Source organism: Eleutherodactylus coqui, chromosome 6, assembly GCF_035609145.1.
Source record: "Eleutherodactylus coqui strain aEleCoq1 chromosome 6, aEleCoq1.hap1, whole genome shotgun sequence".
Classification (NCBI taxonomy): domain Eukaryota; kingdom Metazoa; phylum Chordata; class Amphibia; order Anura; family Eleutherodactylidae; genus Eleutherodactylus; species Eleutherodactylus coqui.
The window spans coordinates 172,215,864-172,360,042 of NC_089842.1; the positions used below are offsets into that span (position 1 = coordinate 172,215,864).

The following is a 144,179-nucleotide window of genomic DNA, read 5'->3' on the forward strand; positions in this document are numbered from 1 at the left end:
GCCACCACACATGGGCTCATAATAACCATAGGACCTACACTACCTCTCCCTGTTCCGGCATAACCATTGTGCAAATTCTGAAATTCAAGTTTGAGCTCCCAATAAGCAGCGCTATATCACAAGCCCGCCCCCTTTCCGATGACGCGTCTGTCGTCATCCCGCTCTACCCACGTGACCCTTACGTAGGCATGTGACCCAAAACTCCCCCCCCAACATGGCGGCCGCCACGCTGGCAACATGAGCAGGTACTTTCGTTTTCATGTTTCATTAGTTCTTATTGATGCACATGTATATAAGGTGATGTCTTTATGTGTATTTTATACTATGTCTTTGTGTGTATTTTACATCATTTTTGTGCTTGATAAAGTCTGTCCAGACGAAACGCGTTGCACTAGGAGGACCCGTGTGTCCTAATAAAGAATCCTTTTTTCTGTTATCACTACTTGGTGGATTCTTTGTGCGTTTACAGACCCCTGTAAGTAGCGCTGGTGTACTTTTTTGCACTTATGTGCAATCTTTTTCTCGCTCAACATATCACTAGCAGCATTATAGGGGGAGCACAGTATTAGTTCCATTTCAGTAATAGTAGCACTCAAGACAGGCCCCAGTAACAATTCCGAAGCAGCAGTATAGTGGGAGCGCAGTCTTCGTTCCATTTCAGTAATAGTAGCACTCAAGACAGGCCCCAGTAACAATTCCGAAGCAGCAGTATAGTGGGAGCGCAGTCTTCGTTCCATTTCAGTAGCTGCAGTATAGACAAGGCCCAAGTTACATTTATGTAGCTAAAGCGTAGGCCAACCCCACACACCTTTCTGTACCATGAGTGCAGGCGAAGAACATAGAAATTGCTATGATTACACTGTAGGTGAGTGCCCAAAAAAATTGGTGTACCAACAGTACTAACCTCAGTAAAAATTGGCCATGCCCAACCAAGATGGCAGGTGAAACCCATTAATCGCTTTGGTTAATGTGGCTTAAGTGGTAACTAGGCCTGGAGGCAGCCCAGTTTAACGAAAAATTGTTTCAAGTTAAAGTTCCAACGCTTTTTTTAGAGCATTGAAACGTATAAAAAATTTTTAGAAAAATTATATGAGTGAGCCTTGTGGCCCTAAGAAAAATTGCCCGTTCAGCGTGATTACGTGAGGTTTCAGGAGGAGGAGCAGGAGGAGGAGGAGGAATATTATACACAGATTGATGAAGCAGAAATGTCCCCGTTTTGGATGGTGAGAGAGAACGATGCTTCCATCCGCGGGTGCAGCCTACGTATTGCTTAGGTATCGCTGCTGTCCGCTGGTGGAGAAGAGAAGTCTGGGGAAATCCAGGCTTTGTTCATCTTGATGAGTGTTAGCCTGTCGGCACTGTCGGTTGACAGGCGGGTACGCTTATCTGTGATGATTCCCCCAGCCGCACTAAACACCCTCTCCGACAAGACGCTAGCCGCAGGACAAGCAAGCACCTCCAGGGCATACAGCGCTAGTTCAGGCCACGTGTCCAGCTTCGACACCCAGTAGTTGTAGGGGGCAGAGGCGTCACGGAGGACGGTCGTGCGATCCGCTACGTACTCCCTCACCATCCTTTTACAGTGCTCCCGCCGACTCAGCCTTGACTGGGGAGCGGTGACACAGTCTTGCTGGGGAGCCATAAAGCTGTCCAGGCCCTTAAAGACTGTTGCACTGCCTGTGCTGTACATGCTGCTCGATCTCCGCACCTCCCCTGCTACCTGGCCCTCGGAACTGCGCCTTCTGCCACTAGCGCTGTCGGGTGGGAATTTTACCATCAGCTTGTCCGCAAGGGTCCTGTGGTATAGCAACACTCTCGAACCCCTTTCCTCTTCGGAAATGAGAGTGGGAAGGTTCTCCTTATAGCGTGGGTCAAGCAGTGTGTACACCCAGTAATCCGTAGTGGCCAGAATGCGTGTAACGCGAGGGTCACGAGAAAGGCATCCTAACATGAAGTCAGCCATGTGTGCCAGGGTACCTGTACGCAACACATGGCTGTCTTCACTAGGAAGATCACTTTCAGGATCCTCCTCCTCCTCAGGCCATACACGCTGAAATGATGACAGGCAAGCAGCATGGGTACCGTCAGCAGTGGGCCAAGCTGTCTCTTCCCCCTCCTCCTCATCCTCCTCATGCTCCTCCTCCTCCTCCTGAACGCGCTGAGATATAGACAGGAGGGTGCTCTGACTATCCAGCGACATACTGTCTTCCCCCGGCTCTGTTTCCGAGCACAAAGCGGCTGCCTTTATGCTTTACAGGGAACTTGTCAAGATGCATAGCAGAGGAATGGTGACGCTAATGATTGCAGCATCGCCGCTCACCACCTGGGTAGACTGCTCAAAGTTTCCAAGGACCTGGCAGATGTCTGCCAACCAGGCCCACTCTTCTGAAAATAATTGAGGAGGCTGACTCCCACTGCGCCGCCCATGTTGGAGTTGGTATTCCACTATAGCTCTACGCTGCTCATAGAGCCTGGCCAACATGTGGAGCGTAGAGTTCCACCGTGTGGGCACGTCGCACAGCAGTCGGTGCACTGGCAGAGTAAACCGATGTTGCAGGGCCCGCAGGGTGGCAGCGTCCGTGTGGGACTTGCGGAAATGTGCGCAGAGCCGGCGCACCTTTACGAGCAGGTCTGACAAGCGTGGGTAGCTTTTCAGAAAGCGCTGAACCACCAAATTAAAGACGTGGGCCAGGCATGGCACGTGCGTGAGGCTGCCGAGCTGCAGAGCCGCCACCAGGTTACGGCCGTTGTCACACACGACCATGCCCGGTTGGAGGCTCAGCGGCGCAAGCCAGCGGTCGGTCTGCTCTGTCAGACCCTGCAGCAGTTCGTGGGCCGTGGGCCTCTTATCTCCTAAGCTGAGTAGTTTCAGCACGGCCTGCTGACGCTTGCCCACCGCTGTGCTGCCACGATGCGCAACACCGACTGCTGGCGACGCGCTGCTGCTGCTGACACATCTTGATTGCGAGACAGAGGTTGCGTTGGAGGAGGAGGAGGAGGAGGGTGGTTTACTGGAGGAAGCATACACCGCCGCAGATACCACCACCGAGCTGGGGCCCGCAATTCTGGGGGTGGGTAGGACGTGAGCGGTCCCAGGCTCTGACTCTGTCCCAGCCTCCACTAAATTCACCCAATGTGCCGTCAGGGAGATATAGTGGCCCTGCCCGCCTGTGCTTGTCCATGTGTCCGTTGTTAAGTGGACCTTGGCAGTAACCGCGTTGGTGAGGGCGCGTACAATGTTGCGGGAGACGTGGTCGTGCAGGGCTGGGACGGCACATCAGGAAAAGTAGTGGCGACTGGGAACTGAGTAGCGCGGGGCCATCATACTTTTGAAGGACTCCGTTTCCACAACCCTATACGGCAGCATCTCAAGGCTGAAAAATTTCGCTATGTGGACGGTTAACGCTTGAGAATGCGGGTGCGTGGCGGCGTACTTGCGCTTCCACTCAAAGACTTGCGCTAGCGACGGCTGGACGGTGCGGTGCGAGACATTGCTGGATGGGGCCGAGGACAGCGGAGGTGAGGGTGTGGGTGCAGGCCAGGAGACGGTAGTGCCTGTGTCCTGAGAGGGGGGTTGGATCTCAGTGGAAGGTTGAGGCACAGGGGGAGAGGCAGCGGTGCAAACCGGAGGCGGTGAACGGCCTTCGTCCCACCTTGTGGGGTGCTTGGCCATCATATGTCTGCGCATGCTGGTGGTGGTGAGGCTGTTGGTGGTGGCTCCCCGGCTGATCTTGGCGTGACAAAGGTTGCACACCACTGTTCGTCGGTCGTCAGGCGTCTCTGTGAAAAACTGCCAGACCTTAGAGCACCTTGGCCTCTGCAGGGTGGCATGGCGCGAGGGTGCGCTTTGGGAAACAGTTGGCGGATTATTCGGTCTGGCCCTGCCTCTACCCCTAGCCACCGCACTGCCTCTTGCAACCTGCCCTGCTGCTGCCCTTGCCTCCCCCTCTGAAGACCTGTCCTGAGTAGGCGTTGCAAACCAGGTGGGGTCAGTCACCTCATCGTCCTGCTGCTCTTCCTCCGAATCCTCTGTGCGCTCCTCCCTCGGACTTACTGCCCTTACTACTACCTCACCGATAGACAACTGTGTCTCATCGTCATCGTCCTCCTCACCCACTGAAAGGTCTTGAGACAGTTGCTGGAAGTCCCCAGCCTCATCCCCCGGACCCCGGGAACTTTCCAATGGTTGGGCATCAGTGACGATAAACTCCTCTGGTGGGAGAGGAACCACTGCTGCCCAATCTGAGCAGGGGCCCGAGAACAGTTCCTGGGAGTCTTCCCGCTTCTGAGCAGGTGTCATTGTAGTGGAGTGAGGAGGCTGGGAGGAAGGAGGAGCAGCAGACAGAGGATTCGGATTTGCAGCAGTGGACGGCGCAGAACTGTGGGTGGACGATAGGTTGCTCGAAGCACTTTCTGCCATCCAGGACAGGACCTGCTCACACTGCTCATTTTCTAATAAAGGTCTCCCGCGTGGACCCATGAATTGTGCGATGAATGTCGGTACGCCAGAAACGTGCCTCTCATCGCAGTCGGCTGCGATACACCTGGATCAGGAGTTCGGCCTGTGCCCACACCCTCACTTGGCCCTCCGCGTCCTCGGCCGCGTCCACGTCCTCTAGGCCTACCCCTACCCCTCAGCATGCTGTATTACCAGTGCTTTGATTTCCCAGGCAGGAAATAAATTGGCGCAAGCCTGCAGGCCAAATATACTTTTTTCCCTTTTTTTTAAAAGGAAAGGCCCACTGCATCTATTCAATGAATAATATATGTCTTCTGGCCCTGCCTAATCAATTCTGTCCCTGTAGTATTAATGCAGGGTGCAATGCTCTGCACAGCCGATTTTGAGGAAAAAAAAAATATGCAACACAGCTAACAGCAGCCTGCACAGTACTCCACACGGTTAAATGTGGCCCTAGAAAGGACCGTTGGGGTTCTTGAAGCCTACACTCACTCCTAACACTCTCCCTGCCTAACCACCACTTCTGTCCCTAATACAGGGTGCAATGCTCTGCACAGCCGATTTTGAAAAAAAATAAAATATATACACTGCTAACAGCAGCCTGCACACAGGTAGATGTGGCCCTAAGAAGGACCGTTGGGGTTCTTGAAGCCTACAAACACTCTCCCTACAGCAACTCCAACACAACTGGACTTTCCCTCAGCTAACTCACAAGGCATCTGAGGCGAGCCGCGGGAGGGGCCGCTTTTTATACTCCGGTGACATCTGATCTCCCCAGCCACTCACAGCAGGGGGGTGGTATAGGGCTGGAACAACACAGGAGGAAGTTGTAATGCCTTCCCTGTCTTTCAATTGGCCAGAAAAGCGCGCTAACGTCTCAGAGAGGAAACTGAAAGTAACCGGAACATCTTGTGGTACTCGTTACGAGTAACGAGCATCCCGAACACGCTATCATTCGCCCGAGCATCAAGCTCGGACGAGTACGTTCGCTCATCTCTAGTCACAATCTGTAAAATGTAACAAAACTTATGAAAATGTGTGACATCGACCCGCACGGTAGATTACAGTATGGTGACTAGGAGGTCTTTAGGACCAAGAAGCGTGCCTTAAAAGATCAAGGTTTGCTAGAAAGTGCTGGAGTGAGGAGGAGAGAGAGACAGTCAGAGAAAGTTAAGTATGTACACATTATTTGTTTAAAGGTGTATAATACTAGGTAGATATAGATGTATGTGTATGTGTATATATATATATGTGTGTGCAAATGGTTAACTGAGCTTGCTTTTAGATGAGAAGGCTTGTTTACCTAAAGCTGCAGTCTGTGTCTCGTTTTCAAGGTCAAGCGATAACAAAGCAGAGAAAATGAAATACTAACCCTGAAAAATATTTGCTTGCTTAAATGGAATGGAGGCTTGAAATGAATTTAATTAATTATACTGTCTTAGTAGGCAGGAAATATAGCAATTTCTAAGATATATTCTTACTTATACAGGGGTTGAAAATGAATGTTGCAAGGTCCCAGGATATGTGTTATTTATGAGTTCAAATGCAGGGAATAGTTAAACTAAAACAACTCTATTCAGTCTGTGTTTCATATTCGTGGAGAGATAACAGTTGGTTTTACAAAGGTGGGGGGCTTTCAGATTCACTCTAAGCTCAGGGTCACACATTCTAAAATACTTCAGCGTTTAATATAACACATAATAGCTTCAGTAAATAAGAAAGATAGAATGTCTCAGTCACTCAGCAAACTTTTTTCACATAATTTGTCAAACATAGCGCTCATTCACAATCTCATCTCAATAGAATCATGTACTTTATAACATTATAGCACTCACCTCAATGTTTTTCAACTGATGTATGTATGTTTGTCAAACTTTTTTTGTCTGTGCATCTGTATGTACTGGGACACCTTCAATGGGGGGTGACGGAGCAGACTTGAGCGCATGGATGGATGAGAGTTAATGACTGGGGATAAAAGCCCCCCCATGCATAAAACTTTACTTGGTTGTGATTTGGATGCTTAGACTGTTAAGCTGAAATGAAGGTGAAAAAAAAAACGCAAGCGACCAATATTGAAGGGGTGGAGCTAGATGATGTAAAGGACGTAATGTTTCATCCCTCTTGTCCACAAGGGAGGGGGTGAGGATCTTGAGCAGCAAGTAAAAGTTTTTGCTTTGTTTTTTTCTCTCTCAAATTTGATAAGACATTGCAGGCAGGAACAGATTAATAATGAATTTGCTTAAAGGATCTCACATTTCAAATATTAATAGGTGTTTGTAGATTATTCTGCCCTGATGTAACTCATGTCTCTGTTATTGGCACTAACATTTTACAGGCCTTATCTGCATCCATCAAATCTTTTTACAATGTTATACTACCTTGAACTCGGGTACTCTTGTTCCAATTGAGTACCCTGGTTCAAAGGGGGGGAGGAGAAGACATAGGTGATCTAGGTATTGCAAATCAGCCATTTTTAAATTTTTTGCAAGCCATTTTTAAATTTTTTGCAACAAGGTTCTAATCTTTTTGAAATAGAATACCAGCCTGATTGTCTAGCATTGATGCAACAAGAAAATTTAAGTTTTAAAAAGTTACTGAAAGCCCTTGTTAACAATGCATATTTTGAGTTGTTTTTTATAGATGGTACCCAGGGTGATTGACGACTCCACACTGGATATGCAGTGGTCACACAACAAGATGTCCTAAAAGCAGAATGCCTCCGCATGTCGCAGTACAAGAAGCGGAACTAAAAAGGCCCTCACTGAGGCGTGTAGAGTGGAGAAGGTAAGACGGCAAACATTTACACTGACTCCCGGTATGCATTTGGCATAGCTCATGATTACGGCCCAACATGGAAGGCCAGACAGTTTTTTACCTCAGCAGGACAGCCAATTGAAAATGGTGCAGCAGTGCAGTCTCATGGAGACCCTACTTCTACCTGACAAGGTGGAAAGCTCACACGAATTCCTACACCGGAGAAGCAAGAGGCAACGCCATCACAGACCACACAGCAAAGGCAGCGGCCCTCAAGCCGTGGAAGAAAAGAAGAAGAAGAATTTGACAATAACTTTGGACTTTGACTACACTTTGGACTTTGATAAAAACTTTGGACTTTGATAAAAACTTTGGACTTTGATATACTAAGGACTTTACAGTTACAAGCCAGCAAGGAAGAAAAGGAAAAATGGACTAAAAAGGGACGGTGTATGGCGATCAGTCAACAGCACTTGCCCACCACGGTCCCTGTGCCCCATGATGGCCCAGCTGATGCACGGAAAGACGCACCTCTCAAAGCAGTGATGTTGTCGACACTTGAACGAGGACAGGTGGCTCCTGGGTTTTCTGTAGCTGCTGCATCATTTGTCCAATTTTGCATGATCTTTGCCGTAAAGCAACAGGGCAGAAGTAAATTTGCCACATCACACTTGCCGGGGCCACTCTACCCATTTCAGGGATTGCAAATTGGCTACACTCAGCTCCCACTTGTTGGGAAGTATGAATATGTGCTTGTTGTTGTTGATGTTTTTCAGGTCAGAGACCTACCCTGTTACCAAAGTAAATAAGCAGGTAATAGCACAGAAGCTCATGAATGAGGTAATCTGCAGATACGGGGCACCGGAAGGTATTGAGTCAAACAAAGGTACACACTTCACAGGTGAAATAATGCAACACATCATGTCTGCTTTGGGTATATTCCAGGCTTTTCACACACCCTACCATCCGCGGAGTAGGGGGAAAGTAGATACAAAAGCCAATGGAGGAAATGGGCAAATCTTGAATTGAGTGTCTCCCATTAGTTTTTCTTTTTCTCCGGAGGGTACATGCCACAGTAGCTGAGTTTGGGGAATGATTTCCTTGTTAATTTTGTCATAGGCCTCTCCAAGGAATTGTCAATAATGCATTCTGTAGTCTCTGCTTTTCTCCCAGGTCCTACAGATGAGTGTCACAATCTAAAACCAGGTGACAGGGTCTATGTGAAAAAGTTTGAGAGAGAAACCCTGTTTAAAGGTCCTTACCAGATGTTGCTTACCACCCCAACTGCAGTCAAGCTCGAAGGAAAGCCCACTTGGATCCACACTTCGCACTGAAAAAACTAATGATCCTGCATATCCTTTACATGCTATAATGTGGTACAATTCCTCTAACACACACAAGTAGCCACACACACCTTTGACTACTGTACACTAGCCCCCTGTTTCAGAACAAATTAATACAATCAAATGTGCAATATGAAGACTACACTGAGGGTAAGAATCCAACACCGCATCGTGCTAAGAGAGACGTTGACACTTAAGGTGGTAACTTTGATCCACATGTATACATAGATGTAATAGGAGTGCCAAGGGGGGTGCCAGATGAATTTAATTCTAGAGATCATGTTTAAACAGGTTTTGAGTCCTTATTTGCTATTGTCACTGTTAATAATAATGTAGATTGGATGAATTATATCTATTACAATCAGCAGAGTTTTGTAAACTACACCAGAGATGCTTTGCAAGGGTTAGCTGACCAGTTAGGGCCCACTGCATCCATCGCGTTCCATGGCCCTAGAGTGGCCCTGGATATGATTTTAGCAGAAAGAGGTGGGGTATGTAACTTCCTGTATGTGTATTATCCCTTTGATCAAAAAGAGTATGAGTAAGGGACTGGACAATGTGACACCAACATTTCCCTTGTTTGAAAAAGATGAAGAGCCAGTTCCGATAGTGCCAACCACGTACGTTACCAGAAGAATGGAGAAATGTACTAGTACTGCGCCTGCCCCGGTCTCATAAGATGGACTGTCAGTGGACTTCCCATTTGCCTAGGGTTAGTGCAGAAGACCTTAGGTTCCGGCGAGGGCACACCCTGTGGGGTGTTAACTTGTACAGATGGAGGGTATGGATGCCCGGAAATAAGCCCAGGGAATCCATGGCCTCCTTCTGAGGTGAGGTAGGGATCCCCCCTCCTAGGAGTAGGGCCTTACGGGCAGTGGGGAAACCCTGACGCAAGGGAGAGGCGACCGAGGAAGAGTGCAAGGTCTGATGCTTGATCTCCGTATTAAGTTTTTAGGGGGGTTTGAGAAGGAAATATATATATCCTTGTAGGTAGAAAAGAAAACACTGGAATATATACATTTATATAGATATAGTTATGTGCCATTCTTTTTATATGTATACTAACTTTATTCTCATATGTACTAACTCTATGAAAAACTTAATACTTCGCCTTATATCAGATATGCCAAGAGGCCTTGCAAGGCGAAGACAAAATGTATCTTGAACACAAGGAATAACCAGACACGAAGGCCGCGTGTACTTGGCCGTTTTCCCAGAAGCGCCATATCTAGATGAAGACCGTTCAACTATGCATCTGAACTTTCACTGTCTCAGGCCGGAAATCCGGACTTCCCATATATGGTTATGCTGTGAATTTTAGCCAATGAGCCCATCACCCATTTCTAGTGATGAGACCAAAGGGTATAAGATCTCATGTAATCTGTAATAAAGGGCACAGCGCAGTCATGTCCCCGTGTGAGAAACTATACCAGACCTCCGTGTGGTGTTTTCTTCTTTCCGCCGGCAGCGGGGCAAGTGGGGTGGGCCTGATTGGTGCTGTACTTAGAATTACCCTGAAACTTCTACCACTCTACACGCCTCAGTGAGGGCCTTCAGTTCCGCTTCTTGTGCTCAGACATGCGGGGGCATTCTGCTTTTAGGACATCTTGTTGTGTGACCACTGCAAAACCTGTTACAAACCTTCCCTCGTCATTTAGGTATCTGGATCCATCCACAAACAGCTCAAACTAGGGGTTCTGCAGGGGCTTGTCTGTGACATGCGCAAACCCAGCCGTTTCCTGGGCCATGAGGGCCACACAGTCATCTAAAAAAGCAAGAAGACATCAGAATTAGACGGATCCATGGCGACGGGGACGCTAGCAACGGAGCAGGTAAGTGAATAACTTCTGTATGGCTCATATTTAATGCACGATGTATATTACAAAGTGCATTAATATGGCCATACAGAAATGTATAACCCCACTTGCTTTCGCGAGACAACCCCTTTAATCATGTATGATTATTTATGCGCTTGTGTGCGTTTGCCTAGCATATTAGATGTTTAATTCCTTATCTAGAATATTCATATTGATTGTGTTTATGTTTCATCAACCAATGGTAATAAATGAATTAGAATAGATTTCAATTATTGTAAGCAAAGCATGTGCCCCTATAAAAACTGCTGCTTGTCAATCAATAAACAGATAACTTTGATCACGCTAAGTGTTGTTGTGCTAAGAGTTATTCAGCCAAGCTTGGCTACCCTTTAAACTAAGAATTTGGACTCCAGAAGCATATTGTATAGCAAATAGTTTTAGTGGCTTTCACTCTCCCGGGAAAATGTAGACAGAGCATGCTCTACAAAAACTAAGATTTCTTACAAAGTGTCTGTTTTTTACCGAGGCTGTGGCTGACCATCTCCACTGGAGGACCGGAAGGCACACCTGTCATGCTTTGATCCATGCAACGAGCCCGGCATATTGATATGCTTTTGAGTAAGTTTGGAATCTGTCTGTAAATGCTGTCCGGACAATTTGTGAAATGAGTGCTATAAAGTACATGATTTTATTGCCCTGAGATGAGGTGATGAATGACTGCTACAGTAGCAAATTGAATGAATCAGAAGGGAAAAAGCTTGCTGTGTGTTAAAAATTATTGGATGGCTTAATAAGTACTGAAGCTATGTTACACGCTGGTGTTTTTGGAATGCGTGGGCTTTGGTGATGTTTCACTCCCACCCCCCCCCAACCCCCCTTCTTCAACCTCTGACTGATATTCCTGAGAAGACAGTGACTTAAATAATATGCAGTTATTATGTTGTAAATTTATGGACAATTGTGACAATTTAACACTGTAGATGATAGCAATTGAATTTTGCAAATATAAATGTCTAAATGTACTTGGAATATTGTATCTGACCAAGGAAAGGGTTTCTTCAGACCCTCTTGTTGTAAAAACAGACAAAAAATATCCTAAATTGACATAGCCACATCAGGGTTAAGTGTTTGTTTTTCCTGCCCTCCTCTCGCATGTGTTTTCTTTTGACCACTGAATTGAAGGTGATAAAATTAGTCAGCTGTTTATTGCTTTGGTATATTGCCAGGATAGAATAATATAGAATGCACTGCCAGGTGAGTATTGTGTTGTTCCACCAGGTGTACTGCCAGGATAGAGTAGTATCACCTTGGCTACCAGGGTACAGTAGTCAGGCTGACCAGCAAATCCTTGTTTTGAGTATTCTGGTGAAATACAACAGGTAACAGGAAATTATGGGGAACATGCCAAGTAATGGTGCTGACCAGGATATTGTCCGAAAAACTGCCAAAAAGATTGTAGGGGAGAGAGAGAGTGCAAAAGTGCAATCAGAGACTCTGGAAAAATTAATCTGTGAACATAGAGGATGCTTGAGTGACAACAGTTTTACTGAAAAGGCAAAAAAACTGGAAGAGGGTGTCAGAGGAGGTGACAAGATGTGGTTTAAATGACAACTGTGACACAGAATCCTGACTATATGCTGACAGTACCTTTTTAGCAATACAGCAAATTGGACAAGCAAACCTCATTTATGGACTGTTCAGTCTCCTTATCAGTGTATATGTCCAGAACACATTCTGACTGACATGACACAGAAAGACAAGACGGTAGAGAAATTCTTTGTCAGACTACCGATGGGGTATAACCAACATAATCTTTCAGATCAGCGTCTGCTTGCTTCAGCTTAGGGGCTTGGGGAGCCATTGAGGGAGGAGCTCATCATGGGACATTGAACATGTCGTATGACAGTTCCCTCTAGATTGGGAAGTATGGCTAAAAGAGTAAAGCAAAAATACAGAGGCAAGAGTAGTAGGACTTTGATTTGTCACAATTGCGGAGTAAAGGGGCATATTAGAAGAGCTTGTCGAGCCCCACTCACGCGATGCTCTTCTCCACAGTGAAGGGAGAAAAGGTGGGGCTGTTTTAAGCAGTGTTAAAGGAGCTGGTAGCTTTCCCAGTGTATGCTCTTTTTATGTGTTTAACCATTTCATTCAATTATACTGTTAATAACTTTTTGTGTAATGTGTGTTTTCTCCTATTCTATTCATATTGCTATTCAGACACAATGATAGATATACCTCTTTTAATTACTAATGACTAATATTTGAAGTAGATTAAAGATTCTATCTACTCTCTAATATCTTTTGCAATATTTGACGTGTGTAGAAGTGCTGAAATAGCTATTATCTTGCTTCACAAAGAGAGATAAAATTAAGAGTCATTTTCTGTTCAGTAAGAAGCTATGCTCATGGTCACAGAAAAGGAGGGTTGAGTGCATCTGTGAAAACTAGCAACTGCTTGCTTGCAGAGAATGAAACCTTGTGCAGCGTGTTGGGTGAATTGCAGGTTTTGAATTGATGGTGATTTTAAAACTATGCAGTATTTTGATATAACAGAGCTGACTAATGCTTGATGTATATGGTGAGACAGTCATTGCCATGTAAAAGATGTAATTTAATGCAGTAACAGCATAGGAGGAGATATTGCAGTAGTAGGAGAAAAAAGCACGTTGTATAGGAGATTATGTGAGAATGAAATGGTGGATAGCTGGTTAGGAGAAAGGAAAGAAAATATGAATTAAAGGGGTTGTCTCGTGGCAGCAAGTGGGGTCATACACGTCTGTATGGCCATATTAATGCACTTTTTAATATACATCGTGCATTAATTATGAGCCATACAGAAGTTATTCACTTACCTGCTCCGTTGCTAGCGTCCCCGTCGCCATGGATCCGTCTAAATTCGCTGTCTTCTGGCGTTTTTAGATGCGCTTGCGCAGTCCGGTCTTCTGCCTGGTGAATGGGGCCGCTCGTGCCGGAGAGCTGGTCCCGCGTCGTCATCGTAGCTCCGCCCCGTCACGTGTGCCAATTCCAGCCAATCAGGAGGCTGGAATCGGCAATGGACCGCACAGAGCCCACGGTGCACCATGGGAGAAGACCCGCGGTGCATCGTGGGTGAAGACCCCGGCGGCCATCTTGGAGAAGGAAGAAAGAAGTCGTCACAGAGCGGGGATTCGGGTAAGTAATATATATATTTTTTTTATTTTTTTTTTTTAACCCATCCCTTGGGTTTGTCTCGCGCCGAACGGGGGGCCTATTGAAAAAAAAAATAAAACGTTTTGGCGGGAGACAACCCCTTTAAGTAAATTAACTGGTTTCAGCAGGTATGATCGTTTGGTTTTAGCAAAAGGCAAAAAGGGAGTTGAATGGGAAAAATATAAGGAGGTGTTTTAAAAAGTGTCTGAAGGTGTGATTTAGAAGGTCTGTGCGATGTGAATAAAATAAAATAAAAAGGATATCACATTTCCAATGTGGATAGATTTTTGTGGATTATTTTGTCCTATTATAGCTTTTCCACCTTTAAGTGAATGAAACTCTCACAATTAAAATATTTCCATAGTTCCAAATTCAGCTACATTCTTTCTACTAAAATTTGGAAAGGGGGGTAGAATGTATACTAATTAAAGGAGTTGTCTCACGAAAGCAAGTGGGGTTATACACTTCTGTATGGCCATATTAATGCACTTTGTAATACACATCGTGCATTAAATATGAGCCATACAGAAGTTATTCATTTATCTGCTCCGTTGCTAGCGTCCTCGTCTCCATGGCTCCGTCTAATTTCAGCGTCTAATCGCCCGATTAGACGCGCTTGCGCAGAAGGGTCTTCTCTCTTCTGGTCAGTCCGGGCACGAGCGGCGTTCTGGCTCCTCCCCCTTCTACGTATCATCGCGTAGCTCCGCCCCGTCACGTGTGCCGATTCCAGCCAATCAGGAGGCTGGAATTGGCAATGGAATGCACAGAGCCCATGGTGCACCATGGGAGAAGACCCGCGGTGCACCATGGGAGAAAACAGTGCATCCCTGGGAAAAGACCAGCGGCTATCTTGGGAGAAGAATTTTATAAGTTCATCTTTCATCACATCGGTGAGTAGCAAGCGGTTTAAAAACCGCTTTAAAATGCTATTTTATGCCGGGGGGGGTGAAAGAGGGAATGGGCTAATGTAAAATTTTGATGTTTTGCCTCGGGACAACCCCTTTAAGCTTATTAATGAACCCTTGCAGCTCTGTGACACTCAGTGTGCTGTCATATGGTACGGTATCCCTCTAATACTTTTAGATATCCCTGATAGAGTGTTGGTTGGGGTATGGTAATATTATCTTTTGCTATATTCATGGGGAATCGGAAAGGAAAGAAAATGGGTTTAGATTATTTGATTAATGACACAATAGAATCTTCAACACCCTGAATTCAAAAATTAAGTATATAGATTTCATTTTCAGTATTTTTTATTCTACAGTTATATAGTTTAGTTGAAAAATTCATTTGTAGTTAGAAAGCTCACCCAGACAATAAGCTGACCATGGGTTGCCCAACTGCTGTGAGCCCTCGCGACCAGCTATAATCTGTTGATACGAAGCAACAAATGTTCTATCTTAATTTTTAACTTTAATGTACCTACAGAGTAAAAGTATGTTCACACAACAGATTTTAGAAGCAATTGTAATAAGTGGCAGTGAAGCTAGCAGGAGATTTTTGAAGAAAAAAATGTTGTTTAAACTCTCATATCTAAGGCAGATATCAACTACGGTTGCAGAATTGTCTCCTTCATGCATAAGATTCTGACGCAGTTGTTAGTCAGCAGCACTGCAGATATGCTACAGATTTTCCACTTCTCACCTGAAGGTATTGTAACCTCAATTCTAAGCTGAGTAAACAGTTAATTAACTTGTTAGAAGTGGGTATGGCCCATATAGGATGATTGTTTGGGCAGATATGAGGATGTGCCAAGGGAATTTTAAAATAAAAAGATAAAATAAAATATCTAAATATGATAGAGTATCTGCTGATATTCTATTCTACTTTCCAGGTTGTCTTGATCTCAGGGGTAATAGAAGTATGTGACAAGTTTAATGGAAGCCATTGCAGTATGTATGGAGGTTGTGACCCACTTACACAATCCATTGGAAGGTCTGTAGGTAGACACAGAAACTTCAGCAGCATCAACGGTGCAATATTAAGTGAAGATTTTATTCCTCCATCACATACAGATAAGCGGCATTTCGGCCATCTTGGCCTTTTTCAAGCTTGGTCTGTAGGAAGGTCTGTAGGTGTGGGCTCTTAATTCTGGATTATCAGACATGTCTGGAATGACATAAAATTCATTTTATAGGTTTATAAGAGTAGAGATCATTCCAGAAGATTAGGAGCCCAGAAAGTCATTGGGTGATGCGTATCTTGATTAATACCATGGTAGTTATGCCTCCAGATATCTACATTGTGTGCAGAGATGGACATACAAATGGCTTACATTAACCCTTTCCGATCCACTGTCTGACGTCTGCAGACATTCTGATTGAAGGCTGTACAGCTCCGATGTTGGAAGACATCTGGCAGGGTACTCTTACTGTATATTACTGGCCGCTCTGTGGTCAGTGGCCTCTCCAGCATGTCCCGTACTGCAGTATTGGCTCTAGCCAGCATATGTCGCCATTGTATAATGGCAGAAAGAGAGAACCCATATAGGAAACTCTGAATCCAAAATTGGATTGCAAAGGGTTAAATACAACAAGGTTATATACTAGGGTGTTTCGTTTTGTAAGGCAAAAAATAAAATGTTAAATTTTTGCCGACTTTACTTATGCCTGAGTCTCAGTGATATAAAAAAATATATATATGCCAAATTTCAAGAAGATTGGATAATATTTAGAGGTTGCACACTTTGATCAGTTTTGTAAAAGTAGGCAAAAAATACGATTTTTTTCAATTTAAAATTCATTTTTTTGGGAAAACTTGAAATCACAAACTTAAAATAATACTAAAGCTAGACACCAAGGGTGGGTTTACACGAGCGTGTTTTTGTGCGTACATACGCACGCACAAACACACACTTTTATTTGCAACAATGCATTCCCTATGGTGTGTTCACATGTCCGTACTTTGCAGGTGTGTTCCTGCAAAGATAGGACATGCGTGCACCATCGGGAATGCACACATTGTTTTCAATGGAGTTGCTGCTGCTACTGCTGGCGGCTCCATTGAAGACAACGGTCTGCCGGAACACCTGAATTGTTTTTCAGGGAAGAGCTTTACATATAAGCTCTTCCCTGAAAAAGAAAAACTAAATAAATGAAATATATACTTACCTGTCCGCCGCTGCTGTGTCCCCCGCGGTGATGAAGAACACATCTACCGCATGCAGAAGATGTTTCCTTCATCCCCGTTAGTTAACCCCTTCCCGCTCCATGACGTACCGGTACGTCATGGAGCGGCGGGATATGTATGAAGAGAAGTTGCGTGGCAACCTCTCTTCATACAGTGCGGGCGTCAGCTGTTTATAACAGCTGAGACCCGCGGGCAATAGCCGCTATGGACCGTTCAGCCGATCACGGCTATTAACCATTTAAATGCCGCTGTCAATTCTGACAGCGGCATTTAAATCCCCCGAACGATGTTCGGGGGTCCTGCACAGCCCCTCCGCGGTGAGATCGGGGGAGCCGTGCAGGTGTCATGGCAGCCGGGGTGCCAATGAAAGGCCCCAGGACTGCCTTACCAGACTGCCTATCAAGCCATCCCCGTGTAAAGCCCTCTCCTGAAAAATAGTTCATTGGTGCTGACAGACCATTGTCTTCAATTGAGTCGCCGGCAGCAGCAGCGGCTCCATTGAAGAGAATGCCTGCATTTTTTTTTTTTACACTAAAATTTTTATTTTTCAGAGAAGGGCGTATATGTAAAGCCCTTCCCTGAAAAAGAATGCAGGGGTGCCAGCAGAGCATTGTTTTCAATGGAGGCGCCAGCAGCAGTAGCGACTGCATTGACAAGAAGCATGCAGCTGTGTTCACGCGTGTTTTTGCTCGTACCTAGGTGCGCACATATGTACGCACCTAAGTACGCACAAAAACACGCTCGTGTGAACCCATCCTTAGATTAATAGGTAGAATGATAGGCAAAACATGTGTAATATTAATCAACTTTGAACAATGCAATCCCTTCTTTTGTTCACTTGGTGACAACTTTTCTGTGATGCTCGAATACCCTCAACAAGAATTGTTTTTGTTGTTCGTCCCTGACCGATTCGTTAAACTTTTTTATCAAAGCAATTCCTTTTTCTGCAGTATCATTGACAAGCTTAAGAGCGTTCACATGGTTTCTTCAAGAATTACTGCAGCATTCTATCACATCGTGGATCCCAAACAATTCAAAGAATGTCTTTGTTTTATTAGTAACGAAATGGCTCAGGTCTTTTCCTTCAAAAACTAGTTTTTAACCTCTAATCGTTTCATTTCCTTTTTCTTTGCAGGTTTGGTTTCTAAATTTTTAGTCATATTTTCCTTATCAGCCTGAGTAATACATTCCTCCAAAAAAGCCAATCCTATGTTTGTTTCTGACAGATACCAAAGGTGTCTCTTAGCAATTATGAGTGCACTTTTTTGACGTCTGCATCTGGGTAAATGCTCAGAAGCTGTAGCATATCCAAATCATTCTTTGGAGCCCATCCACTTACAATTGCCTCATGCCAAAAGCAAACATATATGCAAAATGTGCAACCCGTTTCATTCCTTTCAATTCTCGTTGAGGAATATTCTACTGTTTACCAAAGAGAACAATTTTAAGTGCATATACCTGCTTTTGCCATCCACCTTGCTTGCTGCAGAGCACTATTTTCACTCGTTGTTCTTCTAGAAAGCCTTGAAAGGGACTTTCTTCATCCAGCATTGTCGTATATGACTTCTTATAAAGTGAAGCCCACAGATTTGGAACTTCTGAAAAATCTGGATGTCAGGACCACTTGATGGTACGCCACAACACTCCTCAAACACTCCTTTCAATATTAGTTCATGGGTGTGATGACGGCAAGCAAACCACAAAAATGTTCGTCTGAATTCCCTTTCAATTCTGGTACATGTCCCTTGGATCAGTCCTGTATTAGATGCTGTAGTATCAAAAGACATTCCGATGATATTGTCACATAGCACAAATCAGTCCACTTCCCAAATAAACAGCGGAAACGCGCCGAAATACGGAACCATAAAATCTTCTATAATCCTTTTTAAACTGAATAAATGCCATTGTCCGTTCTTTTGGCACAACCAGGGTAGGCGTAGCACAGGACTTACCCGACGGGCTTGATGCAAACACACAACATATTCTGTAAAGGAAGTAGCAACGTAACACTTAACGTGCACGTAGCCAGAGGAGAAAACATGGCAACCGTCCCTACTGACATAGTGTGCACAGGACTTATCACTACGGGCCTGATGCGGACACCAGCCAGTCAGCAGGAGAAGGGAAGAAACTCAGGTACATACCACACAGGGGGCTGCAGCAAATGAAAAGATGGACCTTTATTACGTCCGCTTGATGCACCTCACCACAACACGGACACCAGGACAGGATTTAGACTGCAAAACGCAGGATGGGTAACGGACAGAGCTGGAACTCAAAACACAGGCAGGGAGACTGACTCTAGGATTCCGTGAGGATAACAGGTCCCTACCTAGTAGGCAGGGTGATCGCCTCAATAAAGGCAGACCTACGCTGGAACTTCGGGCCTACTATCCCTTAAAGGGAGGAACACGGAGCCAAGTGGAAACTCACAGCAAAACACAAACAAAACAGGCAAAATAGACCAAACAAAGCCCTAACATCCGCCTACCAACAGACAAGGGAACAGGATACGGATCGGGCGGAACAGACAGACAGGGCCCTAAAGTCCGCCTACCAATGGATATCAGGAGATCACCACACCCAGCCAACACAATTATGCCACACCTGTGGGCTTGTTCTTTTAGAACCTATAGTACAACAGATCCCAGCCGCACAACCTAACATCAGGACTACTGGTCATACACGGGATCCTTGTGCAACTCTGCGTGCAGTAGTGCCTGGGAAATGGGGAGAACGTGGCAGCAGGGAGCAGTAAGCGATATTTGCTAATAGGTGTTGGATCACTTCTGTTGCAAAGGGCCAACTTTGGGCCCCTTGTATCCACGGGGCGGGTACTCAGGTCCCATAAATGCTATGGGCAACTGGTTAGCCAGAAATTGGGAAGCTTCCAGTTCCCCCTGCCTTGATTATAAGGAAGAAAAAAGGACTGTGTTTCCTCTTACGTCCCAGTGCCCCCCATTCCTGAGTTCTGGTGAAAGGTGTATGCTCATTGTAAGCCTTTACTATGGACAAAATGCTAATGGCAGGACTTGGGGTAATGTTGACCCTTCCAGATGGGCGGCCAACAATTTTCAGTAACAATTACAGGATGACGACAACTGCCTGCAGCTACAGCTTGACTGCCCCTTTCCTTTACGTGGCCCCTAAATGTTTTGGAAATGGGTGGAGGACATTGTGTTCATTAGAATGGGTCTTCATGTGATGCTGAAACAGTTTGGACTCCACTACTTAAAAGGCCTCAGGGGATGGTGATTTCCCTGAACTTTGAGCTTGGAGTGAACTCTGTGGATGAGTATCACATGGGCGACCTGTGTTTTATTAGTTGTGAAAAAATCCTTAAAAATTTATGCCTTACTACAGATTAGGGGCCATAAAAGTAGCTACATTGAATCACACTATATTATTTTCATGTGGATTCAAAGGGGGAAGGAAATGGGAACAGTAACCACTGACCAGCCTTAAAATACTCTGTATTTTAAATCACTAGATTCCACAGAACAAAATTAAATTGAGCATGTTAAAGAATTGATTGCATTCAATTTCACACCTTTGTGGTGCAGTGGAAAATGTTGGTTTTTTTGTTGAATCGGACAGTAACACAGTAGTTGAACTCTCCTTAACTTAGGTATGACTGCTAACTTGGTTACACCTGGATTGGGTGTGGATATTTTCTCTGTTGCTTACATTGCAGGAACAAGTCTCTGAGAGACTATGACTGGAAGAAAGAAGAATGGACCACACACTGATGGGGTCTGGAGCAGGGTCATACCTAAAAAGGCTCAGGGGCCTGGGTGCAAAAGTTCAGCTCAGACCCCCTCACCTGGGCCTCCAACCCCCACCCCTCCATACCCATACCTAGATCATGCTGCATAAAGCTGCAAAACAAATTTCCATGCATGATCTAGCCTCTTGGCGTAATCCTTCCAAACATGACGCATTTCCTCCACTACATGAAAATTTGTTTGTAGTCCGGTAGGGCACTGTCACACATATACACCACTTTTTACTGCTATTAGCGTGGCATCCCGAGTGGTGTACTAACTGCAATACAGCACTCCCATTGATTTTAATGGGGTCACTTAAACCTGCGCTCGAATGCAATGTTCCTAACGCCGCGATTTTCAAGAGCTGTCTGTTCTATATTTGCATTTTCGGGGTTTTTAACGCACCTCCTCACCCATTGTAATGATAGGGGGCATTAACAAGCACTGTCAAATGCTGTACCATGCGTTCAAATACGCCGCTCGAAATTCTGGTAAAAATGTTGCGATTTCAAGCTACGTTTTCTAAACGCACATATGAGAGTGGCCCTTTGTTGTACTTTAGAACCCCATTTAAGAAAAACACGGGGGGCGACCTCTCTGCATACAGCGATGGCAGCTATTAACCCTTTAAATGCCGCTGTCAATTCTGACAGCGGCATTTAAAGCCCCCGAATGCTGTTCGGGGGTCCCGTACGGCCCCCCCGCTGTAAGTTCGGGGGAGCTGTGCAGGTGTCATGGCTGCTGGGGGCCTTCTGAAAGGCCCCAGGGCTACCTTGAGAGACTGCCTATCAAGCCATCCCCGTGGGGTGGCTTGATAGGCTGCCTGTCAGAATGCAGTATGACATAATGCTATAGCATTACGTCATACTGCAGGAGCAATGAAAATATCACATATTGTAGTCTCCCTGGGGGACTTAAAAGTAAAGTAAGAAAAAAGAGCAATAAAGTTTTTTTAATTGTAAAAAAAAAAAGTAATAAAAGTTTTAATCACCCCCCTTTTGCTATATCTATAATTAAAAAGTCTAAATAATAAAATAAAAATACATATTTGGTATTGCCGCATCTGGAAAAGTCCGATCTATCAAAGTAGCACATTATTTACCCTGCACAGTGAACGTCGTCCGAAAAAAAAAATAACGAACACAAGAAATTTACTTTTTTAGTCACCCTGTCTCCAAGAAAAAACACAATAAAAAGCAATCAAAAAATTGTATGTATTCCAAATTAGTACTAACGGAAACTACAGGACATCCTGCAAAAAATGAGCCATTGCTGAACTACGTCGACGGAAAAATAAAAAACCTATTGCACGCACAAGATGACCGCAGAAAATAATTGAAAAAAATTAAATGTCTTTGAAAAAAAGAAAGAGTGGTATAGTAAAAAAAAAAACTATACAAGTTTGGTATCATAGCAATCGTACTGACCATAAAGAAAAGTTATCATGTCGTTTTTGTTGCCATTTGTGCGCCGTAGAAACAAGACGCACTGAAAGATGACTGAATGTCTTTTTTTTTTTTTTCATTTTACTCCACTTGGAATTTTTTAAAAGTTTTTCAGTACATTATATGGTACATTAAATAGCACCATTGAAAAATACAACTCGTCCGGCAAAAATAAGCCCTCATACAGCGACGTCGATGGATAAATAAAGGAGTTATGATTTTTTTAAGGGGGGGGCGAAAATGGGGAAAGGGCTGCTTTTGATTGAGAGATAGATAGATAGATAGATAGATAGATAGATAGATAGATAGATAGATAGATAGATAGATAGATATGAGATAGGAGAAAGATAGATAGATATGAGATAGAGAGATGGAGAGATAGATGGATATGAGATAAAAAGAGAGATAGATGGATATGAGATAGAGAGCTATAAGGGGAGATAGATATGAGATAGAAGAAAGATAGATAGATAGATAGATGTATATGAGATAGGAGAAAGATAGATAAATAGATATGAGATAGAGTGCTACATAGGAGATAGATAGATAGATAGATAGATAGATAGATAGATAGATAGATAGATATGAGATAGATAGATAGGAGATAGTTAGATAGATATGCGATGGAGAGATAGAAAGATAGATAAATAAAATAGATAAATATGAGATAGATATGAGATGGAGAGATAGATAGCTAGATAGATAGGATAGATAGATAGATAGGATAGATAGATAGATATGAGATAGGAGAAAAATGCGCAGAAGACCTCTGCAGCGCGAGCACGCCGGAGCCGGACAGAAGAGGGCAGACAGCGCAAGCGCGTTTAATCCCGGCAGATGGCAGCTTTAGTCGGCGCCATGGAGACGGGGACGCCAGCACCGGAGGGGTAAGTGTATAACTTCTGTATGGCCAATATTTAATGCACGATGTATATTACAAAGTGCATTAATATGGCCATACAGAAGTGCTTAACACCACTTGCTCTCACGGGACAACCCCTTTAAGTAATTTCTATGTCTGAGATGAGCCTTAAGAGCTTTGAGACTATTTGGTAGATGTCAATAAGCCTTATGATCAATAAGCTTTGTCACCTATGTAACACTAATCTTTGTACCAAGTAACTTGTGAATACACCCTCGTCTTTCTGTATAAGAGTTGGTAATGTTAATAATAAAGTAGAATTCCTTACGTTCTCATGGAGAAGTGTCTTGACATAACATGGAGTGATTTCATGCTATTGATAGATAATTGCAAGGAAATCTTCTCATCACGGGCTTCCATATCTACCAATTTGGCACCTGGCAATGAGGTTATCAGATCGGTACCAGTGTGGTCCAACAACAGCAGATAGATAGATAGATAAATAGATATGGGATAGAGCGCTACGTACGAGATAGATAGATAGAGAGATAGATGGATATGAGATAAAAAGAGAGATAGAGATATAGATGGATATGAGATACAGAGTTAGAAGGGAGATAGAGAGCTAAATATGAGATAGGGGATAGATAGATAGATAGATAGATAGATAGATAGATAGATAGATAGATAGATAGATAGATAGATAGATAGATAGATAGATAGATAGATAGATAGATATGACATAGAGAGCTAGATAGGAGATAGATAGATATGAAATAGGAGAAAGATAGATAGATAGATAAATAGATAGATGGATATGATATAAAAAGAGAGATAGATGGATATGAGATAGAGAGCTAGAAGGGAGATAGATAAATATGAGATAGGAGATAGATAGATAGATAGATAGATAGATAGATAGATAGATAGATAGATAGATATGAGATAGAGAGCTAGATAGGAGATAGATAGATATGGGATAGGAGAAAGATAGATGGATAGATAAATAGATATGAGATAGAAAGATAGATAGATATGAGATAGAAAGATAGATAGATATGAGATAGGTAGGAGATAGATAGATAGATCGATAGATGTATATGAGATAGGAGAAAGATAGATAGATAAATAGATATGAGATAGAGCGCTACATAGGAGATATATAAATATGAGATAGAGAGCTAAAAGAGAGATAGATAGATAGATAGATATGAGATAGGAGAAAGATAGATAGATAGATGGATATGAGATAAAGAGATAGATAGATAGATAGATAGATAGATAGATAGATAGATAGATAGATAGATAGATAGATAGATAGATAGATATGAGATAGGAGAAAGATAGATAGATAGATGGATATGAGATAAAGAGATAGATAGATAGATAGATAGATAGATAGATGGATATGAGATAAAAAGAGAGATAGAGATATAGATGGATATGAGATAAAAAGAGAGATAGAGATATAGATGGATATGAGATACAGAGCTAGAAGGGAGATAATAGATAAATATGAGATAGGAGATAGATAGATAGATAGATAGATAGATAGATAGATAGATAGATAGATATGAGATAGAGAGCTAGATATGAAATAGAGAGCTAGATAGGAGATAGATAGATAGATATGAAATAGGAGAAAGATAGATAGATAGATAGATAGATATTAGATAGATGGTTATGATATAAAAAGAGAGATAGATGGATATGAGATAGAGAGCTAGAAGGGAGATAGATAAATATGAGATAGGAGGTAGATAGATAGATATGAGATAGAGAGCTAGATAGGAGATAGATAGATATGAGATAGGAGAAAAATAGATAGTTAGATAGATAGATAAATAGATATGAGATAGGTAGGAGATAGATAGATATGAGATAGAGAGATAGATAAACAGATAGAGCGATAGATGTATATGAGATAGGAGAAAGATAGATAGATAAATAGATATGAGATAGAGCGCTACATAAGAAATAGATAAATATGAGAGAGAGATAGATCGATATGAGATAAGGAGAGCTAGATAGAGAGAAAGATGGATATGAGATAGAGAGCTAAAAGAGAGATAGATAGATAGATAGATAGATAGATAGATAGATAGATAGATAGATAGATAGGGGATAGATAGATATGAGATAGGAGAAAGAAAGATAGATAGATGGACATGAGATAAAGAGATAGATTGGCAATAGATAAAGAGATAGATATGAGATTGAGATAGATAGATAGATGGATATGAGATAAAAAGAGAGATAGAGATATAGATGGATATGAGATAAAAAGAGAGATAGAGATATAGATGGATATGAGATACAGAGCTAGAAGGGAGATAGATAGATAAATATGAGAAAGGAGATAGATAGCTAGATATGAAATAGAGAGCTAGATAGGAGATAGATAGATATGAAATAGGAGAAAGATAGATAGATAGATAGATAGATATGAGATAGATGGATATGATATAAAAAGAGAGATAGATAGATATGAGATAGAGAGCTAGATAGGAGATAGATAGATATGAGATAGGAGAAAGATAGTCAGTTAGATAGATAGATAAATAGATATGAGATAGAAAGATAGATAGATATGAGATAGGTAGGAGATAGATAGATAGATAGATAGATAGATAGATAGATAGATAGATAGATAGATAGATAGATAGATAGATATGAGATAGAGAGATAGATAGACAGAGCGATAGATGTATATGAGATAGGAGAAAGATAAATAGATATGAGATAGAGCGCTACATAGGAGATAGATAAATATGAGATAGAGAGATAGATCGATATGAGATAAGGAGAGCTAGATAGAGAGCTAGATGAATATGAGATAAATAGCTAAAAGAGAGAGATAGAGAGATAGAGAGATAGATAGATAGATAGATAGATAGATAGATAGATAGATAGATAGATAGGAGAAAGAAAGATAAATAGATCGATATGAGATAAAGAGATAGATAGATGGGCAATAGATAAAGAGATAGATATGAGACTGAGATAGATAGATAGATGGATATGAGATAAAAAGAGAGATAGAGATATAGATGGATATGAGATAAAAAGAGAGATAGAGATATAGATGGATACAGAGCTAGAAGGGAGATAGATAGATAAATATGAGATAGGAGATAGATATGAGATAGAGAGCTAGATATGAAATAGAGAGCTAGATAGGAAATAGATATGAAATTGGAGAACGATAGATAGATAGATATGAGATAGATGGATATGATATAAAAAGAGAGATAGATGGATATGAGATAGAGAGCTAGAAGGGAGATAGATAAATATGAGATAGGAGATAGATAGATATGAGATAGAGAGATAGATAGTAGATAGATATGAGATAGGAGAAAGATAGATAGTTAGATAGATAGATAAATAGATATGAGATAGAAAGATAGATAGATATGATATAGGTAGGAGACAGATAGATAGATAGATATGAGATAGAGAGATAGATAGACAGATAGAGCGATAGATGTATATGAGATAGGAGAAAGATAGATAGATAAATAGATATGAGATAGAGCGCTACATAGGAGATAGATAAATATGAGATAGAGAGATAGATGGATATGAGATAAGGAGAGATAAATAGAGAGAGATAGATGGATATGAGATAGGAGAAAGAAAGATGGATATGAGATAAAGAGATAGATAGGTAATAGATAAAGAGACAGATATGAGATTGAGATAGATAGATATGAGATAGATAGGTAGGAGATAGATAGACAGGAGATAGATAGAGAGCTAGATAGGAGTAGATAGATAGATAGATAGATAGATAGATAGATAGATAGATACACACACATACAGTAAACCCTTGAGTAGCATTGCTCTTAAGTAAAGCTGTTTTCAACCTAAGTCGATGAGTCAGGGCAGCGGCGGTCCCTCAAATAATGTTGCATTCCTCAGATAAGGGCGCCGACTGCTCCATGGCCCCGGGCGCCGCTCAGTGAGCTGGCGCGCAGCTGATGCCAGTCACTTCCTACTCTCTTGCATCAGCGCGCGCCTACTCCTCCCCCTCCCCTCTCCACAGTGCACAGTGCCGGCTGAAAGTTGCTGTGTCTGCCTGCCTCCTGACACAGTACAGCAGCTGAATCCCCAAAGTGCTGGCTGTACGCTGCCTGCCTCCTGAATCCTCACTGTACTGCAAAATGTAAGTACTGTACAGATGAGTACAGTACAGTAAAGAAACATTTGCAAATAAATACTGCAGTCCTATGTCAAAGCACAGATAACACAGTGATAATCTTTTTATTATAAAAGTAAAAAACATTACAGGGCGTAATAACAAAAATAGCAAAATAACAGAAAAATTTGCCAAATACAATCACAAGAAGCATATATACACACACACATTTACAAAACTGAAATATTTGCAAAAATAACAGAAATTAACAGAAATATTTGCAAGAAATAATAGCCAAACATTTATATTTACAAAATTTTACAAAAACTGTACAGGAGTGAAATTTACCGGTCTGGCCGCATCCCCAATCTCACACGTCCCATTTACACTACAAAATTGACATAAGAAAACATATCACAACAAAAACTAGACAACCTATTCCATAATCCCCTGGGGCTGCATATTCCAACCTACTAAACAGAGAAAAAAACACACATTAGTAAAACAAGAATATATATAAATGTTTTTAATTTTTATTTATTTATTTATTTTTTTTATTTTTTTTTTAATTTTTATTTATTTATTTATTTATTATTTTTTTTTTTTTTATTATTATTATTTTTATTATTATTTATTCCCCCCCTCCCCTCTAAACTACACACATATTACCCTCTACCCATCCCCTGGTCCGCTGCCAATACCTGCCAATCATGCTTATGAACATATATATACACATATACATTTTTTTTTTTTTTGTAAATACACAGAACGTAATACTAACCCCCCACAAAAACTCATAATACCACCCATAAAGATACCACCCGCGAAAACACATAATACCACCCATGAAACATGAAACCACCCACGAAAAAAACAAACAAACAAACATAATACCACCCACAAACCCATATAATGTATAATAATCCACAGCCTAAATATACAGCAAAATATATAAATAACAAAAAATATACCATTACCTCCAGCCCTGGTTCGGGTCCCGTAAGCCTTTTAGTCAACTTTTAACTTAAAACAAAACAAAAAGCTAGGGTGAAAGAATCCAGCCCCCCACCGGGAAACAGTTCTCCAGGCTAGGGAACCCCAAAGCAAAAACCCCTCCAAAGGAAGGCTGCTCGAGGCCTACCCAACCTTTCAAACTCCAGAGAACGCACCTTCACCAGGTCACCGAGAATATTCCTACTTACCTCGTCCTCGAGGAGGATTTTATGCTGCGTCGATACTACACACCGTGAGCTCCACGTGTGATACCTAACCACTAGACTTACTAAAAATAAAGTGCAGCGGTCCCTGCCACCCAGATCTCTGAATGCTCCATAACACCACTCAGCGTAGGTAAGGTCAGCCAGCCGAGGCCAACCGATGGAAGCCCCTACCCTCTTGTATACCTCTATATTGAAGGGACAATGAAGCAGGAAGTGGTCCATGCTCTCCAGAGTGTTGCCACATGCCTCCCGGGGACAACCTCTGTCCTCGGTGTTCTTGTGCTTCAAGTTGTCCCCCACATATAGCTTACCATGGAAGCAGCGCCAGGTCAAGTCCCAATACTTTGAGGGAATTCTTACCGAATTTAAAAGAGACAAACCCACCCTCAAATCCCCACCTGGGCAGTCTCTGAGGGCCAATGGATTCTGAAAGTGGGTTGCCAAGACCCTCTGGTCCAGCACACGCCTGGCCAGCGTCCTGACTTCCCCCACGGTCAGCCCCCATTGGCGTAAAACCTTCAGAACCGGTGCAACGTAAGCCGGAAGATGTCCGTGCGGTGTACGAAAGTCCTTCACGCGCCCTCCTGTCTCCCACTCCTGGAAGAACGGCCGAAACCATCCCTTACAGGAGGATACCCACGGAGGAGCCCTCTCTTTCCAGAGGTTTGCGATATTAGCTTTCAAAAATGTATTCACGAGGAATACCACTGGGTTGACCATACCCAACCCGCCTAGTCTCCTCGTACGGTAAGTAACCTCCCTCTTGACTGGGTTCAGCCTATTCCCCCATAACAGCTGGAAGAACAGGCTGTAGACCCGTGACCAAAGAGGTTCTGGCAAAATGCAAACACTTCCCAGGTACATTAACAAAGGGAGCAGGTAAGTCTTGATCAAGCAAACCCTTTCTCTCAGGGTCAAAGACCACCCTTTCCATTGATCCACCTTTTGAGCGGCATTCCTCAATCTGCCTTCCCAGTTTTTCTCAGGATAATTCCCTTGGTCGAAATCGATGCCTAAAATTTTAGCTGAATCTTGGGGTTCTGGGAGAGCGTCCGGAAGATCAAAAGCAGGATCTCCCCCTCCCAGCCAGAGACTCTCACACTTTTCCCGATTGATCTTTGACCCGGAGACCTCCGAGTAGCGGACAACTTCCGACATCACCCACCCCGCCTCCTCCTGAGAGGAGACAAAGATAGTAACGTCATCAGCGTACGCCACTGTCCTCAAGGCCAGGTCCGGGACCCCCGGGTCCATCCTCACCCCCGTCAACGGTCCCCCATCTACCCTTCTGAGGAAGGGATCGACAGCGAACGCGTAAAGTAAGGGGCTCAGAGGGCATCCCTGACGAACTCCAGACCCGACTACAAAAGGACGGCCAACCCAACCGTTCACGAGCGGGAAACTCTCAGCCCCTGAATACAATGTTTTTAACCATTTTACGAACCCCACCGGCAGACCGTATCTCAAAAGGACAGACCAAAGGTACTCGTGGTTTACTCGATCAAAAGCTTTAGCCTGATCCAGGGAAAGTAAAAACCCCTTCCAGAGACCCGCCCTGCCCCGTTCCACAGCCTCCCGGACACTCAGCACGGCGCTAAACGTGCTTCGACCGGGGACAGAGCAGTGCTGAGCCCCAGAAAGGAGCTGGGGTGCAAATTTCACCAACCTACTGAACAGCACTTTTGCCAAAATCTTTCTGTCCGTATTGAGGAGCGCTATGGGACGCCAATTCTCAATACGGAGCGGATCTTTACCCTTTGACAGAATTATTAGGGCCGACTTCCTCATTGACTCTGGCAGAACGCCCAAGGATAGACATTCATTAAAAACCTCGGTCAAGAGGGGAACTAAAACTTCCTTAAAGGATTTATAAAACTCAGATGTTAAGCCGTCTGGGCCTGGCGACTTTTTGGACCGGAGCCCATCAATCGCCAGTCCGACTTCATCTTCCGTAATTGCTTCTGTCAAAACGCCAAGAGAGGGGTCTACTCCTGGTTCGGGAACGGTTTCTGCCAGGAAAGTCGAGATTTCGTCCCGATTAAGTTCTTTCCCGCCCAAGAGATGTGAGTAGAAGGATCTGATGACCTCCAGGATCCCTGATCTGGACCTTTTCAGGGAGCCTGTACTGTCTAGCAGACCCGTAACCAATTTACAACTCACTGACATCTTACAGTTCTTGTAGGGGTCAGGCGAGCGGTACTTCCCAAAGTCTCTCTCAAGAACCAAAGATGCGTGCCTATCATACTGACATCTCTTGAGCAAGGATTTCACTCTGGAGATCTCCTCGCGGCTACCTCCAGTCGAGACCAAATGCTCGAGTTTCCTCCTCAGGCTCTGATACATACGCTTTCTGTTCAGGCTTCTGAGGTTGGAGATCTGTCGGAAGAACCTTCTTACCCGATGTTTGAACATCTCCCACCACTCTGACTTACTGCTGCATAGGCCCAGTAGTGGTTCCTGGCTCTGAAGAAAATCCTCAAAGGACCGTCTTATTTCCGCTTCTTCCAGGAGTGACGAATTCAACTTCCATAAACCTTTGCCCATCCGAGGGGTCTCTGTGACATTCAGAGAAAAAAGAATCATACAGTGGTCGGAGAACTCCACCTCCACCACTGATAACGGTGAGGAGACGGCTTCCTCCTTTAAATAAAACCTATCTATCCTAGACCTGCAATAACTACCTCTAAACCAAGTGAATCCCATGCGCCCTGGGGTGTGCCGAACGTGGACATCCACAAGGCGTGCCTCACTAACTACTCTATTTAACGCGACGCTATCATAGCCTGGCTGGTTATTGGAACCTCCTCTATCACAGAGCCTCGTGACATTATTAAAGTCTCCTCCAAAGACCACTTGCCGGCTTGTAAAAAGGAAAGGCTTAATTCTCATAAAGAGGTCTTTGCGCCCCTCCTTTGACTGGGGTCCATAGATGTTAATAAGACGCAACTCTTGACCTCCCATGAGAATATCCAAGATCAGGCACCTCCCCATTTCCAGCTCGATAACCCGTCTGCATTCTACCTGTGCGGTCTTAAAAAGGACCGCCACCCCGCTATACGGCTCGGCCGCAAGAGACCAATAGGAGGCTCCGCACCTCCACTCACGCTTGGCTTTGTTCATGACCGACAAATCTGTCAGCCTGGTCTCTTGCAAAAATAAAATGTCAGCTTCAACTCGGCTGAGAAAATCAAAGGCCGCAAACCTAGCCGCATCTGACTTAATGCTGGCAACATTAATGGATGCCAGCGTCAACAGGGTGAGTGCCGCCATCATTGGTGATCGAGCTGGATGGCTTTCCTCTTACTCTCCCCCTCCTCCCTGTCGGAAGAAGAGGTCTCTCCTTTATTTCTTTTTAATGAAATTGAAACATCCATATCACCACACTCATCCTTACCTTCACCTTCCGGCTTCAGGGTGGCCCCCTTCCCGGAAGAAACCGGGTCCCCCACAGAAAGAGACCCAGCGTCCCCCGGGGTTCCTTCCTCAATTATCTCCGCCACCACCTCCGGTACCTCACCCCCAGCCTCTCCCCCTGGCAGGGAAGAGGAGGTGTTATTGAGAGCTTGGTACCGGTTAGAGAGGTCGACCGTAAGGGAACTGATGGGGCCTTCCTTTGGTATCTGCACCAGAGTGAGTGGGACCGAGTCATCCCACTCTAGAGAGGAAGAACCCCTGTTTTTCTTTCTTGTTCTTCCCTTACCCTTTTTTTTCTGCTTTTGCCATTTCTCGCTTTCCTCGTCCGCACTTTCTTCACGGGAGGATCCGGCAGAACTGGCAGCCACCTCCTCTCTCTCCAACCTTCTGGTTTCCTCATCCACATCGCTATCCCTTGGGGCCTCAGCAGCTCGACTCCCCTCCTGCCCTGGCTGGCCAGGCACCCCGCCGAGACCCCGTAGCTCTTCCTCCTCCCTGCTGCCACCAGCTTCGCCCCCGGAGCGACGGCCCCGCTGGCCCTCTGACTGGGCTCGGCCGATGTTGGCACAGGATAAGGGACAACGACTGAATGGGTGCCCTAAAGCACCACACAGGTTACACCGAATGCTGCCACAGGAGGAGGATGGGTGGTCTCTGCCCCCACACAGCGCACACACCAGCACCTTACACTGTGCGCTGAAATGTGTGGGGTCCCCGCACCTGTGGCAGACCTTCGGCTGCCCCTGGTAGAAAACCAGAATCCTGTCCCTTCCCAGGAACGCAGAAGAAGGGATGTGGGTAACGGAATTACCTGCACGTTTCAACTTTACCATGAAAGTCCAGGCCCCTGACCAGATACCGTGTGCGTCCCTGTTTTTCTGGGGAGGATGGAGAATCTCCCCATACCTGCCCATCCAGGTCATGATGTCAACATAAGAGAGAGACTCGTTACTAGTCAGAACGGTCACTCTCTTAGTGTCATTCTGGCGGGTAATTGCTTGAACTGAAAAATCCCGCCACTCGGGCTCCGTCTGAGCCAGCTCGTATTTTGACCAGAAGAGCTCGAGCCCCTCTGGTCTCACGAAGCTAACATCAAACAGGGAGGTCCCAAAGGGGTGGATCAGGGCAAAGATGTCACTCACCCTGAATTCCATCCCGAGGAGAAGCTCCACCACCCTAGCACGGTTAGGGCAGGCTTCACTGCCTCCCCATCGGAGACGAACCACATTCCTTCTGGACCCCCCCTGCCCGGCTGTAGGAAGCGACCATGCCTCTTCTCCCTGCCTTTGCTCTCGGAAGGCCCCTGTGCCAAACCTATCTATCCAAAAGGATAGGTCGCGCTTTTCACCCTCTATAGTGACCGACCTCTCTCCCCTCTTTAAGGCGGATAGGAATAGCTCGTGTGACCTGGGGTCCCTGAAGCCGGGAGGTGAAGGTCCCCTACTTACCCCGGCGGCAACACTAGCGTAGCTTCTAGGAGCAGTCACCGCCGGGGCGGCAGCTGGACCAGGGCCCCCACTCCTCCCCAAACCACCAGACACTCCACCCTCACTTGTGACTTTTGTAAGTTTACCTGTACCTCCCTCCGATACTCCTCCACCAGCAGACACCCCAACATTTAATCTTGTATTATTTAGATTCCCCACACCCCTGGACTCTCCCTCACGCACACCTCTCACCATGATGTTGCTCCCTTCATCCCTTTCACACACCTCCATGCCTTCCATACTTTCACGCTCATCATTCTCCCTATTCTTTGCGGCCAGACCGGTAATGGCTTCTCTCTTGGCCGGAAGAGTAAGGGGCACCTGGCGGCTCGTAGGTTTCCCAGCCGCTCCCCCCTTGCCTGCAGGGGAGCAACCCAGGGTGGGTTTCTTAAATATAGTCCCCTCCGAGCCTCCAGACCCACCCCCCTTAGCACTGGGGGGAAAGGGACTTCCAGCCACGCATTCACGACCTTTGGCTCCGCCTCCTGCCATCATATTTCGTGTAACCCCAGCAAAAGAATTCCGGCGTTTTGGGTCTCCACTTTTTTTAGGGTCCACCGCAGGGCCCTTATTGGGGCCACCCGACGCCGGATGGTCCCCCAAACTCCCAGGATGTTTGGGATCACCCGACGCCGGGCAATCCCCTTTATCCAGGCCCACCGCAGGGCCTTTCTGGGGGCCACCCGACGCCGGATGACCCCCCACCTTCCGTGAACTTATGGGATCACCTGCTGGTGGGTGACCCCCCTTACTTAGGCCCACCGCAGGGCCTTTCTGGGGGCCAGCCGACGCCGGATGACCCCCCATCTTTTCCTCCACCTTCCCTGAACTCTTGGGATCACCCGACGCCGGGAGACCCCCCTTACTTAGGCCCGCCGCAGGGCCTTTCTGGTGGCCACCCAACGCCGGGCAACCCCCTTTATCCAGGCCCACCGCAGGGCCCTTCGGGGGGCCAGCCGACGCCAGATGATCCCCCACCAGTTCCTCCACCTTCCCTGAACTCTTGGGATCACCCGACGCCGGGAGACCCCCCTTACTTAGGCCCACCGCTGGGCCTTTCTGGGGGCCACCTGATGCCGGTGCACCCCCCGCCTCTGCAACCTTTTTTGTCATTGTACCTGGATCATCCGACACCGGATGACCCCCCACCTTCGCAGCCTTTTTTGACATTTTACCTGGATCATCCGATGCCGGATGACCCCCATTCTTAGGAATCTCACTGTCAGACACCAGCTTCTGCCCATCACCCCTCCTTTTATTACGAACCGGGGGGGTGTTTGGATCAGGATGCCTAGTACTCTCCCCCTTCCTTTGCACTGAACCCACATTAGCAGAGTCCAGGCTGGGTCGGACCCGGGGGCTACCCATGCAGCTACCCCCCTCCCCTGGTTCAGAGGCTTGCCCAGGGAGGCTGACGTACCTGTACTCCACCTGGGTGATCTTTTTGCCACTTTTCTTCTTTTTAGCCTGGGGGTCTCGCTCAGGAAGGTCATTGCCAAAATAGAGACCCTCCAGGCCTCCAGGGGATTCCAGGTGACTTATGTACGCCATTAGTTGCCCCCCCGGGCCGCTGTCCTCGCCCTCTTCCCCAGAGGAGTCTGAGCTTGAAATAATAGTAGCTTGCCCAGCTGGAAGGTCACTGCACAGGGACTGCTGACTGTCCGCTGTCTGCAGTTCTCCAGCAGGGGCCTGCTCCATCTTGGACACTAGGCCCTTCATATCCTCACAGACCCCAGCCAGAGCCGGCTGAGACCCTTCAAACCGGTCACCATTCACCAGTTTCTCTGCAAACGGACCTGCACCCCTTAAGATGTCCGCCCTCCTCTCAACCAGGGTGAGGATCTCGCTTTTCAATTCCTGGACGGCCTGGTTGTATTGGGCCCTCCTTGACCCACCTGAATTGTTGGCCAGGGACCTGGCTGCCTTTAACTCCTCCTGAAGCCTTCTGATGGTGCCACCGGCCTCACGGTACTCCTGGGTCCTTGAAGCGAGCCTGGCAGCAAAGACGGTTACATCCTCCCTAGGCCGCAGTGTCCCCCAGTGCTCGATGGTAGGACTGGGGTTTCCCCCAGGAGTACCTGGCCTGGCTCCAGGAGGGCCTTTGCTGGAAGTCCCAGCAGCCGAGGTCCCGGAGGGCCGCCGTCCCTCACCCTGGCTAGCCCGACGGCCACCTCGGGTGGTCTCCAGGAGGGGTGCAGGAGACACATCGCTGCGTCTCCTGCTAGATCTCCTCAGCCCCTCCTGGGTAGCCGGTTGTGAAGCATCCCCATCCTCCGCCGGCTGGCTCCGGAGAGTGGGGGTAGTGGTCCTCCCTCTAGCCATAGCCCAGGACCTCACTCCCTCCTGGGTAGGAGAGAGCAAAAAGTCCCAGGCCCTGGAGGAGAAAGAGAGAGAGAGACCTGGAGCTGCTAGCACCTGCTCACTAGTGAACCACACCCTGCAACTGGAAGTGAAGGGGTGTGTCCCTGCAGTCCTATGTCAAAGCACTGTATGCTAAATGTCCAAAAACCGGTTAAATGTTCATTTATTCTTTACAGTTGTGTTTTATATTCATTCAGTACTGTTATTGTTTTTGATATTAAAGACCATAGTTTTTCTCTATTAAATGGGGTTTGGTGTATTTTTTGGAACGTATAGAACCAATTAATTGGATTTACATTAATTCCTATGGAAATATTGTTCTTAACTGTCCATTGCTACCGGAGAGATTAATGAAGTTAGTTGAGGTTCTACTGTGTATATATATATATATATATATATATATATATATATATATATATACCCGGACCACTTTTCTGTGTGATAGCAGCCGCAGGACAGGCAGACGCAGCAGCCTCCGTTCAGCAGGAGGCAAGAGCAGCACATGATAACATCATGACTGTGCCCTCGCGGCCCATGTGGCTGCCTCCCTCCTCCCCCCCCCCTAACTCTTCTCTGCTTCCTCTCAGGCTGACCACTCTGCCTGCTGCGTGATTAGTGCGGTGCTGCAGACAGAGTGACCAGCCGGGAAAGCACTGAATGTGCATATGTATGCGGTAGAGGGCGGTCTCTGGGCCCTCTCAGGGCAGGGGCCGGGTCGCAACTGCAACCCCAGCGACCCCTGACAGTATGCCTATGGTCTGGAGGAAGGATAAACTCCTGTGCTTTTTCCGCACGCTCTATATCATGATGTCACACCTAAGCCATGAGCTATCCCATTGCTCTGAGGAGGTACTATGTGGTAGAGTGTCTTCTGTTTGATTTGCCCAGGGTTCAACACTGCTGTGACCCGGTTTGTACTGGGCTGCATGATATGTGCTTGTTACAATCCAGACCAACTGGTCAACATACCCATGTCTTCCTCACTGCGGGCCAGAGTAACAGCTTCAGGGACTGCAGATGACTGCATACAGCTACCAGAGGTAGGTGTCTTGGAGTCTATATTGGTTTGCATAAACCTCTTCCCAATTAGAGACGTGATCTGTAGAATAAAATAATAAAAATGCCAATGCCAAACCTACAGCTAAAAGATTGACAAATGAAGTAATTATACATATATGTATGTGTTGCTGTGGAGGAAGCCAAAAGCTTGGAGCTGGTTCCTCTGTTACCTGTTACTACGCAAAGCTGAACACAGCAATTTATATGTATTTCTTCTTGTTTCTGTGTTATTTCCCTATCCCCCATAAGGTTAACTAGTGGCCGAGGTATGAGGTAAGGTTCGTCATTGTCAGGACAGTTAATCTGTTGGCTAGGCGGGTGCCTTCCCTGTTTTAATTTATTAGGGAGAGTTTGCTGCCTTTTATGTGGTTGTTTTTATTATTTTGTACTGTTTGGTATGCAGTAGCGTAGTGTTTTCAGGTTATGTATCCAGCGCATCCCGTGCAGACGTGACAATATGTCCATATATGGTGTACCAGAAGTCATGGAAAATAATAGACATACACATTTTCTTAGTCCTCTACCCAGTCAGACCTGTGCCTAATCATAAGGCTGAGTTGAGTCCCTATAAAGTTTTGTTTGGTAGGACCCCTGTAATTGGCTTGTAGTTTCTCCAGTTCCGATTAGGTAAAACGAGAAAAGTTTAGTACTGTGTTAGCCAGTGGAGCTAAATGTGACTGTATATGTATATGTGTCTCTAGATCTCTTTCAGCAGATCACTTTGTTCCTCTTACTGAGAACAGTCACATTTTTCTCCAGTCCCGGCATGAGAAATCTTCCCATGTGAGTGTTTTGTGATAAAAGTTAACTGTCACTCATAAATGTGTTTTCCTCGATTCCAGATCCAGACTTAAAGTTGTGTTATAAGGTGACTGGGTTGTCCACAGAAAGACATACTGGGAAAAGGTTTAGAACCAAGATTTGATGTACTACACCAGATCCAGTTGATGACTGCCACTTCAGTCCAATTGAAAAGAAAAGATAATTGGGTCCATGCCAACCACTGTATGCGAGTCTCCATCCAAAAGAAAGAATCAAATACCTGCTAGACTATGCATGTCTTTTAAGTTATGATTATAGTATAATGGGTTTGGGGATTGAAGAATATGTTAGAAAGTAATTGAGACAATATGTGTGTTAAAAATAATGAAGTACTTGTTGAAAATTGAAGAACTGTTTAATGTATACCCATGCTCCTATAATATCCTCCTCTATGCTTTTGTGTGCATACCCTTTGTTACCTCATTGTTACCTGTTAAAAAAAGTAATAATATTAATATTTTTTTATGTATTCATGTGTATGTGTATATGTATATATTTTCCAAAAATGGTTACACATGGCTTGGTGACCCCTGGTTAGTTCTCATGAACTTGGGACCATCATACCATTTCATTTGTGGAGGAAAAAGTGTCACTATAGACTGTATCCCTCCTGGACAGGATGTGCGTGTGCTGAACTCACTAATAAAGTAGTGCCCCTGTTTCCAAATCACCCCCCATATGGGGAATATAATGGGCTATCTAATGAAATAGTATACAATATATGAGATAAAATGGTAGAAAATCAGGCCAGAAGTATGCTTTGCCTTTTTAGATGAAACGTTGTTTAGAGCCCTAGATCACACGGTAGTAGTCATGTAAAATTTTGTGTTACCACATAATGGTCTGTCATAAATGGTGAACTCTGAGTGCACACATTTCCAGGGGAGCTGAAGATAATTGGCAAAGGATAATAGTAAGCCTCATGTAATATTTATGGACTAGGCCTACTAGATGATTTTATTTGCCCAATCATACTATAGATAAGAGGTTAGTTAATGCAAGCTACTGATTGTCTGGATTTAGAACTAAAGGTAATCCTGTGTTCTGGTTGAAGCCCGTGATAGACCTTCCACACTGCTGAGTAATAGTGAAGTAATAGCTCTGGAAGCATCACTAGTATGGGTCTGGGGATTGGCTATAACTAGTAGAAGGATAATAAATGGTATATTATGTGTTTTAGCAAGAGCACTTAATGCTACCTTTTAGACTTTTGACTTATTACTGGTGGATGTACAAGATACTTAGGGTGCTATTCCTTTATATAAACTATGCAATAATAAACATGCTGCAGAAGACCTTAGAAACATCATTTGAGTGTTTCTCACTGTGTTCTTCTCCGATGCATCGCATATACAATTAGGCATACCTGGTTGATGAGGCTACAATACTTCCTGAGTGCCTCATAAACTGGAATAAATACTCTAACAAACTTGGTGAAGAATGCAGGCAGGTGGAATGTTTGTCTCCCGACAATAGACACCAGACAAACACAAATCCGTAATAAGTAAGACCCTTGTTTCTTACATGTGTCTGTTTCTATCTGCTGTCTTGAGAAAGGAAGTCTTCTGTTTCTATTTCACTTGCCAATAATATCAATAACTGCATTTTATGTGAATGAATAGACAATCTTCGGACTGTGTTTATTGTGTCAGTTTGCTACACAAGTGGGATCAAAAGATTAGTCCCATATTTCCCCAAGGTGATGTATACTTATAAGTATTAAGTATTTTCCATTGTAAATTTGCATGTCATACCTTTGCTAATAGCTCAAAACTATGATTTGACTGCTGTCATAAGTCAAGGTCATAGGTCCATGAGCCTTTAGCTACACCCTGGCTAGAGGGGTTTCCCCACCTGAAGTCAACAGGTCTCTAGGACTTCACTGGGGTGTACAGTAGTTGAGAGGGCATCCCCAATGATGTCAGAGGAAAGCCCTGAGCTAGAGAAAGGTTTCCTCAATAATACAGGTTTCCCAAACAGGACAAGGAATAGGACACCTCCACATACAGGCTATCTCTTATCAGGATCTGAGAGTGAAGCTACAGTCTGTTTGGCATTGACAACAATATAGGTTGTCTGAGCATTAGCTGATGGTTAGTAACTAACCTAAACACAACGGGATTTATCCTGGCTGTATATACCCTAATTACATTTCTTCCTCTCTTCTTATTCCCCTAAGGGTGGGGCAGAGGATTTTAACTCACTCTCCTAAAAAGGGATGATGATAGTCATATTGCAAGAGACCCACTTTCAAGTCTGCTAAGGTACCTAACTGCACCTCATGTTTCTATACTACATGACATCACAGTCTTCACCCATCTGAAAAAAAAACTGGTGGAGTGTCCATTGCCATTCACAATTTCCTCACCAAATTATATGCTCCGAAACAGATACAGAAGGGCAGTACTTGTTTCTTAAAATAGCTGTAGGTTTCAATTTTATAACACTAGCTAAAGCCTACTTTCTGAATCCGTCACAGGTACCTTGTGGATGCTGAGGGTGCTGTGGAGCTTTTCTGCCAGGTCCAACATTGTACTCAGAGGAGACTTCAACCTCTGCCTTGATCCATGCTCCTCCACTTGTAGGTCTGGGGTATCTTCATCCGCAGTAAGCAAACTGAAAAGATTTCTCATATCTTCTAAACTGATTGACCTGTGGAGGCTTCTGCATCCTGGGGTCAAGGACTTCAGTCACCATTCCCTAGCTCACAATAGTTGCAGTCGCCTAGATTATTTATTTATATCACATAATTTGATAGACTTTGTTACCACCTGCTCAATAAATATCTTTCTTTGGTCAGACCACGCCCCAGTGTGTGGTGCTCTACAGAATCTCTCGGAAAGGAGAGGGAACTATATCAGGAGACTAAACGACAACTTCTTCAACCCTTAATGACGAAGGCTGTTTACGCCTTAGTGACGGAGACAAATTTTGGAAAACTGACGTGTCACTTTAACCCTTTCCGGCTCCAGGACTTACATTTACGTCCTGGATTATCGGGGTAAGATCGGGGGAGCCATGCAAGTGTCATGGCAGCCGGGGGGCCTTCTCAAAGGCCTCAGGGCTGCCTTAGCAGACTGCCTATCAAGCTATCCCCGTGGGGTGGCTTGATAGGCTGTCTGTCAAATTGCAGTATGACGTAATGCTGTAGCATTACATCATACTGCAGGAGCAATCAAAGCATCGCATGTTGTAGTCCCCCGGGGGACTTAAAAGTAAAGTAAAAAAAAGATCAATAAAGTTTTTTTAATTGTAAAAAAAACCCAAAGTAATAAAAGTTTATATATTAAAATAAAAATACGTATTTGGTATTGCCGCCTCCGTAAATGTCCGATCTATCAAAGTAGCACATTATTTACCCCGCATGGTGAACGTCGTCTGAAAAAAAAATAAACAACACCAGAAATGCACTTTTTCAGTCACCCTGTCTCCCAGAAAAAACGCAATAAAAAACAATCAAAAAGTCGTATGTATTCGGAATTGGTACGGACACTACAGGACATGCAAAAAATGAGTCCTCGCTCAACTACGTCAAAAGAAAAATAAAAAAGTTATTGCGCGCAGAAGATGGCGGCAAATGTCATTGAAAAAAAAAAAGAGTAGTACAATAAAAAAAAACTATACAAGTTTGGTATTGCAGTAATTGTCCTGACCCATCTAATAAAGGTATCATGTCGCTTTTGTTGCAGTTTGTGCGCCGTAGAAACAAGACACACTGAAAAATGGTGGAATGTCGTTTTTTTATTACATTAGTACATTATATGGTACTTTAAAGAGCACCATTGAAAAATACAACCGGTCCCGCAAAAAAAAAAGCCTTCATACACCAACGTCGATGGATAAATAAAGGAGTCATGATTTTTTTTAAAGGCAGGAGGAAAACACAAAAAGGAAAAAAAAAAGGGGGGGCGCGTCATTAAGGGGCTAACATAGAATAATAAAGGCTTTGCATTTCCAAGTGATTCTGACATTGTTTTTTCGCCACATATTGTACTTCATTTAGGTGGTAAAAATAGACCAAAAGAATTGTAATATTTCAAATATGTGCAAACATACTATAGAAATTTTTGATAAACTATATATATTTCCATCTATTTACTTTATTCTGGGTGCACATTTGAAAAACTGTAGTTTTTTTTTTAACCATTTAGGAGATGTACAAATTTAACATTACTTATCAATATTTTGAGGAACACTTTGTTTTCCTACACTAAGCCAAGATTACAAAGGCTCATAGCTGTCAGAATGATAGACTGCCCCAAAAAGGACCCCATTTTAAAAACTACACCCTTTAATATATTCACTGAGGGGTGTCAGGAGTATTTTGACCACATGTTTTTTTTTCAGGAGTTAATGCAATTTAGAGGAGAAAAAATAAAATTTCACATTATTGCAAATATGTCATTTTAAAGATATACTTTTTTTCTATAGTGCACATGAAAATGAGGATTTACACCCCAAAATGAATACCTATGTTTGTCCTGTGTTCAGAAACATACCCATTGTGTATACCCCTAATAGTATGTCTGTATGCACAACGGGGCCCAAAATGAAAGGAGCAGCCAGTGGCTTTGAGAACAGAAATTTTGCATGAAGGCCTTTTTGGGCCCCATAGCACACTTGCAGAGCCCTTGAGCGGCCAAAATGACAGAGAACCCCCACAAATGATCCCATTTTGAAAACTAGACCCCATAACGAACTCATCTTCGGGTGTACTACATATTTTGACCACACAGTTTTTGAATGAATCTAAGCAAAGTAGAAGGAAAAAAATTACGATTTTCATTTTTTTGGCAATTGTGTCATTTTAAAAACATTTTTTTTATACAGCACGCATATGAATGAAGACTTTCACCCCAAAATAGATACCCCTGTTTGTCCTGTGTTCAGAGACAGACCCATTGTGTCCTTAATATTATGTTCGTATAAACAACAGGGCCCAAACTGAAAGGATCATTGAAGTTCGACTTTTTTTAACTTTTATGTGCTCGCCATTATCCATTGGCGCTCACCGTGGCCCTCGATCACTGCTCCAAGCTCTTGACTACTTTTAACAGCCAGGAGAAAGAAGATTTTAAATTACATAGGTAATCCGCGGCTTTTGCCCATACATCCACCATTTTGTCAATGAGCGCATGCGCTGAAATTGAGGAATGGTCCACAGTAAAAGATCCCATCGGAGGACATCGCTGGAGGCCTTAGGTACGTAATTTCATCTCCCTTCATGGATCGGATCCTTAACGGGAGGTGAAATTTTAACTTTTTTTTACTTTTACGTGATCACGGTTATCCATTGGAAAGCACCGATCGCGGAACCAGAGGAACCGGGCTCATGATCAGATCGATGTCCTTGATTTCCCGGGCGCACCACATGGGGAATCCACTGTGCCTACTAGCGATCGATGCAGAAAAAGCATTCGACAGATTGGGGTTTCTTGAGGCGACCTTGAGAAAGATTGTTCTGGGTTCCAGGATCCTGAGTTGGATAATAACCCTTTATCATGACCCAACGGCGAGGGTACAGGAAAAAGGAGTTCTATCCTCACCTTTAAAAATTAGAAATGGCATAAGACAGGGTTGTCTTTTATCACCTTTTTTGTATAGGCTAGTGGCCTCAGATAAAACTCAGATATTCAAGGATTCGAGACAGAAGAGTTAGTGACTTTAAGGTCAATGTCCAGAAATTCGAGACCCTTAATATAAACATCCCAGTAACTGAGGTTTCAAACCTTAAAAATTCTTTTGCCATCCGTTAGAAAGATGACCATATAAAATACCTGGGAGTTCTCCTGAAAGTCAACTGAGACCAATTTGACTTGAACTACAAATCCATGCTGTCCTCGCTTAAAACAGATTTAAAGCGAGGGGGTGACCACTCACCCTCTCCTGGTTTGGCACAAATAATGTCTTGAAAATGGACTCCTCCCTTAAATTCCTATACCTCTTCTAGACTATCAAATTGCCTAGGGCTTACTAGTCTCATGTTCGTAGAAATTCTGTGGACTTTGTCTAAAGATGGGCCAGATCACATTTAAAATTCAATACACTTACATGTTATAAAGAGAGGAGTGGGTCTTTCAAACTTCCTATATTATAAAGTTGTTATCTGTAAATGTATACTAGACATTTTCCACAATTGGTCTTCCAAGCTGTGGGTGGAACAAGAGAATTCTTCCTCGCATCAGGCATTAGGAATCTTTTGGCTCCCAAGGGAAGTGAGATGACAGGGACTGGAAGTTTCACCTTTCATGGGCAGACTTCTCGATATTTGGGATGATTTTGCAAAACGTATGGGTCTGATCTCACGGCCAGCCCCACTTACTCCCCTCCTGGGAAATCGTAGCTTACCGAGTTTGCTCAATGGCTTTTCCCTTCTAACTAGACTATAGTCCACATTACCATGTAAACAACACATACTAACCAGTTTGGGTGTACATCCTCTACAGGAGATACTAGAGGAGGGGGGGCTGTTGGCCAGGGCTTGGTTCCAGAACTTACAAATCTGCCACTACATGCAAACCCTTGGGAGTAACTCACAACTACTCACCTCACTATTCCAATTTGAAAAGCTCTGCATCTTGTCTGCACTGACGGCAGTATGGATCTCGAAGGTTTACCATGTTTTGTTGGCAGACGTGACCCAAAACACTGCACTGCCCTTGATAAGATGGTGGGTAAAAGAGTTAGGATAATCTTTCCCAGAAGAGACATGGGACAAATCTATGGCTTTAGCATACACGTTCTCAATCTCAAACAAATTCTAAGAGCTCAGTTATAAACTCCTATTCCAATGGTACAGAATGCCTTCACAGCTTGCTAAAATGTATCCCCAGACGTCAAACAAATGATGGAGATGCTCCCCAGAGAGTGGTACCTTCCTCCATATTTGGTAGCCTTGTCCCTTGGTCTACCCCCTCTGGAAAAAAGCTCATGCACTAAATAATTGAGTACATGGGGAGAAATAGCTCAGTCACCTGAAATAGCCCTCTTAAATATGATCCCAGAACCTATCTCTAAAGATAAATTTTCTAGCTTTGGGTCTATCTGGGCTTCCTGGATCTCATTCTGTGCTTCACCTACCCTGAACATATGGCTCCTCTCAGGTGTTGTACCAGCAAATTAATACAACTCATCAACACCAACATTGTCATCTGAAATTTCGCTGCCCCCCACCTCCGCACTTCCTAGACAAACTTATGTGCTCTCCCTTTTTTCGTCTTTTTCTCTTCTCAAAGTCCTCTTCTCCCCCTTGTATTATTTTTTGCTTATTTTCTGCTCCTTTCCCCTCTCTCCCTAGTACACTATCCTTTTACTTTTTATTATGGTTGTTAAAATCAGTATATCAAGATGTTATTTGCATCAGAAGACAAACGTGTAGCACCACAGGAATTTCAGTACGCTGACTATTGTTACTTTCCTGCAGTAGCGTTGTTACAATAGCACTGTATATGACATATCTGCATTGTTCATTTATGTTTTATTGGTCTTGCAACCTCAACAAAAACATTTTGAACCATAATTACTTTACACAGTATTGTATCATCTACAAATATTGATATTTTACTGTGCAATCTTTCTACCAGGTCATTAATAAATATATTTTATAAAATAGGGCCCAATACTGACCCTTGTAGGTAAGCCACTAGTAATCAGAGTATGAACCATTAATAACCATCCTCTGCTTTCTATCATTGAGCCAGTTACTTACCCACTTTCTCACCCAGACTCATTTTATATACCTACATTTTATGCAGCGCAGTATCAAATGCTTTGGAAAGTCCAGATACATAAGATGCAGTGACTCTTCCTGGTCTAGTCTACAACTTACCTTCTCGTAGAGGCTGATGAAATTGATTTGACAGGAGTGACTCCTCATAAACCCATGCTGATGTAGAGTTATACAGCTCTTTTTCTTGATGTACCCGAGGATAGCATCTCTTAGAAACCCCAAACCTGTTGGGGTGTGCCAGTTCAGGTCTAGCCTCCCTTGATCTCTTCCCTCTACCACTCCTTCTGTCACCCAGCTAGCTGACTGCTGATCCTGCTCTCCCATACTACCATTCCCCCCCCACATCTACCCCAGCAAGTGCCTGCTCAGTGAGCAGCAAATTCCTTTGCATATTGTCAATGGATCTCAGTGTTGCAAGCTGCGCATTTAGATTCAGGATCCGGGATTCCAAACGCACAACATGCTCACAGCTCATACAGCAGTATGCACCCTCGACCGGCTGTTCAAGGACTGCATACATGGCACAATATGTACACTGGACGACATTGTCAATCATGGAGCACATTTTAAATGGGGATCGTACAGATAGATTTGATAAAAAGTAATCTCCACTTTCTGTCTGGGTTTACTCGTACAATCCACAGTGCCTCGCTCAGGCCTCACTCACATGGGCGTATGTTGCACATGTATTAAATACATAATATAATACTAAAAGCCCATTGATTTCTATTGGGCAAGCCACACCTGCATTTTCCTTCATTCATTATGTAGCTAGCCTCCATTCCCAAGTGGGCTAGTATAACCTTGCTTACTTATTCCTTTCTATCTGAAATACCTGGCCTCTTTTACCTCAGATAGTCATTGCGATATAGAGAATGTTAGGCTGTCAGCCATTTGGTTCCGTGTGTCTTGACTTAGGCCTACATTCAGCATCCAATTTTTTATCCACTGTATAATCCCTGGAATAGCTGGTAAGCTGTTCTAAAAGTTTCTCAGCTCCCCCCAGCCTGTTGATATTTGCATGTAGAAAGGCATAGTCTCACCTTTCCTGGACAAGAGTTGTGCTGTGGGGTAAATAACCCCCTTTCTTTCTCTTCCACCTGTATTTGTTGGCGTTTGCTAGATTAATGGGTTTTCTAAGACTTCATTAGCAAATGCATGGTCAATACAACTCAGTATCCTCATGCTGAGGGCTCTGGCAGACACGTTGGGGCCAAAAAATTAAGATGAGAAAAAATCTTTAATAAAAATATTTGGTTGTGTGAAGGAGCCAGCCCAATATGAATTATATTTTCAGAATCAGGCACACCAGCTGAACAAAACACATATACACAGGTTGAGGTACGAGCTCAGTAACCTCCTCAAACTACATATTCCCATACCTTGTTATAATTCACATATCATGCTTGATATCAATAAATAGATAAAATCATGAGGAGAAATATGGCAGGCATGTCTTCCCATCAAAGAACCTTGTGCAGAGATATGACTGAAAAGGAGTGAATTTCTTACCGAAAATTCCTTTTTTCCGAGTCATCCTGACGGCATACCTGGAGGTTGCACCTTGACCTTGTAGGGACAGGAAGCAAGAGACTTCAAAAGGCTCCTCCCGCCTCCCATTCTCCAGTGTCTTCTAAATTACTTACATGGACATGTCGTCGTTAACCAAGGAAGATATTTTATTTGCTCCGAAACAAAAATAACATGGTTAATTCCATTTGAATATAAACAAGAAGGGTAGCTTACCCGAGTTTAAACAAAAGATATTATGCACAAATTTTCCGCATGAAAAGAATGTCCGACATAGGAGCCTCTGGGCTACAGATTTGTACCCGCATAATCTTAGACATATACGTGTGAGTTTTGGGAGGGAATAACATGCCGTAAGGATGACTCAGAAAAAAGGAATTTTCGGTAAGAAATTCACTCCTTTTCCCCGGCGTTATCCTGACGGCATACCTGGAGTATACCAGATTATTTTCTTAGGGGGGGACCATTGCCTGCAAGACCTTTCTCCCGAACGAGAGGTCAGAGGAGAGGACCGTATTCAACCTGTAATGTTTAGCAAACGTGTGCAGGTTGGACCATGTGGCTGCCTTGCATATTTGGTCCGGCGTCGCCATAGCCCTCTCTGCCCAGGAGCAGGATACTGCCCTGGTTGAATGGTCCTTGAGTCCTTCCGGGATAGGTCTGTCGCTGGAAAAGTAGGCCTGCTGGATTGTGGTTTTTATCCAGCAGCTAATGGACCTCCTAGAAGCCGCTCTTCCTCTGCCCGGCCCCTGAAATTGAACAAAAAGACAGTCAGTCTTCCTAAAGGATGATGTCTGCTCTAAGTAGCAGAGAATGGCCCTCCTTACGTCCAGGCTATGGTAGTCTCTTTCCCTATTATTTTTGGGATCTTGACAGAAAGATGGGAGGATAATTCCTGCTGTCTGTGGAATTTCGAGGCTACCTTTGGAAGAAAGAAGGGGTCCGTTTTTAGTATGATCTTATCATCTTGGACTAATAGATAAGGTGTTTTACAAGACAGGGCCTGGAGCTCGTTGTGATTGCTACCAGAAATACGTTTTTTAAAGTGAGGTACCTAATTGATATCTGATCAATGGGCTCAAAGGGGGTTTTACAGAGATTCTGGAGAACTAGGTTCAGGTCCCAGGGGGGAACCGTACTACAGTTAACTGGCCTCATTCTTTCTGCCGCCTTTATAAGCCTGCAGATCAGTCTATGATCTGCTAACGGTTGGTCTAGAATGGCCGAGAGCGCTGATACCTGTACTTTTAGGGTCCCTGGTCTAAGGTTTTTATTTAGACCCTCCTGGAGGAAGTCCAAGATCTCCGCCACCGAGGTGTCAAGATTGGAGACTTCCAGCCCCCTCCAGGAGGAGAACCTTTTCCAAATTTTGGTATAAATAGCTGACGTAACAGGTTTGCGAGACTGGCGTAGAGTCGCGATAACTCTGGAGGACAGACCTTGTCTCAGTAGCGTCTGTTCCTCAATATCCACACTGCGAAGTTCAGTCTCTCTAAATTGGGGCACAACACTGGACCCTGCGCTAGGAGATCCTTCCTGGTTGGTGATGGCGAGTCTTAGGAGTACTGGAAACCATGCCCGTTTTTCCCAGTATGGGGCGATTAGGATCAGGGTGATATGGCTTTGCTGGACCTTCTGCAAGACTCTCGGGATCAAGGGTATGGGGGGGAAGGCATATGCCAGACTGAAGTCCCAACTCTGAGAAAAGGCGTCTATTCCCTCGGCCCTGTCCCTCGGATCTAGGGAAAAGTGGATGGGGAATTTTGAATTTTTGCTGTTCGCAAACAGGTCCACCTGTGGACTGCCCCAGGTGTCTGTAATAAGATGAAATTCCTCTTGATTCAGGGACCATTCCCCGGGGTCTAGGCGTCTTCGACTGAGAAAGTCGGCTGTCAGGTTCTGGGACCCTTTGAGGTGGACCGCCATCAGGGACTGTACCGTGGTCTCGGCCCATCGGAAGATCCAGCAGGTGGAAATTCCTGGTGCCTCCCTGGTGGCGAATAAGGGAAACGGCAGTCATATTATCAGAGAAGATCTTAACATGTTTTTTCTTTAGGATATCCTGAGCCCTGTGAAGCGCCTCCCAGATGGCCCTAAGTTCTCTGAAATTTGAGGTCTGGCTACACAATGCTGGACCCCATTCGCCCTGGAGCAGGCGCTGCCCCACTTGCGCTCCCCAGCCAGACTGGCTTGTGTCGGTGACTACAGAAATGAAGGGCTCTGCCACCCATGGGGACTCTGCTTCTAGATTGTCTGTTGACCGCCACCAGCGGAGGGACCGTGTGACGGATGATGACATGGGCATCCTGATGTCCAGGGAGGTCGTTGCCCCGTCCCAGTTGCCCAGGATGGCTCTCTGGAGCGTTCTTGAGTGTGCCTGGGCCCAAGGAATAATGCTGATACAAGAGGTCATGAGGCCCAGGAGCCTCATCGCATCCCTAATTGTCATTTGTTTCTTCTGGCCGCATTTCTGTGCTGCCTGTCTAAGGCATTCCTGCCTGGGTGGAGGCAAGGATAAGGTCTGCGACACCGAGTCTATCCGCACCCCCAGGAAGGTTTTGCGTGTCTCGGGGAAAAGACTAGATTTAGGGAAGTTAACTATCCACCCCAGTCTCTGAAATAGGGAGATGACTCGGCTAGTATCCTCTTTGAGGATCTTTGGCGAGGATCCTATTACCAGGAAATCGTCCAGGTAGGGGATGATGTTTATGCCTGCTACATGGAGATGCACCACCATCTCTGCCACTATTTTGGAGAATATTCTGGGTGCCGTTGAAATGCCGAAAGGTAGGCACTGGAATTGAAAGTGGCGTACACGGCTCCCTATCCTGATGGCAAACCGCAGGTACTTGTGATGTTCCGGCAGGATTGGGACGTGGTAGTACACGTCCTTTAGATCGACGGTACTCATAAAGTCCCCTCTTTCAATTAGAATTACTGCTGACCTGACAGTTTCCATTTTAAACCTTTTATAGGTAATGAATTTGTTCAGGCCCTTCGGATTAAGGATCATCCGGAAGCTGCCGTTTGGTTTTTTGATAAGGAAGAGGGGTGAGTAGAATCCCAAGCCCTGCTCTACCGTGGGGACCCGAACTACCGCCCCCATTTGTAGCAGATTGGAAATTTCGTTTTTAAAGATATTCTGCAGGGCAGGGGATTGCGTGGGGGTGACTGAAGTTATTAGGGGGCCAGGTGAAGAATTCTATTCTGTACTCCTGGGCTATGAGCTGCAGGACCCACGGGTTGTCTGTAATCTCCTGCCATTCCTGGGAAAATTTTAGTAGTCTACCCCCCACCCGGTAATCCTCTATGGGGGTAGAGGTTGTTTCTGTCTTACCCCTGCCTCCTTTGGGGTAGGACCAGCGCCTCGTCTTTCCTTCACCCCGGTAGGGCCTGAAGGATGGCTGTTGCCTGTGGGGAAGTGCGGTCCTTGCCTGATCCGGAAAGCTGTGGGTCTTGTCGGTAGTCTTCATGAGGATCTCCTCCAAGTCCGCGCCAAAGATGTGTTGACCATGAAAGGGAATGTTACACAGTCTCCCTTTGGATGCCGTATCCGCTTTCCACGTTTTCAGCCCGACCGCCCTACTGGCCATGTTGGACAATGCGGCGCTCCTGGCTGCCAGCCTCAAAGTTTCGACAGATGCATCTGCCAGGAAACCCGTTGCCGATCTCAGCAGGGGTATGCACTCCTGCAATGCCTCTCTAGGGGCCCTCTGTTTGATCTGTTAATCCAGCTCCCCTAGCCAGAGGAACATTGACCTTGCCACAGAAGTCGCTGCAATGTTGGACAGCGTATAAGCCGTTGTTTGCCAGGCCCGTTTCATTAAGGCGTCTACCCTGTTATCCATAGGGTCCTTAGGATGAGACGAGTCCTCAAATGGGAGGGCTGTCTTCTTGGCCATCCTGGCCACCTGTGCGTCCACTTTGGGAACTTCCTCATAGACACGCACATCCTCTTCCGCGAAACGGAGCCTCTCTTTATACTCGCGGGGTAGGTAGAGGTGTTTGTCCGCGCAAGCCCATTCATCCGCGATCACCTTTTTCAGGGTGTCATTTACTGGAAAGATGATGCAGTTCCTTGGTCTGAGCCCTCCAAACATATCGTACTGTATGGACCTTGGCTCGACCACATCCTCGACCTTCATAGGATCCCTGACTGCTTTAATCAGGTCATCCAGGTCACCTGATGAGAAGTAGTACTTTTTCTTCTCATCCTTAGCGTCAGGGGAACGGTCGAACAATTCACCATCTGAAAGGTCGCCCAGGGATTGCTCAGAGTCTGAGCTCGTTAGCGGTATGTGGCTAGACCTTTTGGCGGCCCTTCTTCAGCTGCGCTGGGGGAGACTGGAAATTGATGCCCGGACCTCCTCTCTAACCAAGGATCTTATATCTTCCCTGAATGCAGACTGCTCGTCCGTAAGGATCTTGGAGGTACATTCAGGGCATAGTGGCTTTTTGTACGCCTCATTCAGTTTTTTAAGACACAGAGCGCATTTCCTGTGTCTTTTCTTAGGGTCCTGTTTAGACCTCGTGGACTCCCTGTCCTGCAATGATACATGCATGCACATAAGGGAAACCCGCCATACATCGCTATAAGTCCCCCTGAGCACATTAATCCTGCAAAGGTCACACTTACGGTTTGCAGGGCTTCCACTTCTGGTTCTTTGGTAGTCATGGTGCAGGATAGCAGTATACCAAACCAGCTTGTCAGGAAAATCCTTCACTGAAGGTGTCCTGTCAGTGGAAGCTTTCTGGGGGGTTTCCATTTTTAAATCTCCCGCCATTTCCGGGTTGCCGTTGGCATCTGACGTCACCGCGTCACGCCGTGTCATTGGCTCCGCCCCCCCGGCGTTGCGCGCGGCTGCGCCGGCATGCCTGGAGGAGAGAGGCTCCCGAGCCTATGGCCCGCCGCTCTCCCGGCTGAAGAGGACTACACAGGAGCCCCGTGAAGACGCAAGAGGGGACGCAAGGACCTCTAGCCCGCCGCTCCGATGCGCTGCGGTGGTGACACCCGGGTGGTCAGACCTGTGGCCCGCCATACTCCTGGACCGCACTGACTTCCAGAAGGGAGGTGAGAGGGGAGGCAATCCTGTGGACCGCCAACCTCGCTGTCAGCCTTGCAGCTCCCTGGAGGGAGCTCCTCTTGCGTGTCCCTGTAGAGACAGGAAGCACTGGAGAATGGGAAGCGGGAGGAGCCTTTTGAAGTCTCTTGCTTCCTGTCCCTACAAGGTCAAGGTGCAACCTCCAGGTATGCCGTCAGGATGACGCCGGGGAATTACGATTTTTCTGAGCCAGTGAAAATCCCACCCACCTCCTCCATATGACCACAGAAGGGGCAGGGAGAAGGTGTATTTGGAGGAATCCTTTATAATATGGGGCCCCACAGGCCCAAATTGTCAGACCTGCCAGAGATACGGACTCAGCATAAGGACTTTCCCAGTGCTTCACTGGCTCCGCAGAAATCAGAACCTTGGGCCGTGTATCCCAAAATCTGGTAACTGTCTGTTATTTTATTCCTATTTATTTTTGAATACTGCTTGTTGTGTATACCTGTATTTCCTATACTCCCATGCAACAACCTTTTTTGTATATCTTTTATACATATATATTCTACACTGCTAGTCCTTTTCTAGAATAAATCTTCAATTTATAAGTCAGCCTTGTCTGTTTTAAAGCGAACCATAACTCCAAAGATTGTGCTCTTAATTCATAAGTCTGGGTCCCAGCTTCCCTTAACTGGTGGTGGCAGCATGTATTTGTGGGGGCATTGTAGAACTCTGGAGTGCATTAGAACGGATCAGGTTATGATTTGTGCTTTCGGTCTGCATGTGGCAGGACCCTGGGAAAGCTGTATACAAATCGGCCTGTATTCTATTGACCCGAAGCTTGTAATCTCCCTAGTGTGAACGATTGAGGCTCTGCCGTGACGATTGGTAGCAGAAAGTGTGCTTGGAATAGTCGATCCGTGAGTAATCGGGGACAGAGGCGGGATCGATAGGCATCATCCCCTCTCCTCTCTCTCTCGTATCTACATGACAGTCATGTGATCACAATTCTGATCAGCTCAGATTTACTTGGGGTTATGTGTTCAGTTACTAGTCTAAGTCTGTGTGATGCTATTCCATGGACCTTACCATTGAACCTGCTTAGATGGGGATACAAACACTTCTGTCACAGTTACCAATTATGCACACCCAGCTGCTGTCACACTGGTACTGTATAATAGAGATCACAGCTCATCCTCCTGACTGTATACTTATGGTCTGTAGCTTATTTAGGTGAATACAGAATGTAATATGTGTTTTATCTGCACAGTCTCTAGCTGTTCATGAAATGCCGTGCTGATGCATCATGGGATTGATGTAAAAGTGAAAGCAGAAATCTCAACATCAAGATGGTGCCTGATAAGTATCAGACAGGAGGTTGCCCTGCATGAAAGTGACTGCACTATACAGAGGAGACCTCCGGAGTGTGACAAGCAATCAGGTGAGGGGTGTAAGGATAGAAAAATGTGTTTTTGCCAGACTGGCCCTTTAAAATTATTCCTGGTCACAGTCATTATCAATGCTGACTAAGAACAAAGCAAATATCATTTCACATTTTGAATCAACTTTATAACTTTGCAAATGCATTGATTTACTATTTTGGGGGGGTTATTTTATTTTTCCCTTATTTATGCTGACATCTCCTTTCAAAGTTCTGCTAATTTCTCTAACATCATAGCTGAATTTGCACCACCACCTGAGCACATGCAATTTACTAAAAAATTTTAAAGAGCTTCTCATGTCGGCAAAATATGGCATTTAAAACATTTATCATTTATATAATGTCTCTGCAGGTGAAGTTTCTGAGAGACTCAAGGGAGTTTCCAATGGCTTGCTCAACACTCTGCACTTTATCTTCAAAGAGTACCTGTAGTTTTGTAGTTTTAGGAAGCTTCCGACATGTCATAAATTTTGATTGTGGGTTTTCGATTCATGCACTGAGACATCCACAAACACTGATATAAAAGAGCTGAAATACTCAGCTAAGCATTGTGCCCCGTTAGCTGTAACGGGCTTTGCTTGGCTCTCCTTGGAGGTTATAAGCAGAGAGGTGCACAAACATATACTTTATATGGAATTGTACACCACATCTTCAAAGAAACCTAAACAAAGCTAATCACAGAGTGAGGATATTGCTTGGTGTCGATGAGCTGTTACGGCGGTCAGGGGCCTAATAAAAACCTCAATGAGATCGCGGGCAGCCATTCGGGTGTCAGGGCAGCCTGGAACCTTATGTATGCCCCCAGGTCTACCATACATTTCTGCCTATTAAGTTGTGCCTGTATTTAAACAAAAAAGAAGTCATAATTTTTTTGAAAGTGTGGAGGAGAAAACAAAAATTAATTAAAAAAAAAAAACAGTGTGCTCAAGGGTTAAATATGTTAAAGGTATAAATAAGGTTCAGTAAGGCAGTGTTTTTATTTGAAAGCTAAATGCTAGAACAAGGGGGCAACAATATTTTACTGAAAGCATAGTAAATGCTCGGAACAAGCTTCCAGCAGACGTGGCTGGAAAATCAAGAATAAATGATTTCAAACGGCTTAGGATAAACATAGATCTATCCTTAGCGAGAAATAAAAAGGAACCAATATAAGGGCAGAATAGACAGACTATGTGGTGTTTTTATGCTGTCAATTTTCTGTGTTCCTAAGGGACGATACGTTGCATATTCAGACATGTTGTTTAGAGAACTAGCATTGTATTTGGCTGCAATTTACTTGACGGTGCACAGCTTGCTCATCAGAATGATTCTTGTCATCCTCCTCTGACCCCTTTCATCATCGAATTATTTACATCCATAGGCTCCCCTTTTGCTGGATATTTTTCCTTCACACAATTCCTGGTATACTTGACACTGTTGCTCAAGATATCTTCAAACGGTTGGCAGTTTTTGACATACTGGCCTCAGCTACTCTAGCACCAATGACCATGCCTCATTTGAAGTTACCCAGATCACTTTGCTTTCCCATTCTAATGTGCATAGACATGGAATATGATCTACAGAAAACTTGTTTACTTGGTTTTATTCTGCACTCTGAGGTCATGTGTATTATTTCCTTACAAAAAAAGGCAATCAAAATTGCTATTTATATACATTTATAATGGGTTCTGTCAACTTTTAAGCTTTCTGAGACTTTAGCAGTATCCTCTACATGCTCACTGGTATATCAACATGTCCTACATTGCTGCAAACCATTTAGGTGAAAGCCCAGTCTGTATAAGTCTATAAGCCAATAAAGGGGTATTCTGGGCTGTTACTATTGATGACCTACCGTCAGGATAGGTCATCAATAGTTGATCGACGAGGGTCCACCGCTTCAGTTCTCGCTGATCCTCCTGGCCACTGTCAGTGCAGTATGACCAGACATTGTCATCAGTAGTTACGACCTGGAAATGTAAAAGGAAGTATCACTTCCATTGATTTCCGTGGGAGCAAACCTTTTATCACACTTTCAGCCCTGACCACCGATGATATCTGGCCCTGCTGCACTGACAGTGAGACAGCTGTTTGCTGGGGATCCTGAGCAGCAAAGCCTTGCAGATCAACTATTGATGACCTGAGTATAGAACATCAATAGTAAAAGCCTGGAAGACCCCTAACAGGTAATCAAATGCCTTAGAGAAGTCATATACATTAGATATAGACATGCGCTCTGAGCGATACTCGCTCCTGTGTAATAGCACAGGAGCGAGGTTCACTGGGACACACTGTCAGGGATAGCTTGCCGGACAGTTCGTCCCATTTGAATGGGCCTTTATGGAGCCCTTTAATGTCACTAGTAATAAGGGAGAGATTGTGACAACTTCCTAGACTTTTTCACAACTGTAGGCCTCCAGCACACTTGCATATTTGGGGTGGGGTGCTGTCTCAGTTATTCCAGGGACAGCACAAGGCCCCATTAAAGGAATTCACAGCAGAATACAGGTGATACTATTGTTTCAACTCTATCCTGCTCCCTGATGACAGGCGGGGTATGAAGAACGCAGCTGTCAGCTGCGTTTTTTATACCCCACACGGAGCGCTCAGCTGTATAACAGCCGGGCTCTCTGTGCACAAAACAAGCAGGGCCACCCTACTTGTCTTCTGCATCTTCCGCTCAGAGCGCTCGGCTGTATAACAGCCAGGCACTTGGAGCGAGGAACACCTGGATGCAGAAGGCAAGCAGTGACACCCCGCTTGTCTTCTGCATCCTCCGCTGGGAGCATTCTGCTGTATGATAGCCAGTGCTCCCAGCGGGGAACAGCTAGATGCAGAGAACAAGCCCCCCCACCGGAGCGCAAAGCGATAGTACATGTAATGGTGTGCGTGTGCTGTCCAATGTGAGTTGCGCCCAAGTCCTTCTGGTGCAACTGACATACACAGGCAGTGTGCCAGAGTCTTTTAAGGGTAGTCCTAAATGACATCTGATTACAAAGCCACTAGCTGATGGTGCTGGTTAAACCTAACAGTAATACATGTTCACATTGAATCAATCTGACTGGAAACAAATTTTTAGCAGCCCCTCAGAAAAGAGGACTCCAAGCAGGGTACAAAGAAAAGTGTTGTCCTGATGAGACACCTTTGAAACAGATCAAGAACAAAAATTAAATACAGGTGTACTACGTATTTAAGAGTGTAATCATACGTAGCAGATTTGCTACAGATTTTTGTTGGAGCGGGCCAGAGATCTCTTCCAGCCGACAGCGTCCATTCACTGCAAACAGGCAGTCATTCAAAGATGGAACAACTCCTGTTTACACCGAGTGACTGATCTGAAACAAAGTGACTTGTTACTACTCAGTGCAATTTCAAGCTCAGTACCCTGTCAGGGCCTGTGTGCATGCAGGCCGACATTCAAATGATTATTCAGGCGATTATCAGCTTGTGTAAAAGGTACCTAAATGTAGAGTGAATTCTCCTGTAAGACCAGTTGAGTTTTGCAACATTTTCAATAGAAATATTTGTAGAAATGTTCATATTTCATAGTATTTTTTTAAACCCCCTCAAGGACCATGGGCCTAAAGAACCAGATGCTTTTTAAGGATTTTATCCATGGTGGTGGTTTTACTGCCCTATTTGTTTTTCTTCAGCTACCTAAATTATTTTTGCGTTTTTATATATATTTATTTTATATCTTTTTTTACAGACTTTCATTTCCATTTTTTAGTTAAAAAGCTAAAAAAAAAAAAAAAAAAAAGGTTCTTTTTAAAATTAGTATACTTATGCTATAATAAAGTATGGGAATGTGTCCCTCATTTTGTTTTGGACGCTTTGATATATAATTTGTATAGTTTTGCATTTGGCAACGGCTTTGGTTGGAATCAGCAGTTAGTTGTTTTCTTCATGTATATATTTTTATTTTGTAAATTTTTTTCACTTATTTTTTACCATCTGTTTCCCCCATGATGTCATATAAGACCTCTAGGAGTCAGTCACATTTTTTATTTTTATTTCATACTTTTCCACTGTAGCTGGGGCATGCATAGAAGCCACAGTTACAGGGGAAAATAACCGCCTGTAGTGGCAATAGTCACTAACAGTCTTTAGTACATAGCGCTCATTGAGAACTATGTCACTTGAAAAGAAGGAGGCAGAAGTGGTTGAAAAACACTCCTCCCTTCTCCTCTGGGTCCTCAGATATGCCTGACAGCCGATAACCTGACCTGACCTTTTCCTGCTTGATTGAATCGTACGCTTTACTTCTATCGACTGCACCAAGCACTGTATATTTACCACACTTGGTCCTTAAGGGGTTGAATTATATTATAACACACTCTAGATATTTTTTTTTCCCTACGTTTTTTTGTCTACAGGTTTCTTAATAGAACGTGAAAACCACTGAGAAAATACCTACAAAAATGCCACTAGAACCCTTTAAACTGGTGCAGTTTTAACATGTATTTAAAAAATAACTATTGGGTAGCCCTAGTCTCATCATGCGCTTACAATTCTGACAGGTACCACTCTACAAAACCATTTTAGGCAAGGGTGTTTTGATCATTGTTTGCCCATACTTTAGTCCTTTTTGCACAATGCGTACATAATTTCGTGATCAGTCTGTTATCCATAACCACAGACAGGGCCTGCTGTAGGTCAGTCACCAACACAGTCCATATAGGAGCATCCAATCCAGGCAATAATTCAGCAGTATCCAGACTGTGGGCAAAAGACAACCTTTTAAAGTCAAACATCTTGGAGAATGAATATTAACATGGATGGCTCAAGTGAGAAGTGGGTGGTGATACACTACACATCTCCAATTGGACTTAGAGTAGGTGTTTAATATCAACACTTTCATACAAGTGGCCTTCGTGTTCATAACCGCATTCAGCTTTCCCTCTAAAAAATGCAAAACCTCAATTCTTGTTGCCTACTTGTTCTCTAAGACAGGTTAGAGAACAGGGACCCAACTGTGTTTCATTAAACACAGCAAGGATGCAATCCTTCTAGTGCCAAGACAACCTCTGCATCTGTATCCATAGAATTGGAAACATTTTCACAAATAATCGGTTTATCCACAGTATATGTTTAGTGTGCTCTCTGTAAAACAGTCAAGCACTGAAAATATTAATCTCTAGCTTTTTTTTAAGTCATGTGGTATACTATATAATTGTGCTTTGTGTGTAAAAGAGAATATGCACACGGCAGCTTTATTACAAATATATCTGAATTTAGACAAATGGAAATTATCTTCAGAAATTTCTGCAACAAATCTGTAGCGCATGAACATATAGAATGTAGCATCCACAGTTGGTGTAGGGGGTAAGCAGAGGGACTATAGGGATAATAGACTTTAAAAAATGAGAGCTGTGAAAACTAATCCCATGCTCTGCAGCTATTGGCTAAAGCTGAACTACACACTTTACTCTGTACCGAGCCCTTGCATGCATTTTGTATGTAATGCAGAGTACATTCAGCTCACTATCAACTTCCATCATTACGTTTGAGGTCAGGAAAAAGGGTGCAGAATTATTTCGACACGGTTGCTGTACAGCCCAGTAACATGAAGCCACACAACATGGAGAGCTAAAAGCAGCAGTTATTAGAACACTATGTGTTCTGATAATTTGTTGATGGAAAACAAATTGTCACATTGGGGATTATTGGAGACTTGCCGAAGGTTTGTTAAATTTTTCAAAGTATTTTTTTTCTTCCAATCTAGAGCAAAGGGAGAAAAACTTTGTGAAAATATGAAAACTTCTAACAAAATCTACTGGGGAAATATATGAAAGATTATATTTGTGTATGATAGAACTGCACTTGGTTTGTTAGTGATGTGTTATCACCCTTCCCAACACTGAAAAGAGAAGGGCGGATGGGATAGTAACAGATTTAGGGGGGGGGGGGGGGGGGGGGGAAATCAACTTAAAAAGGGGCTATGAATGGGCATCACACCGAGTCACCTATATTGTAAAACAACTAACCAGCCAATACTCACGGCTCCCCGCTCTTCTTCCGCTGCCGGCTGCCATCTCCCTGCTGAGGATATGTTTACAGGCTGCAGTCAGCCTGTGATGTTATGTAAACAACTTGCAGCAGCCAATGACAGCGCTCATTATTGCTGAGCGCTGTCATTGGATGGAGAAGCAAGTTTGTTTACAGGCTGCAGTCAGCCTGTGATGTTCTATAAACAGCACGGTGGAGACCAGGGAACGATTGAGGAGATGGATCAGACATTTTATTATTTTACAGCATGGGAGATCCTGTGAGATGCCCTTACATAACTCTGACAAGCCTTTTAAGATATTGATATTCATATTGTGCATTTGGAAAACACATTCTCCCCTTCCCCCGCAGGTTTGTTCTGTATAAAAAAGGAAAAAAAAGGTAGATATTGTCTGTGGTGCCAAAGTTCTATTGCATACAGAGTAACTTGGAGTTGGGGAATCACAGAAAATGTAAACAGTAATGGCATATGATACATGACCCTAGTAGATTAATTTAACTCATTTGGAAAAATTGGCCTGGAGTGTCACTTTAAGATACTCTGCAGACAGCTAGCTGTAATGCGTGATGTGCACTCAAAGCAAAATTAAGTAAATGGAGATGGGCCGCAATACTAGACATAGCACATGGACAAAAGTGGCACTGCTTATGGAAGGGGTGATATTTTTCTAAACTCCAAAAACCACTTTAACCTCTCAAGGATGCAGCCTAGTTTGGCATTTATGTATGCAACAATTTTGGGGGATTTTCATAAAGTATTCAAGAGCTATAACTTTATTTTCAATCGACATAGGCATGAGGTTTGTTCATTGAATGGCAACTTAGAGTTTTTATTGCTACAGTCTTGGTATAAATGTATTGTATAAAATTCATTTTTGGGGGGAAAAGGGTAAAAAAAATGGCAGAATTGAGGTTTACCATGTTTGTCATGCGACAAATGACAGGTTATCTATGGATCAGTACAATTATGATACTAAAATTTCTTCTAAGATTTTTCCACTTTTGCCAAAAACAAACCCCTCGTTTGCAAATTATTTACTTTTGGCATCATTGCATTGAAAGATCCATAACTATTTTTCCATCAACAAAGCCGTGCAAGAGGGTTTTTTTTGTCCCTGATGAGCTGGAGTTTATTAGTACCATTCTGTGGAACATACAGTTTTAGATCACCCTTATTGCATTTTCTTTGTAAAGCAAAATGAACAAAAATAGTGGTTTGCCTTTTTTAGTGTCTGCAATGTAAGGGGGTGGGGGAGGAATCATTGGCCATGTTGTTGTGGATGCAGCAATATCAAAACACCTATTTTTCATATTTTTGCAAAAAAATTTTTACTTTTTAGCCTGGGTTCACACAGGGCGGATTTGCCGCAGACTGCCGTTGCATATCTGCACTGCGGCAAAACCGCTGCATTTGCAGTGCAATGCAGCACAAGTGAGATTTGCCAAAAAGCTGTTCTCACAGTGCGGATGTTTTCCGCACAGCCGCAGTGCGAAAATGCAACTGCGTCGCGGTTTTAAAAGATGCAGCATGTTCATTCTTTGGTCTTTTTCGCAGCGCTTTTTTGTCCATAGACCTCTATGGACGCAGCCAAAATCGCACCAAATACGCGACAAAAGTAAAAAAATGCTTGCGGATCTTTCCGCACGAAAATCCGTAAGCCCAAATTAACCTTTGAAGCGGTTTTGCCGCAGAAAAACCGGAAAAACTGCGACAAATCAGTCCTGTGTGAACCCAGCCTTAAACTGTCTCTCTAGGGAACTTGAGCCTGTGATCTTACAGTGGTGTTAAGAAAATAGCTGTTCATTAACCTGATAAATCACCATTTGGTAAAAGTGACATTCGCTTTTCGTCTGAACACCATGTCTATTGTTTTTAATTGGACCTTTAAAAAAAACAAAAACATCGCATGGCACTCGCACGCTGTGCGATGGAAACACTTGTTATCTTCTGACACGTGGAAAACACGCACTTGAGGATCACAATTTCACAGAAGTGATGCGTGAAGCTTTTGAATGAAAAACGCCTTAGATCCCTGTGAAAAATGCACATTGCAAGTGCGATATCAGTCCGAGTTTCTCAGCCCAATATCGCACTTACTTGTGTAAATTAACCTGAGGAGTTGACTGGTGGAGTCATTTATTCTGCAGAACAGCAGCTGTTAAAATTAGCCCTAATTTTAGAGAGCCGAAAAAGCACAGTACAATACAACAAAATCTCATTCAGTGCGCAAAAGAGTTGCGGAGGCGTGTGCAAGTGGCCATACACGCGTGTGAAGGAGCCCTTATATTACATTTTCACCAGTGTTTTGTAAGAAAATGCATCATTCCAGACGTTGTGATGAAGGAGGTACTTTGATTAAAAGTTGGAGAGTGAAAAACAGAAGTGAAACAAATTAGAGGCTGCTCAGCTAACAGGATTTCAAATGCCTGGAAGTGGCACCCCAAACCTGAAAGACCCAGAAGGCAGCAGGGAACTACTGTTTGAACGGATCCAAGAACAGCAAAAATAGAACTCAGCCAATGATCAGCTCCAGAAAGATCACCGAAAATCTGCACTTACCACTGATTATTGCTACAATCAGAAGTGAAGCCGAGTTAGCAGCAAGAGCCCCCCACAAATGTATTTATTTTTTTAAACAAAGCAAAAAGTCCTGAAAAGGTTAAAATTTAAAAACAGACTGACTGACCAAAAGAGAAATGGCTCATTATATTGTGGCCTAATGAAAGTAAAAATTGTTCTTTTGCATCTACTGGCCGTAGACAGCATGTCGGAAGAACCCCAAGCACGGAATTGAAGCCACAGTACACTGTGAAGACAGGATAGCATGGGGTGCAAAAATCTTTTTCATACCATGGTGTTAAGCTTCTTTATTGCATTCAAGGGTATATGGATCAGTTTTAATATATCAAAATACTGAGTTCATGTTACCCTATTCTGAAGAAATGCCCTTGAAATGGGTGTTTCAACAAGACAATGACCCAAAAGACACTGGCAAGTGAACATCTTCGTTACAAACAGGATTGAGCTAATGGAATGTCCAGCCCAATCACCTGCCCTCAATTCCATAGAAAACTTGCAGGCTGACACCAAAATGCAGTTAAGGCAAAACCAAAAGCTGCAGAAGAAGTGTGGAATGCAGCAGTTGGTATACTTTATAGAAAAATGTTGCCACTGCTATTTTTTCTGAACAGCCAAAAATTCCTCTTTACCTTCTGAGCGACTTCACATGAGCGCATGCCTTAGCGCAACGTACTTGTGCTATGAACGAGGCTTTTTTTGCATGCAGATTGGAATTTTTTTGATTCTCGCAGGGCATGTTTTTCTGCGCACAGGACACAAACACACCCCGATTTAAATGGTTAGTTCCCATTGTGTTCTTTTCCTGCAGAATTGTGTAGCTTATTTGTGCACCTCCCATAGACCCCTGGCATATGCTCTCGTCAATTGGAAATTCATGTGTTTTTTTAATGACCAATGTTACTCTAAAACTTTATGTGAAAGTCGCTGCTGATCGTATCTGGCGGACCACCAGGGTGTACACATGCAATGAGTCACGATCAGCAGTGGCTTTGACTGCGCACAGCATAGGAATGGCAGGGAAGGCAAGTATATGACTCACATGCCCAAACTCTGCATGGCAGCTACCATGTGCCCATAAATTTAGCTTATGAGGTTCAAAAGAGCTGACTGACTTTATATGCATTAAATGTCAAATTTCAAACCCAATACTCCATAAGTAGATGGCAATGTGCTTTCATAATATGGTATTTTACTATACCCTTATTTATAGCATAAGATATTGTATTTAACATTTTGTATGCAAAATACTAATAGTGCTAATTGCCATTTGACTTTTCTGATTTTGTGCCTTTTTATGAGGAAATGTGTTTGGATACATTTGAGTAGAAAAAAAATGGCACTGGTTCATGAATCTAGGAAAAAAATAATTTACTAGTGAACTCAAACATTATCCAGGGAAACGTTATCCTCGTGATCACATGCACATAAATCACTAAAAGTAAAACATGATTACAATAACATTTTTCACTGTACAACAATGGAACATTTTGCAGTCTTTATTTGTTAAATAAAAACTATTCGGTGAACCAACTAAAACAAAAAAAAAAGTTAATACAATACACGTGTCTGTGTTCTTCATTCATGCTTGCAGAGGAAACAATGGAAAACAGACAAAATTTCAGCACCTCAGTGATGGATTAAGGATGTTGATACAGAAACATTCTGTTACAAAAAATTTAAAAAAAATAAAGGAGCACATAAAACCACAACTGAGACATCAACTCTGTAAGGAAATACCATGTCTGTAAGGGTCCTAAGTTGCTCAGATGAACCCATTATAAACAGAATGACCCGCTGGGCCTGGCCAGCCCAGTGGCGATCATCGCTGAGTAAATGGAGGAGCAGCCGAGGGATCATTCTGGCTGCTTCCACTCACAGTAATCAGGCAGTTATTCATAGAGGTTTACATGGGCCAATCATCGTTCAGTTTTATGCCTGTATAAACTGAATGAACGATAACCGAACAAATCGCGGAGTCTGTGCATGCGTTTACACTGAACAATAATCATTCAGATTCGCACTGGATCGTGGGAATCCAAACAATTATCGGCCCTTGTAAAAGGGCCCTAAGAGACATGTTGCATCTACAGAATTAAATCATGGCTGAGTAGGAAGTAGCTCCCAGAAATAACGGAAAAAGAGTCAGCCCAATATCTACAATAAGGATAAGACGACTGTTATGAGCTAGTGCAATACAAGTGGTTGTCAACTTGAAGCATGTTAACTCTTAGGCTATTTTCAGCATTTTTTTATCAGTTAAAGGATCCATCCTTTCTTTTCAGAACCAGAAAAAAAAAAGTATAATGAGTTTTGAAATCTAGCTCTAGTTTACGATTATACATGCACAGTTGCATTAAACAGATCCATTAAACATAAGCATAAACAAATGGAATAGTTTCCATTTGTGTCTGTCCTCCATTGACAGAGATGTTTAAAGGGCCACTCCAGCAAAAACATGTTTTGCCACCCCTACCCATCTCACCCGATTGCCTGACACACCCTGGAGGTCTCCTCTGTATATTGCAGCTACTCCAAGGCAATGCAGTCCCTTGGCTTATGTTTACTTATGTCTATCATGATGGTGAAAATTTTGCATTCAGATCAATCCCTTGATACCATCAGTGCAGCATTAGCTAGAGGCTATGCCATCTCTGTCTGATGGGATGGGGTGTGCGTTATAGTTCCCTATATAAAGCTACAGTCAGGAGGATGAGCTGTGACCTCCTTTATTATAACTGCATGACAGGAGCTGTATGATCATCACCAGTAACTGACAGGAGATTGTGTCCCATTTTAGGCAGTTTCTGTGGTAGGTTTATATAACAGCATCAGATTACAGTGAAACTGACTAGAAACTTCACACATAAGTAGATCTGAGCTGTTCAGAACTGAGATTACATGATTTGAGGAGAAAGTTTCAGATAGAAAAGAATAACTAAGGTAACATCAGCTCACTTATATATTCTAGGGAGCTAGATACACAATGAATTAGGGAAAAAAAAATCACCAGAGTGGTCCTTTAAATTAAAAAAATATTTTTTTGAAACCTCCATTCTGTTTGGTTTCCATTATTTTGGGGGGGAAAAGTCCTGTACATCACTCTTTCTCCCAGCAAAAAGGACTAAAGCAGAGGCAAACTGAAGCAAACAAAAGGAAAGAAGACCCACTGTAGTCAATGGGGATTTTACAGAATGTGTTTTCCCAGTTTTTCTGCTCTTAGAATAGAAAAACAGAAAACAAACATTCATATGAACACAACCTTACTTACTAATCCATCAGTTACAACACAAGCTCTAAAAGCTGGAGGAATTCACAGATCGAAACAGATTTTTCTAGGTATTACAGTAATAGCCAAGGGACAAAGTCCCACTTTTCAGCCGATTTATGACCACATGGGTTCCATTTTATAACTCTGAACTGTAACAGAAGTTCAAGGTTAAGAATTAGAAGGCTAAAATTAGGTATAAAAAAATGATGCTATGACATTAGACAAAACAAAAAAGGTGCCAAATTTTCAGCTTCGTCTATAAGTATTAAATGGACAAAGTTTGCTTGGCTTACAAAAACTATTGTCACAGAGTCATATTAGGTGGTACAAAACTGGTAATTAAACATCAACATGCTGCATATTTCAAATCACAAATACTGTTTAATCGCTAGCTTTGCTTATCAAGTGAACTGATTAAGTGAAAGGTTAGATCAGGACTTCATTTTACCACAGGTAGAGCTCAGAACAATACATTGTTGCTTGAAATACCCTTTAACATATATAAAAGATGCAAAATGTAATGAAAGGAAGTGGGGGGGGGGTGTTGGGGGTAAATGTCATGCTTCCCACAAATACATTTCTTTTTCATTACTACATCAAATTATATTTTTTCCCCATGTGAACGGCACAATCTTCAAAGGGCAGGCAAGAAATTACTCCTTAATGATTGTGTTTGTCAAATCAAGCTTTATTGATAAAATGGAATTCAAAACTCTCTGTAGCAGCAACAGACCCAGCCAGTGTAGTTATAATAAAAAGGAAAAAAAAAAACACAATCGACACAACTGATTACTTGTTAATGGATCTGAATGTTTAAATTGTGGGTACATATTTGTTCATAAAAGACTGCATTTTCAGTCACATTTTAATATCAAAAAGAGGAACATTCTGTAATCAAATATGTCCAAGCCAAAAATCAAAGCTGTCAGAACTGAAGGCTGTTCTTCATCCTGAAAAATACTGTACACTAAAGTTACAAGTCTATAAACAATTTAATAGGGACCCCTGCTGGTTATGTTGCTGCTTTTTGTCCAATCTAAAACCACCACGTAATAGTGTTAGATAACTGGTTGCATTACATAACAAGCTAGACCTCCTGTAACCTTTAAAGAAATTTGCAGTCCATAATTAAATATGACAATTTTGTACAAGGACAATTGCACTTTACAAAAAAAAAAAAAAATCATACAACAGAATTTGCTGGAGTCTGATTTACAACATGTATTGTCTGAAAGTACATTAACAGAAAACTCAATTTTACAAAAAAAAAAATATATATTTATGTGTAGAGAAAGGGCATTAGGAAAACAGTACAATATTTCGGGCCATTTGTACTGATGGGAATTTTGATTTTCACCAAGCTCACCCACATCATATTCCCTTCTTTAAATTAAAAAGGTTGAGGATGGACGCTAAGAAGGATCACTGAGGTTGGGCTGTATGTTCATTGAGGATGGATGTAAACTCCATTGCTAAACGGATACATTTACCACATGTCATCAGTTGACGCAGAATCCTTGAAAAGGGAAGAAAAAAAAAAAAAAAAAAAAGGACAACACATTTTAGTTAAACATTTTTAAGTTAACTTTTCATCTACGCAATTTAAAAGCTATTCCCACCTTCTAAACCAATTTGACTGTCCTAATGCAATTGAAATTAAAGACTATGCAACTTAGCAAACAGCCTTTATAAAAATTTCACTTAGTCTACTGCACCCAAATTTTAGCCTTTTAAGGACCAAGCGCAGTAAATATACGGTGCTTGGTCCTGAGCTTTAGTCCTGCACCATACATCTGATATTGGTGGGGATTAAAGCCTCTGCTGTCAGACAGAAGACAGAGAAGGAAGAAGCGGTTTTTAACTGCTTCTGTCCTCCCCTTTCCTGGGTACATAGCACTCGATGAGTGTTATGTACCCGAAATGACCGCTGTTAGAGCAGATCTGCAGGGTCCCAGCAGACCCTGATCAGTTTGGTTAGTGACTTGTCACAAGAGGGAATGTTTTAGCTGTAACTAGGGCTTTGATGGCTGCCCCAGCTACTGTGGAAAAGTGTGGAGGGAAAAAAAAACAAAACAAAAAAAAAACTATGTGAATGACCACCAGGCAGTCTTATATGAGATCATAGGGAACATAGATGTTTAAAAAAAAACTATACATATTATACATCAAAATGTCCGGAAAAAATGAGGAACCCATTCCTCTACTTAATTTTAGTGTTAATATGCAATTTAAAAACACAACTATAAACTTAAAATTTATTAGCTTTTTAATCCTCAATAAAACAAACAAACAAAAAAAAACGCAGAAAAAGTCAGTAAAAAAACATTAAGAATAGCTGTGTGTGTCACGTGGGAAAAAAGAAAAATTTTGGTAGCTGAAGGAAAAAAAAAAAAAAAAAGATATAGGGCAGTAAAAGCACTATATGGGTAAAATCCCTAAAAGGTGTCTGGTCCTTTAGGGCCAAAATAGCCTGGTCCTTAAGGGGATAATAGTAGCAATACACAAATCCTTTATTTGGTAGGATGGCAAGTACTGTGGGCCAGATGGAAGAAAGTATGGCTTAAGGAGGACACTACACAGGGTTTTCAGTGTGATACGGCTGGGCTCATGGGAGTGCATCTTGCAGTGTGCCAGCTGTGAAATAAACGTGCAAGGCACACAGCCAGTATGCGTACTGGCTGCATACCACTCAGCGCCATGTACTATCTTGACATGTATGTGCGTAGGATATCTGCCAAGATAGAACATGCTACAACTTTTCTTGTGTGCATATTTTGTCCAATACATGAGAGGTAACATGGCTACCTATGGTAGAGTGGCACAGCATATTCTGTGAGCAAAACACATGCAAGGAAGCTGCAATACTGACACACTCATGAGAGTCTGGTAGGTTCAGAAAATATATACACAAAACTTACAATTCTTCAATGTTTCCTAATTGAAACTGTTCAGGTGACGCACCTCATCTCCTATTACAACGAGTCTACAGGGACAGCCATTTGTAGCCAGCTGTAGAGATAGTGTTTATACAGCACTACAAGTGACCCATGATTGGCTGGCCTGCTCACATGACAATCACAATGCCAGATCTTAAAAGGCGTTTCGAAGTTTATTTTTCTAAAAATAGGGCATAACAGATCCCTTACAGGTTTTCATACAGAAATGAACCAAGGAGGAAGGAGAAGTATAAGATTTAGCTATTCCTTTTGAATCCATGTCTGGCTTTAGGTTGACAAACTGCCACAAAAACCTGTGGGATCAAGGGTATTTGTATCCATCTTGGATTCCATACTGGAGCTAGCCCTGTATGTGCAAGCTCCCTTTACAGAATATAGCAGAATGGGAGACCGAGAAAGGCGCGATCTACTATTATATAGTTATCCATGCTGCTGTACTCTAACATTTAAAGTAAGAATCGTAAAAATGAAATTAAAGTTTGTTTTTGCAAATTCTTGTTTATGATTAATTTTTTCTTGTACAAGAATCTTCACAAATTTTATGAGACAAGACTAAAAACAATATACTTACAGTGTCATCATTTCTATATGGGTTCAGTTTGTTGTACACTGCTTCAATTACACTCCGCCTAAATCAAATTGTGAAAATTAGCAATCATAACAGTATTGTAAACAACAAACATGGGACACGACTCACTAGATAATGATCAAATTGGTTATCAAAGAATGCAATAATTTAACCAAACTTCTGTAGGACTTTCTGCTAAAAGCACTTAACAGTATCAACATGTGTTCAGATTCTTAATTACATGCTTCCTCCACTAATATGTACCTATAAAAGCAAAAGTTCACTTTTAGGCTGGAAACGCACACTTGGTTTTTGAACCAATGCCAAAAAAAACAGATCCAGCAGGCAAGACCGGTACAAGTACTTTCATTAAATTTCTGAAGGCTTTTGAATCCACTGAAAAACTGCATGTTTGATACCAGCCTTAAGGCCTCGTTCAGACATGTGTTTTTGCGCACAAATAGCCACGCAAATAGATTGCATCTATTAGAACCAATGGTTTCCTACTGAAGCGTTCACACAAACGATTTTTAGACGTGCAAAATACTCACATCTGCAAAAGATAGATGCGTGCATTGTAGCCACGCGTGCCCTAAGGTCCGTGCTGCGAGAACAGATAGGACCTGACCTGTCTTTGGTGCGTGTTGCGCAGGAGTTCCTATTGACTCCTATGGGATCTGGATTAATAGGCAGTACAGTTTGTGTGAACACGTACATTTTGCACAAATGTAGATCGTGCCTTTAGCATCGTTCACAAGATTTTTATATATGCGAGACGCGATTTTTGCGTGGCTATTTGTGAGCAAAAAAAAAAAAAAATACTTATCTGAACGAGGCCTAACCGTAAAGATTTACTTTTGCGCCATTTAATTATTAGTAGCATATAGTGGCAGAAGCTATGCATTTACAGTAATTATTGGTATTAGCAGGATCACTCACAGGTCAGACCCCAAAATATAGCCACAACAGTAGCTTGCATTTTAGTGCATAAAGCAAAGCAAGGTTTATTTCTTTCTAAATGCAAGTCAACCCATTTTACAATTCCTCCAGTAGGAAAGCTGAGGCAAAGGAGGTTAAAAGGGCTACTTTTCTTTTATTATGTAGCTATCCCCCCAGTATATTTAAGTATAGTTAATGTTACTTTGGTTAGTTATTCCTTTCTATCTGAAACCCCTTGGACACTCTTGCCTCTGATGGTCATGTGATCTCAATGCTGACCAAGCTCATATCTACTTTGGATTATGCTATCTGAAACGAGTCAGCTTTACAGTCTATTATGCTGTTAAATGGACCCTACCACAGAAACTGCCTAGAAGGGGGACACATACACTCCTATCTGTTACTGATACAGCTATAACAGTCATTCTCCTGACTGTATACTTCTAGGTCTAGGAACACTAAGTGATCACGATGCCAACCCCCAAACTTCAAGCGTGTGTAAAAACATAACAGCATCACAGAAGAGGTCCATAGAAGTATTGATGCATTATTTAAATTATCCCAGATACATAAAGTGCAATGTTTCAGTAAGTGTGTCTCTATCAAGCATGCTTTAGAAATGCAGTCTTGCCCAAACATCGCACTTTATGCGTCTGAAATGATTTAAATAAAGCAGCAATACTTCTATGGACCTCTTCTGTGATATCTTTGCATATGCTTGTATACTTATGGTCTGTAGCTTATTGAGAATATAGAAGGTAATCATAACTAAACTGCCCCCAGCTAATGCATCATTGGATAGATTTGAAAGTTTAAAAAAAAAACAAAAAAAAACAACTCTTAAGATAGGGCCTGATAAGCAGATGAAACTGAATTACTATATACATTATAAATTTATTACCGCTATTTGGCTCAGTCATAGAAGCCAAACAATGAAAAGAATGGAAGTGCCGAATGCAGCACTTTGGACATGAACTGCACTCAAAGGACCTCATTGGCTATACTGGAGTCCGCTGGGGTTCAGTTATGCCGCTCAGAATTTTCCCCAGGATAAAAACAGAGCTTTTTGTGCTGGGATGCTGTGCCAGAGGCTCCGATGCAGATGGCAATAGAACTTTATTTGGATTTTATGAAGAGGTGGGTAACTACAAGGCTTTAATATAAAAGGCGCTGTCCAATATCAAGGGGTTGTCAAACTGTAAAACTGTTGATGGTCAATCCTCAGGATGCATCACCAACAGTAGATCATAAAAAGTGGCCACTAAGTGATAAAAAGTTCCCTTGCGCTACTATAAGCCTGTAGAAATAGGGGGAAAAAAATTGTGAACTTACCTCACTACGACTATTTATCAACAGTAGATCGGTTTGGGTCACCCAGGATGCACCCTTATCAGCTGTTCACAGAGCCACTGCGATTGTGCATTGAGCAGATTACTACAGGACAGCTCCGTTCCCATTGCAGTGACCCAGTTTTGGTATTGTAGGCCAAATTCCTCCCATTGAAATGAACGGGCAAAGGAACCTGCTAATCTACTATCGATTACCTATTCTGATGATAGGCCATCATTAGTTCACAATTTAGCAACCCCTTTAAGTGGTACAAAAGGGCCCAGTACTGTAAAGAAAGTCAGTTACAGCTAGGATACGTGAGCTATAACAGGTGTATACAACCGTAGAATTCAGGACCCACCACTACGGTTCTAGAAGCAAATTATTTTTAAAGCCAAAATAGACCTCTAATAGATAGCAATCCAAAATGTCATGCGCCAACAGCAAAATTCCTTGGCTCCTTGAAAGAAAGACCCCAAGTTGGAAGAGAAAAAAAACTACATCAATGGACTCTATGCAGTATTTGTGAAGAAAAGTTCAGTTGAGGGAAACATAAGAGAAAAAAAACAGGAACATACAAAATAAAGGATTAGATGACACGGAAAAACAAAACAAAAACCACAAAAAAATTGCACTTTGCACAACACACAAAACTGATCATGCTACATAAAATATATGCCACAATTTATAAAAAATACGTTTACTACTCTCTAACCCCCCCCCCCCCCCTCAAAAAACCCTTACTTATTGTAAGGCTGGGTCCACACATGGTGGAATTTTTCCAAAAAAACATGCGTTTCAGGTGGTTTTCAACGCTGTCCATTCAAACTGTGAAATCTGCTGTAAAAAGCCACAATATCATGGACATGACGCAAATTTAAAAGTCTGGAGCACGGTCATTTTTCAATGCAGATTTTCCTATGATCTGTGGATGGGGTTTCAACATGTATTTTACGGAATTCTGTTTTAGTTCTTATGCATGTTAAAATTCATAAACCGTTTAAATGTCAAATTATCAAGCATCTTCGATTAAGAAAAAAAGTTCTACATGTAAAACTTGTTTCCTTAAAAGGAGTTTCTGGCAACCAGTGCATTACTACAGGTTCCAGGAGCTGAAACCCATGGCGATCAGCAATAAACAGCCTGAAATTTCTTATGGAGCGACCACTAAAAAGAGAAAGGCAGCGTTGCATGCCAACTGGTCCCCAATTCATCAGACAACATGTAATATATATGATCGCAATAAGTCTACCAGGGCCAACTACACTGTACTTGCTCTGGTTTATAGCAGTGCCCCCAAACATAACTTCCATATGTAATGCTAGACAGAGAAAAACTCATTTCTGAAGACCCTTTAAAGTTCAGAAGGATGCAAAAGCAGTAGATCATTAAAACGTATTTTAAAAAATGTGGCATAGTTATTCCTACACACAAATTTAACAAAAATCACAAAATGCTCAAGTTAACTCACTTGCTTGCCAAATCACCTCCAGGTGGGAGGTTAGGGATGGTCTCAGTGGCTAATGTATGCATCACATGGACTAAGTCCGGTACACCTTCTTCACCCTGCTTCTTTATGATCTCTAGGAATTAGAAGTACTCGTTTTGTAAGTGCTATTCAAATGTAACCAGCGTAAAGTACAGCTAACCATTACAATCATGCAAAGGAACGCATTATCTCGCAACAGGATACGATGCCTTCCGTGTGTCATTAAAAACCAATAAATTAATATTTTATTCTACAGATAAATATACCTCATCTGAGCCAATACACCGTTTTACACATCATTTTTTCTGTAAGAAAATCATCCACACACCAATGCTCTTCCAATTAAAAAAAACAAAACATTTTTACACAATAATGTTTGGTTCTGAATAAAATGCAAAGATATCAGATTTGTTTAGCCAAATTATTTTATTGTGTAAAGTTAACATCTAGATTGAATCTACAAGGTTCTATTGCTGCAATTAAATATACAAAAATAAAAAGTATGATCTCTAAACAATAACATCCTGGAAGTTTACAAGTAACAATCTCCACTGAACATGTTCATTAATTAGATTAGTAAACTATATAAACATATGACATAAATACAGGTGACAAAATTAAAAAAAAAAAGCCAACAAAAAGGAAATTAGAATACCCCACAAACAAGTTATCACACATCCCCAAGCCTAAAATTTCTACTTTCCCATTCAATAACTAAGAAAATGTTTTGTGCTGCAGCTAAGAGGCATAATATTAAAGGGGTTCTCTGCTTTTTTTCACTGATGACCTGTCCACCACTCGCGGACCCTATCCATCAGCTGATCGTCCAGCCTACTGTCCAGTGCAGCAGGCCAGATGTTGTCATAAGCGAACAGGGGGAGGAAGTGCGGGGTGCAGGTTTCACTCCCAATGAAATCAATGAGAGAGCCACACTGTTATCCTACGTCCTCTAGCTGCACTAGACAGCAGGCCAGATGAACAGCTGATAAAAGCCATCAGAAAAAAAGGGAAGGGGGGGGGGGGGGGAGGAGGACATAACCCCTTTAAATACTAAAGTTGCTAACTTAGTGTTAAAAGCCTTTGCCTTTCCTGCATAGTTGACCTAAAAGATAAAATGCAAATTATTTTGTTTGGTGGGGGTCGATTTTCCTATACCTTTTACCTGAAAGGTTTAACAATTCTACAAGACACTTTCCAACAGTGGACACAAACTGTCTCTGTACATCAGGTCTTCTGGAGTATAACCAACAGCAGTTCAGGTAGACCCATCACTAATACTGGATGAAAAATGTTCAAGCGTTAGAGGTCAAATCTAACTGTTCTGCTGTCTGAGCACAGTGTATGCTGACATTTCATAGCCCGGTCCCTTCTGATAGCTCTATGAAAACACATCCCGTGGGCAAGTTTGTCAACTGCTGACCAAGCCCACATCAGGTTAAAAAGTGCTTCATGTGCTTTAAATAGGCAGATTGCCTAAAAACTGATAAAACATATAGGTCTGGTGACTCTGCTCTCCTCCACTGGCATTAGTGAATGGAATAGATTTACAAGAGCTCAGTTCTGTGCAAAACTAGGATCAGGATAGGCAAGTATACACTTGGTTTTAACAAAGCCATGCCTTTTGGAATCGATTTCTAGGGTAAAGCGTGTTGCCGATTGGTCTTCATTTTGTTAAAATAAAGTGTATACTTACCTTTCCTGGCTCTGTGCCAAACCTTTAAAATGGAGCTAGAGCTCCTGTAGATATATTCCATCCTTCATTTGGAGATAAAGTCTGCTGCAGATCCGCATCAAATAGTATGGACTCATCGAATTTTTCCATTACAGAAAATCCGCTACATGTGAATGCACCCTTAAAGGGGTTGTCTCGCGAAATCAAGTGGGGTTATACACTTCTGTATGGCCATATTAATGCACTTTGTAATATACATCGTGCATTAAATATGAGCCATACAGAAGTTATTCACTTACCTGCTCCGTTGCTGGCGTCCCCGTCGCCATGGTTCCGTCTAATTTCGGTGTCTTCTTGCTTTTTTAGAAGCGCTTGCGCAGATGGGTCTTCTCCCTTCGGCTCCGCTCTGCAGCATGGGTGTTTTGGCTCCGCCCCCTTGTACGCGTCATCGCATAGCTCCGCCCCATGACGTGTGCCGGTTCCAGCCTCCTGATTGGCTGGAATCGGCACATGACGGGGCTACGCGATGACGCGTACAAGGGGGCGGAGCCAAAACACCGATGGTGCCGAGCGGAGCCGAAGGGAGAAGACCCATCTGCGCAAGCGCGTCTAAAAAAGCAAGAAGACACCGAAATTAGACGGAACCATGGCGACGGGGACGCTAGCAACGGAGCAGGTAAGTGAATAACTTCTGTATGGCTCATATTTAATGCACGATGTATATTACAAAGTGCATTAATATGGCCATACAGAAGTGTATAACCCCACTTGATTTCGCGAGACAACCCCTTTAAGGTTTAACTATACACGTTTTCGTCCATCACTGTGCTGGTTAAAGCAGCATAGCTGGATTATAACTTCTAATCTGTTCACCAAACACCTGAACCAAATCGGATATAAAAATCACATGTTGCCACAATCCATATAGAATTTTTAGTGAACTGATGAGCTGCTTTGCCCAGAGCTCTGGTCTTTCCCTACATTTAAAAGGCCCATTGCACAAACGGTAAACCCAATTGTCACAAATAAAAAATAACCTGTAATACACTCATTTAAAATCCATGATGCTAAATTAATATGTACGGAATGCAATTGCTAAATCCAGTGACTGCCTGCCATGTGACTGGCCCCTGAATGCCACCTCATTACTTTGGCAATGTATACAAGCTTGGGTGAATAATATTTTAGTTTATTATTCTTAGTCATTTGGAGTAGGTCAGGACTAATTATTTGTGGGTGGGTTAAAGAAAGTCGTATAAACTCTGTTTCCTATATTTAATATGTTAAATATAGTATGTAGTTTTAAAAGGGCTCTGTAATTTAAATTAAAAAAGAGTTTTAATCCCTTAAGAACAAGGGTGCTTTGGTCCTCAACAACCAGACACTTTAGAGATTTTACCCACGTGGTGCTTTTAATGCCCTATTTTTTCAGCTACCAAAATCATTTTTGCTGGGGTTTTTCTGTCGCATATAGGGCTATTTTTTAATATCTCCCCATCCCCCTGTTTACTTTCAATACAAGTGAAAAGCTTGGAAGAAAAAAAAAAAAAAAAAGTTTATTTTAGCGTAAAAATACAAATTTTAAAAATAAAAAGTACAAGAATGTGTTCCTCATTTTGTTTGACATTTTGATATATAATTTACTATAGTCAATGGATTACAGGATGCATATGGTGATGTTTTGGTTGGCATTTGTGGGTCATTTGCTTTTGTGTGTATATTTTGATTTTTTTGCTGTATTTTTTTTTATCTTGTTTTTTAACATTCATGTCCCTATTATGTCATATAAGACCTCTGGGAGTCGATTAGTTATTTTTTGCTTATTTTACACTTTTCTACTGGGGCATCCATGGAAGCCCCAAGTTACAGGGGAAAACATCCCCTGTAGTCACCAACAGAGCTGATCTGGGTCTGCAGTGGTCACCCGGTGGTCACGTGATGGCCGGGTCAAACAGCGGAAGGGACACTTTCACTTTCTTTACTACATAGTGTTCATTGAGTGCTATGTAGCCTGTAAAGGAGAAGGCAGAAGCGGTTAAAAAGCGGTCTTCAGCTGTGACTAACAGTCATAGACCCGACCTGCTCCTGTTACATTGCAGGAGCTTTAATTCTGCAACATATTTTTTCTATTGGCCGGGATTGAAGCCTAGGACTAACGCCATAAGTTTACGGTGCTTGGTCCTTAAGGGGTTACAGGAAAGTAATTCTATTTGATGAAAAATTTATTACATTTGTTGTCATGGTAATTTCAGTCTGAGGGTGCATTTCCAAGGGCGAGGGAGATATCGCTCAGAGAAACTTGGACAGATCTTGAGCTTGTAAAATTGCGATGTTCACTAAGAATGCATGGTGATTTGAGAGAAAATACATATATGGGCATTAATGGTCACCCTCCTTCACTCCCTGTTCTCCATCTTAACTCTTTTACAAGAGACTGACATCAATTGACTGCAGGCAGTAAAAAGCAAATTTGAAGGAAGGGAACCCCCTAGTAAGCAGCATTTTAAAGTGCTTTATCAGTACAAAAACAATTTTAGGTAAAGTGATTGCGCTTTGGTAGTTATCACATAAGCATAGGGTGTGTGAAAAGTCAGTGATCATTTGAAGATGGCCATTCAAATCAAGTTTTTCAAAAGTGAAAGGATCACACAGAAACAGACTATAGACACCTTCGGAAAGGTAACTTTTTCCACTTAAATGCATATATTTTAAGCTGAGAATTTTTGTAATGGGGTTTAGTTAAAAATTTAAGCAGGACAACTATTGTATGAATAGTCGCTCAAAATAGTTACATAGAGTACCAGTGACTATTTTAGTGAGCTGAAATGGCAGTAGTTACACGGAACTACTGTCGCTTCATTTGGGACATTAGTAGTTCCATGTGAAGCCATCCTTAGACTGAAGTCTATATACAGTAATATATAGAAACAGCATATTTTTTAATTAAACTGTATTACAAAAAAATAAATAAAAATTGTAAGCCCAAAATACATGCATTGAAAAATAAAAAAATTGCCTCCTAAACGATGTACATAGCCTTTAAAAAAATATTCTAAGGCCTCCTGTCCACGGGCGTAGCGGGATCCTGGGGCGGATATCTCCCGCGGGAGCTGCCGCCCAGGAACAGGAGCCGGCGCCGAATCTCCACTGGTCAGCTTATCTGACAGAAAGGCTGACCGCGGAGAATCACGGCAATTCGCAGTATGCTATTGAAAGTTTCAGGCAGCGTGATTTGAAAGATTTACGGCCGGCAAAATCACGTCCATGGACAGGGGGCCTAACACTAGCATCAACATTAATAGAACAGTCATATGACAAAACAATCTGGAGCACTATGTCTGCAGCGTGAATTCTCCCCAGATTACAAATCTTTACAATTTTCTTAAATTTTGTATCCTTCCCTAAATATGTTGTAGTTTAATTTAAAAGGGGGTTTACAGCTGATGAGCTGCCTACTTTAACTGTGACTGATGGTTTGGCTGCACCTAGCAGCACAAATACGTATGGTGCTGTGTAAACTAAGACAAAGACAAAACTCTAACTTTGTTCACAATCCCTTGTAATGTCTCACTCCATGATCTGCATACGGATGTCATCAGAAGCCAAATATGCATATATCCAGTATACATCTTCCATTACTACTTGCGTTGCTTACTTTTATTAGTAAGTTAATGGCTTAAAACGATTGTTCTTCATCTGCACTCGAAGCACAAGTTCCGAGAGTTGAATGCCATGTACACTTACATGGTTGCTGTATGGACATGCTGGAGAATACAGCAGCTCTGCCTATAATCAGGGATACCTCTGTCATTATCTGATGTTTTACTAAAGGTCCATTTAGACAACGATTATCACTCAAAAGCCATCTTTTGAGCGATAATCGTTGTGTGTAAATGTGCCCGTCTTTCAGTTTTCTGCCGAACGACTGTTTTCAGTTCTGTTTAAAAACCATCGTTCGGCAGAACAGCTAATAAGCAGGACCGCACGCTGTGCCTGCAATTCGTGGTGCTCCATTCAAGTGAATTGTGGGCCAATTGCAGCTTCCATGTAGCTGGAAGAACTGTGGGAAAACAAAAAAATGCTGCAGCCCCTGAATTCTCAAGATCAGTGTGGGTCCCAAAGGTTGGATCCCACCAACCATAAAGAGATGGCATATCCTAGCAATACGCCATCAGTTTGTGAGATCAGAATACTCCTTTAAATCAACAGTACCTTGTGGACAAATTCCACAAGAAGCTCTGTGTCCAATGTGCCTAGACATTTGCTACTGACCCAGATTTTCTGATGCCTGTGAAAGTCCTCATTGAATTAGTAATGAAAAGAAAAAAAAAAAAACAATATTGAAGTGGTATAAGCTAGCTCTTAACTTTACAGAGCTTTCTACACCTCAGTTTTTAATTGTACTTCAAAGTTTGAAATATCACATAACATAAAATGCAAAGCGGAGATATTTGAGAGCATTGAAAGCCACAAGGCAGCAATGCCACAACCACCACATACTATAACTGCCCGAACTATTCTTAAAATTTTTTTACATTTTTTTTTAACAAAACATTTGTAACCAGATTTCTTGCTCTAAAAGATTGTCAAAGTAAAAAAACTTAAAGGGGTTGTCCCGCGGCAGCAAGTGGGGTTATACACTTCTGTATGGCCATATTAATGCACTTTGTAATATACATCGTGCATTAACTATTTACCTCCTCCGATGCTGGCGTCCCCGTCTCCATGGCGCCGACTAAAGCTGCCTTCTCCTTCCATTAGACGCGCTTGCGCTGTGCGGTCTTCTGCTCTGTTGAATGGGGCCGCTCCGGCGTGCTCGCGCCGGAGAGCTGGTCTGCGCATGCGCAGAAGACATGTGCGGCGCGAGCAAGCCGGAGCGGCCCCATTCAACAGAGCAGAAGACCGCACAGCGCAAGCGCGTCTAATGGAAGGAGAAGGCAGCTTTAGTCGGCGCCATGGAGACGGGGACGCCAGCACCGGAGGAGGTAAGTGTATAACTTCTGTATGGCTCATATTTAATGCACGATGTAAATTACAAAGTGCATTAATATGGCCATACAGAAGTGCTTAACCCCACTTGCTGCCGCGGGACAACCCCTTTAATTTAAATTTAAACCTTAAATGTAATATCTATAGTGCACCATTTTCTGGCCCTTTGCTGTTTTGATTGATTGCCATGGGATCCTTAGATACGACTATGTATGTGCTGCAAATTTATTTTTTCCTTATACATGTATAAAAGAAACTAAAATAAATGGTTACTAAACTTCATAAATACAATTCAGAATACATGTAAATATCTAGCATAGATTAAACAAATGCATTTCCACAAAAACCTGGATGCAGTCAGGAAACATCCATTGTTTACACTGCTTGAGGCAACTAGATAACAGAAAAGGGTGAATAATATAAAGAAAGTATGCAATGTTACTTTTCTTATACTTTTCATAAACAGCTAGATAAATGGTTTATCCAAGATTTTTTTTGCTTTTAAAATTTCCCAGGAGATAGAGAGGTTATTTGATCATTAATTTGGCACCAGCGTTGTGTTTAAGACTTTTGCATAGGTCCAGAGAGCCGCTTTCCCAAGAGGTGCACAGGGCAGACTGAATGGGAGGCTGCGGGTATAAGTTGCAGGTGTGCAAGAAGTCTACTTCTCTCCTGTAGTCTCCAATACTTTACTGCTCTGTCCGTGTACTCTAGGGCACTCACTCAGATTTAATATGTCAACCTACTCTAAAAAGTTGGTTACACGTGTACATGATGTATAACACTATTGGTCCATTTTAAGACTTGTATACTGTGTTGTAACCACTCTCCCCACACTTGCCAGCATACACAAAACAGCATCATGTAAGGAAATGTACATGAGGACTGAGCAGTGTAGGTGCGATTCTAACTGCTGTAATGAAAACAAAGATCTGGTACCGTGTTAGCCAGTAGAGCAAAATGTGATTGTTCTCAGCAAGAGAAACGACGTAATCTTGTAGATATGATACCTTTTAATGGCTAACAAAAATACATGATGTAATAATAGCGAGCTTCCGAACCGACGCAGGGTTCTTCTTCAGGCTTAAATGGATTGGACCTGAAGAGGCATGCATATTTATACACACTTATAATATACATACTTATGACAAGGCACAGATATGGATGTGATTGGTTCGCACTTAAAAGGAAAATTCCTTTTACACAGGATTGAGTATCGCTGGATTGCTCAGTGTGGCTAGCAGGGGGTGGGGGTGGGGGGCAGCTGGAGGAGTGCTCTCTCCCGCCCCTTTCCATTCATTGTATGGAGCCATGCAGTACTGACCCACTGCTGTTTACACTGAATGATCGTTGCTCAGGATTTTAAGCATTCTTAACACTGAATGACTGGATAATTCTCGTCCATTCAGTTTATGTACGCTTTTACATTGGACTATTATGGTTCAAACCCCCCGAGGGAGTGCAGTGTTTTGAACGACCAGAACGATCGTCCTCCTGTGTAAAAGGGCCTTTAGAAGAAATGGAGACCCTCTAAAAAGCAGTAGTTTATGTAATTTTAGGTAAACAAAGCAAATTGCACTTTTGCTAGTTATCGCATTAACTTTTCAACAAATGTGTGCTAGCCACATTTGAAAGCCACTGACCCTTTAAGAAATCAGACATTCCCTTCAACAAAAATAAAAATAATCTCATCACTTCAGTGTTGGCTTTGGCCAGCCATGAACTTGCATAGAAGTTTTAGCATACTCAATCGCCTGGTGGAATTGAACACAGTTTTCCACATGGATTCCACCTCAAATATTTGCAGAGGTCTGAGGCTATTCTATCGTAGATTTAGCCCCATTAATAGGCAAATTCCACATGTGGATTTTGCCCATTAACAGGGCTAGATCCATATGCAGATCTGCAGCAGAATAGTCACAAAATCTTACTGTGCGTGTAATATACTTGGGTGGGTGGGTGGTTGGGTGGGGTTTTTTTCTACAATTAAAACATCTTGACAAACATCTCATGCACAGATCAAAAATATGACCTTAGCTTTATGAACAAAGCCAATTGCTTATTGCAGTCAACCCCAAAAATACAAGGAGAAGGTTCCGTAGGTGAAAAAGCCTCCGCTTGAAAACTAAGCAATAATGTACTACAGAAGCTTAAAAGGGGTATTCCAGTAATATCGGTTTATCCCCTATCCATGGGATAGGTGAACTGCCTGATCCCAAAAACTGGGACCACCGCCACTTAACAGAACTTGGGTCCCTTGTCCACTTGTGCGACTGGCAACAAATGGAACAGCAGTGCATATGCTCAACCCCTACTTCATTCATATAAATGGGAATGCCAGATAACGCAGAGTTTTAGCGCTCAAACTATCTCCAGCAGTCCCATGGATATAAATGAAGCAGTGGTTGAGCATGTATGCTGCTGCTCTAGTCAAAGCCGGTCACAAAGGATCTCTCTTCTTATGATCGGTGGGATTAACAGCAGTCAAAGACCACCTTAGATACTTAACCCCCTATTCTATGGAAAGGGGCTAAGCTCCTATTACTAGAATACCCCTTTAATCTTGACAGATTAATGAGTGATTAAACCAACAGCAACTAGTGAGCCAGATAGGGGTTGTGTGCTATTGGTGGGTTTTAGATGTCAAACTATTTTATACATCTAGATTTTGAGCAGTTATTCTTGGCTTTCAGGGAGAATAGTCTACATTATTTTCTCTGCATCTTTATGTTTTATTGGCATACAATCTCCTGTGAATCTAATTTTTTAATCAAATATGCAATTGTACATTCAAACTAATTTGATTGTGGGGAGAAAATCTTCTGTAACACTACTGGGTCATTCCAGGACAAAATCACCCATCATGGGGTCAGTTTACCGCAGGTTGCCGATAACCATCAAAGATTATAGTTCATATAATATTTTTCATAACACTGTAATTCCCATACAAGTTAGGCCGCCTGCAGACAAGCGGGTCGGATCCGGCGGCGAGAATTCTCGCCACGGGACCCGACCCGAGAGCCTGCAGGGACGAGCACGTCCTCACCCGCGCCCGGCGGCCCTGGCTCTTTCATGCGCCGGCTACCGGCGCATGCGCAGACCGGAGCCGGTGGCGGGGGTGAGTGATGTTTCTGTGCGAGGCTCTGCGAGCCCCACACAGAAATAGGACATGCCGCGGTTTGTTTGCCGCGCGACATTTCGCGCGGCCAAACCGCGGCCGTCTGCATAGGAGTGCGTATTGTAATGCACTCCTATGCAGGCTTTCAGTGGCGGAAATCCCACGGGAAATCCCGCCGCGGGATTTCCGCCCGTGTGCAGGCGGCCTTAAAGAAGAATAAGAAAAGGAAAAAAAAAATTGGGGGTGGGGGGGGGGGGGGGGTGGGAGGGGAGTGAGAACAGGGAAACTGAGCCCCTCCAAAGAGAAATTGGAAAAAAGAAATATATACACCCACACACATACCCCATACATTGAAATTTTAGGTTGGCATTCTTTGTATTTTTTGAGAGAGAAAAAATTCTTAATTGGGACCAACTCTACAAATAACCATTTTAGTGGTATCAAGTATGACCAAATACACTTAAATAGGCTTCATATCATGAATTGGGTGATAAACCTGCTTTTGAATATACAAACGTTCAGCTAAACAATCAATGAATTCCTATGCCAACTGGCCATTTGAGGAAAGGGTCAAGAGAAACACAGTTTTAAGCATGCTGCTTGACCATGCTAAAGATTAGTACCTGCACAGAGTTAGGATAAATCGAAATAAATTTATATAAAAAAAATAAATCTCAAGCACCTAGAAGTTTTCATTTTGCTGCAAAACTCGGCATCAAATTACATCTCAGGCAGATATGCAAGTGATCAGAGTTGGGGCGTGATTAGATGAAAAGTCTTACAACTGAGGCCCTATGAGTACGTTTACACATAGCGGAAATGTTGCAAAATTTCCACAGCTGAAGATTCCGCATCCACCTCCGAATTCACTGTCAGTACTCCCCAACATCTAATGTACTGTAGTGAGCAGATTGACTGTGTATTGGATGCAGAAATGCTGTCGAAATTCTGCAGCATTTCTACTACCGTATGTGCAAATGTACACCAAAAGTGGTTCCACCTTTGGCCTATAATATGCTATCAAAGGCTACTTATGTGTAGTGGACCTCTTTTTCCGCTTGTATAGTTACTTGTTGACCACTAAACACCTATATTACACAATCCAAGAAATTTAACACAGTTAACAGAGTTTGAATGGGGGTGCATTATTGGAATGCAAGAAGCTGGATGCTCGTATTGACAAATTGCCCACCACACAGGCTGTTCTGACAAGACTGTTAGGAGGTGTTGGGACCAGTGAATGTGTGAGGGCATGCACACGAAGCGACCGGGCTCAGGTCACCCTCGACAGATCACCAGTAGAGGACCATCTGATTGTCAAACCAGTGCGAGCAGCTCCAACTGTTTCGTTGTCCATCAATCAGGCAAGTGGCACCATCATTACAGGCCCTTGTGTCTATCGGAACCATTTCAAGGTACTTGGCTGAAAGACATTGGGTCTCATGGAACCCATCATCGCCTGAGTTTGCAGTGGTGTTGTGAATGACAAAACAGGACTGCTACGGAGTGGAACTGGGTTGACTTCAACGACAAATCCAGGTTAAGTTTGGGCACCGACGACGGCAGTGTTTGTGTCTGGAGATGTAGGAGTGAGCACCAGCTGTATGGTCATGATTTAAGAACCAGTTACCTGTTTGACCACACAGCTCTGAGCAATTTTTGACCAAAAAAAAAAAGTATGATACCTTTGCTTCACCTTCCCTATTCACCAGATTTCACTCTTTGCAACTTTTTTTTTTTTTTTTTTTTACAAGTGCTTTGAGCAGTGGAAAAGAAAAGAAAAACGTTCATAGCTGCACATTGTTAGAATGAATTTGCCTTCAGAAAATAGACAAAACAACTTGTTGAAAAATAAAGAGTTGCTCAGTTCCACTTTAAAAAAAAAAAACCAAAAAAAACCCTTTGTTCCAATTTTACTTGTATTGGAATTACAAAAAATCTACAAAGAGAATAACACCTTGCAAATCCTCCTATACCAATAGTTTCCAAGATATGAATTGTCAAAAATTAGGGTCATCGGTGACCTTCAGAAAAATTAACCCCCGTTTTTCTTTACCCCATGACCTGAAGGTTCTAAAAATTAAGATTTTTATATACATTCTGGTAATTATTAACTGTGCAAAGTTTTGTGAATAAAAACACAGACGGCTGGGCGTTACCCCTTGGGTCATTTTCATTGATTTGTCCTGGAATGACTCTTCTGACCTATTTTGCATCTAGGTTACAAACCAATAAAAATTAAATTCCTAGGTTTAAAGCAGATGATTGCCTTAAACACCCACCATCAAAACCTTAGACAGGCTTCCTGACAAACTTATAACAGTGTACCATCTGAAGTTCCTGAATTGGGGATTCCCTCTATTAAAAACACAGAATTCCTAATATATAATTCTTTTGCTTGTCTTTTTTTTCTTTTTTTTAATGGGGGAAGTTATTCAATTTGTACAAGTCTTGTGGCTCAAAAAAAAAGCTGCTAAGTTTGGCGCACGTCATTTGTGCTAAAACTTATGAAACTTCTGTTTTCTCAACCTTTGAACATTCGAGTGAAACAGTGGACGGGTTATGATCTGATATGTTGGATATTTTTGGTTGCGGCTTGGTGCAATTTCTGTTCTTTATGAAATCTGTCACAAATACCAAACTGGCACCGATAAGCATGTGCCATCGAACAGCAAGTTGCTCATCAGTCCAATATTTAAAATCACTTACGTATGTCATCTTGTGCATTGTTACAACAATGACAGCTTATAATATCGCCAAAGCAGTTGGATGGCCACCATTACAAGGAGTTGTACAAGCAGTGTTCTCCTATAAAAATGTACTTTCTGGGGCTGTGAGTAGTGTCTGCCAACAGTGTCTAGCCTGTGCTTTTGCCTGAAAGAATACTAGGCAGACAGAAACTGCCATGATCTCTTATTAATGACATGTGATGTGATAATAAGCATCTTTGTTAGTCCTAGGTGGATAATTGTGTACACCCACACACAGTTGCACTAACATGACACAATGTTCATAAAACTGAGTGCAAATTTGCAGTAACAAACCCTACTAAAAAAGACAAAAACCTATGCCCTATAACATGCTTCTCTTATATTATGAAACTACACCCAGCTGTCCATTGCTAGGAGTAGGAACTTAGCAATGTAATTATAAAATGCTCACTGGAATGAAGACATTACAAAGCATGCTACAGTGCTTTTATATAAAACATAGCATTGTTGTTTTAAATCCCAATGATCAATGCCAATTTTGACATTTAGATATCAAGTCAATAAACAAAGTTACTGCAAAAAAAGTACATACTAAAACATATGGCGTTATTTGTTATTCCCCCAAAGCTATTGATTTGAAAAACCACAAATGTAAACTGTGATTTGTTTACCTGCATATACAATTATGCAGCTTTCCATTAGGAACTTGCCCGACATATTCAGTTTATTTTAAAAGAATATGTGTTTTTAGTAAAAAGTAACATTTTCAAAATTCTAAGAATGGTGTCAGTAGAGAAAGCTCACATCATATAGACTGCAGTGAGCTGTGACTGGCACTTGAAGGCATATTTAACAAAAACTATTAGGTTACTTATTTTGGTTAAAAGATCCACCTTCTACTCTGCTTTCCAGGTACTTGTCCAATTCTGCTTCTCTTTTCACTGCCTCAGGTGATACTTTTGGAGCACTTGGAAAACAGATCAGTATGACACTCATGTTGTCTCGGCTTCCCTAAAAGGGAAAATAAAAATGTTAGAAGTCTAAAAGAGATAAAATAAACACCAAACTTTGTTTAAAGCTGGACTACAGCATGCACCTTGATACCATTCTCATCGACATCCACAGCATGTACACAAAAAGCCCTTTTGAAAAAAATTAAAAAGTGCAAAAAGACTTCATTAGCAGTTTAGATTAAAAAGCTTAAGTAACTACAGAAATTACACTTAATATTTGCTTAACCATTTCATGATCTGCATTACAGATCATATTCTGTCGTTCTGTTATATACCAACTGTCAAAAAAAATAAAAACCTTTGTTTTTTTTACATTTTTCGGGTGACATGGGGGTATGTTTTTTGCAGGACGAGTTCTATTTTTCAAAAGCACCATGTAACAGAACATATTTTGTATTGGAAGCCTTAATTTTTTTAACGCTGGCTGCCCACGGGTGAGTTGTCACTGCGAGTTCCGCGGTGATAAATCGGGGACCTCGCATGACAAGCTTTCTATAAGCCAACTATGAAAAGCTCAGTCCGACGTCCACCAGCGGAGAATCAGAGAATCTCCACTCGCTTGATTCAAATCGCAGCATGCTGCAATTTTCCGTGGAGACCTGTCAGTTCTCCCCCCTGGGGCAAAATACAGCTAGCTATATTCCACCTCGGCCATGGACAGGCAGCCTAAGTGGGGGGGGGGGGGGGGGGGACTGAATTGCACCATTGGATGATAGGGTATTAAAAGCATTCATAGTGCAGCAAAGATTACACGTTATGTTTATTCTGTGGGTCAGTACGAAAACAGGAATATTAAGTTTACAGAGTTTTTCAATAAAGTAGAACTTAAAAAATTGCTTTCTGTCATCGGAAAGAAGGTGAAGGAACTAGGAGTACAGGTGGTCTTCTCATCCATCCTCCTAGTGGAAAGACAAAAGCAAAGCAAAAAAATTCAGCAGGAAAGTAGAGGAGCAAGAGACACCGATCACAAAAAGAGAAATATGTCATATGCATCATGGAAACTTGCAAGAATGATACACAGGCTTGGAATAAAAGGCTTAAAGGATACAACTTATTTATAAGAAACAGACCTAAAATAAAGGGGAAGAGGTATTCCGTTGTAGGTTAGGAAAACATTCATCTCCAGAGATTCAAGCTTCAGAGCATGGGAGTTCTGTAGAAACTGTTTGGGTAGGAATACAAGGAGAGAACAGAAAGGACACTGTTGTAGGCATTTACTATAGGGCGCCTGGACAAGCAGAAGATATTGATGAACTCTTTCTACATCAGATGGCCAAGTTTTCAAAAAAGCATGATATATAGTGATTATGGGAGATTTTAACTATCCAGACATTTGTTGGGAATCTCTCTCGTAAAAGTAATGGATCCAACAAATTCTTATTCAGTCTTGCTGAAAACGTTATCTTCCAATGGGTAGAAGAGAAAACAAGGGGATTTGCTATCTTGGACCTTATTCTTACCAACAGGGAGGTAATGGGTGAGGACGTAAGGGTGGCTGGGACCTTAGGAGGCAGTGATCATGCTATCCTTAAAATTTGGACAAAAATGGGATGAAGACTTGAGAAAACTCAGACCTCAAGGTTGGATTTCAAAAAGGGAGGTCAAAGATGCTATTGGATGCTTACAAGATAAAAACGCTGAATTGGTTAAGAATGAGGTTGAGAAGGCCAAAGTTTACATTTCTATTTTGTATCCGTTTTCTCTTAGAAATTAGATAGATCATCAACTGATACTGTGCTATTGGGGGAATAAAAGAATGCAGGTTATCTGTAAGCAGAAAGATGGTGAGGGAACACTTGGCTAACTTAAATGAATTCAAGTCTCAAGATCCAGATGAATTACATCCTAGGATACTAAAAGCAGCAGCAGAGGTAATTGCTGAACCACTTGCCATAATCTTTGAAAATTCCTGGAGAACAGGAAAACCTCCGAAGATTGGAAAAGGGCTATGTTGTCCCCATCTTCAAAAAAGGGAAGGTGGTGGATCCAGGAAACTACAGGCCAGTGAGCCTGGCTTCTATACCAGGAAAGATGTTTGAACAAATTATTAAACAGCATGTATGCAAGTACTTGGATAAAAATGGAGTAATTAACCAGAGCCAGCATGGGTTTGTAACAAACAAGTCATGCCAGACTAATCTAATTTCCTTCTACAATGGTATCACAGACTGATCAGGAAAATGCGGTGGATATAGTATATCTTGACTTTAGAAAAGCATTTGACAAAGTATCTCATACCATACTTATTGAAAAAAAATGACCAAATATGGGATTGACAAGAAAACTGTTAGGCCTTAGTCAGACGGGCGTTTTTTCGCGCGATTTGCGGATCGCATGACGGATGCGCATCCGCAAATCGCATGACCGGTGCCCGAAAATCTGCTCCTAGCCGCGTTTCATTAGAAACGGGCCGGAGCTGTCCAGCGCATTGCATTCAATGGAGCCGGCAATTCAGCCGGCTCCATTGAAAGCAATGCGCTGCGGGCGAGTGTGGGATGAATTGTCGGGAAGGGCTTAAATATATAATTCATCCAGAAAAGTGTTAAAATAAAAAAAGTATATATATATATATATACACATATATACTCACCTTGTCCCAGCAGCTGGAGTTCAGCGCAGCCGGCCTGTAGTGGGTGTGAAGGGGGTGAGAGTCAGACCTGCCCCCTGATTGGCTCAGCGCTGAGCCAATCAGAGGCAGGTCTCACTCACACCCATTCATGAATGGGTGTGAGTGAGACCTGCCTCTGACTGGCTCAGTGCTGAGTAAATGGGTGTGAGTGAGACCTGCCTTTGATTGGCTCAGCGCTGAGCCAATCAGGGCAGGTCTGACTCACACCCCCTTCACACCCACTGCAGGCCAGCCGCGCTGAACTCCGGCTGCCGGGACAAGGTGAGTATATATATTTTTTTTATTGTAACACATTTCTGGATGAATTGCAGCGAAGGGCTTATATATTTAAGCCCTTCCCGACAATTCATCCCGTGCACTCCGGCAGCCCATTGCTTTCAATGGAGCCGGCTGTATTGCCGGCTCCATTGAATTCAATGGGCAAACATTGCTCTTCTCTGCCACAGCTGTTACAGCTGTGGCAGAGAAGAATGATTTGTCTTCTATATGTTCTCAATGGGGTCGGCGCTGCTGCCGCCAGCCCCATTGAGCGCATATAGAGAAGAGAACAGGAATCGCAGATCGGTGCGATCTGCAATTTCTGTTCTATAATTTATCGGACGAGCGCATAAAAAGCGCTCATGTGTCCGATACCATTGCAAAGCAATGGTTTAAAAAAAAAAAAAAAAAAAGCCGGACGCATGCGCAAATCGGGCGAAAAAACGCCCAGCTGACTGAGGCCTTAGGTGGATTCACAAAACACTGAGTGATTGTACTCAAAGAGTGGTCATAAATGGCTGCACATACAAGTGGAACAATGTATCAAGTGGGGTACCACAAAGCTCTGTCCTATGCCCAGTGGTGTTCATTTTTATAAATTGATCTGTGAGGAGGGAATTGATGGGAAACTGATTAAATTTGCCAACAACACGAAGCTAGGAGGGGAGGGAGAGAATTCAAAAAGATCTAAAAAAGTTTGAACAGTGGGCAGCGATTAACAGAATGTTATTTAACAAGGAAAATTGCAAAGTCCTACATCTGGGCAAGGAAAAAGAAAAGAAAAAAAAAACACATACAGAATGGGAGGAATTGGGGTATATGGCAGCACATGTGAAAAAGACTTGGGTATACTAAGATCATAGACTGAACATGAGTTAACAATGTGATGCAGCAGCCAGAAAGGCCAACACAATTCTGGGGTGTATTAAGAGAAGCATAGAGTATAGATCAAGTGAGGTCATTATGGCCCTCTACTCTTCCTTAGTCAGACCTCATCTGGTATACTCTGTCTAGTTCTGGACACCCCACTTTAAAAAAAAAGACAGACAAACTGGAGCAAGTTCAGAGAAGAGTTACCAAAGATGGTGAGCAGTCTGAAAATCATGTCCTATGAGGAACGGTTCAAAGATCTGGGAATGTTTAGCTTGCAAAAAAGAAGGCCGAGATGAGACTTAATAGCTGTCTACAAATATCAGAAGGGTTGTCACTGCAGAGGGATCAGCCCTATTCTCATTTGCACAACGAAAGGCTAGAAGTAATGGGATGAAACTGAAAGTGAGGAGACACAAATTAGATATTAGAAAAAGCTTTCTGACAGTGAGGGTGATCAATGAGCGGAACAGGTTACCACAGGAGGTGGCGAGCTCTCCTTCAATGAAGTGTTCAAACAGAGGCAGGACAAATATCTATCTAGGATGATTTAGTGAATCCTGCACTGAACAGGGAGTTGGATCCGATGACCCTGGAGGTCCCTTCCAACTACAGCCTTCTAATATCTTTTGACCCCCATTTGTATTTTATAACTTTTATATTTTTTCTATTGATGGGACTGTTAGGCCTCGTTTTTGCCTGGCATTTAGTAGTTTGTATTGGTACCATTTCAGGAACATATAACTCTGATAGCTTATTTAATTTTTTTCTTGGAGACTGACCCAAAAAGCTCAATTCTGCCATTGTGTTTCCCCCCCCCCCCCCCCCCCCCAGAGTTAATCATGCAGGATTACAGTGTGATATTTTAATAAACTGAATCTCTTTGGATGTACCGACATTAAATTTTTTTAATGCAAAACTTGAAAAAGATTTTTTTTTTACTTATTTTTTTCCTACAGGGCAATTGAACTTGAGATTGTTTGATTGCTTTTAAAGTATAATGTAATAGTATGGTATTGCATTATACTGTATTTTAAAAGGCAAACGAACATGGCAGCTATGGGGGCCTTGAGATGTTTCCAGGCTGCAATATCACCTAGACAGCAAACGCACAGTCTTATCACAGGGACCATTTTGGACATTTAAAACCCAATCATGACATTTAAATGCTGCTGTAAAAACTGACAGCAGAATTTAAAGTGTTAATAGCCACGATCAGCGTTCTTTCTGATCACGGCTGTTGCAGACAGGTGTCGACTATCAAAGACAACAGATACCGCCAAGTATGGAGTGCGTTCGGCTTCCCAGCCCGCTTTATACACAGCATGTGCCGTGGAAAGCCATCTACGTTCTAAATAGATGTAGTATTTGCAATTAGGAAGTAAATTGTCATGTGTCAAAGGGGTTACTTTTTTTATGTATATTTTTTATTTGTACTTTCACCACTTTTCTAATTTAACAAATAGTGTTGCAGCCCCCCTTGAGTCTGAGTCTGAAGGGGTTACTTTAATAAGCATTTTCTCCCGTAGCCCTTTTGTACATTAAAGTAACTGTATCCACACAGAATCATGTAATTTGAAGCACTATTTTTCAGCGTGACTTGTCACTTTAAAACTGACGACACATGCGCAACTGGAGTTAGAGTTGTGCTCTGCTACCACAATGCTGCTGGAGGGGCCACATCTACGCACATTGCGTCTGGCCTAGTGTTTTAGCATCTGAAAGGTGTCATCATCTAGAAGCCTGTTCCAGCGAAAACAGACTTGTCAACCATGTAGACACACTATGCTAATTTATTTTTTATTATCCATGAATAGGTCACCCATATGGAGAAGTAGTTTGTTTATTTTCTGCAGCATAGCACACAGCTAATATACAGCTGTATACAGTTGGCATTCTTTTGATGAATCAGTTTTGTTTTCAGTGAACTGCAATAATTTTACCTTTTTTAACTCCGACTGAAGCAAACTTATCTCCCTCTGTGTGGATCCTTCTGACAAGTTGGCAGTCTCAAAAAGCAGTGACCATTTAAATCTGTTAGGGCAGCCATGCCCCCAACACCTTTCTGTAAACCTGGTATCAGCAGTGTAAATTCCATTTGCTTTTTTCTTTCATTCTTTTAATTAGGGTTCACGCCCTATATTCGGCTTTCACACAATTTTTTACAAAAATAGCTTCGAACATGCCCCTCATAAATGTTCAAAACCACCTTTAGGCGAATTCACTAAGGCCCAATGTCCACGAGCAAAACAGAATTAGGAAATCTGCGCGGTTGTCCCGCACACATGATCCGCGTCCATGGAGAATCATTGGACACCCGCAGGTAATTAACTACCTGCGGATGTCATTTTTCCCTGCCACGTGCGGGAAAGCACCCGAGGCATGATCCATTTTGTGCAGTTTTCTCGCACGGACGGCTCTCGTGGCTTCCATTGAAGCCTATGGAAGCCGTCCAGTCCTGCAGCTGTATTTTTTCACTGACTGATTCTGGCTCTATATTTGCTGGCAAACACTGCCACATTCTACTTGTGCCTTGTAGAAAGCATACAAGAGCAGGAAGCTAGATCCCACAGGCAATAGGCCGCCTACATGTGGCTTCCTGACAGAAGTGGCGATACTGCAGAGAGCTGCTGCAGTTACTACTGGGGGAAAACCGTTCTACTGTAAGTCCTTGTGGCGAGAGAGGTGAGAGTATTTCTGTCTCACAATGCATACTACAACTAAGTGTTATATCGTCTTCATAGTGCTTCAAGACCTGGGTAAGTTTTGTTGATGCTTGCCAACACAAGTCATTACAAATATAAGGTACCTTTGATGTAGAAGTTCACTGAACAGGGCATAACAGAAGGCTAGAAGGTCGAAGGTTGTGTTGGAGTAATAGAAATCCTGCTGTTCAAATATCTCAATGATAATCACACGGTCCATAGATCAGGCAAACAAAATGTTCCTCTGAACGTTTGTGCCGTGTAGAAGGACCCTAAAGCAACTACAGTTGTCCATGCACATCACACAAGCCTACAGATATCTAATCACATTAAGAAATGTAATATAGAGCCATGTTTGTCAACATGGAAGACATACAATACCTTGTACAAGCAGGTGTCAACTATTTCATTGCATACTTTTTCAAGGTCATCAGTAACTTCAAGTCTGGATCTTACAAAATCGCATAACTCTTCATTTCCCATGACATCCCATATGCCATCGCATGCAAGAATTATGAACTGGTCATCATCTTCTGATCGCTCTATTTCATAAACTTCAGGTTCTGGTGAAACAAGCTGCTCTGTAGGGCCTTTTCCATGGACGCATTTGTAGTCAAAGTCACCTAGAGCCCTTGAAACCGCAAGAGACCCGTTTACACGTTGAATCATTACAGAGCCACCAGCATTCTGTATACGCTCCTTTTCAAGGGGATTACTTGGTTTGTGATCCTGGGTGAAGAAATGAACTTTCTTGCTTCTACAGAGTAAGCCTCTGGAGTCTCCACAGTTGATAAAATAAATGTGATGTGGCGAGAGCATAACACCCACAGCTGTTGACCCACTTCTATCAGCACCATGTTTCTTCTCCGAAATAACTCTCATATGTTCATCAATTTGAAGAAAACCTGTTCTGATTCCGCTTTTTACACTTTCCACAGACAGCTGTCCATCAGTCCCTTTGAAGTCTTGGTTGCTTGTAATGTGATCAAGCAAATGCTCACAGCAGTATTTGGCAACCTGGGAACCAGCATGACCATCATATACAGCAAAGAAAGACCATCCATCAAGTCCATTTGGCAAACCAATCACAGCTGTATGTGCATCTTCCATTTCAACCCTCCAACCTTGCATGCTACTTAGCCCATAACGCAATCCGTTTCCGTGCCCTTGGGCATTATGCTTTTCCATCTTTGGCTTGTCTAAAAACGCCCCCATTGTCTTTAAATTTTATTTAATTCTGTAAAAGGAAAGAGGGTTAAAAAGAAAAAAAAAAGTTCAATATCTGTAGCTGCCAAAAACAAATGTACAAGTTATAAAATGCATAAAAAAAACATAAGTGAGCACATCAAATACAAATTTCATGGCAAATCAATGTATGTAGTTTAACCTTGTAAGGTCAAGGACACAAGCTTGTACCTCCTGCCAAGAATGCTTTTTTTCCTGTCTATTAATACCACCTCCACATAATAGACACAAACTCCTCAGGAGGCAGCTGTAATCACAGAATAAGACATGGTCTCAAGTTTGTGGATAAAACTCAAATTTTGAGCCCTTTATTAATTTAAATAATCTCAGCAACCTGATTTAAACAGTTATGGCGAGGATTACCAAACTACAGTAGGAATCACTGTTTGCATTTAGCTTCCTGTGTAGCAGGGATTCATGAAGTCTGATTGGTGAGAAGGTACACAGGCTCAAAACCAAAATTCTGCGAATGTTGCACTGTAGGAGCTACTGCAAACGGGAAGCAACCTGTACCTTGTGTCTGCTGCTCTGAACCCTAAACATTGGGGCTATACTAATAAAGATGATTCTTCTTCCCCGTGCAGCCGCCGCTCTCACATATCAGTGCTTGTATGATTATATTCTGGCGCTCTAACTGGTCATGAAGTTCAACACTGATGTTATGGTATATTTAAAAAAAAACAAAAACACTTATACAGAAGAAAGTATTGATATAAAAAGTTCTGCTAAATTGTAGAGCAAGTTTCTTGCATAAGGCAAATGGGATAATCATCTGCAATAAACTTCTAATGTTGCTCTTGGTCAGAACAAAGCTAGGGGAAAAAAACAAAGTTTGCATCATATACTGTGCATACAAGAGTCACAGCGTCTAAGTTTTACTTTGTATGCCATGATTTTGCTCAAAACTAACTTGATAATCAGGGATTTGAGATAAATTTTTTTTCATGGCCTTTACATTAAAGGAGATGTCCCGCGCCGAAACGGGTTTTTTTTTTTTAAACCCCCCCCCCGTTCGGCGCGAGACAACCCCGATGCAGGGGTTAAAAAAACCACCCGCACAGCGCTTACCTGAATCCCGGCGGTCCGGCGTCTTCATACTCACCTGCTGAAGATGGCCGCCGGGATCCTCTATCTTCATGGACCGCAGGGCTTCTGTGCGGTCCATTGCCGATTCCAGCCTCCTGATTGGCTGGAATCGGCACGTGACGGGGCGGAGCTACACGGAGCTACACGGAGCCCCATAGAGAAGAGGAGAAGACCCGGACTGCGCAAGCGCGGCTAATTTGGCCATCGGAGGGCGAAAATTAGTCGGCACCATGGAGACGAGGACGCCAGCAACGGAGCAGGTAAGTATAAAACTTTTTATAACTTCTGTATGGCTCATAATTAATGCACAATGTACATTACAAAGTGCATTATTATGGCCATACAGAAGTGTATAGACCCACTTGCTGCCTCGGGACATCTCCTTTAAGTCATTGCTATGCTGATGATCAAAAAAAACTATGCTCAGATGAAAACATACTATTAGTGGATCTTGAGGAATAACTAGTGTTTATATTCCTACGACTCATGAGACAGGTCCTTCCAGCTACCCTCAAAGATGCCCTCAAATAGACAGGCCTTTCAGGTGACAAATGTGCTATACCTAATTAAACAGATTGTTTAGCTGCTGAAGGAAAAAAAGGAGAACATCCCAGTTCAGTGTCCACTCTAGGAAGCAAATTTTATTGTAGAATAGTGAAAAATAACTATCCAAAACTTGAGAGAAGCTCAATAAAAAAATTTTTTTTTAAAAAGTTGATTCAACAACTCTAGTTCATGAGTCCTATCAGGACATACAGACAATACAAGAAGTCAAACCCTTCCGTCGATCAGGGCGACCATTAAAAACTAGCTAGCTAGGTTCATTATATCGGAAGTTATTCATTAGAATAAAGGCCCATGTACACGCAACGATTATCGCTCAAAAGCCATCATTTGAGCGATAATCGTTGTGTGCAAATGCTCCCATCTTTCACTCTTCGGTTGAACAATGATTTTTAGGTGAGCATAAAATCCATTGTTCATTCAGAGAGAAGATAACAGACCACATGTTGTGTTTGCTGTCCATGGTGCTGTATTCTCCATGGGAGCGCCGATTACATTGTATTCAGCTTGCAGCCCTGTGACAGAAAAAAGGAGCTGATTGCAGAGAACAGACCACCTGCTGTTCCTTGCATACAGCTCTGGAGGCTCATTTACATGCAAATGAAGGCGATAAGCTGCTAATGGACATTAGTGTCCATTAACGGTTTATGCAAAACAATCTTTTGAACGATTATCTTTGTGTGTAAATGGGCCTCAAGTGACCATGCACACTTCCTGTGCATGGTCTTGGCAACTCCAGATAAGACAACCCCTTTAAGAAGTATCTCAAAAAGATCAAGATCAGTGTTGAGACCACCATAAGAAGATAGGAATTCAATATCATAATCCGGAGTTCACCTAAAGTTTTCTTTGCACAGACCTGAGGCTCAGTGGTTAGCACTGTTGCTTTGCAACACTAGGGTCTTAGGTTCAAATACGACTAAGGACTAACACCCCACTCCCAAGGGGTAATCCCCCATCTGAGCCATTTATGGCATATCACACATATACGTATACTAAAATTGTCTGCCAAAACTCCAGATTCTAGTTAAAAAGCAGGTCCCCTTCCACCTTAAGTAGTACACCACACCATGCATGCAGTTCTCTCTATTGTAGACAATGGGTGTTTCCGTAACACAGCATTTCACAACCCCTATAAATTAAATGCTATGCTGTAAGCATAGATAAATAGATAACACATATAATCCTTTCTGGAATGCCAAATAGGAGTCATGGGACTCCAGACTCCTGATATTTGGGAGAAACAGAGCTAGTGACAGAGTAAACCGTCAGTTATCTGTCTGTCCCCACTACCGAGCTGTGTGCCATCTATAACATGAAACTTACATGTAAGCAGGCACACAGACAAATATTTGTGTTCAGATGGTTGGGGGCGGAACAGAATGGCATCTCAGGCCGCATGTACCCTAGGATAGCGGGTTGCGGACTTGTGGCCTAAAGTGATTTTTTATCTTGTTTTGCTAAAGAAAACAGAATACATAGTTTTGAAAAAACAAACTGTTGGTATGTATGAGATATAACAATTAGCCAAAATACTATTACATGACCCTGATTGAGGTTGCTTACACACAGGGAGGCGAGATGCTTTTACATGGAACCCAGCGAGAATCTGCATGGCCGAATGAGGATTTGTTCAGGTATAAAAACTGAACAATGATCGGCCAGTGTAAACAGGCAGTCGTTCATCTATGAATAACTACCGGTTTACTGAGTGGAGGCGAAGAACTGGAACAATCCCGGCTGGCTCCTCCATTTACTCAGTCGTTCAGTTTCTGCATGCAGAAGACTGAACAATGTAGCGTTCCATGTAAACAGGCAGTCAATCACTTATGAACAACTGCCTGCTTACCGAGAGTGGAGGTGAGGGGGAACTGCGCCCGCTCCACCTCCATTCACTCAGTAATGCTTGTTGCTGTGTTAAAAAAAAAAAAGATAAATAGATTACACTGTGCAGCAAATTTTAAAAAACTTTTCAGAGACAAAAGTAATTGAGATGTTTCTGTAAAAATAAAACATGCTGATTACACTGGAAATACTAATAGCTAGAATGTCTCATTTTCCAGTTATTTAACCCCTTAGTGTACGAGCTTTTTTTTTCCGTTTTAAAAAATCATAACTCCTTTATTTATCCATTGACGTCGTTGTATGAGGGCTTGTTTTTTGTTGGACGAGTTGTATTTTTCAATGGTGCTATTTAATGTACCATATAATGTACTGATAAAATTTTAAGTAAGGTTCTCAGTAGAGTAAAATGAAAAAAAAAAAACCACAACATTTCGCCATCTTTCAGTGCGTCTTGTTTCGACTGCCCACAAACTGCAACAAAAATGACATGATTACTTTATTCTATGGGTCAGTACAATTACAATACCAAACTAATGTATGGTTTTTTTTGCTCCACCACTTGTATTTTTTTCAAAGACATTTAATTTCTAATTATTTTCTGCGCGCAATAAGTTTTTATTTTTCCGTCCACATAGCTATGCAACGGCTCATTTCTTGCAAGACGTTCTGTTTGCGTTAGTGCCATTTTGGAATATATACGACTTTTTGATCGCTTTTCATTGTATTTTTTTCTTGGAAACAGAATGACCCAAAAAATCATATAAAATTTATTTTTTCCCCAGACAACCTTCACCGTGTGGGGTAAATGCATTACTTTGCTAGATCGGACTTTTACGGATGCACCGATCGTAAACATGTTTTTGATTCTTTTTTTTAGTCTACCCAATGACCTGTAAAAACACAGTTCATGAATTACAACTTACTGGTGGATGATCCACAGTGTTTACGCCATGTGTTATGTGATATAAACCTACCCTTATAGTATTCAGTCAGCACGTGGTGTGTAACAGCGATTGTGAAACAGTTGCGCAATCACTTTTGTTATTCTTTTTATTAAGCAAGGTTAATGGCGAGCCGACTGGATTAATTGTATAGGCAGATTTCCAAAAAATACAATACAACGGCAATTGGATTACATTATTCACCATAACTGGAAAACCTTATGTGGCAGAAAAAAAACAGATATCATATCTGAATTCAGCGCACTAAAGTTACTATTAGCCGCCTATCTGCTTATTGGTTACAAAAATTGTATTGCACAGTGTAATCGTTGGAACAACCTGTAAGGCATCTGTTGCAGACAGATCGTCCCATGTAAAAGCACCCTCGCTCTTCTTCCTTCCCTTCCTTCTCCCCCACTAATAATCATACTACAATAAAACCTCTATCTTATGGGCTAAGAAATTATACTAAACAAAAGAAAAACCCACTTTAGGCCAGCTGCACACAACTGGGTAAGATTCCGCATGCAGGAGCCAGCAGCGGGATCCAACCCTGTGCACAGCAGTCGTAACTCTCATTCAGCCACATGGCTCACCGTCGGGCATGCACAGTACAGATATATATTTTCTTTTAGGCCTCATGTCCACGGGCAAAATATGATTTAAGATCCGCAGCGGATCTCCCGCACGCGGATCCGCATCCCATAGGGATGCATTGACCACCCGCGGGTAGATAAATACCCGCGGATGGTCAATAAAAGGGATTTTAAAAAAAATGGAGCATGAAAAAATCTGGACCATGCTCCATTTTCGTGCGGGTCTCCCGCGGGGACGGCTCCCGCGGGCTTCTATTGAAGCCTATGGAAGCCGTCCGGATCCGCGGGAGACCTAAAATAGGAATTTAAAAGAATTACTCATCCGGCGCGGGCGGGGAAAGCCTTCTCTTCCTCACGGCCGGTTCTTTCTTGCTTCAGCTCGGCGGATGTGCCCGGCGCATGCGCGCGGCACGTCGCCGACGTGCCGCCGGCGTGACGAAGTCATCCGCCGGCCGGAAAAGAAGATCCGGCCGTGAGGAAGAGAAGGCTTTCCCCGCCCGCTACGGATAGGTAAATGCTTTTAAATTCTTATTTTCAGCGCTCATGTCCGCGGGGCAGGAGGGACCCGCTGCAGATTCTACATGGAGAATCTGCAGCGGATCTTATTTTCCCCGTGGACATGAGGCCTTAAACTTTTTTTTCTTGCGCCATCGCCTAGTAATGAAGCAGAATGCGAGATCTTTCCACAATGTCAATTGCGGAAGGGCTGCGCGTTGGACGGCTTCCATTGACTTCAATGGAAGCAGTCCGTGCTAAACCGCTCAAAAAAAAAAAAAAAAAAAAAAGAGCATGCTGCAATTTTTCCTCCGAAAGCGGGGGAAAAAAATTGCTACAGATTTCTGTTTGTGTGCAGGAAAAAGCACTTTTCCGTAGCATGCTATGGAAGGTATTTGCTGTGGAACCAGGAGGCGGACGCCTTCCAGTTTACAATGCGTTACCTTTTGAAGGGAACTTCTCACATGCCCACAGCACAACAAACTTAAGGCCTATTTACACACAACGATTATCGCTAAAAATTTGTTCAAACAGCCGGAAGTGAGCGATAATCGATACGTGTAAAAGTGAAACTATCGCTCACTTGTTGTGGGCCGTTGTTTAAGCTGACTTTTCTGCAAGTTTGAACGACCTTAGTAGCACTCCCTAGATCGCTGGCTTCCCGTGCTCTGTGAAAGCTCCCCGCAAAGCGCTTCCCATAGGAAGCGCTGAGCGAGAAGCTTGTGAGCCACCGGTAGGACTTTCAATTTGAATGCACTACACGAGCACTGACAACCTTAACGGTGACAACACCGCTCATGCAGTCACTGAAACGACTGCCGGCCCATGTAAAAGGGCCTCAAGTTGTGGTGCTGTTGCAGGACGTGACCGGCAGCAGCAAATTCGGCGGTTTCATGGCTAAGATGAGAAACCAGTCTCTCTGATCAGACCATGAAATGCTGAGATGGGACAACCTCTTTAAATGTCTGTCAGTAAGTTGACAGCCAACACCTGCCATGTATGGAGCAGGTTTGGCTCCTAAGTCCGCCTTATTTAATCCACGCAGAATAGGGTTAGTTTACAGCATTTAATATAGCCCTAAATAAAACAGGTAAAAAGTGCACATAGAATGTACTGAATCTAAATCATATCAGCGAACCTACTGCAGCACCTTCATTGTAATGCTTGGCCTTTTTTTGTCACAGAAAAAAAATTCTATGTGTGTCCTACTAAAATGTGGGAGCCCTTCTAATGGAGCTGGTCATACTACCCTTCTGTCCCCATCAAGTTGTGCTTGAATACCCCAGACTGAACACAGACAGAATGAACGATAAGACTTTCATTGCTCAAAAGGAGACCAATGGAATTTATGTGCTAATTTTTAATTTTGTCATTGATTTCAACAAGGGGGAATAAAAATCTGCCATGTTTTTTTTTTTTCTTAATAGTTTTGGAGGGCCACTCTAGCGAAAACGCATTTTTCCATTACTGTACCCCTCACCTGATTGCCTGTCAAACGCTGGACATCTACGTACATTGCACTCACTTCCATGCAATGCACCTTCCTCTAAGCCTGGGTTCACACAGGGCGGATTTGCTGCGGTTGTGCCGCGGATTGCCGCTGCATTATCCGCACTGCGGCAAAAGCGCTGTGTTTGCAGTGCAATGCAGCACAAATGAGTTTTGCAAAAAAGCTGTTCACAGGGTCGATTTTTTCCGCACAGCCGCAGTGCGGAAATGCAACTACGTCGCGGTTTTCAAAGATGCAGCATGTCCATTCTTCTGTCTTTTCCGCAGAGTTTTTTGTCCATAGACCTCTATGGACGCAGCTAAATCCGCACCAAAATACGCTGCAAAAAGTAAAAACCACTTGCGGATTTTTCCACAAGAAAATCTGCAGGAAAATCCGCAAGCCAAAATTAACCTTTGAAGTGGTTTTGCCGCAGAAGCATTTCTTCTGCAGCAAAACCGCAACGGAAAAACCGCAGCAAATCCGCCCTGTGTGAACCCAGCCTAATACTTATAAGATACCAACAACTTGATGATTATATTTCTTCCTGCTTTCTCTTACTCTGTACTTTGCCATTAATCCCATGCTGTAAATTCCACTCATTTCAATGGATTCATTCAGAGCTGCATGTCATATCTTCGTGCGTATTAAGCACACCCATTGAAATCAATGAGCGCACATAAATACACAGGAAACCTACATATCCAAGCGCAAAATCTTTTCTTTTTTACGCACATAAAAACGTTTATCTGCGTAAAAAGAGTGCCAATACGCTGTTGACTTTCGTTTTACTGTCTATATTGGCCGGTGAATACACTGCATATTCGTGGACCGAAATGCTCATATGCCTGTGTGAATGCACCCCAAGGCCATTTTCATACGGGCGATATTCCTACGTTGTGAGACGCACAAATATGATCCCCATTCTTGTGAATAGGGGTCATACACGAGCAATTTTTTTCCCGCAGTGCGATGCAGGAAGGCAATCACGGCACGTCCTATCCTTGGGCGTGCCCTCGCATCGCATCTCCCATAGACTTCAGTGGGGCTAGCAGCAGCGTCGCACCACATGCTAGGTGCATGCGATGAGACGCAAGATTTCCCTATTAAGAACAATGGGAGAAACGCTGCGATCCTCCACCGCGGCAGAGGATCACTACTGCCCCAAAGTGATGCAAGGCAGTTTTGATATAAAAACGCCTCACATCTGCAGGGGGGGGGGGGGGGGGGGAAACCATGTTTGCGATTGTGGTATCAGGCATTGATATCACATGATACACAGCCCGATAATATTGCACTCGCCAGTGTGAAGTTAGTCATTGTGACTGAGATTTAGGCTAACTTGAAGAGAAGGACTGCAGGAATAACTAAAGGTAATGCTAGTAGATTTATACATACTGCAGGACTAGTTACATGATGAAACAACTTCACTGGAGTGGCCCTTTAACATCTTAAAACTGTTCATATTGGTGAGAATCTCATCTTTAAGCTATGGAATTTAACTGCGCAAAAATTAGACTTGCAGTGCAAATTTTTAAATCCATTGTATGTTCTTTTCTGCTGCGGATTTTCACAAATTTCTCTAATTTCAAGATAGAAATACGTCAGCAGATTTTTTTTTCATTCCGCGTAGAACTGGCTTTCACACGACCGAGAAAACCACACGATATTTGTACATTGCAAGACGCATGAATATGAAGCACATTCTTTTGAAAGAAGTCAGAAACACATGCGATTTTTTCCTGCATCGCGGTGAGGGGAAAAAAAATATCATGGCATGGCCTATCTTTGGCCACTCCTTCGGAACGCCTCACCCATTGTTTGCAATGGGGACAGGAAGAACATTGCGCGTGAGAGCGATGCAAGGTTTCCCATTCAAACGAATGGAAAACACTTGCCAATCCTCACTACTTCCCTGAAGCGATACGTTTATGACACAAAAATGCCCAGCATCTGCAGGGAAATCGCACGTTCCCAAGTGCGATATCGGGCCAAGTTTCACAGGCAGATATCATGCTTGTCCGTGTGAAATGAGTCTCAGGGCGCATTCACATCTGCGGCTGAGGTTCCATTCGGAGCCTCCAAAGACTTCTGTTTACACATTGACAAAATAGCACAGTATGCAGCGCCATTTCCTCCTGGAAAATGTCAGCGAGCATAACCGAATCCAGATGGACCCCATAATATTCAATGGGGTTTGGTCAGGGATCTTTGGGCCTGGCATTTTCCAGTGTTCAGCTCCTAGGATGGAGTCAAGCAATGGCAATGAGAAGTAGCTCTGAAAGATTTGTTTAGAAACGGAAAACGAAGCAGATTTTTCCATATGGATTCAGCCTCTAAAAACCAAGGCAGAAATCCGCAGCTCTGCTATGGGTAATCTATGTATGGAATTCCCAATACAGACAGGGCACAGAATCTGCGTCAAGAAGTGACAGGTTACTTTTTTTCCCTGCATGCAGATTTACCTGCTCCCATAGAGAAAAAAGGGCGATTCTTCAACAGAATCACCCAAAAATAGGACATATTGCAATTTTTCTCTTGCATTGCTGTGAGCAACAAATCACACATGTAAATGAACCCATCAAAAATAGATGGTTCTTCTTGTGCTTCTTACAACACATACAGGAAAATCACCCGTGTAGGTTTTTTTTTTTTTTTTAAGGGTACAAGGGTAAATATACCCAAATTTATTATGCATTGGACAACTCCTATATGAAGTTTTGGTAGAGACCCAATGCTCATTAACTGAACTTCACGGCCATATGCCTAGTTTAGACAGAATAATTTGTTCAGAAGATTGTTCAAACGAACTAAACGAGAATTGTAATGTTCTCGTTCATTTTCAGCTGGCATAAAATGCTGCACCGGCTCGTGAAACAGTGTTTTACATTGGAATGTGAAACACTGAACGCTAAATGCCTGAGGACTCCAGCTTGTTCCGCCAAGCAGAGAGAATCGTGAGATTCTCGGCCCGTGTAAAAGGTGTAACTACTGGGGAAAGGTTTACAGCTGGAGCATCGCTCTGCAGTGTTTTCCCCTTCTGCATACAGAGCGTGTCCCGAGCGGGTAGTGAATACAATTTACTAAACTCATTCCCATGCTGTAGTGGGTAACAGCAAAGTTTTTCCTAACTAAAGTAACCACTACAGTCAGGTCCATGAATAAACTATTAGATGTTCACACAGAAAGTCCGCTGAAGATTTCATCCCCTCATATGAAGAGGTGAAATCCACATAATAAATTGACATACAATGAGGATTGAAAGGAACCAGTCATCTGCTTAATGCACCATAAACTAAGTTACGGTACTGTTATAGGGAAGGCCCAGGCAGCCGGTTAATGTATCTTTATACTCACCCCATTCCTGGTTTCTGTGGTTCTCGGTTATGAAAATCGCATGCCAATCTGACCCTTTTCAGAGTCCCGCACGCACCTCAACTGCTGGAACCAGGTCATGGGCGAGTATAAAAAAAAAAAATAAAATACACCCCGTGGCTCCCTGTCACCTCACCTAACAGCAGCATAATTTAGTTAATGGTGTTTTAGGCAAGTAACAGGTTCCCTTGGGTAAGTACTTCTGCCTTAAAAAAAAATTTAATAAAAATGTAACAGTGCTGGATCCATTTTTAAAAACATGCATTATAACTGGACAAAGGTGGTTACTCAGTAGTAAGCTATTGCCGATTTACCCTTAGAATAGTTGGGGGTCTGCTGCCTGGGATCCCCCACTAATTAGCTGGGCCAATGCGCTCATGCACTGAGCTGATTTCTGGCGGAAGAAGTCAGCTCCATTCTCACTGCAGTGGCCTGGCTTGGTATTACAGAAAAGGTTTCCACTGAAATGAATGGGTGTAATACTGAATCTAGCCACTGCAGTGGGAACAGAGCTGTCCGCTTCCTGCAGAAACTAGCCAAGTGCATGAATGTTTCAACCCAGAGAACAGCTGATCAGTGGAGATCCTGGACAACAAAACCCAGCTGATCTATTGATGGCCTTTTCTAAAGGACAGACCATCAATAGTTTACAACCAGACAACCCCTTTAAGGATACATTCACACGCAGCAGAAACGTTGTGGATTTTCCGCAGCAAAAAATGTGCATTTCCATTATGGTGCGCATTTTGAAGTTGTTTTTGATGCGTAAATGCTGCACATTTTCTGTTGCAGACAATCCACATTTCCACTTTGTAGAAACGTACCCCAAGGTCCCCCTTCAATCCCATTTTTACATTGTGGTCAACTAGTGATGGAATTTAATGGAAAATGTTATGTTTATTTTACATTAAGGCCCCCTGTCCATGGCCGTGATTTCACAAGCGGTAAATCGTCAGCAAATCACGCCATCTGAAGCTTTCCATAGCATTGCCATGGAAAGCGCCGGCCCCGTGTCTACGAGTAGAGAATTACTGTGATTCTCCGCTCACGGCCGGCAATTCTCCGCGGTTACCTGTCAGATAGGCTGACCTGCAGAGAATCGTCTGCCGGCTCCTGCGATTCGCCACGGGATACTGCAACGCCCGTGGGCAGGGCGCCTTAGTGGATCACTTTTTTTTAAATGAGTATGCGCAAGAAAAAAAAAAAATTGAAAACAAAGGCAATAAGAACAGATCACTAAAGTTGGGTATAAACATAGCAAAACAGAAACGGATTTTAAAGAAGAAAAATATCTTTTTCTAACAAAACATCAAATAATTCTGTATTACAAAAATAAATAATTTTTTTAAATACATTTCCCCACACCCCCGTCTTATGTTTATTTTTTTTCGCCATTTATGTCATTTAAAAAAAAACAAAAAAAACATCCGTTAAGAGCTGATGTGAACGATCTTTTACCCCAGTCTAACGGTTTTCAGATCCGCTCACTAGCGCCGAGCGCACTAATTCTACGCGCTCCGGGAAGTGTCAGGTTTAGCCTCCGCTGCCTTGTGGCTGTCAGCAGCAGCCTGTACTCCGCAGATGGATTTGTGGCTCAGCAGAAGGTAAGCTGACACTTCCACCGGATCGTCAGTTGTAACAATGGAAGCCATTATAATCCAGAGAACTGCTTAACTAGCAATCCCTAAACATGTCACTAAAAGAAAGGTTCATCTGACAGTCACGGATGGGGATCAATAACAAAAAAAAATGGCCGCAGATAAGGGGGTGACGGGGGTGGAGTAAGAGGAGGGAGAGAGATGCAAGGGAGGAGGGGGGTTCATTTCGCCTGAAGTTTCCCGACTCACGACCCTGGCACGGCCGTCATCCGCCGCACGGAGGGGAGCAGCCGGATTACAGCGCCGCTCCCGCAGCTGCAGGCCGCTGGTGGCGCAGTGGGATTTCCACTCGATCGCTATCCGCCCACTGCTGCAAGGCTTTAGGCCCAGCTCAGCGCCCATAGAAGGGGCCGAGGCCTGCGCCTCTCGCCCATCGCGCACCCTCCCTCCCCCGCAGCGTTGCTGCTGTTATTGCGCAGTCGGAAATACAAGACTCACCTGCCGCCGCCGGAGGAGGAAAAAAGCGTTGGAGACTGCGGAGGAGAGGCGGCCGCCTCTCAGGCGGTGGGGACGAGCAGCAGCAGCGTCTTTCGGCACTGAACAGACGGTCTCGTCATTCCCCTTCCCCCCAACCCCCACGGGGGACACGAAGAAAGCACAGCGGGCCGCTGCGGCGGTCACACGGCGGCGAACGAAGAGGGGGAAGGGTCTATGAATGAGATGTCACTGAGGGGAGAGCGCCGGGCGGCCGGGGAGAGTCAGCCTGGGACTGAGCTCGTAACACCCCCCTCTCTGACACAGCCTCCTGAACGCGCTGCGTGAACGAGCTCTGCGCTGGGAGCGCTCCCGGCTACGTCATCAGCAGCTTTCCCGCCCATTCCTCGCCTAGATGCCCGGATGTAACGAAGCGGGCCAGAGCCGGGTGACGTCATTTTAGTCGTTGACGCCGCTGTAATGTCCCGGCCTGTGGTGAAGCACTCAACCCAAGGCTGGATGTGTGGTCTCATACCAGCTGGACAGCCATTGGTGGCCACTTGTGGTGTAATACAGCCCAAATCTAGTCAAAAGGGCTGGTAATACGTTGCATGGTGGCAAATTGTGTTGCAGTATAGTTATGGTGCCCATGTACCAGTGCCATATGATGGTAAAATAAAGTGCATGAGAAGTAGTACGACACAATAACACCACACCATGCACAAATAATAAAACTGACCACATAAGGGAGCGTTCACACAGCATTATCGTACACTGTGACTGAAAACAGCGCTGTGACAGAATCCCCTCACAAAAATGAGGAGCCATTTACTTCTATGATGAACCAGACACCTTGGGTGTCCGTCTTACAAGGTCCCCTATGGAATCACATAAGGGGGTACAATAACACTCCCTAAGGCCGGCTTCACACGGGCGATAAAATCACACAAGATTTGTGCATTGCAAGACGTACAAATATAATCCCGTTATGTTGAATGGGGTCATGCACATGAGCGATATTTTCCCGCATGGCACAGCACTGTGATGTGAGAAACAAATCGCCGCATGTTCTATGTTGTGCGCGCTCTCACATCGCAGCGCCCATTGTTTTCAATAGGACCGGCAGCAGCATCGCACCATGTGCAAGGCACGCGCGATGCAAGGTCTCCCATTGAAGACAATGGGAGAAACTCCGCTATTCTCTGCCGCGGCTGACTTTCCCTTCACCCCCAAAGGCTGTTTTGGCATGGAAATGCATCGCATCCTCGAGGAATTCACATGGTGGGGAGTGCGATATGAGGGGTGGGATTCACGGCCCCATATCGCACTCGCCCGTGTGAAGTTAGCCTAACGATGGGTTCTCACAGGGCAGATTCTCGGTGGAAATCTCGCTGTTTGGCCGCAGCGAAAAACCGCGAAATTTCCGCCGGGAGAACTGCCGCTGCAAAACCCGCGGCGGCTTTGAAGCGGCCCGGCCGCTCGCTCTTCCGCTGCGGCCGGCGCTCCCATAGAGGAGAGAGCGGCCACAGCGGAAAAAAATGAATACGCTGCGGCCGGCAAATCCGCGCCGCAGCAGCGGCTTCTGCCGGCTTAGCCGCAGCGGATTTGCCGTCCCGTGTGGACGAGATTTCTGAGAAATCTCGTCCACATGGCTGGCTAATCCCGGGATTAGCGGCCGCATGCAGATTTGCCGCGGCGAAATTCCGCAAGGAATTTCCGCGGCAAATCCGCCCCGTGTGAACCCAGCCTATGGCTAGTTTCCCAAGGCTCATCACGATATTGTGTGATGTCCCAGTGGATGCGAGGCGTTTTGTGTCAATCCTCAGGGCGGCTGAATCAACAAGTGTTTCCCATTGTTTTTAATGGGTGACGTAGCATTGCACTCACGTGCACATCACACAGTGTGCGATATGTTTTCCCGCCCCATTGAAAACAATGGGCGATGCGTTCCGAGGAAACACCCAAAGATAGGATATGCCATGATTTTTTCCCACACTGCGATGCGGGGAAAAAACGCTCATGTATATGACCCCTTTTAAAAGAATGGGGTCCAGATTTGTGTTTCTCGCATCGCACATATCTCACACGCTTTTCACAACCGCGTGAAGGTAGCCTAAGGCTCCATTCACATTACGTTTTCGCTTTCCACCTGCAGTATATGTTTTAATCTTCACATACGGTATTCAAACGTATATTGGGGCGTAGTTTTCAAGAAGCTTAGCTTTATGTACCGAGGGTGTGGAAAAAACAGGACTATACAATGAAGAGATCAGCAAGTGGGATAAGATATAGTAACACACACTATCCTACCAAAAGTCATTGGACACCTTAGCAAAAATCGAAAGTAGCATTTATTTCCATATGTTAATACTTAGTGGGCCTGCTTTGGCCTTAATGACATCGGATACTCTCCGTGACATACTTTCTACTACTGGTTTCAGGTGGAAAATCAGCGCCATCTTTCCACGTTTAATGGATGGGGCATGGGTGGAGTGAGCAGTGGGGCGTCAATTGACGCCTAAGGGTTATGTGCGGGTAAAAAATGTGCCCTGAGGTTATGAGCGTGTATTTCTATCAAGCTGCATATTCTGATAACGGTTAGCAGAACCGGATGCGGGCGGCACATTTCATTCTGCTGGCTCAGATAGTAAAATAGGCATTTCACCTTATATATATACACACACACATATATATATATATATATATATATATATATATATATATATATATACATACATACAAGGTGAAATGCCTGTTTCACTATCTGAAGAACGCATTTTACCAGTGTGTGTTGCGTCCACAGTTAAGTACGACAAAGACTGCCATGGGGATGTTTTACATAGCATGGTCTTGGTCCATTAGTTGTAGTTGCCATCATTCTAGACAATAATGTGCTGCTGATAATGTGGTAATACTCTGGGAATGGTCAGAAATACTTCCAACAAGAAAACGCGCCTTGTCACAAATCTAATGCTGTTTTACGTTGGTTTGAGGATATGGATATTCCACAATTGGACTGGCCTGCAGAGTCCCGACCTGAATCCTACTGTACATCTTTAAGAACAAACTAGAATACCAGGCCAAGAAATATGAACAGCGTCCATTTTCTTTGTGGGAATTTGCCAGATATTTGCAGGATAAATGGGGGGAAATACTAGCTGAGGTGTATTGGACACTAGTAGAGAGTATGCCACAGGGAATATCCAATGTCATTACGGCCAAAGGAGGGCCCACAAAGTATTAATGTATGTAAATAAGTACTACTTTTGATTCTTGTTTCGGTGTCCAATTACTTTTGGTAGGATAATAAAGTAACATAATATGTAAAGTTGAAAAAAGACACATGTCCATCCAGTTCAGCCTATTATCCTGCAATGTTGATCCAGAGGAAGGCAAAAAAAGAACCTATGAGATAGAAGGCAATTTTCCTCATTTTAGGGAAAAAATTCCTTCCTGACTCCAAATCTAGCAATCAGAATAATCCCTGGATCACCGACCCTGAAGTAATCAGTGACTATAGCATGTACTATTGTTACATTCAAGAAAGGCGTCTAGGCCCCTTTGCATACCTTAAGGCCACATGTCCACGAGCCCACACGGTTACCCCATGCAGAATCCTGTCGCGGATTCCACCTGGCCCGTAGACATGAGGCCAGAAAATACATTATACTGTCTGGACGCTGCAGAGCTCTCCTTCGTGCAGGCCGAATCTTCTTTCTTCTGCACAGTGGACGAGCTTCGGACGCTGGTGGCGTACCGCGCGCATGTACCATGCTGTCTTTTTTTTAAACTCCTGCTTTCCCATGGTCCACGCTAATGGAAGCCGCGGTGTTGTCCATGCGGGAAAACCACACAAAAATGGAGCATGTTGCAGTTGTTTTCCCGCGTGTGCGATCTGCACGCCCGGGGAAAATTACATCCGCAGGCATTTAATTACCTTCAAATTTTGAAAAATTCAATTTTTTCCTAATTTTTCTCCAAATTCTGTATTTTTTCCAAATAAACATAAAACATACCAAACAAAAATGAACAAGGAATATAAAGTAAAAAAAAAATATATAAATAATCTCAGAATCACTTGAATAAGTAGTCGCATTCCAGAGTTAATAAAGAGAAACGTATCAGGTCATACCATGTTTGGGGAAGGGGGGGGGGAGTGGTTGACAACTATCTTTAGTGCAAAGAAGAACAGGGGATCCTAGAAGTAATGATATAATTGCCATAGAGCCCTGATCTCAACATCATTGAGTTTGTTTGGGATTACATGTTGAGACTTCAGCAAGGCTAAAGAGACCTTTACACTGGGCAGTTATCACCTGAACAATTGCTGAAAACAGCAGATTTGAGCGATAGTCGTTGCATGTCTAAAGGGTGCCGACAGGCCACTGAGCGAGAAACTTCTCACTTCTCAAAGTTGCTTGTTTTTTTTAGAGGAACTAAAAGCCAAGTGACTGCTGGCCAACATAAACAGGAGTCGCTCAATCTTTGAGCGACTGCCTATTTGCAGTGAATGGAGGTGGCCTGGAACGATCTTTGGCCCGCTCCACCTCCATTCACAGAACAACTATGAGCGACAGTTGCTAGGATGGCTGTTGGGTGCTAATGCACTCGGCAGTTGTCCTGTGTAAAGTGACCTTAAATCCACAGATCACAACTCTAGAACACTACAATAGAAATAGCTGCAGGCATAGATGAACAGCTTTATCTCATATACTCCTTTCGGGATTGCCAAACAAGCGTCAAGATACCCCATTCTCCTAAAATATGGAGGATTTAGAGATTGATACATAGAGCACCATTAGCCCACCCCTGCTCATGATCTGTATGCCTTCTTTGTGACATGGAAACTTCACGTGAACAGCCACACAAATATAAGTGTCAGGGTGTGTGTGCTGGGACCTGTTGTTCTACAGGTTTCCAGGAGCACATCTCCACAGGTGCGGAATAATTGTGCTGGGTGGGTGTGGACTTCTCCAGCCAGACAATCTCTACAAGTCTGCTGTATATATATATATATACACACCAGCCCCTCTGCATAAGCAAGCTGGTATCCCTTCTCTGAGAACTGGGTGTTAGGCTTGTTGTCTGAAGTGTTTCTCCTTTCCTGAGGACGGTCTGGACACCTGTTGTCCCTGTCTGTATCTTATGCAGAGGCCCTTCTCTCTTCCCCTTTTATAGGTGTGGCCTCCAGTCGTCTGATGTCTCGTATAGTCAGATGGGTGATTTCTGACATGGTTCCCTCTATGTCAGTACAGTGGTGTAAGGATATTTGGACTAGCTGTGGTTTGATATCTGTATGCATGAGAGTTCTGAGTGGAGTCCTGTCCTGTTCTGTGGTGTGAACAGCGACGTGTTCTGTGTCTGTGCAGGTGGCCGAACATGTGGTGTGAACACTCCTGTTCAGTGTGCATTGGTGTGAACAGCGATTTGTTCTGTGTGTCTGTGCAGGTGGCCGGACATGTGGTATGAACTGTCCTGTTCAGTCTGCATTGGTATGTACAGTGATTTGTTCTGTACGTTGGTGCAGGTGGCCAGACATGTGGTGTTAACTGTCCTGTTCTGGGTCGCATGGTTGCGATTCCTGGTGTGTTTGTGTAAACTGTGTCCTGTCCTGCTGTGGTTCAGTTACCATCTCTGGTTGAGTTAGGTCCTTATGTTCCATCGTGGGGATGTTCTTATCGGGATGATCGCCCTGCTTGCAGGTAGGTTTCCAGGGGGTAGTTGTCTCATTAGAGTAGGGACCCGCGAGACAACAAGGACCCTTGATATAGGCCCACATGCTTAAGTGACTTGGCCAATCCATGAACTAATACCTCGTACTTATGATACTTATTCCATCTGGTTATTCCTGAGGCCATAAGCTCATAGCCGCAATTAAATTTATGTGTAAAATAAAATATTTTAGTAAGTATAGGATTTTTATTGGACCCACTTCCAAATTTTGGTATAATAACCTGTAAAATAAGCCAAGAAAATTGGGCTAGTGCACCCTCTGATAGGTCTCCTTAAATCCAAACATGCGAAGAACAATTTAGCACAGGTTTCTTTACTTTGGTAGAGCAAAATCATGGATAAATAATGTTAAGGGCTGTAAAAAAAAGAGTTGTAGATCTCATTTATTGTTGTCATTACTGACTGTTTACTTTTTATCTTGTTTACATAGTGTTTAATGAATCATTGAATAAGTTGCTAAAGCCTTATCAGATCATCTGCACTGTCAGCCAAAAAAGGGTGAGAAGAAAGGGCAAACTAGCAAACTGTTTGGATTTACTGTGGAAATTCTCAATCTGCAGTTAAATCCATAAGACAAATTTGCACCAAATCCTTAGGCCTCCTTCCCACGAGCGTGACGGGCTCCGCAGCGTAATATTCCGCTGTGAAGCCCGTCACGGCGCCCCCCAGAGCCCCTATACTTACCTGCGGGAGATAGCGTGAAATCGCTTCCCCGCCCACCGCCGCCCGTCACCGCCCACCGCCCTCGCGTCACCAGCCGTGTCACGTGCACGGCCGGCCGTGTCACGTGACGCGGCCGGACCGCGTCATTTGGCGTCATATGACGCTCGGCGGTGGGCGGGAAAGCGTTTTTTCACGCTATCTCCCGCTGGTTACAGCGGGAGATAGCGTGAATGGACGGCTTCCATTGACTGCAATGGAAGCCGTCAGTGCGTACAGCCCGTCCTCACCCGCAGAAAATAGAGCATGCTGCGGGTGAGGACGGGAGAAATCGCGGTGCGTAATTCCGCGGTGGAATTACGCATCGTGAGCATTGTGCTATTAGGTTCAATAGAACCTAATAGCAGCGGGCAACGCAGCGGATTTTTGCCGCGAATTACGCGGCGGAAATCCGTTCGTGGGAAGGAGGCCTTAAGCTTTTAGTGCGCATTTGATGTAGCTTTACCACTACAGATTTTATGGTAGATTATACAGAAAAGGAAAAAAATATCAATAGTTTATAAATCTGCAGTTCTTGATTTTGCTACAGATCCGCAGCTAATCTGCAATAATACATTATTTGTACATTACATTGCAAATTTTGACTTTCCTAGTGAAGACAGTGTGGAAAATCAGCAATAAATCTGTGAAATTGACATGCTGCGGATTTCAAATTCTGCACCATAGGTCGATTTCTGGGCAGAAAATTTCCACACTGTGGAGATGAGATCGGTACTGGTGCATCTTGTCTCCACCAGCAGCTAAGGGCTGACCGGCCTTAGCTGTAGGTAACGTCCCGGTCACGCCCCTAGGTGCCGACTGGCTCCCGGTCTCTGCTATCCCGTCCTCACTGTTACTTGCCATCCATCCACACATCCATCCGTTGGAGGCCGGCGGGGAGGAGAGTGACAGTGGAGTCGAGAGCACAGAGGGGAGGCTGGCGGGGAGACTGACTGCGGGCTGTGACTGGACACATGGCAGGGCACCAGGAACTGTAACAGCAGAGATGGGAGGCCGGCAGGGGCGAGAGTCACAACGGAGCTATCAGGCCGCCGGCAGGGATATTCACAGCGGGGCCTGGAGCACAGCCGGCGCAGATGGCAGGGCAGAATTTGGAGGGGGTGAGGGGCGGAGGCTCTGCTGGAGAGAGCCGGACTGCTTCAGCAGCAGTGTCCTGTAAAATGTTGTAGCTGTATGGTTTAGTGTGGGCCGCGTTCAGTACGCCGCTGTCTGCACGGCAGAGCTGGAGAAGCCAGACAACAAGCGGCATGCTGCTTACCAAAAAGCTCATCCTCAGGGCAGGGTGCCCCCTGCCTCCAGATTGATGGGTGCACCAGGCTGGAGATTCACAAAACACTCCTCCCAACCAATCATCACTTGGGGGGGCGTGTAAAGGCAAGCAATCCATGTCTCCACCCATTCTTCCGCTGCAGACAAGATGCACGAGTACCGATGAGATTTAAGGGCTCAATCACATGAGCATATTTCGTCTGCATATTACGCGCGTATTTTTTGCGTACACAATACGCAGTGCTAAAAGCCCATTGATTTACATTGAGCCATTCAGACCTGCATATTACGCATGTGAAAAAAAACAGCACATCCTATTTTGGTGCGTAATATGCACTATTATCATAGTCTGGTAGATAATATACGCAGTAAATATGCATGTCACATGCATATTTGCTATGTACTGCGTATTACGTGTGTAAAAAGTATGCCCGTAATACACAGGCTAAATACGCTCATCTGAGTGAGCCCTAAAGGAAACCCGTCAGCAGCTTCATGTTTTCCGAACCCCAGGCACCGTGAACTCAGGACAGACACTTATATTGCAGACATGTATGTTTAATTCTGAAACACTGCATTTCAGGAAAAACACAATTTACAAATCTCCCTGGAAGGGGACTTTGTGTCAATGGGGCGTGGCCTAGCTGGCCTCTCCCATACCTAGACAAACATGTGTTTACCTATACACAAATAGGGAAAGACCTGTCAGCCTAGGTGATCTGGGTAGGGAGAAGCCCAATGAAGCCTTGCTCAAAGTTGATTTTCAGAAACACTGCTGCGTTTCACACTCTTATCTGTGTACTAACTAAAGTCCCATTTACACGCAAAGATGATCGCTCAGAATGTGTTCAAAAGATTGGGAGAATGACAGTTTGAACGATCATTTTGCATAAGCTGCTAATGGGCACTAATGCCCATTAGCAGCATATTAGCTTCTTTTGCATATAAATGGGCCTCCCTTCGCTGTATGCAGATAACAGCAAGTGGTCTGTTATCTGCATACAGCCCCTTTGTTCTGCCGTGGGATTGCAGCTGAAAACAATGTTTTCAGCGCTCCCGTGGAGAATCACAGCGCGCGGTCCCTGCTATCAACTGTCCAGCCAAACAATGGATTTTAAACTCAACATAATATAATTGTTTGGCCCAAAAGCTAATGATGGTAGCATTTACACACAAGAGATTATCGCTCAAAAGACATCGTTTCAATGAATTTTGAGCCATAATCATCCTGTGTAAAAGGGGCTTTAGGCTTTATATTGCAAGCTCATTCTGTTATTTTTCAAAAAGGCCAATTAATGACACACTAGCTCGGCTCTTTATTGTATGTTTTTTCAGATATATTGTTCTACCAGCCTGATGAAGAGACCTAAGTAGACTTGAAAGCTTGCTGTAACATCATTTATTTTTGTTAGCCATTAAAATGTTTCATATCTACAAAAAATGATTTTATTTCTCTTACTGAGAGCAATAACATTTAGAATAAAACATACATACTTGCCTGTCCCGAGTTCATGTCACCTGGGTTCAGACGGTACACACTGGCTGACAGGTTCCCTTTGAAGTCTCATTCACTTGCCTTGCACTGTAATCCACTGCATATTTTTATGGCGCAAATCTGAATTCACCCCATCTATGATTAGTTACTCAAGAAAACAAAACAACATCTAATGCAAATTTAGTCATCCTGCAAATTTCCAAAGATATTATGTAAAAGGTTTTATTTTTATTTTTTGTATTTTTTTAAAATAAATTTAAATCCTATTTTTAAATTAGTTAAAAGGGATTATCTCAGGACGACAACCCCTGTATATATACTCTATTGGTGAAATCAGATCTGGTGGATTTGAAGTGTGGATACCACACAAAACTTAGCATGCTGCGATCATCATCATATCTGCAGCATAAAACTTATGGTGACTCATAGCAAGAATCGGAATTCAGCCACCCTACCCCTCTGTCCACCCCCCACCCCACCCACCCCCACCCACCCCCACAAAAAAGTGTGTTGTGATAGCCTGGAGAATGTCTCTATGAGATTGCACTCCCAAGACTGTTAATTTCTGTTCAAATTGTCTGCACCAGCTTTTATTAACCTGTCTCTTCACAGCAGAACAAGTCACAGCACTTCACATCACTCTAATATTATTGTGTCCTCACAAACCAGGGAACAAATTTACCTGCTACCATTCCCCAAAACCTCTTTTTACAAGATGCGTCTGTTACCTGGCAGTGCCTTCTTCCATAGGCTTTAGAAGTGCCTATCTCTTTCCCCCAGTTAGGAACCAAAATTGAGAGGCTTATACTTCTCTTTAACTGGCATTCTCAGGTAGGTGTAGCATAATTTGCCTAATTGGCCAGCGCAGTTACCGCCAAAGATCACAGGTGCCATTTTTCTTCGCTATCTAGGTCCAGAACGCCATAAGGACTTCTTCCAACTATTACTCATCTCTGCATACATTCATCATCCTGCTGCTACCTTCAGTGAACCTCTTAGTAACGCCTATAGTGATCCCTTCGGCGATCCAGTCCAGCAGCAGCAGACACATTAGTAGTGCTGCTGGACACTGCACTTGCTGACTCTTCCCCCATCTACTGCTCTTAGACGACTGTCTTGCCCGTTCCTAGCTGATTGGGACTACTCTAATAATAATGATCTCAGCAATTGAGTTCAGGAAATGAAAAAAGATGATTTCATCTTTCCCCCATTTATGCACACTCTTGCTCCTTTAGGAGAACAGGCCATGCATGATGCCTGTCCACGTGACCAGCAGCAAAGTGGACTCACAAAGTCCAGGCTGTTCTCACATGGCCGTATTGTCATTGCACATCGAGAGCACAATTTTCCCGCGCACAACACCCAATGCCAATAGCAGTAGCCATTCACTATAGATGATCTGACACCGAAGTCTTGTGATCACCACATTTTTGGGGACTATAACATTAATGGCCTATCCTCGGGTGACTGGGGTTGCTGGTATTGGACACCTTCCGATCTGGTACGGATGACCTATCCTACCCAAAGAAAGGAGAAGAAGACAAGAGTGAGAGTGGAAGCCAAAATACATAGATTTCAAAATACATAGATTTCTTGTCCTGAACTCATTTACTGCTGAGAGTATTTGTGATGCACTGAGGTTTTGCGTTATGCCCTAATAACTGCTTCATGGAGCTTCCAATCTAAAGTCTGCTATGAGTCATACCAATAGGCATGAACTATTATCTGTGGGAGGCTAGAATAGTTTTGCACTGCAGGGCAAGCAAGACAGAACCCCTGCATATATTGGTAGGTCTACAGACTCTCCACAGGTGGTGGTTTGTTCGAAATTGGTCACATGATTTCATTCGAATTTCCATAGTATAATAATCTATATTTGGGCAATGGGCAAAGTGATTAACCATCCCACCCAAATCTCAACACTATCATCTAGTGGAATTCATATATTAAGCTTTCATATATACCGGAGCAATTACAATGATCTGTGTAAACTGTGCAAAATGCGTGTGTATTCATATGTGCAAACATAAGGGCTAGTGAACTAGATATCCAGGCCAGTAATAAACATTTGCCCTGGAGCTAAAAATCTGCCAGAATGCCCCAGTGTTGCCAAGCAGCAGTGTTTATTGACGATGAAACTAGTATGGGTTTTCTCTGAACGTCACGTCATGTAAAATAAACACAGCTGATTCATGTTCGCCTATAATAAAAATAATGGCCAGTGAGTGTTATGGAAAATATAGCCTGGTAAATCAAAAAAAATCAGGAGAGGTTGACCTTAGCAAAAAAAAATAGTAGGTAGAGAGGGGGAGAGGTTGCAGAGCGAAAAATAATATTAAACTTTTAATTGGTGCATATTAGTTAGTCTGATAATGTATTAATTAAACGCAGTTGTGGGAAAAAGTATTTCATCTTGGAAAACTACTCATCAAAATACTCCAGAAAAATATATAAAAAGTGGTATCGGCACCAAGATGTATGTGGCGCATGTTGCAGCTAATGGATTAATGGCATCTACCAAGCCAGTCAGCACAATTAAATGTTCCAAGCGCAAACAGGCAGATGACAGTATTTACTTCACTCGCTATCGCCGCAAAGCACAATACCGCAATCAAATGCAAATAATGGTGAAAACATTAAATTATCCAATAAATGAAGTTCTCCAGGATAAGTGAAGCAAAATAAGGTAGGAGTAGGTCCGAGCTTCCTGCTGGAATTTTCACAGGAACTTCAACCTAAACAAAATAACAACAACCAATAAATACAGCATATATAGCATATACCAAAGGGTTACTTTCAACATAATATATACTTGGCATAGTGATAATGAGTGCAAATAACCTCCAATCTATAGGCAATATATCACAGGCCAGATCAAAAAATCACAGGCCTGTTTCTCCTGGGTTACGTGAGTATATATGTGCTTGGAATATTTATTTATTTTCACTCGAAAAAAAATCTGATAGAATATATATTGTCCATAGTGCAGGGTCTGAATGCATAATTATGTGTTATATAACTTTGACCGCTTCCCATCCACTGTCGTACTATTCTGTAATAGTACGGCACAGTGAAGTGCAGGCTCATGAGCTGTGCCTGCGCCATCACTTGTGGGTACTAACTGTAATATACAGCTGACAACCCACACTAACAGGCTAAATTGGAGATAACTCTAATCGCGTCCAATAAGCCCCTTTGATGCTGCAATCAAGAGCGACCACATTATGTAAGTAGTAAAAAAGAGGAAGAGGCTCCCTCTGTTGCAACATCTGCCCCCCATAATGCGAAACTTAACAATGGAATCCAGGCTTTATCATAGTTGTCATGCAGCTATTAGGTTCTATTGAACCTAATTTGCTCCATGTACATGCTGTGGAATTCTACCGCGGAATTCCGCAGCATGAAGTTACCCGCAGCATGTCCTATTTGCTGTGGATATACGCACGGACGCCTTCCATTCTAGTCAATGGTAGCCGCCCGTCACGCTATACTTCTGCTGTATCACAGCAGAAGTATAGCGTGATTACGCACCGCGCCCACCGCCGGACGCGTCATATGACACTGCCGGCACGTCATGCGCTGTACTGCGCATGCGCGCCGGAGCGTTATGCGGGACTTCGGGCAGCGGATCCAGAGGTAGGTATGGGGTTTGGGGGGGGGGGCATGGGGGACTCTGCTGCAGAATTCCGCTTGCGGAGCCTGTCACGGCCGTATGCATAAGACCTAAATGTAAAAATACACTGCAAAAGTATTGCAGTGCATTATATGACTGATCAGAAGTTTGCTGCTGGCACATAAAAAATGTAAAAAAAATAATCAGTAAACACTCTCAAAATACAAATATAAAAAGAAAGCAAAGCCAAAATGCGGTTTTTTTTGTTCATTCTACCTCCCAATAAATGCAATAAAAGTAATCAAAAAGTCATAAGTACCTCAAAATGACACCAATATAAATGGAAATTTGTCTAGCAAAAAACAAGGTCTTAAAAGGCTTAGGAAATGTAAAAACATGCATGGAAACATAAAAATGTTATGGGTCTTTATTATGAAAAAGTAGCAAAACCTAAAAAATAGATAGGCTGGGTTCACACGGGGCGAATTTGCCACGGAAATTCCGTCCGGAATTTCACCGTGGCAAATCCGCCTCCGGCCGCTAATCCCAGGATTAGCCAGCCATCTGGACGAGATTTCTCAGAAATCTCGTCCACATGGGTCGGCAAATCCGCTGCGGCAAAGCCGGCACTGCGGCGCGGATTAGCCGGCCGCAGCATGCTGATTCTTCTTCTTCCTCTGCTGCAGCTGCGCTCTCCTCTATGGGAGCGCCGGCCGCAGCAGAAGAGCGAGCAGCCGGGCCGCTTCAAAACCCGCGGCTAAGTACCACGGGTTTTGAAGCAGCGCTTCTCCCGGCGGAAATCTTGCGGTTTTTCGCTGCAGCCAAACCACGAGATTTCCGCTGGGAATCCGGAGTGTGAGAACCCAGGCATAGTTTTGGTATCTTCATGATTGTAGCGAACTGCAGAATAAAGGTATTTAGTTCACCTCATGATCCACCCTATACAAATGGAATTATCCCCCCCTGATACGGAAACTCTCTTCAGAGTTGCTGAAATGGGATGACCCAATGTTATCCTGGGTAGGAAGGATACATGCTGTCAAAATGAACTTACTTCCGCGAATACCATATCTCTTTCGAACCGTGCCCATTCCAATCCCCAGAGAAGCTCTAAATAATTTCCAAAAACTTATCTTTAAGTTTATCCGGGCCAATAAATGCCCTAGAATAAGAAATACTGTTATGTACTACCATAAGAGGCAAGGGGGTCTCTCGGTCCATAACTTGAGGAAGTATTACACAGCCGCTAGAACAGCTCAATGGATGGAGACTTTGGGGGGAGACGGAGCCCTGCTGTGGGTGGATCTGGAAGCATCGAGAATAACCCCATACACATTCCCAGACTTGATATGGTCTAATGGCCCTATGGTTACTAACTTACATGGCATAAGTCCATTTACATATTATTCAATACGTACCTGGAGAAACATTCACTTTAAATATAAGCTTTCAACTAACCCCTCTAGATTATTGCCTCTGATTCCAAATGTATGATTCCTACCAAGCTTGGACCTGGTCCATTTCCAGTGGTGGAAAATTAATGAAGTAACTAGCCTCCACCATTTGGTGAAGAGTTCCTGCCTGCTGACTTTGGCCCAATTCCGAGCCAAGTTCGATCCTCCACCATCTGAAAATTATCAGGTCAATCAAGTTTTCCATTTTCTATACTCACCCAGCTACCTCAGGTTCTTCCAGATATAACCATGTTTGAGAGACTATGGTTACGAGACCCTATGAAAAAGGGCACTTTGTCTTTAATATATAGTATCCTGAACAACCCAACGGGGGATGACAGAATACCTTATATGACAAAATTGGAGAAAGACCTGGAAATTAATATGTCAGTAGAAAGGTGGGGCCATTGCTGCGAAACAGTATCTAAAGGTAGTCATCAGGTAACTTTAATGGAAACCTCCTTAAAAATCTTGCATCGTACTAATTTGGTACCGGCGAGATTGCATAAAATTTACCCAACATCTTCAACCCAATGTTTTAGGGGTTGTACAGAGGAGGGAACCCAGCTACACATTTGGTGGACCTGTCCGGAGGCAGCTAGGCTATGGACTCAGGTGCACAGGCTATTACATAGAATATTTATAGGCCCGCTTCAAAAATCTCCCTCAGTGTTTCTCCTAGGAGATCGCCAACCAGGAGTCAGATAACGAGCCCATAAATTGATTCAAATTATTTGCATGGAGGCCAGAACCCATATCGCGGCCAGATGGCAACAACAACACCTTTTCTTCCAAGATGTGATGAATAGAATTTCACAGATTGCGTTGTATGAAAGATTACATGCTATAGGGTCGGATTCGTAAGAAAGTTTGGGGCAGGTATGGGGACCCTGGATAGAATTGGTAGATATTCCGGGATTCCGGCATATTCTCCAGTCGACTTAAAGTGACCGGGTACACTAATTAAATTAAAGATATGTTGAGTGAAGTGAGTCTGTCAACTTTATGAAAAAAGAACTCTGTAAGAACGACGACCTTGTGTGAGTTTGGTTAAATTTCTATTGTTATGAGTTATAAATTTAAATACAGTGGATATCTAAATTTTTTGACAAAATAAATAAAATCTGAAACTAATAAAGAAGAAGGAGATTACTAGAGAATAAGTATATCTAAACTATATGTATAAGTTTTTTGATATCATACAGAATGCAAATTCAAATGTTAAGCCCCCTGCGAGGTGATTTGTGCGGTCAAAAAGGATACATTTATCAATTTGTGCTTCTTTAATAAAAGATATTTGAATAAAGTTATTTAGTTATTTATATCACACAATGAGCACTGTAAAAACAAAACTAAAAAGAAAAAATGTCACAATTGCTGTTTTTTTACGTTGTCCCTTCTGAAAAATTAATAAAAGTTGCACATGATATGTAACCCAAAGTAGTATCATTAAAAATAGAATCAGTCGTGCAAAAAACACAAAGTCTCACATTACAGCACGCAATCCTATGCAGACGGCCGCTGTTTGTCTGCGCGAAATCATGCGCAGCAAACAAACCGCGGCATGCTCTAATTCTGTGCGGGGCTCGTCACTCACCAGCCACCGGCTCCGCTCTGCACATGAAAGAGCCGGAGCTGCAGGAGCGGGTGAGTCCGCGGTGCTCTCTGCAGGCGCTCGGGTCGGGTCCCACTGCAAGAATTCTTGCAGCCGGATCCGACCCGGTCATCTGCAGGCGGTCTTAAAGAGAAGAAAGAGATGAGCAGATTGGTAGATAGTTTATGGGGAAAGTCCTATCAGTAATGAGAGCAGTATAAGAGCAGGGAGAACACACGGGACAAAGCGGGGGCAGAGCATTATTGTAAATAAAGTGTATCTAATAGAGACCTATACATACAGGACACATCATCAATAAGGTCTAAATAGTTATTTTTAAATCATCTTGTAACAAATAAACTCTCATGACAAGAGAATGACTCCGAATTCAACTCCAAATAGTGTCTTCTACTTCAGTATTGGGTCCTTTTTGCATTAAGGGGCCAATGTTGTACCAGAGCCTCTTAGGCCAGTATCACACGACTGGGTTGGAATTGCAGAATCCATGGCATTTAGCATACATTCAAACAATAGAACATTCCCATGTCCATTCACATGAGTGCCTAGTGATTGCAAATTCTGCTTGTGGAAAAAAAAAATCGCAGCATATTCTATTTCAATAAAAGCCGTCCGACATGTGGCCCATCCACATAGGGAAAACACGGGAAAAACAACGTTTTGAAAAAAAAATCTGTATTGCACATGTCCGATGGCGGCTCGCCGTGTCCATCCGCAGTACAGAAGAAATCGAAAGAAGACAGGTATGCATGCACACCAGCAGCGGTCAGGGCCAGATTCCGCTGCGGGCTCCCGCACGCGGAATCTGACCCATCCGTGTGAAACCGGCCATAGAGGGATCCTTCAGTATTTCTGGTGGTCCAGTTCGACTCTGGGAGTGATCATCAGCCTACTCCTCTCCCTTCATATTGTGGTGGTAACTCTGTAATAAAGCCATGTGAAGCTATTTCTGAAGTGACTTTGTATGAGCTACATCCTTAAATTTTAGGCTAGGCATCAACTTCAGATGCAAATCGATGAGTGTAATTAAATGTAAAGAGGACACCACTTCACTGCCAAGCAATATGGTAAATTCCAGTATGCTTATGGGGTCCAGCAGCTTAGTGGGTCCTCCTCTGCTCTGAATTGCAGGAAAATTTAAGGGGTTTTCATTGTGAAAAAAATTCTATGGGAATGGAAAGGTTGTATGTTATGTAGCCTCTGGTTCAATGCAGGAGTCCCCCAAACTGCTCTGATTCCCCAAAATTTCAGCAGTTATGAACTGTTAATTATGTACATTATTGTTTGGCTTCAGTGATTGGGCGAGCGTTCACATGCATATTGAATAGAATGCAATCGCTGAAGTTTTTGGGGGGTTCGAAGTGGTGGGGACTGGGGCTCCTGCACTAGACCAGAGGGGCCATATAAGAAGTGAGTATGCCTTATTTTTCTATTTTCAACTGTTCTTTGCCCATAGAAATTTTTATCACTCGCAGAAAACCCCTTGGTTACAAATTGAATACAGATCCATGGGAGAAGAAAAGGAAGACAAGACAGGGGGAACAGAATGGAGACAAAAATAATCAAGTTTTTCAGTTTGCCGCTAAGGATACATGCTGTGGACTGTGGGGCCCTTAGGAGATTTGCTATGGGGGCCCATAATTATATAAGGAATGCAGAGGTAGCAGTTGCACCCTGGTCCATGTACTACAGGGTGCCAAAAGCCATAAGAAAATACCAGTATTGTACATGGCAGATGGTAGGTAGGGGTAAACTCTGTTATATTTTTGCATTGGGACCCAGGAGCTTGCATTACAATGGTACAAACACCACTCGCGCCTCAACCGAATAATAAATGATGCTTCATGGTGAAATCTATGCAATATTTCCATTTTACTTATTTTAGTACAATTCGAATGGTGAATTGCATATCGTGACAGTCACATAACTCGTTCCCAATACTTTGAGCAGACTATATTAATCATTCTGTAGCCATAAAAAAAACTTCAGACAATATAAAAATCTCTCGTCGTCCCCAACCCACAGCTGCAGAGATAACCAAAAGTGACAAAATAAATACTCAGAAACCAATAATACAGGCCTGGATCTCGGCAGCTAGAAACTGACCCCTTCTTACAATACTTGTATTCTGCATAAGCAATGAGAATGAAGACCCAAAGTTGTTAGCAACACGTCAAACTGCTCTTAGCAAATAGCACCGCTAAACTGAATTTAAAGGGGTGTTCCAAGCACAAAATGTGAATTCTGAAAATGCTGAACTCTAGGAGGTACAGCCAAGTAGTGACAACCTGTATCTTCTATCTGCCACTCTGGACCCTCTTCTTCATCCCCTGTAGTTGCTGCTGTGCTTACATGCATCACCTCCACAAACTGTAACCTACATCTTCCAGCATGCATAGAGGCATACCCGCCAACACTGTAGCTCCGCCCACAGCTCACCGGTCCTACAACATACTACACCAACCTCCCTCTCACTCAGAGGGCCAGAGAAAGCCTAAAGCAGACAGACAGAAGCTTCCAGCACTCTGAACTGCACATGAGCAATACAGTTCCTGTCCTCCCATCATGCACTGCTCAAAGGAAGTTGGAGGCTACAGACCGGGAAGAGAGAAGCAAATTAGGACAAGAGGTCAGAGGAAGTGGAGATATTTTTCAGACAGAGGGTCACATGACAGATAGAAAATGAAGAAAGTAGCTAGACGGTATTAGTGTATCTTGATGCCACCGGAAGCTAGGGGTTTGACAGGGCTTCCATGGAGGAATGCCCCTGTCACACCCCTAGATTCCAATTGGCGGAAGATCCCTAGGTCCTGGAAGGTGCAGAGGTCTGTGATGCACACTCCCTCTGTGTTCCCCGATGCAGTGCTGGCCCCTGTTACCCGGCTGTCTGTCACATTAACTCGGCGCTGTATCCTGGCAACTTGGTGGAGGCTTGTTTCAGTTAGCGGACGATGCTGCGGTGCTATGTCATCCCCTGTGCTGCAGTACTTTGCTCCCTACTGTCGTCCGCACTGTGAAGGGGGGTTATAGGTACGGTGCGCTGTGGGATCCCATGTCCTGCAGTACTCTGGCCACTGCCAGTGTTTCTCCCCCTGACGCTGTCTGCTCCCTGCTCCGATCCGGGTTATCAACGGGGGTTATGGGTATGGCGGCGAGCATTTGTAACTTACATCCTGACGGCAGAGGTGGGGGCCGCCCTTCGGCGGCAGCGATAAAGGTTCTTCACGTCGTTGCCGTCTCCCTGCTTTCCAGCACCCAGTGGCCTTCTACGCCGAGGAGGGTGCCGCTGCCGCTCAAGGAACCCAAGATACGTTCATGTGGGCCAGCATGCCTGGCCGGGGGACGGTGTATCCAAGATCCATAGTGGGCTGCCAGAACCTGCTGTCCTGCCACTTCTGCAGCCAATCACATACAGGGGGCGTCACCCCCCCCTGTCAATCTTGACTCCACCAGCACTTGCTGGTGGCGTCAAGATACACTACTACCTAGCGACACTGGTTACAGTGGGCCTATTACACAATGACTTAATGTGATGATGTGCATTAGATTTTAAAATGTTAGTCTGTGCCAGGATCACTCTTTTAATTGGTATTTATTTTCAATTAAAAACTACATTTACAGAACTATCATATAAACAGAGTAGAATATTTTTTCCTTTTCAAAATACTGCAACTCCGCAACTTCCTCCTTCATCTTAAATATCATCATCCTTCTATAATGTTGATACATAAATTCACAAATGCTCCTGTCTTTCCCAACCTCAGTGCTAGTAACCACTCACAGATTTCATCATGTCCCACTTCTATTTATAAATGAGTGAGTCACCCTATCAACATGTTCAAACACACACATACATGCACACTGGCATTGTCTGAAGTTACAACACGTCCAGATACCTTCCTTATCAATCTTGCTAATCCAGAATAGAATATGATGTATTATAGTACTTTAGTAAATATATTGCAACTGCAATAAAAATGTGAGACGGTATAGCACTTAACTTCCATCTTAGTTAAAAGTGAAGCTAATTTGGCCATTTAGTTGGAGAGCAGCTGCAAAGAGCATCTCTCTGAAGGACACAGCCCATTCGTGGATTATGCGGTCAACCTATTGATTTCAACTAGCAGTAATGCCTTATTTGGCGCAAAAAGAAAATTGAGCATTTGCTGTTGGCTTCCCCCTGCTGGTACAGGAAAGGACAGTCCAAAGGTGACTGCCCTTTTCTTTAAAAAAAACTTGTTAGTTTTCCTGCCATGTTTTTTTTAAGCAAATATTTGTATTCTACATGAAATAACTCTAGAGCACCTTTCTTAAAAACTCTGAGTTGTGCTGTTTTTCTGTTATTCCTCTTGGAGAATATGAATAAATTGGCAACGGGATGTTAACATTCCTGTTCTCAGTAGGATGAGCCCATACTAAGTCTCTATACAGTCTATCACTGATTTGCAGGGTCAGGGCTCTTTCCCATGAGCATAGGTATTTTTACGTGCACCCACCAGCTCCGTACAAACGCTTGATCAGGTGCACAAATCTAACACTTGTGCGCCCATACAAACGTTGCTGCAATGCTGTTGCCTCCCTTTCCCCGGATCACCTCCTCTCTCCTTCCCTCCGGCTGTTTGCAATGGGAGTGGCCACCCGCCCCTTGACCGCATCCAGCATTGGGAGGCGGCGGAGCTTTGCCCCACCTCGCCCCGCCCCCTCTCATTGCAAACAGCCGGAGGGAAAGAGAGAAGGGGAAGGGAGATTAGCAGTCACGCTGCTAAACTTGCTCCCACTTCCCTTCTCCGGACGCTGTCTTTGGCTCCCATAGGAGTTTATGCAGCGGCCAACGTAGTCCGGGCACAAAGATAGTTTCAGGACTATCTTTGCTGCCCGGTGTAAAAGAGCCCGGCGCTACATTTGGCAGTCGGGCGCTTTTATGCCGTGGTTATACGCCTGTTTGATCTGATGCATTGGAATCCAATGCATCAGATGGTAGCGTATATCGTCCGGCCATGAAAACGGCGCCCGATATACACTCGTGTGAATAAACCCTCAGACTGTGTAAAGACATACAACATTAACAATGTAAATGATAGCACCCAGTTGTCAATTTATTCGTACATTCCCAGGAATACGAACAGAGGAGCAGCATAATGCAAAGAGATTTTTAAAAAATGCTCCAGAATTATTTCATGCATAATACAAGTATTTACTGCCACAGACACATCAGAAGAGGTGACAGATCCTCTTTAAATGCACTTCCACATGCTTCCGCTCTCAGAAGAGCTCATGGGAGACCATGAGCTAGGACCTCCACTAGGGATGAGCGAGTATACTCGCTAAGGCACTACTTGCTCGAGTAATGTGCCTTAGTCGAGTATCTTCCCGCTTGTCCCTAAAGATTCGGGGGCCGGCGCGGGGCGGGGAGCTGCGGGGGAGAGCGGGGAGGAACGGAGGGGAGATCTCTCTCTCCCTCTCTCCCGCCCGCTCTCCCCTGCTCCCCGCCGCAACTCACCTGTCAGCTGCGGTGGCCTCTGAATCTTTATGGACGAGCAGGGAGATACTCGTCTAAGGCACATTACTCGGACGAGTAGTGCCTTAGCGAGTATACTCGCTCATCCCTAACCTCCACCAATCGCTAGAACAAGTGCCTTGCTATGCTGTACCAAGTGCTGTGCTCTGTCAGCTCATAGATCGGAGAAATTTTAGTGAAACTTGCACTTTTATTCAGCTCCATGCCTTACATGGCTTTCTGAAGTATATATATATATATATTTTTTTTTTTCTGTATATGTTTTCTATAGCTCTGCCATTTTGTATCACGCAGGAGGTGAGGTTATCACTTGCAAACATTTATGTATTTCTTTTCTAGAGATTAAACATTTTTGTGCTTTATTGGATATAATCTGGCAGCAGATGAATATAATCTTTTAATCCAATTTATGTAATCACAGCTACAGCAGGCTGTGATCCTGCTACAGAGGTACTTTCAGGACTGTGTCACACATTTCGCCTAGTTTACTTAAAGGGTTATTCTATTATAAAGATATTAGCAGGTTCCATCAGTTTATGATTGGTGGGTGCTCAAACTCTGAGAGCTCATCCAATACTGAGAATAAAGAGGGCACAGTACTTAATTAGCTCTGCTGATTTTGCCTGCAAAGGAGTTCCTTGCCACTCTCTATGCAGGGAGCTTCAGCACTTGAATGGGGCCAGCTGCAGTTTCCTGTGCAGCAGGGTGGACAAGAGTGCCTCTGTGCATAGAAGGGGGACACAACACTAAATTAGCATCTTCATTCTCAAGATTAGTGTTCTTAGACGTTGGACCCCCAATAATCATAAAGTGTATCATGTTATAAGATGGAAATAACCCTTTAACCTCTTAGTGACCACCCATACGGCTTATTGTGTCGGTCACCAATGGGCTTTATTTTGATTTTTTTTATGTGCCTTTGTATGCTGCTGCATCAGAAAACCGAGACAGGTCTGGTAAGAGCAAGAGCTCTGCTGTCTGATTATATCTGGGTACCTCTGATGCCAGCCATCTAACTTTTTAGATGGCTATAATTACGGGGTCCTGATGGATTGCTATGGCAACAGGAAATTTGAAGATAGCCTTCAGGTTTGCTATATATGATGGTCTATGAGGCTTAGCCTATAGCTCAGTATCAAAGATCAATATGATACACTGCCATACTAAAGTATTGCAGTGTATTATACCAGCGATCAAATGTAGTGACCTGCAGGTCCTGTGGTGGTATCAATATAAAAAAAATAGAAATAAGTGTAAGAAAAATAGTAAACAATATATTAAAAAAGTCAAAACATTACCTTTCCCCTTTCTGATATAATCCCCCCCCCCCCCCACAAATTTAGTATCAACACGTTCATGAGCCAGAGGAAAAGGGAGCACATTAAACCCTTACAGTTAACACGGTAGGAAAACAATGTTAGAAAACATGGCAAAAATAGCCTATTTTTGATATTTTACCTCCAGGGAAATACCATTGTTGATGTATCTTCAGGATAGGTCATCAATAGTTGATCGACTGGGGTCCACTGCTTGGGACAGGGCTGCTCAGCTTATCTGGTGTCCACTGTCATTGCCAGTATACACTGGGGTGCGGAGCAGAAGCTGCGGCTCCAGCCCCTCCTGAGAATAGGTCATCAATACTATTTCCCTGGAAATCCTCTTTAACATGGTTAATTTCATGGCAGTCCCAAGGGCCTTCACTAAGCCAAGGACTACCATGTTAACCATTGGCACCCAAAGATTGCATTTTGGGGGGTAATGGTTAGTTGGAGGGGGGACTCCCATTCCAGTTGATAGTTTACATGCTTCAGTACGAATTGACAGCGCATATAGTAACATAGTATGTTAGGCTGAAGGGAGACAATGTTCATCTAATTCAACCTCTAATTTCCACCTCCCTTGTTGATCCAGAAGAAGACAAAAAAAACCAATGAGACAGAAACCAATTTAGCCCATTTGGGGGAAAAAATCCTTCCTGATTTCATAATGGCAGTCAGAATAATCCCTGGATCAATGTTTTGAAAGTTCCTACCTCAATCCAAGGCTCGGACCAAAACCCGCTGGTTATTTAATGTCTATATCCTGTAATATCATAGCGCTCTAGAAAGACATCTAGTCCCCTCTTAAACTCCTCTATCCATTTTGCCATCACCCCATCCTCAGGCAGAGAGTTCCAGAGTTTCACTGCTCTTACAGTAAAGAACCACCTTCTCTGTTGGTGATGAAACCTTCGTTCCTCTAGATGTAGTGGATGCGTTGTTACCGTTGCAGTCCTGGGTATAAACAGATCATGGGAGAGATACTTGTATTGTCCCCTAATGTATTTATAGATAGTTATTTGGTCGCCCCCTAACCGTCTTTTTTCCTGGGTGAATAATCCCAATTTTGATAGCCTCTCTGGGTATTCCAGTCCTCCCATTCCATTTATTAATCTAGTTGCCCTTCTTTGAACCCTCTAAAGTGCTGCAACATCTTTCCTGAGCACCGGTGTCCAGAACTGTAAACAGTATTCTATATGAGGCCTGACAAATGCCTTTTATAGTGAAAGAATAATGTTTTCGTCCCTCGCCCCTATACCTCTTTTATTGCACCACAAGACTTTATTTGCTTTTGCAGCAGCTGACTAGCATTGATTGCTCCAGTTAAGTCTACAGTCCACTAGTACCCCCAGGTCTTTTTCCATATCCCTTTTCCCTAGTAGCACCAGTAGCCATTTATGTTTTTCCTGCCCATGTGCATAACCTTACATTAATCAATATCGAAATTCATTTGCCATTTTTCTACTCAAGCCCCCAGCTTATCTAGGTCCTTTTCTAGCCATACATTGTCCCCCGTTGTATTAATTGCCTTCTATAATTTCATATCATCTGCAAATATTGATATTTTACTGTGAAGCCCCTCTATCAGGTCGTTGATAAATATTTTGAACAGAATGGGGCCTAGTACTGAACCCTGTGGCAACGGTGGCCCAATCAGAGTACGAACTATTTATTCCCACGCTCTGCTTTCTATCTCCGAGACAGTTCTTTACCCAGATAAACCTGTTTCGCCCATATTAAGCTGTCTCATTTTATATATCAATGTATTATGCGACACGGTGTCAAATGTTTTAGAAAAATCTAGATATATGAGATCAATAGACTCTCCCAATAAATTACATAAAATCACAGAGGTGAGGGAAAAAACAAAGACATTCACAGAAAAAGCCAAAAATACAATACCTGAAGGTCTGCAAAGCAGACACGGTCGCCATAGGCACGATCGCCATAAGGCAGGCACAATCGCCACCAGCACAATCGCCGTAGGGCAGGAGCAATGGCCGTAAGCCCTGGAGATATGCAGTCAGCCAGACAATAATGTGGAGGAGCAGATTGTTCTTGGCAGGCTAATATGCAGTCATCCACTCAACCCAGCCCAGATTGGGGAGGAGTGACTGCATATACTAATAGCCTGCACATGTGAACGATACCAAAGATGTCAGCCACAGATGGATGGTGACCCACCATACAGGATATCAACCCTGGCTGATATAACAGCGGGTTGCCCTGTATCTCTAAAGTGGGTCACACTGGCTGACATCTTGGGCTCCCCCACCAACTAGCAAACTACATACAAAAGTACTAATGCATACTAATAAAATGCGGGTGTTGGTACTGCATTTTGGCCAAAACGCATAGGCTGACGGGCCGCGCCGAGGCCACACTGCTTCCGTCAGTACCTACGCTAACTCACTATAAATTACATAAAATCATAGAGGTGAGGGAAAAAACAAAGAAATTCACAGAAAAAGCCAAAAATACAATACCTGAAGGTCTGCAAAGCAGACACGGTCGCCATAGGCACGATCGCCATAAGGCAGGCACAATCGCCGTAGGGCAGGCGCAATGGCCGTAAGCCCTGGAGATATGCAGTCAGCCAGACAATAATGTGGAGGAGCAGATTGTTCTTGGCAGGCTAATACGCAGTCACCCACTCAACCCAGCCCAGATTGGGGAGGAGTGACTGCATATACTAATTGCCTGCACATGTGAACGATACCAAAGATGTCAGCCAGTGTGGCCCACTTTAGAGATACAGGGCAACCCGCTGTTATATCAGCCAGGGTTGATATCCTGTGTGGTGGGTCACCATCCATCTGTGGCTGACATCTTTCGTATCGTTCACATGTGCAGGCTATTAGTATATGCAGTCACTCCTCCCCAATCTGGGCTGGGTTGAGTGGGTGACTGCATATTAGCCTGCCAAGAACAATCTGCTCCTCCACATTATTGTCTGGCTGACTGCATATCTCCAGGGCTTACGGCCATTGCGCCTGCCCTATGGCGATTGTGCTGGTGGCGATTGTGCCTGCCTTATGGCGATCGTGCCTATGGCGACCGTGTCTGCTTTGCAGACCTTCAGGTATTGTATTTTTGGCTTTTTCTGTGAATGGCAATAGACTCTCCCAGGTCCAGCCTAGAACTTACTTCATTGTAGAAGCTGATCAAATTGCCCTGACATGATCGAGCCATCGTGAACCCATGCTGGTGAGGAGTTATACCGTTATTTTCCTTGAGGTATACCAAGATGGCATCTCTCAGAAACCCCCTTGAATATTTTTCCAATTATTGAAGGGAGACTTACTGGCTTGTAGTTACCAGGCTCCATTCTTAATTCCTTTTTATATATTGGAACCAAATTGGCAATCCGCCAATCCAGTGGTACAACATCAGTCTCAATAGTTTCCCTGAATATAGGAAATAGCAGTCTAGCTATCACGTCACTTAGTTCACTTAAAACTCTTGAGTGTATTCCATCTAGGCCTGGCGACTTGTTGATTCAAATCTTTTTCACCCGGCTCTGCACTTCTTCCTGAGTTAGGCAGGTGATGCTTTGCAGTGGCTTTGTTTTATTCCCCTGCATCTTGTGTGACATTTCTTTTTCCTTCGTGAATACACTTGAGAAAAAACTATTTATTAGATACGCCTTTCCCTCATCATCTTCTATGATTTTTCCTGCATTATTTGTTAAAGAGTCAGTGCTTTCAGTGCAAATTCTTTTACCGTTTATATAATTGAGGACTAGTTTAGGATTATTTTTGCTCTCTTTGACAATCAGTCTGTCTGCCTCCTACTTGGCATTTTTAATCTTTTCCTTACATAATTAGTTTTTTCCCTGTATGTTTTTAGCGCTTCTTCACTGCCTTCTTGTTTTAATAATTTAAATGCTTTCTTTTTTTCGCTTATTGCCCCCCTTACAGTCTTGTCAAGCCACATTGGTTTCCTTCTACTTCTAGTTCTTTTGTTTTTAAAGGGTATGAACTGCTCACATAATTAGGATATTTTTTAAACTTCTCCCATTTGTCGCCTATACTGTTATTTTTGAGGACGTTGTCCCAATTAATCTTGCTGATATTGGCTCGGAGCTGATCAAAGCGCTGTGGAATAAGTTGGCGCTATACAAATAAAGATAAATATTATTATTTTGCTTCACTAAAGTTTAGCTTTTTTTGCCACTCCCTGATAGGGCTTACTATGGAATGGCAGCTGGAAATTAATTATATTGTGGCCACTATTTCCTAAATGTCCCTCAACCTGCACCCCGATTCTGTCCGCTTTGTTTGTTAATAGTAAGTCCAGAGTGGCCCTCCCTAGTTGGCACCCATACAAGTTGGGTATGGTAGTTATTAGAGATGAGCGAGTATACTCGCTAAGGGCAATTGCTCGAGAGAACATTGCCCTTAGCGAGTACCTGCCCGCTTGAGAGGAAAGGTTCGGGTGACGGCGCGGGGGAGCGGTGAGTAGCGGCAGTCAGCAGGGGAGAGCGGGGGGGAGAGAGGGAGAGAGAGATCTCCCCTCCGTTCCTCCCCGCTCTCCCCCGCAGCTCCCTGCTCGCCGCCAGCACCCGAACCTTTCCTCTCGAGCGGGCAGGTACTCGCTAAGGGCAATGCTCTCTTGAGCAATTGCCCTTAGCGAGTATACTCGCTCATCTCTAGTAGTTATCTTTAACTGTTCTCAAGAACTTATCACCATTGTGAGATTTGCAGGTTTCATTTTCCCGTATTATATCCGGATAATTAAAGCTGTCAATCTGCCTGGGTTCATGTGTCCGCTTCACACCCAACTTGTACTCCTGTAATGTAAATGTACATAACTGGGGGGGTGGGGGGGGGGGGAGGGGTTAAACATCAAGATAACAGAAGGATTGGCTGCTGCGGTCATATGACATGGCATGACAATAAATGCCATATCACAGCCTGGCATTTAAGACAAGAGAGAGGCCTTGGTACTAAATGGCACCATTTTCAAAGTGGCAAGTATGGAATAAAATTACCAACCTACTACAAAAAACAGTAGAAGAGTGTGCACGTGACATTCAGTAGTCCAGGAACTCACATGTACCCCGAGAGCACGTTCTCCACTTAGAGGACCTGTCACAACTCCTCACGTCTTATTTAGTAAATATTTTCCCCATAATATAACAAACTAAAACGGGGACACTGTGGATGTAATGCAGAGCACTAGAGATGTCATGGAAGCACAGGGGAAACTGTAGCTGAAAGGGGAGCCTGGTAAAATATAACTGTAGCTGCAGTTAGAAACGATAATGGATACATGAGAACATGGACATATAGGATTATTTTTCTTTGCTTTTATTTCTTTTTCATGCTTGAATGATCAGGTACATAATCCAAACAAGAATGCGTTTCGGCGTGATGCCTTGTTCAAAGGAGGTCCTATGTGCAGGACCCCTGCCAATCTATTATTGATGTCCCATCCTGAGAATAGGCCATCAGTAGTTTACACCTGGACATCCAGGATGTTTGCAGTAGGGTGAGTTTGTTAGGGAAATTCAATGTTCCATCAATATGCTGTGAGGCTCCAAATCAGAGGTGGTTATGGCGGCCGCCGTGAGAAAGCAATGGACACAGACATCATGACCGTGTCTTAAAGCAATCTACCTTTATTACCAAAACATCTTTCTTTATATAGTATTTTTAACCCCTTAACGACCAGCCCATAGTGTTTTTACGTCCTGCCCAAGTGGGCTTTATTCTCTGAGGACGTAAAAACATGCGTCCCACAGAGAATAAAGCCCCGTGGGCTATGGACGTGACAGCTCCATGCTGTCGGTGCCCACAGGTAGCCGACAGCATGGAGCTGTCATCCCGGGCTGCGGGGACCCCCCCCCTGGCAATGCGATCGGCGCTATCCAATTGATAGCGCCGATCGCATAAAAGTTGCAAAAAGTACAAAAAAAGTTAGATATTCAGCTGCCCTGATGGATCGGATCCATCAGGGCAGCTGAAAATACTCACCTGCCTTTTCCGCGCTGCCCGCTGAAGATCTGGTCCTCCCGGACCTGCCGGCAGTCTTCTGCGCATGCGCGCCAGACGATGACATCATGCGCAGAAGCCCGGGAGCCCTCGGCAAATTCAAAATCTCCTGGCTCCCAGCTCCTGAAGGTAGCCGGGAACCAGGAGATGTTACCGGGGACCGCGAATAAGTTTCAAAAAGTAAAAAAAAGGAAAAGTTTCACCTCCCCTCATGGATCCGATCCATGAGGGGAGGTGAAAATACCTCAGGTCCGCCGATGTCCCCGGGACCTGAAGTCCCACGCTGCGCATGCGCGCCCGATGATTGACTGCACAGAGGAGCTCGAGCCCCGGGAAATTCAAAATCCCTCTACTCCTGGCTGCCATGTGTAGCCAGGAGCAGAGAGATTATACCGGGGACATGATCACTGTTACCCAATGGATAACAGTGATCATGTAAAGTTAAAAAAAAAGTGTAAAAAAGTTTTTAAAAAAAAGTTAAAAAAAGTTTTACAAAGTTTAAAAAGCGTACATTTCATCTCCCCTCACGGATCATGTCCGTGAGGGAGGATGAAAGTACATACATAAGGCCTCCGGATTTATCCGCGGACCTTACCCCAGCTTCTGTGCACACGGCCGTCGCCAAAATGGCGGACGCATGTGCAAAAGCTGTGGATTGCCAGGATAATTGAAATTCTCCCTGCTCCTGGCTACAAAACTGAGCCAAGAGCCTGAAGATTTCACAGGGGGCCGCGGTGAGCGGTTCCTGGTCACGTGTTCACCATTATACAATCGATAATGGCGATCACGTAAAAGTTTTTAAAAAAATTGAAGTTTCATCTCCCCTCACCGATGCGATCGATGAGAGGAGATGAAACTTTTTACCGGAGGCCTCCGTATTTGAACCCCAACGCGATCCTCCTCCGTGAACTTACCCGGATTCTGCACATGCGACCGCCGGCAAAATGCCGGACACATGCGCAGGAGTCGGGGAGCCCAGGAAACTTAAAATCTTCTTGCTCTCAGTGACCAAAGGTCGCCGAGAGCCTGGAGCAGTGACAGGAGCGGTCCCCGGTCACGTAATAAAAAAGTAGCGATCTAACATAGGTCGGTGTCACATGACCGGATAGGAATTACGGATTCCGCATGCGTCTGATCCGCGGTAATACGCAGATCAATCGCATTGGATTACACAATTCCGCTCACATTAGTGGGTTGGAATTGTGTAATCCACTTGCAGAAAAGAGAACGCAGCAGGTTCTATCTTACCGCGGCTATCCGCAGCATAGAGCCCATTGTGCTCCATTGTCGTGGATATACCCGCTGCCCATATGCAACTACGTTGTGTACAGGCTGCGGGTACCCGCGTCATCGCTAAGTGACGGTGCGGGAAATACAAACAAAATAAAGGTGTACTGAGCATGACCGCCTGTGTGAGTACGCAGTTATGCGCAGTACATTACGCGGCCATACGCAGGGTCACAGCCGGGCTCACAGCTGGGATCCGCTGCGGGCCTCCGCAAGCGGATTCCGCCTACGGCTGCGTGAGCCTGGTGTTATTCAGACCGCTACCTGTAATACGTATTTTACAAGAAGCCCCGGGAACGCTCGCCTTCATGCAGTTCCAGGAGCAGCTTGTTGAGCGCCTTCTGCGCGAGACCGCCGTACCTCTGCAAGCTTACGAAGACTCACGAAACGCTACTTTTTAAACCCATACCCGCCACTGAGGTCAAGAAATGACCCTCAAAAAGCATGAGAGCAGGGGGGATACCCAGTTTTACTGCCCCATGTGCCCATTCCAACCAGCCTCCGTAATTACCCCTGTCTTCGGAAATACCACACAGTTCACATTATTACTTTTATCTAAGATTTGGGGAAAGCCGAAAAGGGTGCGGAGGGGGGGGGGGGGATATTTTTAGGGAGTCAATTTTTATTCCGTACAAGTAAGCAATGGGGCCTTGAATTTATTCAGTTGTGCCCTGCAATCCAACAGGTGTTCCCTCCATTATAGGCTTTGCCATGGGCCCTGTATGTAGATTAGGGCTACAATGGGTATGTTTCTGAACTCGGGACAAACGGGGGTATCCATTTTGGGGTGAATGTCTTCATTACTATGTACGCTGTACAAAAAAACCTGTTTTTACATTGAAAAAATTGCCCAAAAAATTGAAAATTTTAATTTTTTCCTTCTGCTTTGATAAGATTCATTCAAATACTGTGGGGTCAAAATACGCAGTACACCGCTAGATGAATTCGTTAAGGGGTCTAGTTTTCAAAATGGGGTCATTTGAGGGGGTTCCTTATCGTTTTGGCCGCCCAATGGCTCTATAAGTGGGCGATGGGGCCTGGAATTTACTCAGTTGTACCCGGAACTCCAACGGGTGTTCCTTTCAATATAGGCCTAGCCATGTGTCGTTTAAGTAGATTAGGGCCACAAGGGGTATGTTTTTGAACACGGGACAAATGGGGGGGATCCATTTTGGGGTGAATGTCTTCATTCCTATGTACGCTGTACAAAAAACCTGTTTTTAAATTGAAAAAATTCTCAAAAAAATTGAAAATCGTAATTTTTTCCTTCTGCTTTGATAAGATTCAGTCAAATACTGTGAGGTCAAAATACGCAGTATAACCCTAGATGAATTTGTTAAGGGGTCTAGTTTTCAAAATGGGGTCATTTGAGGGGGTTCCTTATCGTTTTAGCTGCTCAATGGCTCTATAAGTGGGCGATGGGACCTGGAATTTATTCAGTTGTACCCTGAAATCCAACGGGTGCTCCTTCCATTATAGGCCTAGCCATGTGTCCTGTAAGTAGATTAGGGCCACAATGGGTATGTTTCTGAAAACAGCACAGACAGGGGTATCCATTTTGGGGTGCAAGTCTTCATTCACATGTGTGCTGTACAAAAAAGCTGTTTTTAAAGTGACAGAATTGCCAAAAAAATGAAAATCACAATTTTTTCCTTTTACTTTGCTTGAATTCATTCAAAAACTGTGGCATCAAAATAGGTAGTACACCCCTAGATAAATTCGTTAAGGGGTCTAGTTTTCAAAATGGGGTCATTTGTGGGGGGTTTTCTATGGTTTTGGGCGCTAAAGGACTTCAAGCAAAATTTCTGTTCTGAAAGACACTGACTACTCCTTTCATTTTGGGCCCCGTTGTGCACGCAGATATAAGATTAGGGCCACATTGGGTATATTTTTAACACAGGACCAACAGGGGGATCCATTTTGGGGTGTAAATCCTCATTTTCATGTAAACTATAGAAAAAAGTATGTCTTTAAAATGACATATTTGCAAAAATATGAAATTTTACTTTTTCTCCTCTAAATTGAATTAATTCCTGAAAAAATCTGTGGGGTCAAAATACTCATGACACCCTCAGTGAATACATTAAAGGGGTTGTCCCGCAAAAGTAAGTGGGGGTATACACTTCTGTATGGCCATATTAATGCACTTTGTAATGTACATCGTGCATTAAATATGAGCCATACAGAAGTTATTCACTTACCTGCTCCATTGCTGGCGTCCCCGTCTCCATGGTGCCGTCTTATTTCAGCGTCTAATCTCCCGATTAGACGCGCTTGCGCAGTCCGGTCTTCTCCCTTCTGAATGGGGCCGCTTGTGCTGGAGAGCTGCTCCTCGTAGCTCCGCCCCATCACGTGTGCCGATTCCAGCCAATCAGGAGGCTGAAATTGGCAATGGAACGCACAGAGCCCACGGTGCACCATGGGAGAAGACCTGCGGTCTACCGTGGGTGAAGATCCCGGCGGCCATCTTCGCAAGGTAAGTAAGAAGTCGCCGGAGCGCGGGGATTCGGGTAAGTACTATCCGTTTTTTTTTTTTAAACCCCTGCATCGGGTTTGTCTCGCGCCGAACGGGGGGGCTATTGAAAAAAAAACAAAAAACGTTTCGGCGCGGGACAACCCCTTTAAGGGGTGTAGTTTTTAAAATAGGGTCATTTGTGGGGGTATCTATTATTCTGACACCTATGAGCCTTTGCTATCTTGGCTTGGTGCAGGAAAATAAAGTGTTCCTCAAAATGCTGAAAAGTAATGTTAAATTTGTATGTCTCCTAAATGGTTAAAAAAACATAAAAGTTTTTCAAATGTGCATTCAGAATAAAGTAAATAGATGGAAATATATATCTTAGCAAACGTTTGTACAGTATGTTTGCATATATTTGATATATTACAATTCAAAATGTGAAAAAATGATATTTTTTTCAAAATGTTCCCAATATTAGCACTTTTAATAAATATACACAAATTATATCGGACTATTTTCACCACCTAAATGAAGTACAACATGTGGCGAAAAAACAATGTCAGAATCACTTGGATATGCAAAACCTTTATGGAGCTATTCTATGTTAAAGTACACATGTCAGATTTCCAAAATTTGGCCTGGTCTTTAAGGCGCAAACAGGCTTGGTCACTAAGGGGTTAAAGGAGAGTGGTATATTGTCACTATGTGTACATTTCAGCCAGTCATGTGTCTTTACATAGATAGCAGTTAAACATTAAAGGGGTTGTCCCGCGCCGAAAGATTTTTTTTTTTTTTCAACAGCCCCCCCGTTCGGCGCGAGACAAACCCGATGCAGGGACTTTAAAAAAAAAACGCACAGCGCTTACCTGAATCCCCGCGCTTCGGTGACTTCTTACTTACCCGGTGAAGATGGCCGCCGGGATCTTCTCCCTCGGTGGACCGCAGGGCTTCTGTGCGGTCCATTGCCGATTCCAGCCTCCTGATTGGCTGGAATCGGCACGTAATGGGGCGGAGCTACACGGAGCCGCTCTCCGGCACGAGCGGCCCCATTGAGAAAAGAAGAAGACCGGACTGCGCAAGCGCGTCTAATCCGGCGATTAGACGCTGAAAATTAGACGGCACCATGGAGACGAGGACGCTAGCAACGGAACAGGTAAGTGAATAATTTCTGATAACTTCTGTATGGCTCATAATTAATGCACAATGTACATTACAAAGTGCATTAATATGGCCATACAGAAGTGTATAGACCCACTTGCTGCCACGGTACAACCCTTTTAAGGCATTGTCTTTACTGGGCACTATTGCAAACTGACCTTTGAACAGTGTAACAGAAGATAAGGAAGAATGTACCATTCTCTAATTCTAATTCCTGTAACAATGCAATCTTGCCGTGCAAACAACACATAAATGTACAAGCATAGGAGACAGAATGAAGTATATATGTATATGTTTTAGACCCATAGCCTTCAGAAGCGTATAGCAAAGATGTTCATAGGAGACAGGATGAAATAAAAAAAAAATATATGTTTTATGCTCATAGCCTTCACAAGTTTGTCATGGCTTACCTGCTATTGGGGCTGCCGTCAGGTGTTCCGAGGGAACTGCCCACAGATAGGACTTACAGCGATTTTTCCCCCCGCTCATTTACATGACTCCATTCAAAAGAGTGGGGTTCATATTCGAACAAGATTTGTGTGTCTTGAAGCGCACAAATCTCGCACAAATTTCTTGGCCGTGTGAAAGTGGCCTAGTGGAGGTAATTAGTAACCCACTGGTAGACCTCTGTAAGAGAGGTGTATGTAGAATGCTCTCCATTTTGGGGATGTGACAGGCATTGCCATGGCCGTGGGGCAACAGTACTGGAACAGTGAAACACATGATGTTTGGGGTGGCAGACTGTACATATAAGAGATTAACTGTACAGTGTATTTGTAAGGCTGGGCTCACACACGCCGGAATCGCAGCGGAAATCTCGCGGTTTAGCCACCATGAAAAACTGTGAGATTTCCGCCGGGAAAAGCGCTGCTTCAAATCCCGTGGCACTTAAGCCGTGGCTTTTGAAGCAGCCTGGCCACACGCTCTTCCGCTGCAGCCGGCGCTTCCATAGAGGAGAGCGCGGCCCCAGCGGAAGAAGAAAAAAAAAACATGCTGCGGCCGGAGGATCCACGCCGCAGCGCCGGCTTCTGTCGGCTTTGGTGCAGTGGATTCGCCATCCCGTGTGGACGAGATTTCTGAGAAATCTCGTCCACATGGCTGGCTAATTCCGGGATTAGCGGACGCATGTGGATTTGCCGCGGCGGAATTCCGGACAGAATTTCCGCGGCAAATCCACCCAGTGTGAACCCAGCCTAAAGGGCTGGAAGGGTGTTCCATAGAGATGAGCGAGCATACTCGCTAAGGACAATTGCTCGAGCGAGCATTGTCCTTAGCGAGTATCTCCCCGCTCAGAAGAAAAGGTTTGGCTGCCGGCGCGGGTGACAGGTGAGTTGCGGCCATGAGCAGGGGGGAGCGGGGGGGAGAGAGGGAGAGAGAGATCTCCCCTCGGTTCCTCCCCGCTCTCCCCCGCCCGCCGCCGGCAGCCGAATCTTTGCTCCCGAGCGGGCAGGTACTCGCTAATGAGTATGCTCGCTCATCTATAGTCTTGTTGATTTTTATAGTTATAGTTATAGTCAACTTGATTTTTTCTTTTTTCTGGACACCTTAGATAAAAAATATGGACAGCTGACATTTTTTATGGATACGTTGGGAACAAATAACAAATGATAAAAATGATAAGTACGATATGTATGTAGCTCAAAGTACTGGGGGGAACATCTTCTATTAGTAGGATTTAGTGCAAGCTGTAAAAAGATGACAATTATAATGACGGCAACCCAAAAAAACTCCTCCAGCATAAAAAACTAAATTACAGAAGCATCAAATTTTTTTATGGACAGTGGAAAAAAGTGCCCTATTTTTATGGACTATCCAGGAATTTACGGATGGTTGGCTTATACATCACCCATCACAATGATGGGGTAGACTGAAAAACGCTGTCAAACGCTGTACAATGCTTTCAAAACCGCTGCTCAAAATCACCTTATGGCTTTTGAAAATTGTGGCGTCCTAAAGTCAAAACTAGGTTGCGTGCTTAAGGGGTTAATGTATATGTTAATGTATACAGGGCTATTACAAATGTACAAATGATGTGACCCCTCATCACTCCCATTTAATGACACTTAGATACATATATGTGATATCAATGGAAACAGAAACTCAAACATCTTCATTGAGTTTAGCTGTCTACCAGTGAGATGTCCTTGTTGCCCATAGCAACCAATCACAGCGCAGCGTTCATTTCTCAAGCTGCTGAGGTAAATTGAAAGCTGCGCTGTGATTGGTTGCTATGCGCAACAAGGACATCTTACTGTCAGTCATTTCTGCTAAATGAGGTCCAAAAACTTTTATTGTGCCGTAGGGGTATTTGAGACAAAATATGGAGTGTTAGGGTCTGCATGCCCCCCATATCGCCTGCCATGCAGGATGTGTGAGGACCCGTCACAGAAGCCATCGCATCAGTCACTTGTGATCCAATACAACGTTTGCAGGCTCCGTGTGTTGAGTGATTTAGGATGAATGCAGACAACAGGGTTGGATCTTGCATGCGGGATCCCGCAGTGCCCGGTCGGTGACCCAGCGTACCTGTCCGGATCCTTATCTGTGCCGCCGATGTGCCGACCAGCACACGTACGAAGTACAGATGTGACCGCGCTGTCGCTAGGCATGGCGCGGATGTCGCAGCCTTTCCGCAATGGTGATTGCGGGAGGACCGCGAGCTAGATGCCTTCCATTGATTTCAATGCAAATCCAGCCTAAGCATGGGTTCCCACACAGCGGAATCCCGGCGGAAATCTCGCGGTTTGGCCGCAGCAAGAAAACACGAGATTTCCACCGGGAGAAGCGCTGCTTCAAAACCCGCGGTACTTAGCTGCGGGTTTTGAAGCGGCCTGGCCACTCGCTCTTCCGCTGCGGCCGGCGCTCCCATAGAGGAGAGCGCGGCCCCAGTGGAGGAAGAAATGAGGCATGCTGCGGCCAGCTAATTCCGGATGGAATTTCCGTGGCATATCCGCCCTGTGTGAACCCAGTCTAAGGGGTCACATTGGACACCTCTGAGGGGAGAAAACACTTTTATGTTGTGCAGTGCGTTTTGAGTTTCTGTTTTTTATTAAATGCCTGCATCTGAGTGTTATTATATGTGAGATATGAGGCAGATTATTTATAACCCCCCTGTATACTGCAGCTGCATGTATATGTATAGCTGAATAACCTCAGAGCTCCACAAGTGACTTCAGCCTGCTGACATAGTGAGCAGGAGGGCTGTGTGTGAGCCGCACAGCCTCCATTACTCACGGGCACAGCAGCACAGTTGGCAGGCTCTGCGCTTAAGAAACAACAACCCTCTTATTCCCCTCCCCCATCCAACATGGCGCGCCGCCGCCGCCATATTACATCGGGGAGGGGCTGCAACAGTTTTTGTTCCCTTCCACCCCGCGGCGGGGATGGGAGGAGCCTCGTTGTGGCCACGCCCCATCCTCGCATAAGCAGGGGGCGCGGCCCTAACAAGCGCTGAGTTGATCGGGTGCGGTGTGTGCCATCCAGACATGGAAGTGGTAACGTGCCTGCTATTTGCGGTGCTCGGCTGCCTCCTGTACCTGCTCGTGCAGCTCGTCAGGATCAGTAAAGCCGATGGAGATCTCACTTTGCTATGGGCTGAACGGTTTGGCAGCTCTCCAGGTAAATAGCGGACTAGATCAACTTCTTATCGCAGTCAGCGGGCAATCCTTTCTGCAGGGGAATGCAAACTGTGGCGAGTGGGACTACAAATCCCAGCATAATGCAGGTTGCTCTGGGACTTGTAGTTCTACAAATATTTATAGCACTTGTCATATGTCAATTTAATACAAGCAATATTGTCTTCTTCACTTCTCCCTTTTTTTAAAAAATTCGTGTTTCTTTTGCCCTTCCAGAAAGTAAGCTCCGTGGCAGCGTCGTCTGGATCACCGGCGCGTCCAGTGGTATTGGTGAAGAACTATGTTACCAGCTGGCAAAAATAGGCGCTTCGTTAATCCTGTCTGCCAGAAGAGAAGCCGAGTTGCAGAGAGTGAAAAAGAAGTGCCTTGGTATGAAACTTTCACCCATATAATGTGCAGCCCTTCTAGTGACCTTGAGTTGTGCCCCCTGTGTTCTAGCTATCATCAGGGTCTCACTACTGTGACCTCTCACTACCCCCACCCCACACAACACATCAGACATTTGATAATCTATACATTTTTTTTCCTCCTGATTATCTGGGTGGTTACAGGACGACTTGTTGATCACCTTACTTGTCCCCTAAGGTGATCACTAGAGATGAGTGAGCGTACTTGGCCACGCCCCTTTTTCGCCCGAGCGCAGCGATTTTCGAGTACTTCCGTACTCGGGCGAAAAGATTCGGGGGGTGCTGTGGGGGGTTGCAGCAGGGAGTGGGGGAGAGAGGGAAAGAGAGAGGGCTCCCCCCTGTTCCCCGCTGCTCCGCCACGCCTCCCCCCGCCGCCCCCTGAATCTTTTCACCCGAGTACGGAAGTACTCGAAAATCGCGGTGCTCGATCGAGTAATTACTCGAAACGAGTATATTCGCTCATCTCTAGTGATCACACCCCCCCCCCCCCCCCCGATGTAGCTAGAATGGTTCCAAAAATATATTTTTCTTCGCCCATTTGGTGAAAGGCTCTTGAATATTGAGGCAAAGGGACTTGCATGAAATAAAATTTTTTAAAAGTTGCACAAAATTTTTTTATTTTTTTACCCCTTTCTTCAGAGATGGGTCATTTAAAAAACAAAATTAGAAAACTGTTCGTCTTAGAATTTTATCCAAAATTGC

General features: G+C 43.5%; 2 protein-coding genes across 2 annotated transcripts in view; one reads left to right on the forward strand and one right to left on the reverse strand.

Annotated features, from left to right (window-relative positions):
• Positions 1 to 62,923: 62,923 nt before the first annotated feature.
• On the reverse strand, positions 62,924 to 106,146 carry PPM1A (protein phosphatase, Mg2+/Mn2+ dependent 1A). The gene is made up of 6 exons (XM_066608210.1): positions 105,828 to 106,146; positions 92,477 to 93,332; positions 85,514 to 85,631; positions 72,113 to 72,224; positions 68,377 to 68,434; positions 62,924 to 66,364 (listed from the first exon to the last, which is right to left on the reverse strand). The coding sequence occupies exons 2-6, from the start codon at positions 93,308 to 93,310 to the stop codon at positions 66,335 to 66,337; spliced, it is 1,152 nt and encodes a 383-aa protein (XP_066464307.1). The 5' UTR covers positions 93,311 to 93,332; positions 105,828 to 106,146; the 3' UTR covers positions 62,924 to 66,334.
• Positions 106,147 to 142,870: 36,724 nt separating this feature from the next.
• Positions 142,871 to 144,179, forward strand: part of DHRS7 (dehydrogenase/reductase 7) — a 12,921-nt gene continuing 11,612 nt past the window's right edge. Inside the window, exons 1-2 of the mRNA XM_066608212.1 lie at positions 142,871 to 143,053; positions 143,287 to 143,439. Coding sequence (XP_066464309.1) covers positions 142,921 to 143,053; positions 143,287 to 143,439 — 286 coding nt within the window. The 5' untranslated portion in view covers positions 142,871 to 142,920. The remainder of the gene's footprint in view (positions 143,054 to 143,286; positions 143,440 to 144,179) is intronic.

Bases quoted from the DNA above. Each gene is read 5' to 3' on its own strand.
- PPM1A (XM_066608210.1), bottom strand. From the start codon at position 93,310: ATGGGGGCGTTTTTAGACAAGCCAAAGATGGAAAAGCATAATGCCCAA. The intron at 68,435-72,112 runs GTGAGTTAACTT...AATTTGATTTAG, and splicing joins GGAGGTGATTTGGCAAGCAA to GCGGAGTGTAATTGAAGCAG. The intron at 66,365-68,376 runs GTAAGTATATTG...TCCCTTTTCAAG, and splicing joins CATATAGAAATGATGACACT to GATTCTGCGTCAACTGATGA.